This window comes from Diadema antillarum, unplaced genomic scaffold (assembly GCF_040938485.1).
Source record: "Diadema antillarum isolate AM-2024a unplaced genomic scaffold, OU_Dant_1.0 seq00000085_RagTag, whole genome shotgun sequence".
Lineage (NCBI taxonomy): Eukaryota > Metazoa > Echinodermata > Echinoidea > Diadematoida > Diadematidae > Diadema > Diadema antillarum.
The window spans coordinates 1-122,500 of record NW_027271177.1 but is presented as its reverse complement, the minus strand read 5'-3'; the positions used below and the strand labels follow the sequence as shown (position 1 = coordinate 122,500).

The following is a 122,500-nucleotide window of genomic DNA, read 5'->3' as shown; positions in this document are numbered from 1 at the left end:
AACTTGGTGCTGGTGATGTTCGCCAGAATTCCTTGCTTCTTCAGTTTCTTGAGAGCATACGTCAGTTGATCACGGAGTGGTGACCCAGACTGTGTGGCTAGCGGAAACTTAATCTTGGTGACGTAGCCACCGCTGACCCAGAGGTCACATGGCCATCTGTAGGCTTCGTAGTCCAGCATTTTCTTCTCAGACAGGAGAGCATAGCGGCCGTTGTCGCGTCGTACCTTGCGGACACCCTCGATTAAATCCTGGACGATTTTGTTCTCGTCTCCTGTCTGGATGTCGTCCCACGTGATCCTCTGATCGCCCTTTGTGGACTGATGGAAGAGGTCAAAGGTTGGGCTGTTTCGGACGACGCCATATTCAAACTGTTCCTGCTTGTTGAGGTCGTGGAGACTGTAGATTTTCATTCCGATTTTACTGGACTTCAGGAATGGCGACAGGTTGGACACGTACAACCAGACCATGATCAAGGTGTAGACGAACCAGAACGCCGTCATCACCCGTCCTGCCACAGAGTGGGGTGACCTCTTGTATCCCTGGAAAGCCCAAATGGATATCATGTAGTACAGGGTGTTGTAGAGGGTGAAGGTCTCCCCTTCCTCCTCGGTGGCTTCCCCGCGGAGGGCCTTGGCGCGCCACTCGTTCTGGTTGAGGCGGCTCAGGACCCACATCAGAATGGTAGCGACAAAGAAGGCCACGAAGTTTGTCATCCAAGAGTAGACGTTGAAGGGAAAGAGTGGTACAAAGGGGTACTCCCATACGTACGATGGGTGCTTTATCAGCATCTTGACGTCACTGACGAACCAGAATGACGTGAAATCAACAAATTCCTCGCGAATGTCTGTCTTTGTCAGGGCAGCTGCGATGATATCAGCGTCCTGAGGGTGAGAGAGCAAAAATATTTTGACTTGTTTAGGAAAGTCATAATATGTAACACTAAAACCTCTAAAGAAGATATCATACAGGCACCGTTATTGACGAACTCGTACTGCAAAGAAGTCCATGATCCCCCACCTTAAGCACTTAATATCAAGGTTGTTAATCTCCATCAATGCTAGTCGCTTGACGAGGTGATTCAAAACTACGTTAAAAATGCATTTGAATGCTGACTTCAGGCTTCTTTACTGTTATTGCTTTTGTTCTTACTTCTCTTGTTTTTTATTTGTTTTCTTTTTTTGTCAATTTAGTGTACCCTGCTCTGATCACCTTCACGAAGATCATCTTCTTCCTTTTTTTCGCTAAGACTTCATCATTAGTTTCTTGTCACAGTTCCATTTTGGTGGATCCTTTTACTGTGATTATGGAGCCCTTTGAGAGCAGAGGAAGTAGCGGAAGCACTGAGATGGGTGATGGGCGAGGACAAGGGTGTGGCATCTCAACTATATACCATGGGTGTACTTTTGCCCCTCTTGGCTTCTAAAGGTGCATATAAACTATGATGGATGTGCTCCATGGGAGAACAGTTTATACACTGACTGAACAGGCTTTTTTTGGGAAATATGAAGCTACTTTCGCATAAATCATGATTGTGAGTCAACAGTATTACTTACACCATCATAGAGATCCCGCATCATTCCGTCCCACTCCAGTGTCGACTTGTCGTACCTGCCGTAGTTACCCTCACCAAGGAGTTCCAGTCTGTTCAGAGATATATGATAGAATAGGAGAATTAGATTTTGGTTATGGATTAAATCTGGATTAGATGAATCAGATCCGAAAATTGGGAGGGCTTTAATCCGTTGCATTTGGATGAAGATATATTATCATTCATTTATCTTACGGTAAATCAAGACATCACAGAGATGTTTGTTTGTTTGTTTGTTTTTTGTTTGTTTGTTTTTAAGAAGTGGAAGCAATGGTTGTTGTAGCTGGAATAATGTTTAGAACATAAAGGCATTTGATATAAAAGCAGGAGTAGCGCAAGTGGTAGGTGCAGCATCAACAGTGTCAGTGGTAGCACATATTTGTACCTAGGAGTGGTAGTGGTATAGGAGCGATAGCTGAAGAATCATATAAGTAGTAGCGTTGCATCATCATCAAGTGTCGTAGCAAATAATGCCGTCGTTAAAGTAGTACCAGTGCATATTTATCGATAATTTTGTTCACTCTTCTTTGCTTTGAAGTTGTTGAAGTTTTTTGTAGTTTCAAGAAGCAGAAATGGGAGTCACAGAAAGTTGATGCCATAATCATATATTTACTTTTTATGCTTTCACAGGGTATAGTTTTATTCACTTAAAAGAGCATCTTGCCGTCATATTCATTTGATACGCTGTACTTACAAATCAAAAACAATCTCTCTCTTGAAACCATGATGTAAGAGAAAAAAGACAAATTTATGCTGTAAGACAATGATAGAAAACTAACAAATATTCTTAATCCCGAACTACAATTCGCACGTGATATAAGAGGAACAAAAATCCCACCTGTATGTGAAGTCTAGCCCCATGTCCTCCTCGAATACCCGCTTGATGTTCTTGAGTAACTCGGGGATGTAACCGATGTAGAGATCGTATTCAGGATTGACCTCCTGACGACGGTATCGACGTCGAGTTGACTCGTAGTCGCGGTGCATCAGGAAGGGTGGCTCCTGTACATCGAGTTCGGGTTCAAAGGTAACAAAACAGAAACAAACTCAGTAGAGGGTGTAAAACCCAAAGTTGATATGATAAAGGGTCGTTTGGGCAATTAGATACTCAATAATTAGAATGGCTCTGGATTGAAAGAAAAATGTGTATGTATGTGTGTGCGTATTTAGGAGCTTGTCGCATTCAGGTAATAGTTGTGCTATTCTTTACCTCGATACTAAGCACGTGAATATGAGTAGCCTCGGCCATGCGGTAAGGCTTCATGTAGAGGCGACTCCCTTGCTTTGGCCACGTCTGTCGTTCTTTCATCTCCCAGTGACGGATGTTCTGTGTGAACTGCCCAAGCTGTAGTGGAGATTGAAAACGAGGCTTTACTACGCAGTTTGACGGTAATGACCCATACACTCTCAAAAAAATAGGTTCAACTTTACACCTTTACGTTTGTCACATTTATTGTAGAACACTTAAAGGTGCTCACTGGTCAGAAAGGTGCAAAGTTTCACCCATAATGGTGCTACAATTATTGTGTCACACGTAAAGATGCAAAGTTGAACTAAGTTTTCTTAGGGTGTACATACAGCGTTTGGCAGCGACAATGCGAGTACAATGTATACGTTAATTCAATTCAATTCATATCAAATGAAATTTTATTTCCAATAACACATGTTTGTTGTCGATACAGATTCAAAGAAAACAAAACAAAATTGCATATTGTAGCGGGATATCATAACTGATGGATTCAATCTTTTTCAAAGTGATATGTAGTTGGATAAACGAGGTAGTTCTCACCTTACTAGTGGACAGATACTGGTCCTTCCCGACGAAGATGTCAATAGTGTAATTCACACGGTTCCCATGTTCATCGAACGACACTTCTCCACTGCATCCCTCGAAAGACTGGGCCTGGGGTAAGGAATGAGAATGTCGACAGTGAACACAAGTGAGGTAATACTATAAAAGTGTGGATATGATAACTCTACGATACAAGCTCATTGACATGGGACTGAGGTATGGGGCTACTCCAGCTTAGCTTTTAGATAAGGATTATGGACTGCACATATCTGTATTGATTTCATGAGGTAAATGGCCTATAGGATGTTCAGTCACAGTACAGCTGAGAGCACATTGGTAACATTTGACTGGATACAGAATTGGAAGTGAATGAGAGTGAGGTTAGCCCTTACCTTGTTGAAGTAAGAATTCAGCACACCCTTCGGCTGCCCACACCGACCTGAGGGAGGGTAGCCATTGTGCTCGTCATGGTAGGCCCTGAGGGTGTAGGATATGGCCAGGAGGGAATCGTACGTCGTCTGCTGTCTGAAGGGCCACTTGCGGATGGCGTCGGGGCGACGGGTGTAGAAACTCCCCTCCACCGAGCCGGCTACCTTCATCTTGAAGCGTGTCAAGAAGGCAGAGTTGTAGCGTAGCCTGGTCTCCAAAAACGTCTTTCCCAAGTAGGCCACATTCTGTGCAATGGCAAGAATTGAAAATATGGCGGTGCTGACAACGATTTGAGGAGGAAGTTATACGCATGACAAGAGAGAATGAAACACAAATGTAGCCAGAAAAGAAGGTAATGTGTTTGGAACTTTATTATGTGTGAGAGCATGATGGGGGGGGGGGGGTGGTGGACGTGGTATGAATTCAGTGATGCCATGCTCAACCTATCGCGTCAAATGCATACCCTGCAAGTACATCAGGTAAAACCATCAAGCGTACCTTGGGAAACCAGAATGGCGTAATTTACAGAGTTACGACCTTTCTCCTTTTAAATTCAATAAACGTGACAAATCCCTGTCAGTTAGTCCATTGAATTACAAGTATCTTGTAGAATAAATGGAGAATGAATATAAGTTATCATGAAATGCTGGAATGGAATGGAAGAAAAAGAGATGTGACCGACTGAAGGGTAACAAGATGTGGTAGGAAGTGAAATGATGACTTACCGGGTTTCCAAACAGCCAGTGCCATGTGTCGAGAAGAAGTCCTTGTTCGTAAGCCTGGAATAGAAAACACAGAATTCAATCAAGATTAATTTTACTATGCAACTGATCATCATTAAATGCGCATTTATTTCTTGCCATTATTCAAAGATAACCAACTTCATTAGCTCTGTTACAAAGCATGTACAATGCTGCCTTTAAACAACCTATGGAATGTTGCATCAGCCACATTTACCTATCTTACCTTTATCACATTTATCTCGTTTTCTTACTTGTTCGCTTATGTAATCCCTGGTTTCTCTGATGCATTTACTCATTCTAAGAGTCCTCAATCTGTACTCCATATCATATACATCCTACCAGAGACAGTTTGAACGTATAGATCCAGTCAAGATCCCACATTATCAATGTTACTTGCACGCATTTCCCTTGAAATACATTCTTACTCTAAATGTTTAACTCATTCATTCATTCATTCATCCATTCATTCACGCAGTCATACCCTACGAACTGGTCAATGAGCTTACGTTGTCGACAACGACTTTGATGTTCTCCTCGACGTGCATGTAGACGACGATGTTTTTGATAGCACGACCTTTCAGTTCTTTCATCTGTTCCTCTGGGTTCTCAGTATCGAGGACCATGGGATGAACCAACCAGCCGGTCTCGGGGGACATGTTCATTAGCTCTTCAACCATGGTGTATGCTTCGGGTGAAAGGTGAAAGGACGAAGAGCCACGATAAATGTTTGGGCAGTATACTATGGCGTCAATTTGAATATAAATACATGAAAAATTCTGTTGCGTTTGGGTGAATTCATGTAGGAATTTGACGTTTTCTGACTCGTCATTTCAAACACTGTGTGCAATTAGTATATATGTATCCTCTTTGAATCTAAATTGGCAAAGTGATCCTGTTTCAGGTACCTTCCATTTCCTATCGTCACTATCATAATGATCATACCGATCGTACTTGTCACTACTTTGCAGACTGTCTGTGAGTGTGTATGTCTGTTTGCCTGTCTATTTGCTAGCCTGGATTCGTCTCTGTGTATGAATATAATGAACTACATAAACAAGTGAGAAGTTATTTGAAAACCTGTTTTTATGCTGATATTGGTATACTCTAATTAACATTCCTTTAAGTGTATATTGCAATTATTGTGAAAGTGTCCACATGTATTGCGAACATCTCTTGAGCTATTTCACATGTTTTACCTTTGAAATTTGTTTTTTTTTCTCAAAATCAATTATCAATGTGTTAATTCTCACCAGAATCCTGATCGTAGAGGATGATGAATGTCGTCCACCTGTAGTGCTTGATGACACCAGATACCAGCTCCACCATATCTTCAATGATGGGATACATCTTGATGGCATCCGACCCTGAGGCCTGGTCTGTTGCTATGGAAGGGTAGTAGGCGTTGCCCATGATGTAGCCAAGTCCCTGACAGTCCAGACACACGTCATCAGGAACGATGAGGGCGTGGGAGTCCTTGTTGTCAATGAATGAGCAAGCTATTTGTGGAGATAATAAAACGAATTAGCTCCTCAGACCTCCTGACAAAACAAAGAGCGTCAGGAAAGGAACAAGTTCATTCTGATTGGAAAATCTTTCTTGTGGTTACTTGTCATTAACTTGTTGGATCACGGACACTTTTCTGTAAATGATATAAGAATCTTTTCTTATCAGGTCATATACTTCTTCTCCTTCTCTGTTTTATCTTGATTGGTTAGCATTTCCATTTTTATTAATTCATATCATCTCACAAACTATATATCAATTCAATTATTTTTTATTCCACATTCTGAAAAGAATACATCACGTTGAAAAGACAAACGGAAGAAACAAAAATATACATACATAGCACATGAAGGATCAGAAAAGGTCATATGAGGCCTATCAAAGCGGATTCCTTTACAATAAAATTAATACAGGGTGCAATTTGCAATTAAACAGAGAAATTCAATTACAGAGTACAACCACAGGTTCAGAAATATACACTAAGCAACAAATAAGAAAGGAACATCACAACAACCACAAAAAAAAAAAACGGAAAATTGTTACAAGAATTATTCAATTGTACTTTGGATGAATATATTAAAGGGATCGTACAGTTCTGGTTGAGACCTAATTTCAGGTTTCTAACTTTTTTAGGTGAGATAATGAGAAATCTCATATGAAATATGAAAGAGCATGTAATTCTATGAGGAATTCAACGTTTATTTGATGAAAATTGGTTTTGAAATGGCTGAGATATCCAAAAAAGAACGATCGTTACAAAGTGTGGGACCTACACTTTGTAATGATCGCTTTGTTTTACTTTGTTTTTGGATGTTTCAGTTATTCCAAACCCGATTTTCATCAAATAAACTTTGAATTCCTCTTAAAATGGTATGCTCTGTGCTGTATCATAAGTGTTTTCTTGGTATCTTGCAAAAATTCGAAAACCTATTTCTCATCTCAACCAAAACTGTACTATCCCTTTAATATCTAAAAGATGACAGTGTTGTACACTCTTTAAAAAGAGTTTGGAAACTCATTCCATATTGATGCACCTGTTGATTGATTTCCAATAAAGACACGTCTTGATATATAGTGTAGCCTTACAGAGGAGGAATGTGGAATGGTTGAGAGTGCATGATCATGACTTACAGGCTCTGACTCCCATTGAGATGGAGTCTCTAGACCAGGTCCTCCCATCCGGAGCTTGAAAATGGACCACAGAGATTTCATCACCGGAGGGTAGGATGGAGAAGTCCCGGTTGATAAACTGCTGAGCGTCCGTCAAGATGTTCTTATACACGTCGTCTACATACGTGTTCTTGCCATACAGAGCACCTGTACATTGGAGTGGTAATAATGATATTCTACATGATAAACACGATAATTGTGATGATGATGCTGATGATGATGATGGTGGTGGTGGTGGTGATGATGATGAAGATGATATGAATAATGTTAAAGGCATAATTTACCATTTGCAGATGAAACAAAAACCCAGCATTAGTGCTTCAAAATAGTTATAAAATGTGAGTTAGGGATAGAAACAACCAATGTAAAAATTTGAACCAGTATAATCGATGTTAAGTATTGTTAAATGTAAAAAATGTGAACAATATAGTCACAATAAAAATGTTTCTAGAACCGTCTACAGTTACAGTTTAATGAGAAAAATAGTGATTTATGTCCTTATATTCTAGGTTTTACTGCAAAAATCTTATATGGTGGGATGTTCTGTGATACAACTGACCTACAGAAATGCATCAAAAGTAATATCTTGAACATTTTTTTTCAAATCACTGTTCCCAAAGGTAAACAGGACATTTAATCATCACCATTATCGTCGTCACCATCATGATTATAGTACTAATCGCGATCAATCAATAATCACATTGATGATAATCTTTACAGTAAATTAACAGCAATCATATGGCCACGATGGTCGTGACAATGAAGATGCTTTCAGTTTCTGTGACAAATATCATACCGTTGCCAGCCTGGCAGAAGGGCTATAAGGCTTACATGCCGCTAAAAATTGCTGGTCCCTTCTGCCAGGCAGGCGACGATTACTGTCGATAATCAAATACTACAATAACAAAACATTCATTTCAAAGCTGTGCATCAAGAAGATTACTGAGAAAAGTATCACTCTTACATTATGTCTTGTGGGAACACAATAGCACGCCCTTTCATACAACTATCTGATACATACATTGACTTACATATAAACTACTTAATTTGGTTCAAAACATAATATCTGTGCTAGGAGAAATCCAGTTTTGACAGGTACATTTCGTCAAGAGAGATTGAAGTCACTGCTTAGAATACATTTTAGCAGGATTTGAAGACCCCTCCCCCGTAAATCTGATCGATGACGAAATTGTCACTGCATGAACAGACATGAGATGATAACCCTATTTGTATCTACTTGCCTCTCTCTGAATACCTCATTTCTATCTATCTATCTATCAATCTATCTATCTATCTGTCTATCTATCTATCTGTCTATCTATCTATCTATCTATCTCTCTATCTATCTCTCTCTCTATCTTTCTATCTATCTATCTGTCTATCTATCTATCTGTCTATCTATCTATCTATCTGTCTATCTATCTATCTAGCTATCTGTCTATCTTTCTATCTATCTGTCTGTCTATCTATCTATCTATCTTTCTATCTATGTATGTATCTATCTATCTATCTGTCTATCTATCTATCTATCTATCTATCTATCTATGTATGTATCTATCTATCTGTCTATCTATCAATCTATCTATCTATCTGTCTATCTTTCTATCTATCTATGTATGTATCTATCTATCTATCTATCTGTCTATCTATCTGTCTGTCTATCTATCTATCTATCTATCTATGTATCTATCTATCTATCCATCCATCTATCTATCCATCTATCTATCTATCTATCTATCTGTCTATCTTTCTATCAATATATCGACATCTCTCTTTCTCCATCTGTCTCTTTCTAGTTCTCTTTTTTTTATCCCTCTCATAAGTTAACACTGAATTCAAGTTTATCAATAATGTATTTCACGTCAATAGTGTACAAAGTTATTGCATTATTGTTTTGTTGTTTGGGTGATATAAAAAAAAATGTTCATCCAACCCCTATACTCCCCAACAAAAGATACAAGATGAAATATAATCTTTCACTTTTGATATACGCGTATTTATAAGGGACGGTTACAAGAGAATCAAAAGGCATGAGAACGGAGTCCTGAAGTAAGACTTCCGTGACGCCATTTCTTTTCTTCACACATTTCTTCCCAAGTTATTTCCAAGTTACATCAACACCTCTTCGTCCCACCATTCCAAATCAGTCCGATATCCTGCTTTTCTTCTCGGAAGAGGCGAGAAAACCTGAGAAGGGTGTGAATGCCACATTTGATGGATGTCAGGAACTTTTCTCCGGGTAGGGTCATAAGTTGACACCTATGGAATACTTGGGAGGTTTTAGGGGACTTTGGCAACCACCTTGTAAGGTGAGCAGCGATACAGATAGTATACGGTTATGTATCGTTATAAGTGCGTGTGTGTGTGTGTGTGTGTGTGTGTGTGCGCGTGTGTGTGCGGATAAAATATGTGTGTCACGGTAATAGTCAGCAGAGAATACGCTGTGTGTGTCATAATCTCTCCTTTGTGATCCAATTCTAGCAGGTCAGGACCCAGCGGTATTCCCACTCCGTAGACATCTTTATCGTCACAGTTGGGTAGACTGGAGTGCAGAAGATGCGGAAGGAGGGCAACCCAAGGACAACATAATATGGCACCTGACATTTAACATAATATCAGGGAGGTGATACTGTGTATCTCACCTCCTTGATAATATGAATGGATGGGAATATATCCATGTATTTTTCCGCGAATTTAAACAGGAGTATACGAGGCTTTTTGCGATTTTCCTGTGAGAAAAATGTCGCGATAAACAGTCAATGCAGAAATCGGAACTGACATGTATTTCCGGTCGGAATTATTGATGATAATCGTGATAATTCATCAATACTACAGTATAGATCACACTACCAATACCACTTTGTCATTCAGGACTCTCAATTCAAAGTGTATATCTAACATTTTCTCTGTGTATATTTCATGAGATGATGTCTGTGACAGATCACATTGCTCAGATTTGTAATATGTATAATTATGGTTTAATGTGAAGAAAGTGTCTCAAACTAAGAAATTATCGCAACTATCCGAATACTTGCCTTTGTGCAGTGCAATTACGTATGTACTCTAGATTCGATTACTACAACTGTCTCTAGACAGAGATAACAAGAGCATTTGAGAAGATTAATAGGCTTACAAAAATCATGAACTTGGGTAGCTGGTATTATTTATAAGTTAGATCGTCTTCATGATCAAGCACCAGCATCGCTTAAGTTTGGTATCTTAGTAAAAGGAATTAAGATTCAGTCTACGAATTTTTCATCGTGATTAAATAATTTCATGACCAGATAGCAACTCATATTGTCATGAATATTCACACGATCAAGTTTTTATCAAGTGTTGTATCGAGATAGGGTATCCTATAATCTTAGACCTTTTTAATCATTTTACAGTTATTTAAGAGTAACTATTACATGTTCTACTTTTATATGTAGGCTAATCGGATAATCAAGCCCATTACATACTTACCATAGCTACGTAGAAATCAAATCACAATGTTTCTTCATATCTATAGATTTGAAGTAAACTTTATGAGATTCAAGGATGTGAGCTTTCAAAGGTCTTCTTTAAGAAAACCAGAGAACTAGCAGGCAAAGTAAGTCAGTTCATTGACTACTGATACTGGCTGTATAGATCAATATTCACTACGTATATGGTGTTACGCTTTCTACCTGGAGATGGCTCTTTCCACCTCCATGCTTCCTAAATCATCTGTGTTAACAATAGTTCCCCTTCAAGGAAAGGCACAGAGCGGAGAAGGATTTTACGCCTTGCTGCATGTGATCCTTTCTTTAAGTAGGTTAATGACTTGGCCAAGGTGGATAGATGATCATAGATGCCACATACCAACAAACAACAGCGCAACTACTAGGTCATCAGGCGTCAAGAATCGCACGATGTATTCTTGGAATGTGTTTATACCATCATCATCATCATTTCAGTTGCCACAAATATGCGATGCTGTGACATGGATGAGCTCACGCCAACCTTCCTTTATCTGATGCCCGATGGAAAGCAGCCAAGCAACTAATAATCTTGAGTGCTTCTAGCTGTTTCCAGTTCAAGTTGTTGTTACTCTCCCTCGCCCCTTTTACCCTCCACTTTCCCTTTAATAGGAGTCTTTTCCTTCTAATTTCTTCTTAATATGTCCGAAAAGTTGGAGCTATTGGGTGACTTTGATGGCTAGCCCTGGTTCAATCTTTTCCTGTACCCAATCATTTGTCTTGCGTGTTTTCTTTGAGATTCTTATTGGCGACCTGAAGTAACACCACATTTCAACAACAACAGTGTAAACATGAAATTATCTTGCGTCTGCTTAAAGCAGTATATATATTAAAATATTCTTTGTTCGTGGTTCAATCAATGGATACTTTCTTGTCCTATCATAATCCGACATGTTATTGACGTATCTTGGAGGTCTGTAGTCATGATTTTTATCAAAACTTTACGAAGAATTCTTGCATTTTCTATCATTATCAATATTTCTACGAAGAAATAAGTAACTGCTAGTGTAAGATTCATTTTTGTTTTACAATAGTTAAAAACCCCTATTATATATCGTATGTAATATGATTGATAAACACGTGATGATAACTGTGGAATGAAGAGCGCCCTCACAGAATAACCACGTACGCAATACAATAGGATAATCGTTGTGTTGCATTTTTCTCTACACTTCAATTTTTCATCTTTTCAGCACTATCAATGACAGTGTATATATCAAGGGTATTGTTTGAAGAAGTAAGATACTTCTGTGACCATGTTAGTCCTTGATGGATACGACCAGTGTTCTTTTGTCAGTTTACGTGGTCTTTTCTCTGCACTCTTACGAACCTCTTCGGTGGATCGCAGAAATATGACAAGACGAAAGTTTACAATGTGCAAGGAAACTATGACAGGCTCTTTCAGTCAGACAGTGCTGACGCCTCTCAACTCACTCAGTAGTACTCATGCAGATATTTCCATTCTAAATGTCTTAAGGCAACAGGTTAACACATTAGAGGCAGTAACACATACGTGTGCAAAACACTCCTCATATACACAAGCATTCATACAATACACATATCTATTTCGAGAGAAAGCGAGAGAGAGACCTTATCTAGATACTTCTCAATCAAGAATATATACATTCTACTAAAGGAAGTTCCCGACAAGATAAGGAAGTCCCAGTATTTACAAGAAAGTAGCTTAAGACGTCTTCTTTACATTTCATTGATTTGCAAGTATCAACATTTTAGTTAAAACTGACACAGCTCTCCCTCTGTAAGATTGAACAATGATTTTCTTACCAGCATAAATCAACAGTCTTGTGAACAATGATATCAAGATAACTCTTTTATACGCATTTGTCAAGATTCATTTTCCCCGATCTTGTCACTATGATGATGAGGTGTCCTGTTGCAACGCCAACTTTCACTCATAAATGTCATTGAAATCATGCTGTACTGACGATATGGGGCGTGGAACTGTGAATTTTACATGACGGCGATTTATGACTCGTGACTTGCGAGGTGTTGGTACATATAAAGCACGTATAGTGGGTAAATGAATGTCAAGATACTCACCGACTTTGAGGGACTCCGCGGTGCAGGAGGCTGCCAGTGTTACCACCAGGAGAAGCCGCATCCACCCCATCTTCATGGACAGGTTGCTCTATCACCGTGTCCGTCAAAATGACAGGAAGACTTCCCTGTAGGATGAACAAAGACAACACAAGGGTGCTCGGCAATGAAGCTCTTGTTGAGACTGCTTTACAAACGGCCAGGCCTATTCGTTGGTGTTTGGGGTGTGTTTTAACGTAAGAATTGAATACATCTCACCAGATTCCATCAAGTCAATTTTTTGCCTATAGTGGTTTATCTTCAGTGTAGTATCTCACACTCATTAGAAAGAGTACAGACTGGAACTACTTTCAACACTCTCTTAATTATCTGTGACTTGCATATTGGAAAATAGTTTCGGCAGCGATGACGTACACGTGCAATAGAACAGAACATGATTATCGACTTCGTCATCGCCAAAACACAAAACAGCTAGGTGCGAGGCTAACCGCTGCTCGCCGGGACTACTTTATGGTTTGTGCCTTACTAATGCCCAAGAGTATTGTATAACAAAAAATATACGCAATTGTTCTTTTACAGCGATTACGTTTTCGAAGAATATATTGTTGATTGGGGCGAGGTTAGGAGTCTTAGATAGGAAGGTTGGGATTGCTAATTGATATGAAAAATCGGTAGAGTATATTACACCAGTGCACTGATTGTGTCAGACAACAAGTCATTTCATATCACATCCATACCAGTTATTGTGTGGTTAGCATGTGGTAGAATTCCCCTCTGCTTTGGACGATATATGAATGAACAATGATAAGACATGAGTCAGCATTTGAAGTCAAAAAAAAGTTGACAATAAACATATAATCTCGGGCTTACATTGAGTTACAGTGATACAATATCATAATTCCATTCCTTTTTTAACCGAACATGACTTCATCTGAGCCCAAGTAACAATAGATGGTGGCACATGACTTCTCCGTCAACACGGGGCTGTAGGGTCTACAGATTAAGTATCTATGCCATTTCGACTGATATATTGCAGAAGGAAAGGGTTTCGAAGCGTTATTCGCACTGAAACTAATCCTGTAGCTTGGTGAGGGTTGAAGTTACGAGTCACGAAACGTCAGGTTGTTTCATGAAGTTTATTTTGTAAGTTATAGGAATATTACAGAATCAAAGTAAGAATACACAATTATCGGTCTCGATACGTCTGAATTATTTTCAGTCTGTGAAATATATTAACAATCAAGAAAGATTCATGCTGAATTATTCGAATCAGAAAAAAAAAAACTTGTTTGAATGTCTTGACATCACAAACATTATATGACTAACACTTCCTTTCGTATGACTGAGTTTATATGAAAACAGTCACTTTCCATACCATACACACGTTGCTTCAAAGAAGAGCTGCACTGTGATAGCAATATGGCGTGTTAAAACCTCCCTTTTCCCACTCGCAATGAGCTCTCAATGACTCATGATTGCCACAGAGACAATACCCATCCACTCTACTCTTGGTTAATCCGCGAAGACGACCCTTCACATAATAATAGTGAGTTCAAGTCCCTTTCAATGTCAGATCTGTCCGCCGTTACGTCACAAGCGTTCATTAATGCGGTATAGTCCAGTGCCCTTTAAAGGACAAGTTCACCTTCATAGACAAGTGGGTTGAGTGAATGCAGCAATATTAGCAGAACACATCAGTGAGAGTTTGAGCAAAATCGGACAATCCGTTCAAAAGTTATGAATTTTTGACATTTCTGCTCAGTCACGGCTGGATGAAGAGACTACTATAGGTTGTGATGTCACATGAGTACAACGGTATAAAGAAAGAATAAAGAAAATTCAACATATTTCCTTTTTTCTCCCATAAGGAAAAGAATACTTGACTTCTCTCTTTCAGAAGGCAGGGGGAATGATATTACCCTTAACATACGTCAGTAGCAAGTCGAAGAAATGTGCATTTTATTCAAAAAGTAAAGTTTTGTGAAATTCTCTTTTTATTTTCCTTATATAGTTGTACGCATGTGACATCATACACTGTAGTAGTCTTCTCTTCCAGCAGTGACTGCGCAGATACTTAAAATATTCATAACTTTTGAACGGATTGTCCAATTTTCCTCAAACTTTCACTGATGCGTTCTACGAATATCGCTGCAATCTCACAATCCTTATGTATATGAAGGTGGACTTGTCCTTTAAAAACTCACCACAGCAAGGCCACCGCAAAGTTGAATGGCATAAAACCCATTACGGAAACTATAGTATTCAGTTTTCAAAGAACAAGCTGAGAAGACGGACATGTAACATTCAATAGCAGCATAGTTCCTTCCCTTCCAGCCCTAATAACACCTTCAAAGAGTCGTGAGATCATTCTTTACAACCATGATTTTGTGGTCCTTCGAGCTGATGATACCAGTTACCGCCAAGTTTTCAATTATCATTCGAGTTGGCGCCAAACCGATCACAATCTCAAGATAATCCGGTGTCTCCAAAGTTACCTTCCAGTATAGAGCATGTGAATCCAAACTTCAGTTTATAGAAGACAAGGAGTACAATAAAAACAAAAAAACAACGCGTTACCTCGATTAACATGTATAATACACATCACACATGAGAAGTCCTTCGTGCAATAGTACTAACGACTACAACTCCGGTGTATTTTTGGAAACTTTAATCTATATCTTTGAGACTGGAACTTGGGAAGGAAGAAAAAAAAATCACTTTTCCTTTGTAGCGCAGCATTTATATTACCATACGCTGTTTGAAACTAAACACCACTCTCAGCCTTTCACCGCCTTTACTTTCACATTGTCATAGAGTTTACCCAAATCCCCATTTGTTCCGTCTCCATATTGACCCCGCGAGAACTTTCAAGAGTTTTCTACTCTCGTTTTGCAGAGAAAACATGCTCTGCCTTCGTCTTCAGAGCTACACAATATGCGTAGTGCCGTAGAAAACCTGCCCCTGAGCCGGTCTGTGAAAGATTGAAACCATCGTGGTTGCTTTTCCACCCCCTGTTAAAAAAACCGTCTGCGGAAACTATATAACCTAATATATTCAGAATGGGATTTGTGGTAAAGGGCAACATTCATGAAATTAAAGAATTCACTCATTGGCAGGTGATTTATTACTATTTTTTTCAGCATTTGTTCTCCCTGATATTTGACTACTTGGAGAAAGGGGTCTTTGGATTCTGTACGAGTGTCATCGCCTGTGCCGTATACTGAAGAATGTGTTGATAGGCTACAGGGGGAGAGAAATGTTCCAATTCTCTGTATCGTGTTTCGCGACAAGACCTCTTTCTAGTTTTTTTTTTTCTACTGTAAAGCATTGAACGAACATGACATGAGAGAATTCATGAAAGTGGTTCACTCTCATCGATCTGTCTGCTTAAAGAGATTTCAGTATCAATACTTTGCATCTAGGCTCTCTATCCCACAATTTAAAACAACATAGCATCTAACAGACACATATCAAACTCCCAGATAGAAATTTCACATATTTACGTATCTGAGGTAAAAAGGACATCTCTGTCATGCTATGACACCTGATACGCACGTAGAAAGCGTTACGATTATGTCGTGTATCAGGCACTGGCAATACAACAATGTCACCATTCCCCAAACTCCCATCAGGGTGCCCATTCGTCGTTACCCCTTGTTCCTACCGTCATGAGGCCAAGATCTGAATACACAGAAAATACGAGGTGATAGGATATCGTATTTCACCACTTAAATTCGGATCTGAAAACAATCTTTCTTCATCGATTCTACTCTGTTCTCAGAGTGAAAAGACATTTTGTATCTGATGATAGGATATACGACATCGATCCCTGTGACACATCGCTCCTTCTGCAGCAGAAAGAAAACCCGGATATTCTATCCTCCCCCGTTCTGAGTACATCTCAAAAGATTGACATCAGTGACCCAGAGGATAAGATGTGGAAAATGGAGGATTTGGCGAAAGATTTCTTGGTAGTCACGTTGCGGAATGGCTGACGATAAGCAAGACGGAATTCATGCTGTGTTACCTGACAACCTTGTTTAGAGATGCAGTAAATACCACTATAGGTCGTTGTCTGATGTTTAAATATTAGCAAACAGAAACATAGATGTATGTTGTTGTTTTAGATAATTCATAATAATCGTCATTTTTTTCGTGCTTGAAGAGTGTCATGAATATGTATGAATTTATGCAAATTATGATGTATGGACGGGGGGATCCACGTGGTGAGAAGCTTCCAAAGTAATAGATGAGACATAGCGCGCGAGATCGAGAAATAAAGTTAGCTCTTGTTGATTCCTCAAAGTTTGGTGTTGAGCTTTTTTACTGTTTATTGTCACTGAATGACGCGTGTGTTGTTGATTGCTAGCATCTTCTCCTGAATGTCATATCAATAGAAGAAATAAGATCTCAGGTACAGTTTATGTAATACTTCTTACCCATGACCCTGTTTCGTTTGCAAACTACGTCAGCATGTACTAAATTTATGTATCTGAATCAAATTTGTCTTAAGTTTGGATGACAAATCTATGGCAAAGGGAAAGTACAGTAACAGTTGTTCAATTCTTATGCAAGATAGAGTTACTATCATTTTCAGTCAAGTAAACACACGCGAGTTGTGAAGAATTGTATCTACAGCCCTATTAATGATTCACATATTTAAGTTTCGACCAATGTCATCAATTTATGGAAACATTTCATTTCTTATAGTTTCGTCGAATTTGAATGCCCCAGTCACTGTTCTGTGGATTTGTTTTCACTTATTTTTATTCAAGGTCAGTTTGAAAATGGAGTAACATATTTCTGTCATTTTAAATCAGTTCAATAATTTGTCATACTGCCATTCATTTCCACGAATTTTCTGATGTAGGACCTGATGTTCGCTGGACCATTCACGAAATCTTTGCAAACCGAAAATGACAAACATCCAACTTGTTTTCATAAGCATGGCGGACACCCGCTGATCAATGACTATGTAGGACCTATGTGGTTGAGTTCGATAAACTGGTCACGAACTCGCGCTATTGTTTCAATGATGACTGCTTTGGTGGTAAATGCGAAACACATGCTGGGCCTTCACGATATCCCACTCTCAAATACAGTTTATGCATCAGATCAGTACATGCACATATTTTGCCGACGTTGGGAATTCAGAAAATGAAAATCTCATGATATTTGTAATGATCTGAAAAAAAACCCAAACAACAACAACAAACAAACAAACAATACCGCCTTGGCACCTGCCCAACGGTTTAACGCAGAAAAATAGTATACCGTAGAAGAAAAAAAAAAAACAGAATGCCGATTCATGTTTGAAACAGATTTACTTTAAAGGGATGATATGGTATTGGTGACGATGATGATTGGGCTTCTTAATTTTTGCGAGATACCAAGAAACCACTTATGAAATAGAACAGACCATACCATTCTAAGAGGAATTCAAAGTTTAGTAGATGAAAATTGGTTTTGGAATGGCTGAGATATCCAAAAACAGGGTAAAACAAAGCGACCGTCATAAAAGTTGTAACTTGGGTCCCACCTTTTATTAGGATCGCTCTCTTTTTGATATCTCAGTCAGTTTAAAATCAATTCTCATCAAATAAACGCTGAATCTCTCTTGGAATAACATGCTCTTTCACATTTCATAAGAGGTTTCTCATTAGCTAACCAAAAAATAGAAACATGAAGTTAGGTCTCAACCAAAACTATACAATCCCTTTAAGTGCCTCCTTTTAATATTGTAGTGAAGGCGAAAGTGGAATGCAATAGCCAAAATGGATTCCATGTGAACTTTTAGAATGAAGTATTTTTCTGCAAAAACGTAGGTCGGTCTTGGCATGTTTGCACTGTGTCGAGACTGTTTAGACGCTTGATTGTACAAATAAGAGAGGTCACGGCTGCGACCCTCCTTGGGTCCCTCTCATCCACAGTGATGTCGCTTAACTCTCATACCTTAGACCGGAAGTTCCTTCTATGAACGACGAGCTTTAGCAACACACGCGTAATCAACAAATCATACATCATTAAGATTAAGAATTAGCTGGACAACACAGACTTAATGAAACTCTGAAAAGCATTTTCGAGACTAACATCACGAAAGAGTGAGGAAAGTTGAAGAAATGCGAGATTTGCTTTGCAAACGCATGTTAGAGGTATGAATGGAATTCGTGAATGTTGAGGCGTCATCTTGATAGATCTCCGTTACCCAATCAGTTGTAACTTATGAGACATGAAAAATTCTGACATCATAGTAAAAGAAGAGGCAGCATTTTGATTCTCATCAAGGATATCTTTGCATCAAGTATCTGTTTACTTGTTTTGATGAAATGACACACGTGTTTCTTGCCGTGACGAATTCATTGTAAACGCTTTTAAGATTTCATCAAAATTGCTTGAACAACGAAATTGATATGATACTTACTAAAGAATATGTCCTGTTATGTATTTTGATGTAGTTCTAGTACCGGCAGTGTACAAAAAAGAACAAAAATAATATAAACCAAGAGCATTTTTCCTAAGAAACTATTATAATTATGAAAGATACACACTAACCAACGTAGTTGTTTGAGAAAATTCAGGTTTGGAAATTTTGGTAAATTCATTTTTTTTCTTTTTTTTCTTTCAATTCCGAATAGTGATTTAGACTTTAAAGACAAAAAAGAAAATGATAATCCCCATGCAAATATGCCCGGAAGTTTTGGTCAATTTGCAAGCGTTATCAAGTAGAGCTCAAGATGACGAAGCCTTTCATTCTCCAGACTTGGAAGCTCCGAATTCTTATCGCCGAGTTTTATGTCCAAACAATGATAATGAGAGAAGAAGATATGCACGTTTGGTGTCTCCATCATCTAACTGACGTGTCAATGGTGGCAGCGTGTAACCCTCCCAGCTCGGATAACAGGTGTAGTGATTGTCGTAATCAGATAAAATACATTGATGTCTTGACAGGCACATTAGTATCCATGATAACATTCTTGGACTGGGGAGATATCGAGAATAAGACTGGTTTCTCTTTTGTCTCTGGAGCATCAATCTTCTTTTGAGGTCAGTATTTTGGAGACAATGAGCAAATCTAGAATTTAAACTTGCCCAGTCCCGGAAACACTGGTCTGAAAACAACGTCTTTCTTAACCTGTGAAATCATTTTACAGTATACTATTATATACATCATAGTGATCTGTATTGCTCAGTGACGTCAAAGTCATGTCATATGACGAAGGTTGTGATGTTTAGACACATGTCAGGAGCTATATTACGAGGCATTCGAATGATTTAACTCACTTAATTTCATTTACAGTTTGCTTATTTCCTTACATGATATTTCAATGCGACGTAAAACACACAAAAAAGGAAGAAGTCAGAAGTCATACTGTTAGTACGGAGTGGTATAAAACAGCGAAAAACTTAGCAGGATTAACGATATGAAAATGTTAGTTGTCGTTAAATCTTGATGTTTCCAGCAAACAACTTATAAAGAGCAATTCAACATAGCATTCTCTGCCCAATGAGAGCAGCTCTCCAAAATGAAATCTACCATTCCACCTGTTGCATTTTTATATGAAAGAACAACGCATACAATTCAGAACATAAAGATAATCAACAGCAAAGCAATATAATTTCACACGCGAATAATTCGGTTGCAGGTAATACTTCATTCAAGCTAGTTCGTAAAGAAGCTATTCTTTCTTGTCACGTTTTTCAACCCTCCATTCTGCGATATTCCTCAACCCAGAATCTTCGGATCTCTTTCTGGAGCTTGCTATCAGATGTCCTCTAAACTTCAATGAAGCAGTGAATACATGTCAATCTCCAAGTTTTATCGGCCTGTTTATCCACATCATGTGACCTAGATAGCACCAAGGAGGTATAGCACCTCTTTGGCAGCAGTTTGCTCGTCATCCCTCTTGATTGTCGAGTACGGGGGAAATCCCAAAAATTGTCCAAGTATAATACCATTGAACATCGCATTATCTTATCATGTTATTGTCTTTCCATGAGAAGGGGAAAGTGAAGGACTAGACCAGTAGTAAGAAAAGATGCACTCACCAATGATGTTTCGTCGAGGAGAAATACCAGAAATGAGTCCCGATGTGAATGATGTGGTCACCCGTTTCCCAAGGAGTGGCCGAGTGTTGTGGTGCTTGGCTGTAAGGCACGATGTCGTCTTGGCCGTGGCAACCAGTCCTGCACGGCGGTGGATGTTGCTCCTTCGACTTTCTTCAGTGTTCCCTCAAAGACACACACGCGGACGCACACCCGCAGAGACGAGCACACGTTGTTGCACGCCGTATTCACACTTGCACACAAACGAGTACCCCCGAAACGACCTTGCACGCACCCCTTCATCATCACACCAGTTCCATCCCCCTTAAACTTCACTCGAAGAATTCAACCTCTTATTCTTACTCTTTCCCCCACTGTCTTGCTCACAAGATCGATCATTGCTCATGAGTATGTTACCATCCAAGATTTACGAGACTATGCAACATGGTTCCATCGCAAAGAAAACGACCCTATTTCCAAGTGATATCCGAGAACGATAACACAATGACATGCTTGAGTATTAGTTAAAACACGTTTGCGCAGAATATCCAATGGGCCTACATATTAAAATGAGGTCATTTGTTAACAGGTGGGAAGCCTTCAATGCCAAAGGACAAGACTGCACATTAAATTGCATTCATGCAGATGACCACATTCCAAGAATCACTTTCCTCACTAAGATATTGTAGTCTTTGTGGGGTTATCCAAGCCATACCAAGAGATACCAAGAGTGAACTTCCTTTTTACAGAATATACTAAGACGAGCTGTCAAGCGAAAGTTCTCTTTGCCCCCTTTCTGTGTTTACTGTGGAATCATCATTTCATGTAGGCCTAATTATGTCCAAGACGAATACCACACAATTTTAGCTTCGAAATCCTGTCAAGAAGAGCATCCATTTTATCACTCTCTTTAAGTTGTTTCCTGTTTCATGAAACTATCAAGTCGACTTCGAGAAAATGGAGATGAATGTCAGGCGTTTGTTGATGTAGGGGGTTTGGGGAGTAAGAGTCAGGGTAAGATTGCCGTGCTAGTCTTGTCAGTCCAGGCTGTTGAATTGGATCACATTTTTTAAAACTCTTTCATATTTTCACGAGTTCGAGTACTAATACAAGAATTTTGAGGTTTGCCGCCGATTTCATCTGATGCAAGATGATGAATTAGATTGTGCTTGAAAATTTTAGCCACTTGACTGCCATCTTTGATATTTAGTTCATGTTTTTGTTTTGTTTTTTGTTTGTTTTGTTATCTTTGGTAGCTTATCGACATGTTCATATGTTAGCCTTAAAAGATTCCGGGTCAAGAATATAGTGGTTGGAAAGTCATGAAATCACGCATAACCTAACAGGTTATGTGCCTGCACGTTTTTCTAGTCAACGTACTAGCGTCTTTTTGAGCCGAAAATGAGCAAATTTTTGACGTGACCTGATCGGAATGTGTAGGTGTCTGGAGGTCAGGTCATTGTCCCTGATCCCCTATCCGGCGGGTGACCGCAGGTAGCGGGGAGGCTTTACTATTCGAGGGGGCGTTTGTTAGTGATCGGTAAAGATACGATCGCCTACGGTGCATTATGAACAAGGAGATGGAATTAAGATATAAAGTTTGGTTATGAAAGTTGAATTGTTCAATCATATTCTTTGATAACTCCTGATTTATCCTACAATACGATTTTTCCCGCAGGAATTCAAATATTTGCTACTGTTGGCAATTGCTTTGCTCCATGTTTCGCAGTAAAACACACGCGGGCGCGGGCGCACACACACACGCACACACACACACACATACACACACACACACGCACACACACACGCAGGGAGAGAGCATATTTATGTTGTGAAGGAGGTCCGTGTAGTTTTGTCCGGGGTGCTTTTGTTTTGATTGTTTGTCCTAATGTTGAGTGATGTAACACGAATACATTCGCTATGTGGCCAAAATGGCGCTTCAGAGCTTGGAATGATCAACTCTCTCTATACAACTCCTGGGTAACAAACATTTTATCAAACAAAATATAACTAAACGTCGAAATTGCGTAATATGAGATGAAATTTATTTTTGCTCTTAAAAAAACCAGTCAAGATAGAAAAATAGCAACGATTAACATTTTATAGCGGGAAAGACGTCTTTTACTTTGTCTGTAGGTATGGATGTCTGATCCTAAATTACAGGACATGTCTCGATAGCGTAGTAACGTTATTCACTAAAAAATCGTCCAGTTTGTGTTCACAACTACATGTATCTTTGTGATTCGTAATGAGATGCACCTGGTGTAAACTACGTGACGTCATAAATCTGATATTCTTGCCGTATATTGATAATCGAAAAGATGTTTACATGTTTTAATTATCATATAAGCAGGCATGAGCGTGCGATGATAGCATTAAATAAAGCTGCCATCAAACCAAGAAAGGTATTGTTGTTACTCATTCTAATTCAGATTACATGCCGTGTTGGCAACACCAAGGAGGTGGAAATATTTTGTCTGTCCTGAGCTTTTCACAATGTACTGTCCATTCGTGTTGGTTTCAGGTGGATTTGAAAAGCAGTGCGTGTGAAATAGTGCATTTACAGAATTTTAAGAAAAATGAACACACACACCTTATATCTGCTTTCTCTCATTGAATTGTAAGCGAAGTCATAGTACTTTTTTGTGGTAAGTACTGAAAATACTCGGTCTTTAGAAATTTGAATGTTTTCTATTTCTTTGTTTGTTTGTTTTTCCGTTGTCATCGCTTTACTCGTCAACAATATGTAGGGGCTTACTGTCTGCTCATAAAGACAAACGAGGTTCATATTCTTTTTGACATATATTGCTGTACATTAATCTGAATGAACTTATTCCCTGTGGAGATGTTTACTATGATTCACCTACAACGAGTTATAAGGGAAGTTAGAAAACGGTAGCAACACCAACTTACCCAGCACACACGAACTGGACGTAAGAGGAGGATTACATGAGTTTATGCTATCTGAGCAATCTATATAATATGTTTAATTGCGATTGATGATCCGAATTGATAATTCATATAGCCAATTACACGTTTCCAAGCTCCGGGAACAGACTGAACAGACTGCTGAACACATTCAATTGATAACTAATCTTTAAGTGATTTCTTTTCCAAAAGAACAACTCAATAGTGACGTCATATCGAGTGCATTTTGATTAAAAAAAAAAACAGCAAGATTCTTAATCAAGCTTAGACAGACAAGAAGACCCGCTTTTCCCAGAGATTGAGTATAGGTTAGCAAACAAACAATGTCAAACTCCATCACCCATTACATGAAAATGCCTGTAGATTGATGAAGCAGCAAGCAAAACCTTAGCCTTTGACCTAGAGCCAGTCTCGCTGATCACGTGGCGGGGCGACATCAGCACTTCCGATTCCGCGACCCGCGGACATCTCGGTGCCTCTGATCGGATCTCGGTCGGAGCGTCGGAAGGCAGCTCCTGCTCGCTCAAAGGTACGACTCCCGCGCCTCACCATTTCAGGAATCTGCCTAAGTCCACCTCCCTTCAGGTAGAAGTAGACTGTTTCGATGGTAAACATGATGAGTGTAGAGGCAAAGCCAAGGAGCATCAGATAGTAGGCACCCGCCAGATCCCGCCCTGTGATAGACTTTTTCGTCTCTTTGTGCCAAAGCCGCTTGTAAATATTCTTGCAGTAAGGCTTGTGGAATGTCTGTGATGTTATGTTTGCCAGGATACCTTTCTTTTTCAGTTTCTTGATGGCGTACGTGAGCTGATCCCGAAGCGGTGAGCCGGACTGGACAGCCAGGGGGAACTTGATGATAGTGACGTAACCTCCAACGATCAGCATGTCACAGGGCCATCTCAGAGCCTCGTAGTCCAACATCTTCGACTCCGATAGGAGTCCGTAACGCCCATTGTCGCGCCTGACTTTTCGTACGCCGTCAATGAGGTCCTGCACGATCTTGGCCTCGTCTCCGGTCTGGATGTCGGTCCATGTCGTTCGCTTGTCGCCTTTCGTAGCCTGGTTGAGTAAATCGGCCGTAGGACTCCTACGCACCACTCCGAACTCGAACTGCTCCTGTTTGTTGAGATCAAACAGGCTGCGGATCTTGTACGGTGTCTTGTTGGCCTTGACAAGGGGCGAAATTTGCACGACGTAGAGCCAGATCAGCATGAGGGTGTAGGCGAACCAAAACGCAGTCAACACCCTTGCAGAAACTGAATTTGGCGCCTTCGGGTATCCCTGGAAAGCCATGATGGAGAGCATGTAGTAGATGGTGTTGTAGAGGGAGAAGGTGTTGCCAACTTCTTCTGAAACCTCTCCCCTTTCGGACTTGGCTCGCCATTCGCTCCTGCTGAGGCGGCTGATGAGCCACATCAGGATGGTCGCTACTACGAAGGCCACAAAGTTGGTCATCCAGGCATAGATGTTAAAAGGGAAGGTCAAAACGAAGGGGTGCTGGTAGACATAGGTCGGATGCTTGACCAGTAGCTTGACCGTACTCTTGAACCAGACGGACGTATAATCGATAAACTGTTCACGAATGTTGGTCTTTGTCAGGGCTGCCGCAATGATGTCGGCATCCTGTAAGAGTGTGAAAGTGCGATTGTAAGTGTGCAAGTATGGAAGAGAGTGGTAGATATACATCCAAGGGAAGAGTAGCATAATTCAAAACCAAAACTAAATAGTTATAAGCTTCAGTTTGCAATGGTATGGACTGCAAATAACAACCTTGAAAAATTGATATGTTTATCTTGAAGGAGTTGTTTACTATCGACAGTTACTTGTCTTCATCAAGCACTTCACATCATGACTACATTTTAATCAGATCAGTCGTTTCAAGCTGAAGGAAACATTGTGCTGGTTTAAATTTCACTACGTAATTTTCTGTACAATAGGATCAATATTCTATAGATGATCTTATGCATGGAAAAACCATAGGCTACGTTTCTTCTCATATTCTTCATCTAAAGTATGTTGCATTAGCTTCATAAGGAATGAGATGTTTATTCGGCACTTGACAACGTCAAGAAGGGTTTTGTGAGTATTAGATGATTACAAATTATCACTTATTGGCTATCGTTAGTGTCATTTTGCCCGTTTGTTTGAAACGTAAAGAAAAGTTAGAAGGTAAGAGAGAACCGAAAAGACTCACTCCATCGTAGAGATCCCTCATCATGCCATCCCATTCTCTAGTGGACTGATCATACTGCCCGTAGTTTCCTTCACCAAGGAGTTCCAATCTGAAACAATCAAATGGAGCATTCAGGGAAGTCTAGTCACGTGACACACAAATAGATGTAACAGTCGATGAAGTCTTCGAGAAAACACGTCATGTACGCACAAAAAAAAAATGCCCGAATCATGTTCTGTATATGAGTAAAAGTCCCTGATCGAAAACTTGAAGAGATTTGAAGAAAAAATAAAAAAATGGGTAAAGCATATGGGACAAGTACATCGTAATTCTGTTATTATAAATGTTTGTTTGTGTTTTCCTTTTGCTTGTTTTTGTTTTGCTTGTTTGTTTGTTTGTTTGTTTGTTTGTTGTTGTTTTGGGGGTTTATGCGCTTGTTACTCGACGTCACCTCATCATTCAATTTTGTCGCAGTTGTCACACGTACACGGTTTGTGTTTGTGATAACACAGATGCTATCAACCGGGATCAGAGAAAAGATTATTTGGATGTAATAGTCTTTTAGTATTGAAAATGCTGTGGTAGTTTATGTTCTTCATATATTCGAGTCATTTATCCTCTATAGTCATCCTGTGCGAACATGAAAGGCATGGCTTATGTTAACAAAAAAGCCTCGATTCTAACCACCACCCTATCCCTTGTTGGCGCGCAGACAAACTAATTGAATTTACGCCTCAGAGAGCTTTTCTACTTCTAAGCTGTGGTAGGCGATCCGCTGTTCCTAGAATAATCTTCTTTCGCATTTGTACCACCACCACTGACACAATGCCAGCCACAAAACCTTATATGCATTGTTCATCCGTTCTAACATGCATTTTAGTGAGAAAAACAACAGCAACGAATGCACAGGATACATTAGAAACTGTAGCATTGTGATGATTATGTGCGTATGACGATAAAGAAACATTATTTTCAAAACGTGAAGGTCAACAAACTAAGCATTATTGTCTGCCTTGAGTTCGCTGCACTTACTTTTTTTATAATTAGAGTCTGTCTGTTATTAAATAAAAGGCTTAACGGGTTTTTTTTTTGAAGAAGAAGAAGAGTTCGTTGAATCTTGAGTCACAAATAATCCTTTCCTTGTCGTCCAAACATGTAACCTGTGACAGACATCTTCATATTCTTATCTTTTGAGCTGACTGCCAACAACACTTTTCCTTGACCAACCTGTAAGTGAAATCAAGGTCGAGATCCTCCTCGAACACTTTCTTGATTTGCCTCAGGAGCTCGGGGATGTATCCGATGTAGGTTGAGTCGAGATCGACCAGCGTTTCGCGCCGGTATCGTCGTGGATCTCGGATCAGCTCGTAATCATGGCGCATCAAAAATGGCGGTTCCTGAGGATGCAGACGATCAGATTGATTTCAAAACTTTTTATTGGAACATTTTCCGTAGCTACTAACAATCTTTCATATAATCAGGCTGATTAGAAAAGTACCAAAGTCCTGATATCGAGTTGTGTTAAGGTCGTTATACCTTCATGATTCAAGTTCAAATTCCATCTCATTGCGGCTTTAGATGGTATCTTGCGTTGCATACGTATACAGTATTTAATTCATAAGTCAATCCCCTAATAGGAAAGACCATGCAAAAGAGTAATACATGTATTAGATATTCCAAGAAAGAACAATAAACTTGGTAAAGTATTTTAAACTTTCATTTGTAGACGGACAAAAGTCACAGCTCAGCCCTAACAATGCGATTTCTGTTCGTCTATATACACTGCCTGACTTCACCTCAGCTCACCCAGATTTTCCTTTTTATCTTTATCTTTTGGCATCTAGTTGACCGTGATATCGATTTAACAAACCCAATGGGGTGTGACAGCCCCTCTTCAGAAGAGCGTCGTTGTCCAGAAGGGAATAAAAGAGGTACCTAAACCCAATTCATCTGCAGCTTTTAACAGGACGCCAGGGTCAATTGGTATTAGAATAAAGGACAGTATAAGGGGTTAGTGACATCTACGATCTAATTAGGAGAGTATAAGTGTAACAATCTAACAAAAAGAACGCAGTACATTTTCATTGACAGGATTTAACAACAGAACATTCTTAGCAAATATTGTTCACATCGTGATTGTCTGATGACTATCATGTATGGTGTCGCTAGACTTCGTAATGTCTGTAGATGTCCGTTACAAGCATTTTGTTAGCATTTCATTGGAAGTGACTTTCTTGAATAACGCAGTCTCGCAAAGTCGATCTCTATTAGTTTGAATATGATAAGTTATGGTTTTATAAATCATAGTTATGATTATGACGCTGATTCGTTGTCGACACTGCCTAACTTCACCTCAACTCACCTAGATTGTTTTACTTTTGGTTCCTTTTTTTTATTTAGTTGGCAATGGTATCGATTTAACAAAGCCAACTGGGTGTAAAAACGCGACAGCCTCTCGTTAGAAGGACGTTGTTGCTCAAAAGGGAACAAAAGAAATACCTAATTCCAATTCATTGACAGAAATCATCAGCCCATCAGGGCCGATCAGTAAACAATCGGCAGTAAAGGGTTAGTGACATCTACGATCTACTTATGAGAGTATAAGTGTAACAATCTGTCAATAAGAAAGCAAAATATGTGTATTGACAGGATTTACAAAAAAATACAGAAAATTTTATCCAATATTGTCCAAACTATTATTGTATGCAGAACCTCTTGACTTACAGAATTGCTATAGGTGTCCGTTAAATAGCTTGTTGTCTAAATTTCATTGGAGTAACTTCCTTGAACAGGCTAAGTCTCGATCTTGAAACTATAGTTTCAAGTTTGAACAACTGTATTGTGCTGTGATAAACGGTCATGTATTCTAACGTGACTATGACACTGTTTCGGCGGAGAAACGGTGTAGGTATGCTTTAATTAAAATGCTGAAAAGTAAGAAAATGACGTATCTTCATGTGGTGAAAACATACCTCGATACTCAGGATGTGTATGTGGCTCTCTTCCGCCATGCGGTAAGGTTGCATGTAAAGACGTTTTCCAGGTTTTCCGGGCCATCGTGTTCCTTTCTTCTCCTCCCAGTGGTGTATGTTTTGGGTGAAAAGTCCCAGCTTTTTCAAGAAACAAAATAGCAGTAAAGATAAGTCGAGATGGGAAAACTCACGACATTCATGATATATTCCTGCGTTAATGACGCTTTTTAATGCGCTAGCTCCTTCAGGACAGCAACTGATTGTACAGTAGTCAGATCAAGATGAAGTTGCATATAGCTTTGAATATAAGATTATAGACAACTATTGCGTGCTATTGATTTTGTATTTTTATAATCATTATCATCTCTCTAATTATCATTAACATTATTATAGCAGAAGCAGAATGAGCATGGTCATTATCTTTCATCATAATTAAATCAGTATCACTATAATCACTGTCATTTACAAAATAATAATATTGTAATCACACGTTATGCAAAACACCAACTACAAATTACATCATGCTACTCGATCTTGGAATGTGGTCCAAAGAATGATCCCTTATAGTCAGTCCCTAAAGATAACAAAGTGTAGAATATTGATCAGCAAATCCTTCTTTTCGACTGCTTCAGAAGTGTAGCTCTGTTCTATAATGCCCCTTTGATATACTCGGCTGAAGGTTCATCATTGTATAAACGTGGTACTATACTAAGCACTGCAAATATCCCATCACGCACACAGGCGTATGAGTGCACTTTCATTTTCATATCTATTTTAGACACATTCTATTGCATAGTTTGCAAAGTAGCGAAAGCCCTTTACTTATTTTGAGAAAGGAAATGGTTTTACCTTTATGTTCTCTACTTCTCATGCATGATTTGTAACCACTGTTTAGAAATTTATATGTGTTCAGATGCACATTCATATTCAATATACTTATGGTATACTTATATCATGTTTGTATGTGAGATTACACATAATGATTACTGTAAATGTGTGTGAGAATATGTAGACTGGAATCGGATTCGAACTTGAATTGAATGGAATTGATTGTCCAGTCACCTTGCTTATGGACAGGTACTGGTCCTTGCCGACGTAAATGGTGATGGTGTAGTTGACACGGTTGCCATGGGAATCGAACGCCACTTCCCCGCTGCATCCCTCAAACGAAAACTGAGTGGTATGAAAACATATCAAACGATGAGATGAAGCAATTATCAGAAAAAACAGATCTTGGCTAAGACACAGAAGTCACAGAACTTAACGTTAACATTTCCAAATAGCTTCAGGCCGATGTTATCTATATGAATTTTACATATAGAAATATCTCATATATATACAATTGTACATCACACATACACAGCCACAAACACACACACAACTGTTATGTTCATTGTGTTTTTTATTCGTTCATGGGAGTCTAGATCAAAGCGACCTTTGTCAATCATACATTCATCTTCAATCTTGAATTCATCTGCAAGTCTCAGCACTAACCGAGCAGACCTACTCTGTTGATTGATAATATTCTTTTACAGGCTAGGGAATAGTATATCTACACGCATAGAATGTCAGGGATTGAGTCACGTTAGGTGGAAGGAAATGCCATATCAATGAATCTGCATGAAAAGTTGAGTTAATTTGTGATCTTCTCATCGAGATCGAGATCGAACCTTTGAGAAATAAGGGAGCAGCTTGCTCTTCCCACTTCCACAGCGGCCGGAGGGCGGATAATACGTGTGATCCTGTTTGTAGGCGTACAGGGTGTGGCCCATGGCTAGAAGGGAGTCGTAGGTCAGCTGCTCTCTGTACGGCCACTTCCGGATAGCAGTGGGTCGACGGGTAAAGTAGTTCCCACCCACGGAGGAAGCCATCTCCATCTTGAATCGCGTGAGGAAGGCTGAGTTGTAGCGGAGTTTGGTTTCCAAGAAAGTCTTGCCAAGATAGGCCACGTTCTGCCACGGAGCACGTGAAAAGGACATTTATCAACCAAACACAGCTCTCAGAAATAGTGGTACACTATCTGTATTTGTAAATAATGATGCACTTAAATTGGAGGTCAAAGATTTATAGCAAATGTGTACAATATACCGATATTTTGTGATTTCTAAGAATGCCAACTCTCCGGGATGTTACTTTAAATATAAAGATAAGGTGAAAGAGAGGAAACAAATTGAAAATGTTAACTTCTCAGTCCTTTTCAGTCAACAAATATCAAACGTTTGCGATAAATATGTCATTGAACGTCATCATAGATTGAATGGCTATTTGTACGATGGTCGGTGGGGAAAAATAAAGCAATAATTTTTCACCCCAATTTTTATAAACTTACCGGGTTACCGAAAAGCCAGTGCCAGCCATCAAACAGGAGCCCCTCTTCATACGCCTGTATGTTAATAGAAATTGTATGTAAAGAAGAAACAAAACGTCAAAGCAAACATGAAATACCTCAAATTACGACCTTCTTACTGTATACATCAAGATTTATTAGTATTTGATGAGAATTCGACAACACTCCGAAAAAATATGTATGTAACACCGAAAAGCTACTGTCGGAGTATAAAGAAATTGTGTGGTTTAAAGAATTCATACACATGACGACGAAGTAAATTTTCTGACATTTTGTACTCCACTTACGTTGTCGACAATGACCTTGAGATTCTCTTCGACGTGCATGTAGACGACGATGTTCTTGACAGGCATCTCTTTGAGGGCTTTCATCTGAGCCTGGGGATCGTCTAGATCGATGACCATGGGTGTTACGATCCAACCAGTTTCAGGAGACATGTTCATCAGTTCTTCCACCATAGTGTACCCTTCAAAAAGAGAAATGAAAGATGTCAAATTTTGCCCCCAAAACATCCTAGGACGTTGACGTGATTGCGGAGTTCCATTCTACGTAAAACGTGTATCGTTCCCAGAAATACTATTTAGAATCTGGGATATCATTATTACGATGTGACGCTGCAGGGTATCCATGGTAACAGGGTAACGCCCCGCGTAAATGAGGACACCTGTACTGTATTCTGTTCTAATGACAAACCTCGTTTTTAACTATATCTGCATGTTTGTGAGAATCTTAGCGTCTGGAAGATATTCGGCGCACACAAATCACAGTTAAACTAAATTGATACTCAGAAGTCTTGTTTTGCATTCCCTGCCGAGCCGCAATTTCTTGCTTCCCCCGACTCTCGTATGTACTCCTGTACTCAGTATATCTGAACTGAAGTAAGTGATATGGAACTTGATTGTTCACACAACCTGTGGAACTACATACACAAACACAGAAGTCTGTATTTTACTCATAAGCTATAGATAGGTAATTAATCATTAGGATGCTGCCTATGTTCACTAGTTATGATATCAGTCCCTAAGATTATTTGGAACAACATTCAATGAAAACATTACCTGGCGTGTGACATGTAATAAAACGTGTGAGAGAAGGTCGTACAAGGAAATGAAATCACAAGTACATTTTTTTGCTGTCAAAAATCCGAGCAGAACGCGAAACAACGACACAGAAAACACATGGTTCTCACTCGTGCTCATTTCTGTCCAGAAAACAAATTACAAATAAATTCAGGAACATACACTAATCAAAACAAAGAAAATCACTTAATGTTGCTTTCCCATGAAGTATGAATATATAGAAATACCAGTTTAGGTTGTTGTGGCGTTGTGGCGTTTGTTTGTTTGATTGTTTTATCACATTGGAAAATGTTGATCAACGTTGACTATGTATCAAATGTTGGATGTACTGATTTTCACTAACGCTTACCGGTGTCCTGATCGTAGAGAAGGACGAACGTGGTCCAGTGGTAGTTCTTAATGACACCAGAAACCAGCTCGATCATCTCCTCCGTGATGGGGTACATCTTGATGGCGCCTGACCCCTCGGCCTGGTCCGTAGCTATCGTGGGGAAATAGGCGTCACCCATAATGTAGCCAAGTCCCTGGCAGTTCAGACACACATCGTCCGGAAGAATCAGCGCGTGGGCATCCTTGTTGTTAATGAACGAGCATGCTAATGTAGAATGGATAGAGGTGTGTTAATTGGCAACCATTCTCGTGGAACGTTTTCTTTTGACTTACACAGATTACTGGTCAACTGTTTTTATAGTAAAGGGTCAGTCCACATACTGACAATAGAATCCATGTAACACACAAGATTACATAATGTCACAAAGAGGAAAATTTCTTTTTGCAGAAACATTTAGAATGCTTTAGAAAATGTCATTATTGACGCAACAGACGTTATTTTGCTTTGGATAGTCAGATCAGTGTCCATGTGCGAAATGATAACCTAATAAACCAAACCAGAAATTATGTATGTATCAGAATTTGTCTGTCATATGTAACTGATTTACTTTGAAATATGAGAAGAAATAGTTAAATTGGGATGAAATGTATTCAGAATAAGATTGAATTGAAATAAGAATGAAATAAAGGTGATTTAAATAATATCTGGTTATGATTGATTGATGAAACAGGAGTAAATTGATAAAGAATATTGTAACATTTGAGAGTATGAATATCTCACTGGTAGATAAGTTACATCTTATACGTTTCATAGATATTTCAAATTTTGGGATGTAAGAACCTCTCTGGAAAGGAGTAAAAAGTTAACGAAGACTAAACTAAGAGAGATATACAAATGCATGCTTTCAAAACTAAATCAACACGTCTAAATTTCTGATGGTCGATACCTTTGTGTAAGTGCATAAAGTACAGTTGTAAAACAAGATGTTTCCTTTGAATGAAAAAGAATTAAAAAATACTTTCCTGTATATCTTTGTACGTAAAAACTGAATTGCAAATGTATAGAATAATAGTAGTATAATCTTAGAAAAAAATCGCACTCTAAAAGAAGTGACCTCAGAGTCATGTCTTCTAGTAATGTCAATATGACATTGAATTCATTCTATACGGCTATTTTTAAATTACACAGTGTGTTCGTCTGACTGCTAAGGGAAAGACAAGGCTAAACACATAAACACGCGTTCCTATAGAAAATGGAGGAAAAAAAAGAGACAATTGGTTGCTTCATGGTCTCTCATCATGACCTCTTATAATTAGCATCTTTTGTCATGTTTGTCGTGAATTTTGACTGTACGCCAGATCACCACAAACATCGCCCTTGTGTGCAATCATGTGCACCATCTCATCTCTCTCTCCAGCACAGGGCATGCTCGGTCATGATCAAAGAGGGCAGATGTCACGCTTGAGAGACAAACATTGTGATCATCGGACCTTTGCAAATCCCTCATCAAGTAGGCATCACTTAAAGAAGGAACTCTTAGCTCCCTTTTGTGTTACTCATTGCCAAGAAGATCTCATCACGTATAGAAAAAGTCGTTGTGGTTGTTGGGGGTGATAATGCAAACATGAACTGTGAAGATCAAGGGTAATAGTGCAACAATGTAGAGAATAGTTGTACAAGTCCATTGCGATCCTCAGGTTCAGCCCTCAGGCGGAATGTGGAGAAGGTGGATAATGATGTTAAGATGATGTATGATGCAAAGTGTGTGGGGATGCGTGTTGCCAATAGCCGATACATGATGTCAATGGGGGGATAGGGTTTGTGTCAGTCTAAGGCGCCATTTCCACCCATTTTGTCCTCCTTGCCCCATCTTTCGATAACCCTACGCCACTCTTTGAACGCTGTGGTGTGATGGTTAAGACTCTTGGCTCTCAAAGAAGAGACCCGAGGTTCGAATTCTGTTCGGTGCATTATTTACGCACTGTAACACAGTATGACTCAGTATCTAAGGGCACCTGGGACACTGTGGGAAATCTCGGATGATCAGAATACCAGTAGTTTTGGCAGTGGGAGAAAAGAGACTAAAGTTACAATGAAGAGGCTCCACTTTCCGTCCCCAGTTATGATAACAATTTCGATGATCTTGGTCATCAGTATCATCCTCTATATTCTTATTGTTTTGAGTATCAATAGTAGCAGCTTTAGATAGTATTAATGAACACTTCTGTATCAATCATTCCGTAAATTAATCTTTATGTAATGTATTGTTTCCAGAAGGCTACTCACAAGCTCGTACCCCCACAGAGATGGAGTCTCGGTACCAGCCAGTTTCCGTAGCGCTGTGGAAGTGGACCACGGAGATCTGGTCTCCACGCGGGAGAATCGTCCCGTCCCGATTGATGTGCTCGGCCGCGTCGGTCAGGATTTCCTTGAAGATATCATTGATGTGAGTGAACTCACCGTACATGGCACCTGTAAGATCATGAAGAGGTCATTTGATTTGATGGGGCATCCGTTATCTACACTCAAATGCTGTAATACAGATAACTGATAAATGAACAATACAATATTAACAACATACATTGCAAACAGACCAGCTCCACGGAACCGGTGAAGACGTCACAAAGCTTTTAAGAGACCTAAAAGTACGTGATCAGAAAGATTTGATTCCGAAATGAAATGCGTATCGATTAAATCAGGCACAGTAATGCTTAGTTTTCTGCATTAGAACCATCGATCAGCATGCTATCTGGTAATTGATAGTCCTTAATTTGTTTCTTCTCCTCCTCGCCCATCCCCTCCTCCTCCTCCTCCTTCTCCTCCTCCTCCTCCTTCTCCTCCTCCTCTTCTTTCTCCTCCTGCTCTTGTACAAACTCCGTTCCTTCTCTGACCAGAGAGACGACCTCTATCGTCACTGCAGCTTCCCTATTATAGCCTCAGTCGTTCTCATCACTTACTTTTCTACTTCCCCTCCACTTAAAATTCTCCACCGCAATACTTCCCTATAGCGGTCCTTTCCCCAATTTTCCGTATAATTACTTTCTTTACTCTAAACTGGGATTTTGACACCTTACTACAACACATACGGTACGTGAAATCATAGTCAGATAATAAGAGCTACTATTGTTACGGATTAGTTTTAGCGTTTCACAAATATCAATATCCCAAATGAATTGTGACTTACCAACTTTGATATTTTCTCCGGAGGAGAGAGTCAAAAGGGATGCTAAGCACCCGATGAGGCCAACGATTTTCATCTTGAGGCATTAACCTCACCGCCAAAAAAAAAAGGCAATCAACGATTATGTCGATGGAAGCTAACGTAACTCTCTCCAGAATTACGGTAGAGCTCAAGAGCCTGGAAGTAGAGATTATGGCAAACTCCCAATAACCAAATCGGATGTGCGTTGAGTGCGTCCCACACGAGAACCTTGATTTTTCACGGACATGCGCAGTGCTGTTCGTAAAGTTTCGTCCAGTAGGGAGAGGCGGGAGAAGAAGTTCATAAGTTTACAGTATAGAAGACGAGTCTCTGCAGGAATTGATTGTCTGTCTGGGCTGGAAATTGAAAAGAGGGGAACAAAGGACAGCAGGCAGGCGGTCATGTAAGACCGAATGTGGGCGAAAGACACAAAATAGCCCAGCCACCGTGAAAATTCATTGTCATAAATCTGAATCGTCTCGGTTTGAGAGCATCAACAAGAGGCAAGCAGAGAAACAAGATTATCGTGGGTAAATCACCCATTACACGTAATTACCTCAAGGCATACCAAGCATCTGTGCTTTTATATCTTTTAGATCCATGATTGTATGGTTGTCATCAGATAGTTTGGAGGGTCTTCAGTCATCTATTATCATATATACACCTATTTTTCTCTTGCAGTTTTCTTCAAAACGTGTAGCTAGGTCACTCATGAATGAGCCTTAGTTTTTGAAGGTGGCTGCAGCTAGCCAGTATTATTCTATTGTGTGCACATAATCCTTTCCTGTATCAACGGATTTAAGAGCCAGCAGATACGCGAAGAGGCTTTTTGCAAAGATCAAATCTCTTATTTACCCAGCCAAGGGCGACACTGAAGATGAGGGAGTGGTATCTTGATCGATTTTTTTTAAAATTGCCATGGGGATGACTGGTGTTGTTGTTGTAGTTGCTCCGGCTTTTCGGCATTGATTCATTACTTGTTCTTTAACCCCGTACCTCCCTCTCTGATGCAATGTACAAATTACCTCGGTTACTCACGCTGAGACAAATTTGTGCCTCCGTGGTGAGCGGTCACTTTAACTGCCCAAGAAGTGTGAAATGCGTTGTGATTCCAGTAAATCTATGATTTTCCGCCATCTCGAATTACACGATCACATTCCTAACTCCTAACAGATCTTTCTTTATCATTATTTTCATGTCACGAAAACGGTAAATGGACTTCGTATCATATTTCATGCGAATCAGCAGATTCCTTATTCATATTCCCAAGCCGGCTGCAGACCAGAATAATTCTGTTTATGGAAGAGTTTCATCAGAATGCAATGAAATACTACCTCGGATATGTGATATGGGAACTTTTTAAATTAGAGTAATCCTGATGTTCGGGAGAAGGCAAGTAAGAGGCCTAGACCAACTTGTCCTTTAAATCAGGTATGTCAGGTTTTGGCATAGGTAAACACAATGGGGATGAGGGAAACAATTATTTCAAGGACATTTTGATTTTTCAGTGTCGTCGCCATATTTTTTTGAAAATGTCATAGAGTTACCTTTAATTCAGCTAGACTTGTATTGTACAAATTTAATTTCCCTGACCGTGCATATACCTGAACTCTTTTCTCCCTTTAACATGTTTAAGTTGATATTTTCCCATAAATTCGTCGTCATAGCAATTTCATGTTAAGGGGATTTCTTGACCGTGCATGCACCTGAACTTTTTGGCTCTCTTTATGTTGATATTTTCCCATAAATTCGTCGTCATAGCAAGTCCATGTTAAGGGGAGGTGACCTTGGAAACTGAAGTAGCTGGTGAAAATTTTTAAATCGCCTCATCATTTATACGAGTTGGTAGGAGGGCAAGGGAATATCAATGCTTTCGTTCAGAGTTCAATATGGCATCAGTCACCGTCAGGAACAGATGTACAAAGTTGAAGAGGTCAGTATTGTGGAGATGTTGACTCGGGAGGACCGGAGACATTTCAGAGGTTTTGAGATCAAATTCAAAGCGAAATGACAGGAAATAGAGGGGGACCAATGAGGTCGCTTGAAGTACATCACCAAGTCAACGGCTGTCAACGCCGATGGACAAACATGTCCAGAAAGGCAACTTTTGTTTTGCTTCAAAACATCGTCAAATATCCTGGTCACCTCTTCCTCCGCTGTCATATGATAGCATGCAGTACTAAAATAGTATACCATGATATGACATGATACCATGTGATATACATGTGCACAGTTATGCAAACACAAAAGAAAAGTACTTCATTCGATGATTAAAGGAAAAATATAATTTTGGTTGAAACTTGGCTTCAGGTTTCTCACTTTGTAGGTGATATAATAAGTAACCTCATATGAAATATTAAGGAGGATGTTATTCCAAGAGGAATGCAATGTTTGCTTGATGGACAATGGTTTTGATATGGATGAGATATCCAGAGAAAGTGGTACAAATAAAAGGTGGGACCCACCTTTTATTTAGATCGCTTTGTTTTACTTTGTTGTTGGATTCTCAGCCATTTCAAAACCGAAATTTATCAAATAAACTTGAATTCCTCTAACAACGGTATGCCTGTAGCATTTCATAAGTGGTTTCTTAGTATCTCGCAAAAAGAGTCTAAAGCTCAACCTTGATCTCCACCAATATCATATCATCACTTTAACCTGTTTAAGACTAGTCCCGAGTATTCTCGGGCTGGGGTAAATGGAAAGTGCGTGTTAAAGGAAAATCAGTCCGTATTCAGGGGTTAAGCGATCTTAGACATGTTATTGTTAGGAAGCTATAAATACACTGTAGATATGCTAATGAAATTGTAATTCATTATGATTCAAAGGGGTAGAAGGGGTGAGGGAATCACACCTGGCTGGTGGATTTTACATGCCGACTATTTTTGGTCGAGGTACCATGGGTATATTTGTTGCTTTTGGTTCCGGAAATACCACACGAGCAGTGGAAATATCATGCTGTTCTCAAGGGTATAATACATAAAATCCCATAACACGGGAAATGCATCTTGACTGCAATATTTCAACGGGGAAAACCTTGGATTTGACACGAAGATACCACCTGCCACACCTCAACTCCAGTGATGGGGTGTGCTTGTACACTGCAATCTTCTGTTTCTCGTCCCGAGAGTGTAACAAAAAGGATGTCACGTCCGCTCCAAGTACATGACGCAAACTTGTTCGAGTGTACGGAGTCGATGGTAGTAATAGTTCAAGGGTTTGTAAGCCCCAACGGGCGTTAGAATTGTTTTATATCGTTGATCCGGCACGTGCAACAGACAAGCAGATTTATTGCCCATTGTCTCTCCTTGACTTTAGGCTTTCTAGTCACGTAGCTTTCAAGAAGTCAATCGTTCAAGCTCAGAAAAATTGCATGTTTTTAGTGAGGGAGAATATGGAATATCTTTGGTCACGCTGTAATTTGCCTAATTAATCCTTTGTTAAAACTATGCGAGATTGTATAGATCATAGAACTATTACTGCTTTAAATTACAGCGTAAATGAATAAACCTTTTTAATGGATGTGTCAGTATACTCAATATCAACCTGTTACAGTGATAATTTGTTTGCTGTTGTTATTAGTACACCATTGTCAAATAATAAAAACAGCTTGATTGTCTCACGATATCTATTAAAAACTCGCCTTCTAGTCTGGCATATGTTTCAGACCTTGTCTTACTTTCCGATCCAGACAGGTATTCTTTATGTAATGAAAACATGACATCAAAAATATTTGTTTTATACATTTCATTTCGTTTTTTAGTTCTGCAGTATCTTTTACAATCAAATGAAGCATTATCCCAAATGGGAGGTTGTTTGAATGAAAACACGTTATAAAATGCAAAGGTAAGATTCAATTGGGGTAAAAACATTGGCACAAAGTCAAACAAATTATATAATAAGAAACAGACATAATTTTAGTCAAGTGACAAAAAAAAAGTTTTTGAAATCCCTCTCCTATAAAGGGTCATCGATCTGATGGTAGGCCTCACGGGTTGCTAACCAAACAATTATTCATCATGGGTGGGGTGGAGCTTACGGGCAAAATGACCTTTAGGACCAAATAACCAAGGGACATTTCACTGAATTAAAAAGAAAACAACCCAGAGTGTCTCATAAATTTTAAACAAGTCCAATTTCAACTACGATGGAGGTTATAGATCAGGTGTAAGGCCAATTATTTCAGGCATAATTTTCGTTGAATGTCAGCACTTGCTAGCCCTACAGAACGTAGAGGGAAGATTTATCACAAGAGGGGTGATGGTTCAGAAAATTTCTTTCAATCCGTTTCCATTGCATTTTATTTCGAAGCGAATATTTTCGAACGTTTACATTTAAACAACTGATGTAAAGTCACTAACGAAAAAGATCTAGAAAAGCAAAATTATACTTGAAACAGGAGTTGTATGCTTGTATGGTAGGCTCTACAGTTTCTTGTCGAAATTCTGAACACTACTAGGCCTATTTTGCATTCGAGGTTCAGGAGCTGGTGCTGGTAGCTCAGGACACCTTGAAGAGTTGGCTGTATCAAGCATGTCAAGTGGTGTGCTGAAAAGCAAAGATTGGCTGGTCCAGTGGGTAGGCAGGCGAGTAGTAAGAACATCGTTTTTCCTTGAGACTGATGTCTTGACAGATTGTATTAGGTGGGCAGGACGAGAAGACAAAGGAATAAAGAGCTTTTTTAGGGATGGTTGGCGATGCAGGCAGCGAACGTTCTATTGTTCCGTAATGAAATCCATGCCCGAAATTGGTCAGTAGATACATTCCTGTAGAGACTAGACGGAGAAACAGCAGGAGAACGGTGTGTAGTTCTCTTGAACATAGTCATGTAGTCGGCATCAACCCAAAGAAATATATTTTACGAGAGACACATGAAATTCTAATAGAATTATGTCAGCTTCATGCTTTGGCCATATCGAAGAAGTGTCAATGCGTTTATCCACTGTTGGGTGTTATGTACCTGGGTTGACTAATTTTCTATGGGGCATCAATTTCTTAAATATCCCATTCTATATCGAGTACTTTTGACCGTATTGCAAAGCCAGTTTACTCAGCGGTTCACAAATATTATTGTTTGGGCTTTTATAGATAGAGTAATGAAAACCACGATCAATATCATTATTTTGCTTGTGAATCTGAATGAGGTACAACTTGAGGCTCTTGAATGGATAATACTAGTTATTTGCTTTAAAGAAATAATTTGCTTTCTAAGATATACAAAACACACTTTCAAGTTGTAATAATTGTCAGCCACATCATAAAGACTTTCATATATGCAGGGGCAATTCGGGTTAAGACACTTTATCCTGTACAAAACACAAACTTATAAACCCAAGACACCCCTGAAAGCTTCTAGTATACAAATGATGCACAGGATAGAGTGCGTTAGTGGAGATGTAACGCACTCGAGGGTATTTACAATTCGCCTCGTGCATGTTTCACAATTGTAAATACCCTCGAGTGCGTTACATCTCCACTAACGCCACGAAATAATCCTGTGCATCATTTGTTTTATGAAATGGGTGGAAAACTAACAGCATTTTTCACGTACCTTTGTGGGTCAATACCAGTCAGCTACATGTAGCACTCGCTCAAGAGTCAAGATGTCCGAAGATGTTCGTCCCAAACATTTACGCACGTCGCACTCGGAAATCCCGCACATATAAGTACTTAGTACTGTACGTATAAGAGTATACGCCACACATGTTATGCACACAAGAAAGGCCGGCCGGCAGCCCGAACTAGAAGTTGTTTACACGATTGACAGCGCGTATAGTAGCGCGCGACGAACTTGTAGCAACTGATTGAGTGCGCACTGCTAGTGTAAGCATTGTGACGTCAGGCCGTGCATGTTAGTGAGAAATTAATGCACGCACACGTGACTCATTTCAGCGCTTCCAATTGGCTACATTCTTGAACCTATTTTATAATTTCTTATAATGCATTGTGCGATTTCGTGCGATATCCCGAAGTTTAAAGATACAAACCGCCCGATGGTCGATAGTCCGTGTTGCCACAATGAGTGGAAATACATCTCTCTCAGACAAACTAGCGTTGACTGATCAGAAGTAGCCTAGATCTGAACGTTTCGTTCTTTTGAGTATACGTACAGCGAGGTACGTATCAATAAAGATAATTCCAGAAGGAAATCACACTGCTCCTTTTATTTTCATTAAGATATTACATGCAATATAGGCAGTAACAGGGAGCAAATTAAAGAATAATAGATAGATATCATTTTATGTAATCGGAGAATTAGTTATGACATCAAGGTTTCCATTTTAAAAGTGAAGTTACAGTACAAGGTAATCGTCTTCTGCGCAGGTGATTCACGAGTTTAAATGCACCCATGGCTCTTGTTCGAGTCAACTACACAAACATGTTTACTGACAGGCATATAAAATCATCGACATCCATGGGCACGATATCGTGAATCCTGAAACTCTCCTTTTCATCACCTACTTCACGCACTTAAAACATTAAAAAAAATATCTTATCTACTTTCGTCTCTTCTCTCTCTCTCCCTCTCCCTATCTATCTGTGATCTCTTTATCTATCTACATACCTATTTTACCTATCTCTCTATCTATCTATCTCTCTCTAGCTCTATCTATCTATCTATCTATCTATCTATTTATCTATCTACTATTTTCTCATTCATTCTCTCTGTCTAGAAAAGATAAAATCATACGACGTCACAATTCCAGTTCATTGACACAGAATACCTCTTATACGCAAGCTATATACCAACCAATGTTTGCAGTTTACTCTTTGAGTATGATTATTATGGTATGATTCTTGTCATATGATGTCTATAATAGAGGTGATATAAGTTATTCATAAGATTCGTTATTCCGAAAAGAAAAACCACAAATAAACCCATACCTAGATGTTTGTTTATTCGAAAATGAAATAGAGTTAGTAATTGATTCGAATATTTGTGGCGTTACGAAGGTTCGTGAGTCCGATAATCCGGCGTTAATCCGAAAATGAAATCAGGTTCGTTATTCACAGAGTTGGTTAATCCGAAAATGAGACGAGGTTCATTATTCAGAAGGTTTGTTAAATCCGAAAGTGAAAAGAAGGTCGTACTGACAAACCTTCGGAATTACGAACGTTATCTTTTCTTTTCTGGATTAACGAGCCATCGGAATAACACACCTTATTTATAGCAAACCATATTTCATTTTCGAATTAATGCCCCCCCGGAATAACGAACTGGCGAGAGAATTTCAAAACACCTGTTGTCTTTAATACTTAATGTCTTAAGTCTCTCAGCTATACCGTGTTAAAGGTAATACCTGGGTCATCCAATTCCCCAACAGGCATGACAGGGGAAGGATTCTCTTTCAATATTCAGTCTTTTTGTCTCGTTCTTTTTGGTTCTGTTTTTGTGTTCTGTTGGATATACAGGCGTGTTGCACATGTCTATAATGAATGTTATAGATATAGGCCTACGCCTTGGTTGCTGAAATGTCTTCGGATCACAATTTTTCTATAATATTATTTTCAGTATCTTTTTAAATCAATCAAGGATTACACGTAGGCCCTACCAAATCGTCAAATTAACAAGAATGGAATGGTATCATCCAGTCAGAATGTAATTCAGATAGAGTTGTTGGGGTACGAATCCAAAATTACTTTCAATTAAGAAAGTCACTCTTTGTTTGCATATATTTCTCAATACGCAACATGGGACTCGCACTCAACTTTGCACTCAAAGTTGCATCAAAAAGCGCTGAGATACACAAGGTACACTCAGCAAAAGAGAAAATCTTGTAAATGATGACATGTTGCTTCAGAACTAAGCATATTACCTATAACGTTGATTATTTTTTAATGTTTCTTTTGTGTTTGATTGTATAACTGTGAGCAGTCATAAAGAGTTCGCCAGTGAGCCATTGTGAGCCACTTGAGAATCGTATTTGACTTTTGCAGCCAAAGATTAACTTAAGTGGCCTAATCGACTTTTCTTCAATACGAAAATGGTTATACACCATATTGGAGCAAATGAACAGCAGGTGAGACTGTAGATTCTGCTCCATAATGGCTGACGTGAAATGAAAGAGGCAATTTCAAGGGTACATTCCTAATACTGAATAGACATTTACTTGGACTTCCCTTTATATCTTATTATGGATGAGGCCCTGTATTTCATGCCACCTTCAGTTTCCATTAAATAAGTTTGCTGTCAACACCCATATGAACGACACAAGCATAAAAATTCCTCGATTTTTTTCTTCGTGTCATAAAACAAGTGATAACTATTGTCTGCGGTTCCATGTGACTTTTTGACCGACGTTTGATAACTTGAGAAGAATGGTTACCATGCAAATAGAAATTTTCAATTGTTGCATTGTTCAAAATCTTAAACAGTGAGCGTATCCGTGCGTGTCCCCATAGCTTCTGTATCCCAGTGAGTAGGCGAATCAATCTCGAAACAGACGATGAATTCGGATTAGCGTCTTCATAGAATTTTGTGAGTAAGTAAGGGGGTCGCAGGTCGGTCAGAAGGAACATCGTGTAAAGAGAATCGATGCATGAACCATGAAGAGTTCAGTTTGAGGTTGACTTTCATAAACTGTCCACACAAGGATCCTAAAAAACAAGGATACAATATCGATACAATAGTTAACCACATTTCACACTTCGGATCTCAGCATTTGTGTTTGACTTATTGCATATTGAGCACAGATCATAACTATTTCTGTTCTGATAGCTGATTATATATTTGCTGCTATATACGGATGTTACAAACAGAAAGAGGTTACAGCGCGTTCAAGGCGAATTCTTACGTGTGCGCTTTATAAAGAAACAGTTATTAGACAACGTTCTATTTCCTCAAGCTCAACACTCGAGATAATCAATGCTCTGCAGTTTTGTACTGTTATTATTATTCCTGCTATAAACCAGAGCAATGGACTACACAGAGCAAACTAGAACAAAGTTATTGCTTTTTTACTCTTATTTTATGAAAACTTTAGATGGATAGAGATGAAGGTGTTATACCCCCCCCCCCCCCCCAAAAAAAAAAAAGAAGCGATTTTAGTGAACAACAAAAAGACACATCTCTCTACCACAGTAGCGATCCTAATCATGAAAATTGTCTGGCACAAGTAGGTGAAAATTTGGAAGAATGTCGCCGCTTTTTAGACATGTAGAAATATATAGAGAGGCTTGTGTGTGGTCAACTATGTTCAGTTGGAGATTGGAGAGATGGACTCAATCGTGGGTAAAAATTCTATAGTATTGTTCATATCTCGAATTGGCACTGTAGGTATAGGCCTACAGCATTACATCACCGAATCAACGCCACACTTTCACATGATACCCTGTAAGGAAACAAATACCAAATGGTTCTAGTGCAATCATTGCTTGACATTTTGTTTCGTGTCATTTCTCATGGAGGTAGTCTCAGCTATACTGAAATTACGGTCAAACTTTTCTCCCTCAAAAGCCTTTCCACCTGTTCCAAGTATGAATACTTGTACCAGGGCAGGACTGAACACTCTACCCGTCCAGCCAAACGAGGTTTGGTATGCGGTTGACCCAAAGCTCAGTAATTCTTGAACTTGATTGACCCCGCCTACCCCTACCAGTGACCCTCGGGGAATAGGCTTCACCTGGTGCGGCTGTCGACTTGATAACTCCATGTATAGTCCACAACCTCTTGCTTCGTCCTGAAATAAACAAGTACGAAAATGAATGTGAAACGTCATCAAAAGGTAGATTCACTGCTATGCTTCAAATATAGTTCAATATATTTTACGATTTTACTGATATTCTTAATACTGCCAGTAGAGGTGCACTATCGACAGTACATCTTTCCCACTTGAATCTTGAAAACCACCTTTGCACGACTGATATCACATACTCCAGTATCCTGATCAAATCTGTTCCTCTGTCATTTGTTTCGTTTGAAATTCTTCTAAATGAACAATGATGATCAATATCTTATACTTATAGATCTGTTTTGTAATAATATGCAACACATTCAGAACTAGGGAGTATACAGGTGACATGTGACGTCCCCGGAAAATCTGATCTCAACATCTGATCTCAACATCACTTTCCATACACGTTCTATTCTAACGTAAGTATACTGTATTCTGAGCCACACTTCAAAATTCTACAGAGATAGATATGAAGTTGTACTCGTAACCAGGGCGATATCAACGTGTCGCTATGACATCAAGAAACTGTAGGTAATCTCATTTACTGTTCATATTTACCCATTTTCTTTCCCGTGACCTCCAGTGATGGGGGTCAAGCTACTTTTCAGTGTCAGTAAAAGGATGGCTATGTAACAACGTGGATACACACTTTATGCACAGACACCCATGCACCCATGAGCAAATTTTCACATGAAATTCTGTTGCATATTACATTACATATATCTCTTTTGTCCTCATTTGTTTTCTTCTGCAATTGATACTTTTTGTTCTCTGAGGCATTCATGTCAAGCTTAGGTTTTGTTGGTGGTCTCCGTTTCTACACTATATAAGTCGAATTCTATATGATTCTTTTATTGAATGAGAGTACAGGAAAATATAGAAACTATGATATGTTTGGACAAGTCAGAACGTTTATTCTACTCCTCTGTGATACATAGACAGGTATGCTATAAACCATTCCTGTTGATGTCAAAGATAGGCCTAGATAGGATTGTCCCTATCCCGAATTTTGGGGATATCTTGTTTGTGATAATAGATTACTTTACAGCGCTTAATACAAAGTTTATAAGCGCTTTGCAGAGATGCACATTATATACAAACACTTGATTAATCTTGACTCCAAAAGATTTGTTTATACTACACTACAATGCAATAAATGTATTAATAGTAAAAGAGAATGCAGTCATAAAGTGCTATAACAACGTCAACCATCTTGATAAGGAAAAATATGATTATTTACTGCAGTAAAATCAGTCAGAGGAATTAAAACAGGAAATGCTTCAAGGAGAATTTTGAAGGATTCAAATGATGTGGAATTACGGATATTAATTTGCAAACTGTTCCAAAGTTTATTGGGGGATATAAAGACAAAGAAGGCACGGTCGCCACAGCGCGTGTAAGTGCGGGGACACTATACTTTATGTTGATATAGACACATGGTAAGGTACGTTTGCTCTGTGACGAATCATATCCCATTGGTTTTACTTCACCTGAATTCACAGAGAATGGTATGCTCTGAGATGCAGGATTAAGTAATCATGAATAGGTCTTGTCTGTCATGAAGTCAAAAGGGTTGAAAACGGAGTCTGTTTGTTCCATTGTTTGTTTGCTTCATTTCCATGAGAAGATGAAAATAAATACAGATGTAGCTGCACTAGCTGGTCTTCAATGGCAATTCATGGGGTCCATTTGGGTGTGAGGTGGACCACTTCACTGGGTTAAACATCCTGCTCTTTGCGGATGAATGAATGAAGCGGGATCTTAAATTACGTGCATGAGTTGTGACTCTCTTACACACGGGACCCCCATTTTATGTCCTATCGGAGGGAGAGTGTTTGCCTCTTACTAGAGGAGACGTATGATTACACACAACAGTTGATCAGCGGGACCCGGGAATCGAACCGGGGTCCTTTGGATCGTGAAGCAGACGCGCTACCGACTGAGCTAAATCACCGCCCTATGTGTCTGTCTGAGTTCAGAGTGTCTGTATAAAACAGGCCAGACCACAAGATATGGACATTGCTTTTAGTACAAAATTTCAGCTTACACTTGACCTCATAACATTACTGGAATAAATCAACCCAATTTTTATCAACAAATTATATCTTGCTGATCGACGATCTATCATTCTTCCGTCTTGACTTATCACGCCTTTCGTGGATGTTGATGCACATAGTCATGTAATAATGGGAAGGTGAGACAGCATAGTAGACACATAACTATTCTCCTTAATGTAATCATAGAACTGTCTCCTTGGTGTAATACAGGGTCGCCAAATAATTTTCTGCTTCAATTTATCTCTAAGGATTACGATTGCTATGCCTTTCTTTATTACTGTCTGTCCTTGACGAGGTGTAATGCGGTAAGATCCCTTTAGAGCAAAAGGTAGTTAATATACCTGTTGTGGGTCTGGTACTGTCTGGAAAGAGTGAATGCTCCACTCCCTTCACGCTTTTTCCTTAAAGTGATTAGCGGTCTATTTTTCCTAATAGAAAGATTTGCTTCCCCTCCCCCCCCCCCCCCCCCCCCCTTCCCCCACTCTGGAGTCAAACCTCTCCGTTTATTGGAGGATCAGTTGTTGGTGCGGGTTCAAAGGTGAAAGCTTCTTTTCTTGAATCAGCATGTCCAAGATGACTACATAATTTTATGATCTTTAAAAGAGGGTTCCCTCGAAGATCTGCAAATCCGTCTACATGTTCCCTGAATCTTGCCTTACAAAGCAATTACTTTAGCGACTCACAAAGTATGAATTCAACTCATACCAAAATAATGAAATCGACGCAAACGTGCTCATGAGACTAAATCCTGAGAGAAAGACAGGAGCCAACAAGGGAGGTAACAGCGCACTGGGTGCCTCGCATCCTTCAGTAAACTCCAATCATGTTGCATTGTGCTGGAGTAGATAATGACTCCGTAATTCTGTGATATTATCATCTCCTTCCACTTAATGCGTCACAGCAAGACCACATTATTCTCACCTCAGTTATTCCCCCTTTCTGGCTCAGTCACCATTGCAAATCTGTTTCGATGGTTTGATCATTTTAAAAGCCACCAATTTCTTTCAATGTATTCTGTATTTGAGGACGGAGATCTCAATTCACAGCATCGACAGATCAGCTCCCACGACCAACAGGTGATAATGTTTTAAAAAAGTTTCGCCTAGAATCACGTTTCACAGGGTGTCTAAGGGCTTTTTACACTTGTAAATTTTTGCTTAGCCCCGGACCAACGGTGGGGCTAAGGGGGGGCCTTAGCCCCACCGTTGGTACGGGACTATCCTTAGCCCACTTTCTGTTTACACTCGTTTTTGCCAAAGTGGGCTAGCCCCACCGATAGTACCGTACTATCTGGCCCTGCAAAATAGCAGGGGTTAGCACCGCAATTGCGGTGCCAAGCAAGTGAGTGTAAACAGAACGAAAAAATAATCCTGGGCTAAGCGACGGAGACGAAGTCCGACCCTCACTATGGCCAATCAGAAACGAGGTAATCAAGTGCTGCCGGTGCGTGCGTGTACGTGTACAGTACACAGCGTAATTATGAATATTCATGTGGTTTAGAAAGTCCGGGGCTAAGAAATACGAGTGTAAAAAGGTCAGTTTTCTCCTTAGCCCCGGACAAGAGATAGTACGGGACTAATTGGCGAGTGTAAAAAGCTGAAAAAATTGGTACGGGACTAACGATAGTCCCGGGTCAGAGAAAGTCCGGGGTTAAGAAACACAAGTGTAAAAAGCCCTTTAATAGTCCCACAATGAGAATCTGTAGCCATTGTGTCGTCAATGTCAGCGGTTTTATTCACACCTAGCTACATCTTTTCATCATCAAACGGTGTTATTTGTTGTCATCTAGTCGTCTTTGATCTGATATTGGAAGGACATTACTCTCTGGAGCGATAAATCCTCACTGCTTTTGTCGACTCCTAACATGTTTTCCCATTCTACCGTCTCTTTTCAGGAAAGAACGTGAATGATGTTCATGTATCTGTTCTTTATCATGCTTTAATCGGGTAGTCTCTATTACCTTTGGGTTTGGTCCTTCAGAGGTGCCGGGTTGGCGCGTTTATTTCCCGGGTCTGTGATGATAACTTTGAAGAAGAAAAACTATTTTTTCCCTTGGCTTTTAGAATGAAGCTTACAAAGTGTTTGCCGAAGAGTTAAGAACGCTGTTGAGGGGGGGGGGGGGGGGGGGAGGGGGGCATAACTCTAAGAACAGACATTATGATATCGCACAATCAGTATTCCATGTATGATCTCATATTTGCAGCTCTTACAAGCTATCTTAATTACAGCAGTCTACTTTACTGTAAAATTTAGATGCACACATGCATATCTGGCGAGAAGCTTCCAATAATCCATAACCTAAAGCAGATGACATTGGCAGTATGTTTCCTAAATAAACCTACAAGCTTCCGTTTGGTATATAGTCTCTTATTTCCAATGGACGAATCCAAAAATTCAGAAACTGAATCGGGATTTTTGCTTGGGAGTAGGACTTGTGAGGCCAGATTTAGGGGTTTTGAAGTTTAAATTTGAATTGCCTTGGGTTTCGAGCGTATGGTATCTGATGAAATTGCATAGACTAAATTGTGAGTGGGCAGAGATATGGAAAACAATCGTGGTAATACTATCTGCAAGACATTAGAAACATAGCGCTTAATGCAAAGTTCCAAAGTGCATTATCAGGGTATCAAGGGTATCAAAAGCATTAAACCTACAATCAACGTGTCTTGAGTGCAGATTTGAATGTGTTTAAGGACTGAAAATTATGGGATGATAGGGAGTTTCATAATCTACGCGCAACTGATGTAAAGGCGCGGTAATCAAGGCGCGATCAGCACAACGGGTTTTGGTGCGGCCAGGGGAGGCCAGGACGTGTTTGAATATTGGCTTGGGTAGAAGATTCCTTCTTCAGTCTTCAGAGGTTCCTTGACGAGGAGGACTGCGATCGAAAGGAGACGAGGATTGGAGGTAGGACGGTGCAATGTTGTAGTTAATTCTTAAGACCAGCAGAAGTATACTTTGAAGATGATTTGTTGTTGAACAGGTAGGCAGAGAAGATTTTTCCGAATGGGGGTTATGTGTTCCGACTTGGAGAAAGAGTATCAGGTCGGACAAGAGAGTTCTGTACCCGTTGTAGAGGTTCGATATGTGTCTCGGGTATAGGCCGGCCAGTAGTGCAATGCAGCAATCCAGTGCAATATGGTGAAACAAAATGCATGCCCAAGGATTTTCTTTCTGTCAACTGTCACTTCTTGATCTTGCCCATCTTTGATAGGCCAAAAGAGGCAGATCTGCAGGAGTCGCAGTTGTAACGGTCAGATGTCAAAGTCAGATGTCTAGAGTGACACAGAGATCGCGGATGCAGATTGGCACAAAGGATTAGAGTCACGCCCAAGATCCAACGTTAGCGTGGGCCTGTCGGAGAACGGACTGGTGACGTGGTGAGCAGGAATTCAGTTTTAGCATGGACCTGCAATGTCCATGGTTTTATCGTCAAGCCCAAAGCAGGTACTGGCTGACCGGGTCTTGATACCTGAGAGGCAGTCTGCTTTACGTCGCGGGGTGCACGTCACGAGACCGACACTCACGAGTCACACAGCCTACGAGTTATACAGCCCATGAAATCGACACTAAGAAAACAAAACCCACGAGACCGATACATTAAACCCCGTGTTGTAAATGTTGTATCTGTCGAACTCGTGTGCTGTTGCTTTGTTTGCCTAGTGTTGAACTCGTGGGCTGTAGGACTTGTGGGCTGTATGACTCATGGGTGTCGGTCTTGTGGGATGACCCCCATGAAATCAATATGAGTGTCATCAGCATAGTCTGCGTAAAGGGCAAAGAAACCCCAAAATACATGTTGATTGAGAATATGCAGCAATATTAGTAGAAAACATCACTGAAAGTTTTTTAAAAAATCGGACAATCCGGCCAAAAGTTAGGATTTTTTTAAAGTTTTAGAGAGGAGAACGCGCGCTGGATCAGAGGACTAGAGATCATAGTTCAAATGCACCACGATATAAAAAAAAAATATGAGGAAAAGTCAACATGTTTTCACTTTTTAGCATAATATACGAGCACCAGACTTACCTCTTTCAGAAAGCAGGGGGAATAATATTACCCTTGACATACCGTATGTCAGTAACGTGTCCAGGGAATGGGTGCTTTTCTTATGAAATAATATTTTGTGGAATTTTATTTCATATTTTCTTTATTTATTAAGTGCATGCAAAATCTCGCAGTCATTGAGAACATCATTGTCATAATTATCAGTCTTATCAATGAAATCATTATCAATATATCGCTAGGACTGGTATTATATCAATTCATTCACTATGCCTAAACTGTACCAGCTCCATTATTTTGGTTGCTTGATTTGCAAAGAGCACTTTCCTCTAAAAAAAAAAAGATAAAAAAAAGATAGAAAAAATGTTTGAACTACGTATGAAACTTGTAAATTGTGTTCATTTGTCTATGCATTTTTGTATTGATTATGTTTCATGTGCAAAGATTTTGGTATAACATAACTGCAGTTATACACACTCCAGTTAGCAATTTACCTTTCAGTTCTATCGCTCATGGCATATTGATAATTTCCCATACCCTACAGAAGCAAGGTTCTGTAAACAGGTTTTTGTAGAAACCGCTTTGACCTGACCAAACTCGATAGCTAGATCCCATTCATACCATATGTGAATTTCAAAATCTTTGGTTTAACTTCGAGGTCGATACATATTTTTCTTCTCTCTCTCTGTACCTCACCATCATGACGCTCATAAATATGAGAGGAGATCTATTCATCAGATCGCCTTAATCCTTACCCCTCGTCCATCGATGGACTATCCCTGACATCTATCATTTTGTGATAAGTAAGTTACTCTGTTTCAATCCTCTTTCCAGAAAAGAAAAGAAACAACAGTTGGATCCCCTGTTGGCGCCACACAAAATTCCACATCCCTTGGTCCCTTTGATTACTGGCTATCCTATTTGTCCAATAATGTAGATTCTTTCATATCTCTCTTTGTGATCATAACTGTATTTGGGGGTTATATTTCCTCATAAACACCAAATATTCATTGTTCTATCCCCCCCCCCCCCAGACATAACCTCACCAGCTGACTCTTTTGATATGCCACTTTGAAAAAGGGTAGAGGAGAATTGCACTTAGTGTTTACGAGACGCAGGATTTGATTGATAACGATGCATGGAGAGATATGGTCAATACTGTGGTATGCCCCCTGGGTATGCCGGAACTACTTTCAGTAAAATCTAAATACAGATATTGGTTCAGAATTTCAAAACGTTGCATTCATGTACCAATGATCTTCCAAATGAAGTAGGCCAATATGTTGTGAAGACTCTATATACAAACTGTAAAATTTCGTCATTTGAGTCGAGATTTTGCACAAACCTGTTTCTATCAAAGTTACAGTTCTTCGAGGGAACTTTTGGGAGGAGATGATTGTGTTCTGCATGGAACTACAAGATTAGACAGATTAGTTGATCGAAAATCTGCTTCACGTCAGTGGTTATATCCTAAGTAAAACCATTGTTTGAATGTACTATTCCTTCTCAAGCGACACAGTTCCTTGGAGAAAACAGAATTAGGTCTAAGAAGATATTCAAGAGATTAAGCTAAAGACACAAAATCTGATCAATTATCTTGATTCTAAAGGTGCTATTTGACATTTCGGTGTTTCAGTTTGTATCATTATGTTCAAATATAAGAAGAAAATCAAGCACACATAATATGCTTCAAATCATACTTTCACTACCTTTATGTGTGTGGCATAATGTCATATCATAACTTCCATTTATCACCGACAGTTCATATTTCGTCGTTACTTGGTGTTTTTGTTTCTTTTCTTCTTCTTTTTTAATCTTCTCTACGCCACGTCGCTTGCAACGTCACATCCAGGCCCTTGCAGCTCAGGTGTTTTTGGGTTTTTTTCCGAACTCGCGACAGTGATCACCAGTATCTTGGGATATTTTCAGCTCTCAATCAAATCAACCATTCATTTTAGATCTTTCGATTATTCTTCTCACTTTGGGTGGCGAAATCGGTGAACAATCATAAGGTCACGTCTTGTCTCTTTCACACAACAAAACGGGCTGAAAAAAAAAAAAAGTCGTGAAAGAAAGAAACAGGACTCATATAAGTCCACACCGACTGGGAAGGATGAAAAAAAAAGGGGGTGCGCTCGAAAAGAATATCACAGACAGGGGATGAATATAACCTCGCTCAGTAGCCAAGAAATGAATTACCGAGACCGTCGTGTCAATGTATAAGCAGCGCTTGGTTAGCTCTTTTTACAGAGTGCTCGGCAGCAAATTGTGTCCTTTCAACACCTGATTAGACGAAGGTATTCTGTATTATTGCTGTGATATACAGTTGCAAACTTCGTCTTTCCTGTAGGTCAATATATATACATATAGTTCTTTTCGGTTCACTGGTTTATATATATTTGACAACTATGAGCGCACTGGAAGTAGGCAACTATATGATACTCATTCCTAAGTATAACTCGTAATCATCAAGTTGTATCCGTGCTGCTGACATGTTTCAAATGTTGTTTAGTGTAATTTTCTGTTGATAAAGAAATGTTTTTCTCATTTCATTGAATTTATCATAGGGCATGATATAAAGTTCGTCGCAGACAACAAATGCCATTTGAAAATCCGGGGATCAGAAAAACCAACGGCCTGCACACACACACACACACATGCACACACGCACACACAACCAACCGACAAACCAACCAACCAAACAAACAAAACAAGAATACATACTCAAACTAATTTTCGTACCTTGTCTTTTGTCGATGAGCTTAAATGTTTCTTCCGTCATCATATCTATATTCTATTGTAGGCCTACTCTGCGTATCGTTTTTTTTTTTTTGTAATCTGATGAAGATATAAAGTGAAATGAAATGAAATTTCAACATGAATTTGTGCATTCAGAAGTTTGCTTTGAATGAAGGGCAAGACACCTCAGATGACATCAATGCAATTCTGAGCTTCAATTGTCATCAGTTTGCTACTAGGCTAGAAAAATAAGATTTTGATTTATCTAGATTTTGTCCCCATTTTTCACTATAAAATAGAATTGTAAAATCAGATATTGATAACATTGAAAAGATTTATAAAGAAATTGAAGTTTGATGAAATCAATTATAATGAATGCTGAGTGAAGACGAAAGGACAATTTCCACAAGATATGATGTAAGTGATAAAAGATTGAATTTACTGAACTTACACGCTAATGGTAGCAAAGTGGAACATTAAACCATATTCCCAATGACGGGAGTGAAAACAAACAAGTTGTATGACGTTGGAAAATATCGAGCATATTAAATCCCTTGTAACGAAAGTTTATAACACAGTTAAAAAGGGCAGGCATATAGCCCAGATATGAGTCTGACACATAATCAAATTGACATAGAATATGTATGAAATTCCATTTAAATGTAAAGAAATGTAATCGGTTGCCAAAATCGAGGTAAAGTGAAGTCAGACAGGTATTCAATAAATGACAGGCAAGTTTTGGAGAGAAAGGAGGAAAATTGTTCACCCAAATCTTAGAGATGCTAAATTGTTGAAAGAGAATAGAGAGACGAGGGTGGGGAAGTGGCAAATCTGTGTGCGGTTCTCCACGAGCGAGGTCATGCGCGCACGATATACTTTGGGACTTGGGCTGAGTGTGTTTGTTGAAAGCAGACTGGAACTATTGAACCCGTGTTCATTGAGCTGTTTGTCGCCGTGCGAGAGTTATCAAAGTCTGGTTTCAACGATCTTTTAAAAAAGATTTAGGGCCTCTTTGTAGAAACAATTTTGAGCTACTGTATTTCTTTAGAAGCAGTCGTTTTGCCTCTACTGTATCATTCACGGACAGAATGTTTAAAGCGATTTAATTACAATTAGTGTTAGAGAGAACACTAATCTTTACAGATCGCAATTGCTTCTAACAAAACTTCTCTCATAGATCTTAATGACACATTGGCATTCGAGCACACGTCATTAAAAGTCCGCGACCATCTAAATTATTCATTCTGTTATTCTCATCTCAGGATAAGGTGAGAATTCTTATACTCCGTCATCATTTGCTGTTACACCTTGCTTCGACTCCCATTTTGACAGCGATCTTCCGTCTATCTAGATGACTTCTGGTCTCCAGTGGTGGTTCTCCTGGAGGAGTGACCGTAAAGATGAGATGTGAATGACAGATTTGGAGTTGCGTCCACGTTAGGTAAGTTTGAAAAGAATATTTCAATTCGGGATTTTAACATTATCTCAATAGTTCAGTACAGGAAGATCATTGTCCTTGATTTGATTGATGATTGATTGATTGATTGATTGACTGATTGATTAATTGATTAATTGATTGATTGATTGATGATTGATGATTGATTGATTGATTTTATTTCTGCACTTCTTTTTAATGCATAAATGCAACACACAGTCAATTTGAAATCATATCTAAACTGCTGTAGATTATATCACATAATTCAGTAGTCTCAGTTTGCGTGGTTTTTATGGTTTGGTAATCAAGGTTCTCTGTAATGCATGTTTATGCATTTCTCTCTGCATCATTCACATTACTGCTGCTACAGAAAATCCTCATCCATACTTGAAAGCCTGTTATGTGTGTAGAAATGCCGAAGTCGAGTAATCTCAATCACAGTGGCATTGCTTGTTTCTCCCTTGCCACTTCAGTAAAAGTATATTTCTGAATTAAATTCTATTCAAGTCTAAAACGACTTAATAATCCATCTTGTATTTATCTGGTAAGTGATGACGATGTTTTCGAATACTCGCTGAAGTGAATTAGGAATTGATGGTCAGTGGTCGTCATGTTTCGACATAAGTTCAAGAGGGGTTATGAACTTTGTGTTGTGTTAGATATTGCTATTCGTTGTGTTCTGACGTAGACCTAAATGTGCAAGAACAAACCGCGATATAGTAGTGGGGCAGATATGTGAAAAAGATGCTCACATCCGGCGGAAAATATGAAATTTTGCATGTAGGGGTATTTTGGGGCGCTGATTTCAAAAATTGCCGGATCCAAGAGATCTGACCACGGGGTCGGCCGCCATTTTGAATTCCAATATGGCCGCCGTCAAAGATCCCTATCTTCAGTTCTGAATGACATAAGCCATTGAAATTTGATACATAAAAGCGTGGTGATATGATGACTTCAATAACAGACTTATTCGATTCGTCTGACAAGCTGCACGGCAGTCAATTTGAATTTTCCTACGTAGTTTCCATGTTGGAGTGTTGAAAATCTCTTTCTCGGGTTTGTGAATTAGGCTACCCGATTGAGCGCGCTTCTGTAACTGATTGAGTGCGCGCTGCTGTATTTAAATTGTGACGTCAGTGAAAGGTGCGTTATGCTTCATTTTTGCTGCACTTTTTGGCATGCCCGTGAATGTTATGGCCACCGCACACTATACGATCAGACTGGTCTTAAAGTCTTAAGCCAAGCTGGGTCTTAAGACCAGTCGTACGACCGGACACCGCACACTATACGACCCGACTGTAAAGCGCGCGCAGTGCGCACTGCGTGCGCTTGCATTTTACTGCATTGTGAATGGCTGAAAGCCTACGACCAGTCGTAGAAATTCAACATGTCAAATCTCTACGACTGGCGCTAAGACCCAGTCGTACGACTAGAAAAGGGCAAGACTGTGACGTCACACTTCTAGTCTTAAGGTCTTAAGACCGGTGAATCGGGGCAAAATCGTGTAGTGTGCGGCGGGCTTTAGTCGTGATGTTTGTCTTCGCAGCCATATTGGAATTCAAAATAGCGGGCATTACATTTGTCAGACACATCGCATTAGTCCATTTTGTGACTAAGTATGTTAAAATACTTCTTTGCACGTAATTTCAGCGTCACTCACCACTTAGAACTCGAGATAGGGATTTTGAAAATTTCGTCGAGGCGGCCATATTGGAATTCAAAATGGCGGCCATTCGATGCTTGCCAGACACCTCAAATGAATATTTTTTTCACATTCAATATGTCAAAACGCTCTTGTGAGCAAAATTTGGTGCCACAAGTCATTCAAAACTCAAGATAGGGATCTTTATATTTGTTTTGTGATGGCGGCCATATTGGAATACAAAATGGCGGCCGACCCCGTGGTCAGATCTCTTGGATCCGGCAATTTTTGAAATCAGCGCCCCAAAATACCCCTATCTGCAAAATTTCATACTTTCCGCCGGATGTGAGCATTTCGACCAATTTTGCTACATATCTGCCCTATGGGCAGTATACACTGTCCAGTTTTCTCATGTTTCTAGCTTCTATTGTGAATGGTAATATAAGGTAAATGATCTGCTTCGAGAGTATCAAAGAGTGCCGAAAAGACTCCAAACTTCAATTAACACCGAATACTCTTTTAGAAGGCAGCAGAACCATTTGTCTTTGCGTGAAAATCGCTAATGAGTTATTATATACATGCATTCACTTTTGGCACTTATTCATGTCACTATGTAGCATTCGGGTGATATGAAAGGCTTTTTGCACAAAAGCATAGAGAGACGATGTGTGTGTGTGTGTGTGTGTGTGTGTGTGTGTGTGTGTGTGTGTTGTTTGTGTTGTGTTGGCAGATAGCCATCTCCATCACAGTTTGTGCAAGAAATCTCAAAAACGCTTTGAAAAGCTAGAAAAAGTTAGTTGTCACAGGAAAGAAAGAAAATTTTATGCACCATAAAAAACCAAAACAACAAAGAACTGTAAATGCTGGAGTATTAAAGCAAGACATACACTTACACTATTTGGTCCGTGTTCGTATATATCTCTGCTACTGAATGTGTGATGGAATAATTTTATTCGACGCTGTTACATCTGCTGTTACCTCTAAGGATAACAGACTGCACTTGCGGTCATTTTGGGTGACGTTTTTTTTTTTTCATTCGGGCCTCAATATAAGCCTATTTCTTTTTCATCAGCGTGAGAAGGCTAAACAATTTTGGTGGCATTCGGGACTGAAATGCATGTTGTATTGGGTTTAGAAAAAAACAAAAGAGAAAATACCACTTGAGGGATTCACTTTAAGGAGAACGCGGTACAATGTATCATAACCTTTCCTAGAAGAACTGCCTAATACCTGTATAAGAGGAAAGATTAGTACGAGGTGGTGGCTTGTTTCATGGTTTAAGATGTTACCTTCCGAGATGGTTTCTATTCAGGCTAACCTCACTGGGTTATTCACCCTCTCTAATCTGATCAGTTGCTGTAGGACGCTATCAAGCGTGGCAATGACTATGCTTCTTTAATTAACGATCCGTGGTCCGTGGCGGTAAGAGAAACCTGACCGCCAAGTAAACCCAGAAGCCACTCAGTCGATAATTTTTAACCTTGCACATAAAGTGCAGGTTCTCCGGTTGGTTGGAGTCAAAAGAATTACCCCCAAGTGACTCCTCATTGCGTGCTGTGCTCAACCACTCATGTCTTGGAAAAACAAATATGCGTATATATCGATATATATATATATATATATATATACACTTTATTGTTGTTGTTGTTCTATATTCTTATATTTCCATAGATATATATATATTGTTGTTGTTGTTCTATATTCTTATATTTCCATAGATATACAGACCCGAACATTATAAACATCTGTTTTTATCTCACGCTACATATCATGTGAAATTTTAGACATCTTGAAATTTTCCACGAGCTTGTCTTCGGGTCGTTTTATTAGAAGAAGGAGTATCGAGACCACAATACATAACATAGGCCCTTGTGTGTGTGTTTATGAACGTGTATGTATACGTGTTGTATGCACTGACATGATTGAGGTGTAAATTTTCTTCAATTTGTCTCCCTCTAACAAATGGAAATTTGTAAGATCGCATAATATACCAATGTCGGAATTTCAGAGTTTGGATATTGGTTCCAAGTTCTTCATGTCACTGCCGGCAACCAGGGATAGCCTTGTGGTAGTGTCGCTGCCCGGCAAGCAGTACCACAGGTTCGAGTCCCGTGGTTCATTTTCCCCGACATGTTTTTTAAATTACAGATCAGCAGTTGCGATCTTACAAATTTCATTTGTTATAGGGGAGACAAATTGTAAAAAATTCAAACCTCAACCTTCATCCCTCTACTTGATATTCTCTTGCTTTCACAAACATGATTACAGTGAATTTTGGTTCACAAAATCTTTGTTGAAAGTCGCTGAAACTAACACGCAACCATCCTTCTATTCTTCGCTTGCTCTATTTTCTCGCACACAACTTTTTTACATACAGGAGCTCTAATACGTGGGTACTTTCATAGTCACGGTCATTATAACTTCTTTCACAAAGAAAATCTCTGAAAATCTATATTTCTCTCTCTCTCCCTCTCTTCATAGTTTTATGTCTTAAGGTATATCATCCACTCCAAGTTTGCACCCGTCATCAGTATAGTCATAGCTCCTTCATACTTTCTTCTCTTTTCATAGATAAGTATACGTGTCAATAAACACATTAAGAAAACACAGTGCGCTCAAAGTTTACAGATAAAATGACTGACACATTTAATAACTTTTTCACAAAGTAGAAAACAGGAAGGATACACCAATAAGACATTTTTAGAGCAATGATATTATCAGGACAGATAATACATCAGAAATGCAAATAGACAATGCTTCTCACAATGTTCTTTTTCCTTTACACGAAATGCTAGTAAACATTTTAATGAAATATGAATGCAAGAATTCAAAAACTCAACAAGTGACTTTCTTGATTACAAAAATTGTAGAAAGTGGAATCTTCAAGAGAAAGAGCAAACCCATGACATATCATTTGCATTGAATGGAATACCCTGCATCTCATATCATTGACACTGCAATGCAAACTCATATGTTATCGATCAACGAAGTACATGTATGTGTACATATTAACGTGCTAAATTACTCAGTACTGAAAAGATTTCCTTCCATTCACACGTATTCATGGTGAGAATGTGAAAGATGTGCAGCGACAGAACACTTGGTGTCTAGAAGTGGAAAAGAAAAGAGAATGACAGGAAGAGAGAAATAAACTATAGGGAACTTTAAGAGCGGGGGGGGGGCTAGATCCACATTTTCTGGTCGTTACCACCTCCTCCTCCACCACCAGAGGAAACGCCGCCACCACCTGTGCCGGTTAATGGTTGAGCTCGACGCATCTCGTGCTGGTCGTTTCGGTTGACCCTTGGTGCATTGGTGCCGATGCCGAGCTGGAAGGCGAGCACTTCGAGCGCGAAGATGATGACGGCTGACCCCATGCCAATGATCATCAGGTAGTACATACCTTGGAGATCCACAGCCGTCAGTGAGTAAAGTGCTTGTCTCTCCCAGTAACTCATCTTGTGGTTCCTACAAGGCCCTCGTCGCTGCGGGTCAACCCAGGTATCGTTATCCCACATCTCCTCAAGAATGCCGCGCTCTTCCAGACGCTCGATGGCCCAGGAGAGCTGGTCTCGTAGAGGAGAACCTGAAGCCACGCCCAAGCCGTACTCGACCGTGGCAAAGCTACCGCCGGTGATCACCAGGTTGCAAGGCCATTGACGTGAGCCGTGCTCCAGGACACGCCTGTCGTGGATAAAGGCGTATTTCCCGTTAGAGTGCCTTGCTCGCAGAACGCCGTCCTCCACCTCCAGAACGATACCACTGTCATCGCGGTACATGGACACAGCAGACTGTACAGTCTCCCACAGGCGACGGTACTCAGGGATGCGGTTGTCACGGAAAAAGTCGTAGGCAGAGCTATCCTTAACAAACCCGACATCGACGGTGGTCTGGTCGAAGAGATCCCCGACGTCGCGAACCAGAATGATGCCCTTGGACGCTTTGAGGAAGGGTGTGAGGTTAACGAGGTACAGGAACACCATGACCAGCATAAAGAGGTACCAGAAAGCACTGAGGATGCGGCCCGCCACGGAACGGGGCGACACGTCATAACTCTGGAGGTACATAGTGGTGATCATATACCAGGCCGTGTTGGTGAAATTGAAACTCTCCCCTTGCTCAGGAGTCACCTCGCCTCGCTGGGCCTTGGCGCGGTACTCGTAGGGACTGAAGTAGCATACCAAGAAGAGGAAGATGCCGGTGACGAAGAGAGCGGCGAAGTTGCAGATCCAGACATTCCAGTCGTAGGGGAAGACGGGCACGAAGGGATACTCCCACACAAAGCTTGGATGCTCGATGAGGATGCCGAGATCGCTCCTCATGAAGGGAACGGTGTAGTCGATGAACTTGTCGCGCTCGCTGGTGATTGCCATCGGTGCGGCTGCGATATCAGCATACTGCAAGAAAGAGATTAGAAGAGAAGAAGATTGTAAGCTTTTGAAACTTAGCAGATTAATTCCTGTCCACATTGAGCACTAATAACATATTTGCAACTGGAACCCAACTCTCTTTCTTCACCTCCATAATATGTCTACATAGACATTACATCTCCCTGTAAAGATGTTGTTTGTGAATTTTTTTCTCTTGAAAATTACCTTAGAATAACAAATTTGTCGTGGTTATTCACTCTCAGGTGGTTACATCGTGAGTTCGATTTTGAATAAATTTCAATATCAATGAATTTCTTAAAGATATGTATTCATAAGAATACTAGTAATTTTCGGAGTTATATTACAAATTTGATATCAAAATAATATATACTCTGTAGACTTCTAAATATTAACATTTCCGTCATTATTCTCAAGTGGCAAAGTCTTTCAAAAGAGGCATTCAATACCAAAATGTCAGGAAAAAATGAATCGTTGTATGTCACAAACTTTTGGTTTTACGCTATCTTTTGAACATTATCATTCTTATAATTATATCTAAAAACGAAAGGTATTTGAGTGTCCTACCCCTTCAACAAGTTTCTCCATGAGACCGCTCCATCGTCCAGTCGTGTAGTCGAGTCGTCCATACTCGCCCTCTCCAACCAGTTCGATAGTGTACTCAAAGTCGAGTCCAAGTTCGTTCTCCATGACCATCTTGATGTTGCGCAGGAGCTCGGGAATGTAGCCAATGAAACCTTGTCCACTGTCGATCAGATATGGTGCTTCCTGAAATTATGATTTATACAAAAAGTAATAATGTTAGTATTGTCCATTACCATCCATTACTTAATAATCATAGCAGTTAAGGAAAGAACAGAAAAACATGCCCACACAAATGATATTATGACCCTAACTATTCTTGCTTATAAACTCACTGAACAGTTTAGTCACGTATATGTAATGATTTTTCACTCTGTTACAAAGGCAGTCTCCTGTTTTTCAAATTTTGAAAACATCCACAAAATCATACATTTACGGAAACAGAAGATGCCAACATTATGAATAGCATTGCATTATATATATATATATATATATATATATATATATATATATTGGGTGAAAAACATTTTTTTTTGCCAAGAATGTACAGAATAACGCAATAGAGTAACAGTGGACACCTCTATAACAGCGACTTTCACTTCACAGAAAGAAAGCGGAGCTCGTAGTTTTAAATACTATGAAGATGTATCATAAGAGCTTTTAATGCAGTAATAGCATCGCAGAGCTGTTTGACAATAGTTCTCTATTTCTACTGAAAACTTCTCTGGTATAAAATCTTAGTGTGGGATATTTCTTTACAGCTCAATTCTTCGTTCAACTGAGCATAAACTTACAAAGTGTTCTTATTCTGAAACAATGTCCTACATAGGCGTTTGCAACATTTCTTTATGAAATAGGTATATCACTATTTGGTCATTGCCAACATTGGGGTCTTTTTATGAGTAGAGACAACGCAACCTACCGCTGATTATGCATTTTCATGTTATTCTGAATCCTAATGTTGAGCTAGAGGTTTTCGTTTTCCATTTAGGATCATCAGTTTGATTGCACATGTGAATTAAGGTAATATTTACAGTGAAACTTCGATCTGTGTTGACATTTTCAAAGGAAATATGACATTTTCAAAGGACATTTTCAAAGGAAATATTTTAGTTCTGGAATATTACCATTTCAGGGTTTGTAAGGCAGTGACCACATCTCTCCGTACAACTTACGAATGTGGGCGTGAACGCCGTCACTGCCTAGTAAAAATTGAGGAACTTTAGATTCCATGATTTCATTGTTTTCCTACATCCATAATGCAAAGACGCCCTGACAGAATAAAATAGCGAACCCCCGCTTACCTCCAGCGAGGTGACGATAATGCTCTTGAGTTCGGCATTCCTGAAGGGGAACATGTTAAGACGTGAGCCAGGTTTGGGCCAATTCAGGCCCCGGTTGTCTCGCCGCCATTGGTTGACGTTCTGTATCCATTCCCCAGACTCGTACACCTGAGGGATAGACAGATATGTGAATAGACACAGTTACTAATTAAAACCTACAGGTGCTTCTATCACAAGATGATAAAACAGGCATCCTTATTAGCCCTGCCTGGGGTATATGACATACTTTCAACTCATCTTTCCATATTTTCTTTCTTTTAGTTGATTACTCTCTTGCATTGCATACATCACAAAGTCTCATTGAATGACATGTGCTGACATGAAGAATGTGTGTGTATGTGGGTGTGTGTTCAGATTAACCATGATACAAGGCAGAACCACGACTATCACGTGGAACTTGATATAGCAGCAGTCATCATATCCACGACTACAACAATAGTGTCCATATTTGACTTACTCGGTTGCCGTATTATTTGCAATTATTGAACATTTCTGTCATAGCAAGTCTTTCACACAAGCTACACACAAAATGTAAATTTCTTCCGCCTTACGAATTATGATCTGTCTTTCCGTTTGCACAGGTATCAAACCATTTCATGCATTTATTTTGATGCAAGTGTATGCACATCTATAAAAAATATTATATATCTCATATATCAAGTGAAACTCAGGGCGTAATGATATCGAAAGTTGTTTGAATATCACTAAGTTTTTAGTTTTACATCCAATCTAACACGCTTATCAACTTTGGCATCCTTACTACAGACCATAAAGCTTTACGGTGCTAACCAAGGCTCCATCTTCCCACGTACCTGGTTATCAGTGTAGAAGAAGACTGTTTGTCCTTTTCCTTGATGGACGGTGATGGAGTAGTTCGACCTCTGGTAATTATTGTCAAAGGCCACGTGTCCACTCAGTCCTTCAAAACTGACCTTGAATCAAGATAAAGTAAACTCACTCGTTTAATTAATTCTTATTCTCTTGAATCATTCCTATTTGTTTCGTCTCACACAGACTAGAACTGAATAACGTGTACTGGGCTTCACGTAGATGAACCTTACCTTGAATCAAGATAAAAGTAAACTCACTTGTTTAATTAATTTTGATTCTCTTGAATCATTCCTATTTGTTTCGTCTCACACAGACTAGAACTGAATAACGTGAACTGGGCTTCACGTAGAGAAGTCTTCAACAAGATGCAGAGCAGGTTAGGGGTAAAAGGTCTAAATTGTTGTTAAAACTGTTTGAATATTGGACAGTTCGTTTTATTTCGTCTTAGTTCGACCTAACGATGAACCTGACAATCAATGTGCATTAGTAATCATTAAAGACTAGTGGGAATCTGTCATACACTAATCCTGAACGATTGTACAGTCATTGCTAGCATTGTAAATAAATGGTCCATGCCATGACCAAGGTTAAAATTCAAGATGTGTGATGAATCGTCAACAATGTTAAAATAGAATTTATGAACATGAACATTCACCATCAAGACTTTTAATTAAATTTAGTCACCACACAAACCAAAGACCTTGAATCAATATGAACAACTATCGATTCAAATGATGCACAAAAATGGTAAATTAAAACAATGTATGAGTGATACCATGTTTAGATTCAATATCTGGTATTCTCAGTCATTAATAGAAGAATCAGTAGCATGATCTGTGTACTACAAAGCTAGACTTGATTACGCAATATATTAATCTTGAAGTGAGTCAGGTGGTTAATCACGTGACATATCCTCTCACCTCCTTGATATCCTGCATAACGGGGGAGAGCGTGAAGTCTTCAGACGTGGCCTTGCACTGCGCCACGGCTGACGGGAAGGAGCCGGTGCGGCGCAGGTGGTTGTCGAAGGCCTCACCCATCAGCACCACGGCATCGTAGGCCACCTTGAGGCGGTAAGGCCATTCCTCCTGGTTCTCGGCTCTGGTGGTCGTGTATCGCACGTTGACGTTGGCCTGCTTGTTCATTATCAGCCGAGTGATGTAAGCCCCGTCCTGCCGGATCTGCTGGACTTCTTCCCAGGTCAGGGGTAAGTCCTGCAAAAGTACACAAAAGCATCGCAAACTAATCAAGACGACCGTAATGAGAGTTATGATGTTACAAAGTGGTGGCAATAGTGGTGATGTTAATGTGATGGTATTGATGATGGTACTGATGATGGTACTGGTGGTGGTGGTGGTGGTGATGATGATGATGAGAAGATAAAGCTGATGTTGATGATCAGTCCTGACTGAAATAATGACTTTAATGAAAACCTCACATCCATTATTTGGACTATATTGGTTATACAAGTAACATACTAGTATCCTATCTTTGCACTCTTTGTTTTCCAAAAAAGGCCGTCTGATATTGTAGAGCATAAACGACGTCAAAATATTTACATGTCATTGAATGTACTTTATGATTGGCAGCACTGGTGGTGTTTTAAACTAAGAATATGAATCTCTCCTGTATTATTTGATAACCGAGATTTTCATAAAAGTATATAGTCTGAGGATTTTAGACCTAAATATCTAGACATAATGCATCGTTTTCTGAATTGTGCGACACAGATTTGCTACAAAAGAGAAATAAAATGGTAAGAAACACAATACAATCTGAAATTTTGAAACAAAGACTTACAATGTTACCAAGCAACCAATGGTACCCGTCGCTCATGAGGCCTTCTTCGATTCCCTGAGACAGAGAGAAAACAAATTAAAAAAAAATGAATGAAAGATAAGAAAGCTACTTTATTTTGCACATATAGCTGTATACTTAAAAAAAAAAAATCAGTTCAACCATACACGTTATGCATAACGATTTCATATATTGCTGTGTCCGCATAATATAAAAGCATCTGAACATACTTAAGTTGCACCAAAGTGTAACACTGGTTTGGGACAATTACAAAATAAATACACCCATCCTCACTTTAATCAAAAAGTTTGATTGCAAGTGGTGTGGAACGTTTAAGAGCTTAAATAGATGATTTCATTTCTTGCTTTGTTTCAAGATCTAAACTCACAGGTACATTGTGATTAACGGGTCGTAAGAGTCGATATCATGTAGGTAGGTTAGGAGAAGGTAGACGAGCTTAAGCTATGTCACTCACAACAGACTGCTAATCAACGTTTAAGTATGTGTTCGATATTCAGTTTGTGAAGGAGATTTCAATTTCGATGGGTATACGTGCCTACTATATCTCTCTGATTTTATATAAGAACATCAGCATTTAATGCAGTGCGCGCTTTACAAGAACGTTATCACTGTCACCATTTTAACAGCAATTATTTCCACAGAGCTAAAATTGTTCTGCTTGTGCAAATGACTTTACTTTTCATGAGAAATTTGATTGGACTTATTCAGAATATGAGAAGTGATTATAAAGTGCACATAGTTGCACAATTTGGTGCAACAGTATGAACGGCGCGTGATACGTTTTCATGGAAACACTCTACGCTCGTACCATTTTCACTAGTTTGAGGCAGATTTCCTCGTACTGGCAAAAGAGGAGAATATTCTTGACAGTGCTCTCTGCGATGGTGCGCCGTACTTCCGTCATCTCCTCGTCGATGGGTAGAAGCTGGACCGTCTGGTTGTTCTCGATGGCGAGAGAAGACATGGATTCTACGATACTTTGGGCTAAACAAAAAGAAATAGAACATTGTATGACTTCTGGTGTGACTGGTGAAAGTGAAGTCTGTAGTTTTCTTGTTTGTAAGTGTGTGCGGTTATCATAATAGTGTGTGTTGCATATTTTGTATGTCCTCAGTTTTTATGAACTGAAGAGAATACCTTGTAAATAAAACATAACAAAATATCAAATAGATATTATACCTTTTAAATAATTCGCATTCATTATCCTGTGGTGCCGGAGGTTACATAACTGTCTTTCAATCGAATCTACACGCTGAAATAGAATCCCATGCTGCAATGCGCTCAAAGCAATGATAAGAGAGAAACAAGTACGGCCTATCCTTAGTGCATAATATCAGAGAGGTGGAATGAATTTCCACCTCCCTGATCATATCAAGATGTATAACAGAGGTATCAGGACTGTGTGTACAGAACACTTTTCTGATCGACAGTCAGTCCAGTCAGTTGGTTTTGCATTAACAATCTACCTACAATAATGATATTTGCCCTGTAGAGGAAGTGTGTCTCTTTAAATTCTCCTAGCATCATCTCTATTTTGTTTTCAAACAATATCAACTGCATATTGAGCTGGTGCTGAGAGGGTTAATCTTGTAAGCAATATCAAGTCTGCGTGAAAATCAGTCACAAGGGAAAGACTCGTCTTGAGATTTTGAAAAAAAAAATACCGTTGTCGCCGTCGTAGACGAGGAGGTAGTCGCGCCACTTGGTGTAGTTAATGATCTCGGCGTAGAGATCGACAAGGTCATCGACGGCTGGGTACAGCTTGATGGAGTACTGGCCTCCACAGAGGTCGAGCGTTGCCGTCGGGTTGATGGCGTCGCCGATCACGCCGCTGATGTCATTGCAATCCGGACAGATGTCATTGGGCAGGATGATGCCACGGAGACTGCTACTCCTTGCGTGGGCGCACACCTCTGTGAAGATAGAAAACCGATGTTTTGTGATTGTCAGTTCTATCATTATCCCCTTTAATTATATGACAGAGATAATGGAACTAGTACATGTAATGATCATTATTATGTTGATATTGTTATATGTTTTTAATGACAGCGAACACAATTACGATTATTTTTCTCTCTTTCTTTTTTGTTGGCTGGACTATCTATTTTATAATGCAATTATATAGAGTAATACCGCGAAGATGTAGGAAAAACATAGGTTCAAGGTCTAAAGCTATCTAAGAGTACAGGAAGAATGCTGAACACTAAGACTTTGCTTATATCTTAAAAGCATTGCCTTCGATTTGGGAGTTCTGTGCTTATCTTCAAAAGTTGCGAGTTATATCAGCTTATATGTTAACATTTCAAGGCCATGAGATCCCGGATGACATGCCTTGATGACAAGACAATATTTTTAAAGCTAGAATTAGACCTCCACTACTGTTTCTGAAATTTCCGTATTGAGATTTATCTATAGCGATATTGTGAGATCTACTACCATCATGCTCGTTTTGTATAAAAACAGAAATGCAGTTTAGTTGCCAAACGTCATGTTCAATTTTATGAACATTTCGTGACATCCTCGTTTTGTGTTGGCTTTGACTTGGAGGGGGAAGGTTAAAGGTTACAATGTGTTTCACTAAGTCATCTTCGTTTTGACTTGGAAGGGGAACAGTTATAGGTGAAAATATGTCGTATTTAGTCATCTTCGTTTTGACTTGGAGGGGAAAGGTTGAAGGTTACAATGTGTTGTATTTGGTCATCTTCGTTTTGTGTTGGCTTGACTTGGAGGGGAAAGGTTAAAGGTTACAATGTGTTTCACTTAGTCATCTTCGTTTTGACTTGGAAGGGAACAGTTAAAGGTTACAATGTGTTGTATTTGGTCATCTTCGTTTTGTGTTGGCTTGACTTGGAGGGGAAAGGTTGAAGGTTACAATGTATTGTATTTAGTCATTTAGTCGGTTTACCGATTTGGAGGGCCTGAAAGATGTTGCTGCTGATCTGTTGCTGCCCATTGGGCAGGGTGTCAGGCTGGAAGTGGGTCACTCGGAGTGTGTTTCCATTGTTCCATCCGTATGACGTCACCCAGAAGGTAGCGTCGTCGATGATCCGTTTGTAGTCATCATTCTTGTCCGTCTCGGCGCCGTAGAAGGAACCTAGGAAGATTTTCAATATGGCAGATAAGTTTCAGCTGCTTTACAAACTCATCTCCGTGCTACGATGCTCAGCAAAAGACACAGGGAATCCAAAGATGTTGGGCAAATTAAAATATCATAATCGACAGTTTATTATATCTTCCTTGATAATAAGTCAAAAAAGAAATCTTTAAGCACACCACAAAGTGTATTACATAACTAGTCACATTGAATAAGTTTTTGAGCATCATATACGTTTTGATGTTGCAAGTTTTAAATTAGGCAAAACGAGCCTAAATCATTCGTTTCAATCATCAGGTAAACAAAATATCATTTATATACTGTTGCATTTGCTGTAAAGTCGAATATAATTTTCATGTATCACAAAATCAAATCGAGACAGGAAATTGGAGATGGTCTGTTAATTTTCTTAATCAATGTTAAAAAAAAAGAAAAACGATGCTGTACATCTATGTCCAAACATGTCACTTTAAAAGTAGAACATACAGATATACATATTCGATGATATTTCAGTTGGGGGAAAGAGGGCGGGATCAGCTTGGACCCTTCGCAAGCGTATATAGCTAAAGCTTAAGGGAGAATTTGAGGATCGTACTCAAAAACATTACACCATCATTGGCAGAATATTCATGCATCGCGAAGGGGTACACACACTGCATTTTAACGTAGACCGTCCTATACCCCTTAACTGCGTTCTCTGTGTGTTCTGATTAGTGCCACTGACTGAGTGCGTCAGTTGGAAATGGCGGCCATCATGATCAATACAATGGCCGTGTCATTTTAACCACTGTATGGATTCAATAATCTATCTAAATCTATATGTCTAATAAATGCTCTGAACGCTCGAAACAAAAATGAGAATTGGTGATAGACATGCAATACATGCATATTGTAGTATGATTATCATTTTTTTATTTTTTATTTTTTTAATACGGCATCAGCTTATTACTGATGTCTTGTGTGGCAGACGTTGGCAGCAGTAAATTGTGTACAGAACAACTCGGAAAACGTGGATATCATACATCTACTCATGTCAGCCGCTTGTACATGCCTTATGAGTTCTGCATACTGAATTATAGGCCACTGGTAAGCCGATCAATAGATAATTGGGAACCGCAAAAGCGAGAACCTAGCTCTCAGACCATTCAACAAAATTCTTGGTAATAAATCCTCTGGGTGTTATTTTCAAGGCACCGAATGATTGGGACACATTAGTGTATTATATCGCAAAGAGCTGTTAGTTCGTTTGAATATTCGACGGTTGGTATTTTCGTCGAATGGGCCGTTAATGTCTCCAAAACCTACAAAAGTGTTTTCTTTCCCGCCAAACCCAGGGGCGTTGTCTATTTCAAACGTGTTTTTTTTTCCTCGTGATAAAAGTCATAGTCCGCGTCCTCTAGAATCAGCTTTTCCTTCGCGAGCAGCTGATGGTACGATAATCCAAAATGGCGGCTTAGTTTTGTAAGGACATAATGCATTCTTTATGTCGTTTATTGTGTCTCATGGGGGACGAACCGAGTGGCCTGCTTTGAAATAACCTTTGCGATTACCCGCTGTAAATATCTTTCCGCTCCTGGAAGGTCTTTGTCTACTCGACACGAAGGGGAAAAAACCGATTTCAATGGGTCTTTTCATGATTGTTCGTTAGTTTTCAAATTGTCAAAGGACGAACGTTGAAAGCACGTCTTGGTTGGGTGACTGCAGACAACAGCTTGTTTTCGAAATTCCGCGTTCCTGTGCGGGTTAGTCATTTCTATAGAAATCGACATGAATAGAGTCGAGGGCGTGGGCTGACTACGAATGGCTTCCAATGAACGACAGATGGCGTCGTCCGTATTTTCACCATGGCTCTGCTCTCGTCAACGAGCTGATTACGGGTGAGAACCCATGATCTATTCGAATTGCATGATCTCACGCCTTTTATCTTTGCTGAAGTAACATCTCGTGATGTACAATTATATGGAATCTATATACACGTATTGTATTGCTAGACCCAACTGTTGCTGCCGCTACTGATGGATATACAGTAGACCATGGCAATGTCAGATTATCCTCCAGCCCAGGCCTTCCCCTTCGATTTGGTCACAATGTTTCTCGCAGTACATCTAGCGTATTTTGAACGCGAATGATATCTCCCACAGAAAATATTTGTCGTTTTGGGAACTACGTAGTCGGAATAATCATAATCTGGATATCGATTTTTCCTTTTCCGCATTCCTGAGTGTGATTTATGTTGCCTGACGCATCGTTATATGAATCTATGGCCTGTATGAGTCATGTGAGACCCCCAGCGAGAACCGTACCACACAGTACCTGTATGGCATAACGATTAAAATATGTATCATTTTATTTCATCCGGGTAGAACTGTAATGATGCATCGTTTTTCATGATACAAAAATCTTTCCGTTCCACCCTGCGCTGGCGCCTTCTGCTTCATTGTAATACTCCCTTTGTAATTCAAAAACGTGTGGTTTTGCTTCACCGATGTCGTTGGGGACACAGCCAACTGTTAAGAGTTGTCCCAAAGTGGACGTCAGATGGCGGCATTTCTACTTAGTGTGCTGGTCGAGAATTGAAAAGAAACTACGACTCACAGGGGCGCATACATGTCCTGTTATGAACGATGCAATATACTGATAATAATACACTGCATATGTAGAAAAGCGTCAATTGGACTACAACCTTCACTGGAATGACCAGTGACTTGCTTTCTCAATGTCTTTTTGTACGCGATTATGGAACAGATAGGCCTAATGTCTTCATAGAATGTACACACAGCTGACGTAGGGATTAATTTGTGGTCTGATCGAATTTCCAACTCTGGCAATCATGAATTACCAATTTGCATCACATGAGAAATTTCAAGAAAATGCGAAACGCTAAGCAATGGGAATTATTTTCCTGGAGTATAATACGAAATAGAAACACGACCGTTAACTGTGAAGCCCGACACCAGAAATTAGCGCAGCTACGTCGAGAGATGGCGACATTCCGTTTTCTACCTGGTCGCTGATGTTCGCCTGCTGCGCCGTCAATAATTATTCCTAAGGCTGCCCCCTTTCATAATTCCAGTTATGCCGTCATAATTTGTCTACTGTCATTATACATGTTCATTAGCCTGTACATCCTAGTCATGCAATATACGTGTGATTAGATTCTATATCAGTCGAGGCTATTTTCAAAGAATCATTTCCTCCTAGTCACTTGCTCTTTGCTCATTCTAAAAGCCCAGCTTTGAGCATTACTCTGTGTGCGAAATTTCTAGTATGTTCACTGTGTGCGATTACCGTACAGGCAACCATCCCACGGGCCTTTGTTATGCTGAAGGCTGTCCTTGGTTGAATAGCTACCATTGAAGTCAGCATAATACGTAGCTTTATTCTTCACACAACTGTGTTCGGTTTGTGTTGATTTAAAAGACGACGAAATAGTTTACAGGCGGGAAATGCAGCAAAAGGTAGTACATGAAATGAGCAATACCCTAGTGAATGTGAAGGTAGTAGCTACGCTTACAACCGGGATAGAGTGGTTGTTGAATTTTGTGTTATCATTAATGACCTTTTTTTTAACTGACAAAATTTCCCCCTGTTCAATAGAAAACATCTTGAAAATCACTCGCATCTTGTACATCAACTTAAAAATGTAACACTTTGATTAAGTCGTCTCCTACCTACAAGCTTTCTCTGTTTCATGCTCTTATAACTATTTGTTCACAAAGTGTCAATTCATTTATCTGTCCCTCTGTATATTATCACTCACTATTTCTGCTCATCGTCCCTGTATCCTTTTAAGTTACAAATCATGAGTTGAACATTCGGAACGTAGTTTAGTGTTCCACAAAGGGACCCCACCTCCTTCTAAACCAAACAAAATACTGGTAGATTGGGATTTAGCTACCGAAGTATGACCCCACCCCATACAAAGTTTCCCCCAAGATAAGGCACGATCTCTGATTTCGTCAGGCCTTTTAGGAAGAAATAAATTTCCTTCGGGAGTCCGTGAGTAGCGCCCTGCTATGCACTCCTGACAGATTTATTTCTTTCGATATATCAGTCAGCCATTCCTCTCTCTTTTTCTGTTTTCCTCTATTAACAAACCAGAGAAGAGTCCTCTTTTAATCTCAAGGCTATGGAAACAGATTTCATGATGACGTGCTCAGTTTTACGACATGGCGGTCTGTGCCAAAGGTAAATCTTCTTCGATGATATGAGGGAAGCATAACATGCCTTGAGTAAACTCTCTTGTAATGAGGTCAAGTATGCAGAGACCCAGTAACCCCGTCCAACTTCAGTCGCGTAGTTTTTACTATGATGAGTATCTTTGATCCCCCCCCCCCCTCCTTTTTGTCCATTCAGGTTGAATGAATTTGTCAGTATTCATTCAGTCAACCAATCGACCACCACCGAGTATAAACATTATCCATCTCCTTCACACGCATGTGTCGAGTATTACAACTGAAACATCATCAACATGTATCCGTCTGCCATGTGTGAGAATGACTGGCTGCCCCAATGTGCATCTCACAAATGTATAATTATGTGTGATGGCGTGAGATGGCGTGAGATGGCGTGTAGTGAATTGTAAAGGCTAAACTTGTATCACATTAATGTGTAATTTATTCCATTTATACACAATTTCATCATGGCCACCTGGAAATGATTACTGTTGTCTTTTTCATGTTCATGTTATCAGGTAAAATTGTTATTATTCATGATCTTATGATTACTAGATGAAGCTAGAGCTGGTTTAAGGTCATAGAACCAATTCATCAGTGACAAGGCGGTACCATCCGAGGTAAAACTTAGGGTTATTTTCATTTTTCAGATATTTATAGTCAGCGTAAGTTTGAATAAACCCCAGGGCAAGGCGCAAAGGAGTCTCAAGTTCTTGGACAGTTGGATGGTACATGTAGTTTAAATTTCTGCACCCCGAGTCTCTAGCCTGGTGGTGAAGATATGTTCCTAATAAAATCCCCTCCGTTCCTTCTTGATCTGCTTAGTTGATCAAGTGTGAACTTGGCATTTCTAAGAATCAATTCAAAGTCATTGTGGATTATAACAAAAGCACCAGCTCCCCGCTGAAGAGACTAGAGAGCGTGTGGCAAAACGAGGTTTGAGCTGTCTGGGGGTGATTTACGTAGTAATTAGCGCTGTTTAACACGACTCTAGAAGCAAGCAAAGTTGAGGCTGTGATTTACGCTTGACTTGAGTCCAAAGATTCAGTGCAAAGAATATGACATGGGTTCCCAACTGAACAATGAATGCGATTTGTTGTGTTCATGGTAGAGAGGGGATTTTAAATGTGTCTGAACTAGCAATACGGTAATTTTGATTAGAAAATGCTGCGGCGGGTATAGCACTCAGTGTCCATATGGCCACGACCACTTGCTAGAATGAAACATGATCAGATTGAAGTAAATGAATGGACCCAGAAATCAGAGATTTTAGACTTGGTCACATCCCAGATTGCTACCTGGCTGCCATCGTGTCCAAGCTCATGACTGTATCTCAAATCAACTCCTTGCTCAAACTTGGAATGACAACCGAGTGAAACTGATCTATATAGTGATAAGCAGAAGCTCCTGATATCTGAAAATAGGAAAGTACAAAAGCATAATCTGCTTGAGCTCATGCCTACAACTTTCATTTCATTATGATAATAGGTCAGATATTGCCAGTCCGTCTTTCATTCGGTTTTGGATTTCGAGTGACGTGTTGAAATACTTATTTAGATAGTGCTTTGGTTATCGTCTCTCCCTGATTCGGTAAATAACTTTTCAAAAAGCTGTTACATAATGTCATCGAAGGAAAAGCAGGTACCGCAGAGCATCTATGAGCTGTACATTAGCCTTTGCAGGATTTTGCTTCTTTATCCCCGAGTTCCCTTTATTTGTGATGGTGAATATGTTTTCGTACTGGGTGCATGGTGATCCATTCAGAGTTATTTATCCCGTGATTACATAATTTCTGTCACAAAATACAACGTGGGCGCTATGTGCTAAACCATGGCACTACATTGTACATTAATATTCAAGTGGAATTTTGCCAAAAGAACAACTCTCATTGTACTGTATCAACCAGAATACCTTGCTTGTGACAAATAATACACAGCTTGTAAGTGCAATATTTCACTGGCTAGTAAGGGGCTGGATTGTTCTGTAGGGATTTTTTCTTTTCTCGTGTGAGAGCAGCTTGGTGTTTGGTTTCTGGCTTGTTATTTCCACCCATCACCCCTTTTTTCTATTCATTGTAATCGTTGGCTCTGAGTCGTACCGTGAATTTTAAAGCCGAGTTCGTGGTTATACCCAGCGGGTTTCCCGCTGGTTTTCAACGGAGGAGTTCTGGCCACAAATTTAGTCGGTATTTCGCTACAGACTAACGAGGGCATACTGCCTCACTGTTGTGTTTTTACCGTGCTCTCCTATATCCCACACACTCGCTGCAGCATTCAGTATGCAAATAAACAACACCCTAGCACGATATTATCTGCCGACTACTGAATGTAGAGCCTAATGCATTACACGTACACAAGATGCAGATGTAAGGGCCTCAGAATGGCAGTACAAAAAGCCATCGATATATATGGCGGAGTGTTTTCATACCCGCTAGTAAAATCATTGCGGCGTGATAACCACGATATCACTGGCTTTTCTGCTTGTGCAGCTAGGTCACAAATATTTCTTGTAGGCAAATGTTCAATGCTCACAACAAAGCTTTTTGTAAAATTCCAATGATTCAATGATCATTACATTGTAATCTTATTTTTCCTCTTCGAATCAGATTCTGTTTGTTTGTTTTTTTCAAGATCAGACGGCTATATGGATGGAGCCCTAATGACGAAAACAAAAAGAGGTCGTGACTTCCTCCCAGACGACTGTCTCAAGATGAAAGATTTGGCAACCGTCTCCATGGAAATGGAGGATGAGGGATTGATATCAATACCCCATATGATTTTGTTGTTGTGAAATAAGTTGTCTTTTTGACAATGTTTAGATAAATTCGAGATTTCTCTTCAACTTACCGATTGAAATTTCGGCGGCAAATGTCTGCTGCTGTACCATCAGCATGCAGAAGGCTAAAAGCACCGTCCTCGCCATCATGATGTTGAGGTGGCACCCTCGCTTTCACCTCCAATTCTCGATTGTCTTCCTGGAAGAGAAATTCTGCAGGTGATGTTGGGAAATTCGAGATCTAGCATCAGTTCTAAGAGCCACTAACTCCGGCCAGTGGAGGGGTATGTTCGTCGGAAAAGCCTGTAGCTACGCTATACGTTTTTAGCGAAAGCGATTAGATCGCAGCGGAGAACAAAACTACCTCATTACGCATTCATGTCCATGCTAATGAGCAATGATTGACAGAGTGTCAATCAAATTCATCGACCCCGCCCAGGGACTGGTCAGTTCCATTTGCACAGATGGGTGCATATTGCATCAAGTAGTGAGGGACCGGTGAGTGAGGGCGTTCCGCTCAGGTGACCTCATCTCTACAGTACGCCGAATGACTCGTATCCCATATTGAAGTCTTTGTAGTGGGCATGGTAGTGAGTGGGGGTACCGAAAATACAGAATTCGTAGACATAGCCTAACACGGGACTCAGTACGTCCACCCTTGTTACATCACATTACAGTTTTTATTAGACCTACTTGAAGAACAGGCAAGATGCCGACTGTAGTGAATGATGAAAAAGAGTCATCGTTGTATCGTCACCCGTTTTGCTGTGTCTTCTTCTTCTTCTTCTTCTTCTTCTTCTTCTCTTTCTTCTTCCTCCTCCTCTTTTTCTTCCTTTTCCAGCTAGGTTACTTGAGCTCTTTATTTTCTCCCCAAGGCCGATGATTCATTTCGGTTGAACCACAGTTTTGTGAAAATTCTGATTTTGGTATTTTTACCGGTCTAACATCATGGCAAATACATCAAGTGATGACGAAAGAATATTTCTTTTCCAAACACAAGCATGTAATAATATGCAGTTATTATCGTGGAAATCACGCAATTACCCGTGGTGTGCCGGGTGTTGGACTGAGTCGAGAAAGAATACTTAGTACATGAATTCAATGCGCGTATAAGTGCAAATTCATTTGATGTTGCCAGTCAAAACAATGATACACGAGTGAGCTGCTATATGCCATTGACATTCACAGATGGAATGACCATTTTCTGCTTTAAATACTGTCTGAACCCTAAACTGCAGAGGACGCATATTGAATCCGTTCCGCCATGACTGCACCATCTTTAATCAATATTTGAATTTTATCATTGTTTAAACTAACATTACAACTGACAAATCACTGAAAATATGAAACATAGCAATTTTGAATAGGCTCTCAACCCACAGGAGGAAACTGTAAAATCATTTAGTCATTCCATTATTTCCCGTGCAATCCCCTCCAGACAGAATCATACACATCTTGAGGTTGTACGAGATCGATGGAAAGAAGGAAGGTGAAGGTTTAACATTCATTTACAACAACAACAACACCAACAACAACAACAACACCAACAACAACAACAACAACAACAACAACAACAGCAGCAGCAGCAGCAGCAGCAGCAACAACAACAACAACAACAACAATGCTCACAGATGATAAGAGCAGGATTGGGCCTGCTTGAGTTGTCGAGATTAGGTCGTCACCTCCCTGCATGGATTGAATGTAACGTCTTGAGATATCAGCTCAGTGACCCTGCTCTTTCTTTCCTTTCTTTTCTTTTACAACCAAAATCTATTACTTTCAAGAGGTAGCTTGTTGCAAAGCAGTCAGACCATGTCATTCATCGATACCAGTCAGAATGATGGATGGAGGAATGACCAATGACAGATTACCATCAATTCCATGACTATGTTGCTCAGTTACATACTTGAATTATATTGATGAATCATACTGAACTCTGAACACTTGTGTTAGAGAGCTGACGAGGGAATGCTGAATATTGAGACAGCTATGGAGTATTTACTTTCAGTCTTCTTTCTTGGAAATGCCCTTATATTATGTTGTGATTGAGCATTGCATTCGATACAATCAAGTGTTTCATCAAGCAGCTTATTCGCAAATTTGTTTTGATTTTCTTCTTGTTTGAGTTATTTTCAGTCTTGTGCCAATCCCCAAATCCCCAGAGTCTCTGAATGTTATCCAGTATCTCACTGTCTGTCAAACTAAATGCTAGGGGTCAATTTGAATCTCCTTGTTGCCTCGTAACTTAGCCACCTGTAGATCTATTCTGTCAGTCTCTATAAAGATTTGATGTTACCGATCCGACTCCTCTTTCCTGGCTGCTTGTTTCGGATTCCCCTCCAGAGGTTTGCATGAGCTTTGATTCATTTCTAGTTCTCTCAATTATCTGAAAAAGAAATATGAATACAAAAACAATATTACACTATCCTCAGAATTGGGTCAGTTTGACTTAAAGCAGTATTTTTCGTTCAGCAAACAATAGCCATGTGACGAATTGGAAGTTACGTATTTTTAATACAGGTGAACCAACAAGTAAAGGACTTCTATTTGTCTATGTAAGAGGAAAAAAAGTCCGATATTCCGATGATACAAATGACGAGTATACAATGATGGTGGTTATGACAACGACAATGATAACGACTACGACGATGACGACGATGATAGTGATTACTTGGCTATGATACCATTTCTGTATAGTCATCACTACTATCTGGATGTATTGACAGAAAATAATCACGCAGTATTCAGATGATCTTATGATATTTGAGACTGAAGACATTATTATTGTCCGATATCTGAGTTTATCAAACTCCAATACGCTCCGATTTCTTGCTTTTATTTTCATTCATAATTATTATTATAACATCTTTCTTATAATCATACAAGATGATTCGCCATAAAACTTCCCGTCCATCTTTGTGCAGCATGCTTCTTCTTGTTGGCTCATTTCGGGATAAGCCTTTGTTGTCCTACCATTAGATTGACATTGTTTATTGACGTATTGTTTGTTGTTGCTGATAACTCGATTCTCTGACTGTCCAGTTAAAGGATGTGTACAGTTCTGGTTGAGGTGAGGATTTAGCTTTTAACGTTTTGCAAGATATTCTGAGACCACTCTATGAGATGTCAAAGAGCATGCAATCCCATGGGGTATCAAAAGTTTATTTGATGAAAATCGGTTTTGAAATGGCTGAGATATCCAAAAACAAGGTAAAACAAAGAGATCCTAATAAAGTTGTGGCATGTCGCCTTTTATTGTTATCACTTTTTTGGATATCTCAGCCATTTGAAAACCGATTTCCATCAAATTAACGTTAAACCCTTCTCAAATTACATGCTCTTTCATATTTCATAAGAGGTTTCTCACTATCTCACTTAGGAATGTGCAAAACATGAATCCCCACCTCAACCAGTACTGTACAGTCCCTTTAATACAATGATAGGTCGATTTGTGATGACTTCACTGTTATCCCTAATAGCTCGTGTGTAATGAACAAATAGTACTTTAGTTTAAGTCTCAACTTTTTGCCTCCCCCCCCCCTCTCTCTCTCTCTCTCTCTTTGGTTGCATACAGTTTAAGTTTTCATTCATGTTACCTTGTTGGTTTCTCTCTCCCATAGCTAGATTATATTATATCTTTTCGCGTTATCCAATCATCATAGGACTGCCTTGAAATTATTTCGTTGTAAAACTCATGAATGAAACTCCAATCGATGAAATAAGATAATGAACTGTGTAGCGGAGCCGGACATGGATAATCAAAAGGCTAATTTTAAAAGCCCCAGACACATTTACACTCAATAAATTCGACAATATATGAATTGAAAGGACAGAAGACAGTAAAGGAATTCCAATGACAAAAAAAGACAAACAAAATGGAAGAACCTTCTTTAAGAGCAGTGAATTGGTTAGAAAATATTAGATTTATCTCCTAGAGATGCCAGTAGATGCTTTTATATGTGTTCAGATTGATTTAATAATTCATTGATTACACAGAAGTACATCAAAGCAGGGAAACGACTGGCATTTCACAGCAAAGGACCTGACATCTATTCTGTGATAATGATGTACGAAGTACGAGCATGAAAGCCCGTCGTGTGCATACCCCATTGAACGCACTGACTGGGGACAACTAGTATACTAGTATGCGTGTCATCATGATTATGCATTGAAGGGGAACATTTGTATTTAAATTTAGAATATGTAAAAAGAAACAAGGACCCCATTTCATAAAAGGTTGATACGATAGCAACTCTTGCTGGAATGGCAATTGTCATGGTAACAACAAGAATCCAGCTTCCTGATTGGCTAATGCTATGGGAAGTTGCCATTCCAGCAAGAGTTGACATCCTAACATCTTTTATGAAATGGGGCCCAGGTCATAGGAAATGTACTAACCAATAACTGAAAAGAGGTGCCGTTGGAGACGATTTAATTTGATTTGTCATTTCCATTCCACATTCAAATGCTGGTGCAACAACAATGGAAAAACATCAGAACAGGTGACCCACCAAGTCTCATAATATCTCCAGAAGTCGGAGTATCACGTAACATAATTCTTTGGGCTATTTAGCGGAGTCATGTCTTAGGTCCTTGTTTCCCACTATAGCATCAGCAGATCGAGAGCGTGAGATGAAACTCCTCGAATTTCTCCCCCATCCTTCCTTCTCAAGTGTAACGGTGCAAATTAGTGCTACTCGAGATCCCATATGAACATGTTGTTGAATGTTGAGTGTTTCTCGTTTGTTACATTCATGATTGTAAATCGATACGGTACAATGGTATGGTAGCATGACGTATACGTGAAATCAGTGGCGTATCTAGGGGGGGGCAAGGGGGGCACGTGCCCCGGGCGCCACTCCTTGGGGGCGCAAAAAACGAAAAAAAAAGCGAAGAAAAGATGAAAAAAAACGAAAAAAAAAAACGAAGAAGAAGAAGAAGAAGAAAAAAAAAAAAAAACTCGCCCGGAAGGGGGGGGGGGGAGGGAGAATGGTGGGGGAGGGGCAGAAAACCAAATCAAACAAGATAAAAACAAAACATGATGACGCGGACAAAATGACAATGTTTATTGTGTTCACACAAGAATTCCATGCTCCGTAAGCTGAAATACAAAAATTTTCGGCGCGCGCGCTGCGCTCGCTCGCCAAATATATATAAAAAAGAAGGTAAGAACAAAACTTGATGACGATGACGCGGACAAAATGACAATGTCTATTGTGCTCACACATGTCATTTAATATTTAGCAGGCAAAATGTTTCACTGAGCAGCGGCTGCAATTTCTTTCGTTCTGAAGGCGATCGCCGATTGGATCAAAAGAGGACGCCAACGGTTTCGAACATACGGGGGGGGGGGCGCAAAAAAAAACAAATCAAAAAAGATAAGAACAAAACGTAATGATGACGCGGAAATATACAAATTTCGGCTTCAGTTTGTTGGTATAAATCGTTATCTATAAGGTCGTCACTATATCTTGATTAGAATTGATTAATAAGCAAAAAATGACAAGAATTCCATGTTTTGTAAGCTGAAATACAAAAATTTTCGGCTCGCTCGCTGCGCTCGCTCGCCAAAATTTATATATATATATATATATATATATATATATATAAAGAGAGATAAGAACAAAACGTGATGATGACGCAGAAATATACAAATTTCGGCTCACTCGCGCGCACTAATTTAGAGTGTTTTTTTAAAGTCCTCAGTTTGTTGGTATAAATCGTTATCTATAAGGCCGTCACTATATCTTGATTAGAATTGTAAGATTTGATAAGCAAAAAATGGCAAGAATTCCATGTTTTTTAAGCTGAAATACAAAAATTTTCGGCTCGCTCGCCAAAATTTATCAAAATTCGCTACATTTAAATCACCCTCAAAAGACCCCTTTTAAGTGCTTAAAAAAAAGCATATCATGTAGACTTTGTTTAAAGTCCCTACCGGGATGGGGTTGGGGTTGAACACTTTTTCAGAAATTAGGGGCGCAATTTTCGCGCTTGCCCCGGGCGCCGTTTCCCCTAGATACGCCACTGCGTGAAATCCACACTACAGGCTACATTCTCACCTGTCATTTTCAATATTCCATGACATGACTATTGAGACACGTTATCAAAGAACGCTCGATCTTGTTCTTGGTCTTTTCATTAGTTTACTTCTTTGGAAAGGATTTCTGTAGAGAAACTACATGTAACTCCCAAGCTAGTTTCAAGATGACGTTGTTTTATATTGTGACAAAAATAAATCTGTGTTATTTGATACGCTTGATGAAGGTGCTACTTATAATTGATTTATTAGGCTTAAAAACGCACGGGTAATGATAAAATGTATGTTATAACCTCATGAAAACCCCGCTAATGAGGACACTTTATAATATGCAATATATTAATGCAGATTCCTTAGTGTCTCAAAATCACCTCCCCTAACGCATTCTACTGACAGTCGGCTACATGATGTTTAAAGAACGCCTCCTTTCATAGAATATAAACATTATCTAAGCCCTAATCTCTTTATGTCTATGAAAGTCACCCCCAAACAATATTGGTTTTATCGCAATTTATGTTAGATTCCTATGAGGTGTTGTGTAGGCCTATGCTACTTCTGTGCCTGTTCCCCTGTAACCAGTAACTGCGCCTGGTCCCCCTGTATACACAGTGTCATACCATTACTACACAGAATAGATCTCGGTGCGAGAGAACGTAATTAGGCATGTACCTGGTGTAGTATGATTCATGGTAATTGTGATTTAAAGGTCCTTACGATGAAATCATATTGATTGAATCATTTTGATTGTAATTCATCCTGCCACATGCCAACACAGACCATGAAGTCCAAGAAGAGAGAGAAAGAAAAAATCTCACTTTGCTCACTTTGTTGCATTCGAGTGTGTTGAATAGAGCCAGTAGTCGTAAAGGTAGGAACAGGAATGAATACGGACAAAGCTTTTTGAAGGCCCCTGACAAAAATACACTGTATTGTCCTGAAACCGCACCATATACAGCAGCCCAAGGACCTGAGTAATGGTATAATAGGCGTTCAAAATGCTCAAAACGCCACGAGAATCTGCTTTTAGCTTTATGTAAAATTAGATGAATGTGTGACAAATGCTGATTGATGAATAAGGAATGATTGTCGGCTTTCTTCTTTCCATTATTCAATAATCGTGAAGGGAATTGATAACGATTGTCACACAAACTGCCAATTTTGCATGGAGCTATGGCTTTGTTACGTATATAAGCATTGGTGTTTTCACTTCAGTTACTGTAAGGTAGAACGTATGCTTAGTTTAGTAAGTGTTTAATACATACATGACCAGTATGATAAGTAATAATCAATGAAATTAATGTTTGCTGTTCGGCAAGAGTTGAAAGGATAAAAGTGTACATATTATTGCGTGGTACAGACATGTAGGGGGCTACGGTGATGTAGATTGTTTACAGTTGGTTTACTTCTTCCTCTTGATGTAAGGACAAGACTTTCACATTGGAGACGTGAAAAAAAATCTTCATCAAGTATCTTGTGCAATATCGTCTCGTGCGGTACAATGTATTGTAAGGCCCTTATAGTGTATGATAGTTGTACATGTAGTGTGGTAACGGTAGGCCCATAGTTTGGTACATCATTTGCATTGTGTCGTACATGCATGAGACCTTCAGAAGAAAGAACTATATATTTCAGAGGTAAACCGTCAACAAAAAATTATTTTATGTCCTTAAAAGTTACAGCTATACAGTTTAAGTAGGCCCTATATGTAACTTAAAGCGATAAGTATACATGATGTATGTTTTGCCCATTTTCTTTCTTTTTTTCTTCTCTTTCAAGGCTGTCGTATCTTCATATGCTTATTTGACGACACCAGTCTTCTGCATTCATACTCCCAATACATGCGCCACAATCCAGGCAGATCATTTGATTCGCTTTAAACCGAGTGACGTATTCTCCTATTCTTTTTTTTAATCTGTAGGCCTATATGTATATCTCAGTTATGTTCGGATATACAGACTGTATGTTTTATTGTCTTGAAAACAAAAAGAAATGACTGTATTTCATTTGTGATATTATATTCAATGCATAAAATTCCCATTTAATTCAAAAATTCACTGATGATGCCCTATATGCTTTGAACAGCACACTTAGAGAAAGGCAAATGGCGCGAAGGGTTGACTACAGTTAGCAACATTTTCATGATTTTGTACTTCGTAGCCTACAGGACGCTATACTTGTATGGTGCACATTGTGAATTAGTTATTGTCATCAACGATCTGACGATACGACTTACTACGGTTTCAAGTTGCTCCGTCAACTGTAAAAGTAGGTCTGAGACCACAAAAGCGATAACCTCAACACACACGGTATGCGTGTATGTTTGTTTGTTGTGTTTCATTTGTCACTACAAGGCAAAAGGCCTACTATTCACCACTTCCCAAGAATAAAACCAACAAACAGTCAATGCATTTGGATATGCAGAGTATCCGAGTCTGATTTGTATTACAAACAGGCCTACATACAAAATTGCTGTTCAACACACTACGCGAAAATTCGATGGGATTGGTGTCGGGTTGTACAATGATATCGTATGTCTTAATAGGCCCCTACATGGGGTATCAAAATTTGGGTAAAAAAACCTGACTTCGATGCGTGGGAAAGATGTGTATCCTGTGACATTATGATAATAATGTTGAAGGAAGTTTGAGAGGAAGAGCTACAAAATATCTGCGATGTTACAATGTAACCTAGCTATGTCAGCAGTGTTTGTGTATTTAAAACGCGGTGATTAGAAGTCTCTTGGCACTGCAGCCAAGTTCTCAGTTAAATCGTTGAAGAATTTCAGGAAGTTTTCAGGGCATAATCCAAGTAAACTGTATCCCAGGGAAATACAAACTGAGGAAGCTTTTTGAACATCAAGTACAATGTACCACAACTGGAATTGTATGACTCATATCTAGACAAACATTTTAAAGGGATCGAATAGTTTCGGTTTAGACCCAACTTGAAATTTTTAGCATTTTTTGGTGAGATAATGAGAGAACTCTTATGAAATTTAAAAGAACATGCGATTCCGAAAGGGATTCAACGTTTATTTCATGAAAATTGGTTTTGAAATGGCCGAGATAAAAAAAAAGAGTAATCCTAATAAAAGGTGGGACCCACCTCAAATTACGATCGCTTTGTTTTACTTTTTTTTTTGAACGTCTCAGCCATTCCAAAACTGATTTTCATTAAATAAAACGTTACTTTGAATTCCTACTTAGAATGGTATGCTGTGTATTAATCCATCAGTGGTTTCTTGGAATCTCGCACAAAGTTAAAAGCCCAATCCTCATCAGATTCTCCACCAATACTTTATACCACCCCTTTAACGACTCCTTATTTTCTCCTTATTTATAGATTGTAACCGTTTTCAATCAGTTTTCAACTTTTCCACATGAATACATTACGTGACTTCTATGATGCACTTCGACATTTAATTGAAATTAAGTACTATTACATGCGAGGCTTAGAAACTTGTGATTCATCTGTTCTTAAAAGAGACGGTGATGGGTAGGCCTAATCTCGGCTTTTTTTTTTTCATCCACATATTTGTTTATCCTCCAATTATACACTCTTTGTATAATGTATGATGAAAATATGTGACTTAAATATAATTCATATCAAAATTACCATGTTTTCCGTCCAAACGTCTGCCCTATAAACAGCAGAAAGAAAGTTTGTTCTCTGCAAATTGAGAGAACTCGTAATTGGGATCCACCAATTAGACTATACCGGTAGTAATTTGCTATAGTTCCATTAACGTTTCGCACTTGCAACCTATAAAGCAACAGGACCCCTCTCATCTCCTAAAAAGAATAATAAAGCAACAACAACCAACCAATTAAAGAAACAAACAAATCTATGGCAGCATTGTTGACACAGCGTATACTATCATTTTCATGTGAGCAATTGAACTGAGAGTTTGGACACAACATGGTGCACTGCATTATTTCTAAACTCTTGGTCAGGCTTTGATCTATACATGTTGGTGTGCATGCACTATAGAAGTTGGTGTAGGCTATATAGCCCTATACTTTGCAAATAAATGGATCAAGTGTATTTCTTCTGTGGATACAGTTTGTCGGAATCTCTCCCGAGAATTCGCTGACCCATTCACACCAGTCCTATGATAGTCTCACCCTGCTGTCAATTGATCGTGACTAAGAAGCTGGAATGCGTAATGACCCATGTGTATTATGGTCCAATTGCATACAAACTGTAGACCTGTCTGACGTCTCGGCTCATTGATTGTTTTATTCATTCTTTTTAATACATCAAAACCATCGCGACTGAAAATGATTTCATGCCATTATTCTTTGCATGCTTAAAGAGCAATGTGCAGAACCCATGTGCATATTGTTACTGTTCTTTTAATTGTTTCTGAACATTTTCCCTTATTACTTGTGCTGTAGTGAAGTATTTTGTATTTCAATAGCGTCAAGCTGCATTACCAATCGGTTCGTTTCATGCACTTTATATGAAAAATAATGTCTCTCCGAGTTAATCAATGTCGAAGCCAGTCCCTGTGGTCAAATGGTCAAGACGCTTGATTTGCACATCAAGAAATCTGGGTTCGAATCCCAGTGGGGACAGACCATGACAACGACAAGACTCGTTGAAACAATAAGGGCATGAAAATAGCTCCTTGGTATTTTTTATGGTATTTTTTTTTTTATTGCTTCTTAGGTCTAATGATTAAACCACAATAATTGCCTACAGTTTCTTTTCCTGTTGTCACGGCAGAGCAATTCAACGTCGTTTCTACTTCCGTTTTGCATTCTACTGCTCACTGGGACCTAATTTTCTGGTGTGCCCAATACCTTACTCTATTGACTTTGTTACTGGGCCTACTGTCACCTGGTGCTGTACGCGACTCGCAATCATCAAAGTCCGTATGCCCGTTCTGGGCATAGGCCCACTCTTTCAGTGTCACAGTTTGTACTCCTTGAAATGCATGCAATAGGCCTATAAGCCTTACAGTTCATTTTCTTTGGCATTTCAATTGTATTTTAGGTTTTTGTTGTTGTTCGTTAATTGTTCTATCAACGATGAGCATGTTCATGATGGCTTGTTTACGTTTATTTGCTTAAATGTTTGTTTTCATAACGCCTACCAGATTCTTGCTGTCAAATTCTGCAGTACATTTTGTGAAGCTGTTATTCTGCTTCAAAAAAAAAAAAAAAAAGAAATCACCATACTTTGATACGGATATCGTCAACATAACTGGAATTCTTAATACCTTTGTCATCGCACTGATTACAAAGCGCTGCCATGAACACAAATGGTACAAAATCAGGCTGGGGATGATTCTTGCAGAAGTTTATTTACTTTTCATTTCTTCATATGACTGCGCACTGAAGTCAACATATTACTGCAAACAGTATAGAAGCTCGAGGCGGCACGTTTTCACGTTGGCGTGCATGCCTGTGACAGCCTTTTGCTTTAGATCGAATTGTTTGGTTGTGTTAAACAAAGTTTGACACGCCATACGGCATAAGATGTCTCAAATTTGTTCAGTTTTCTATTCTGTTTACGCTTACTAAACACAGCCGTGCTTCTTACTGCACCCATCGATGTATTCATGGACGATGTATCAATTCAATGTATGTAATATCAACATCTGATTAACAAGGCAAATGCATGTCGTCATACGAATATGAAGTTACTGCCCATATCTAGGTCTAAGCCAATAAGTATACATCAGATCGAACTTGGATTGCACTTTTTTTTTCCTGAAGTTTCCCCTACGGTCGCATTGGAGCTATTGGAGACTGAATTAATGACAAAAGCCAATTTTTTAATACTATTCTTTAATCTACCCCCTCCATTCTCGCTCTTCCTCTGTCTGCCTGTGCCTAATTCATACATTGTATTTCCACATTTGTCGTGTGCGTGCATGTGTGTGTGTGTGTTCGTCCGAGATCCAGACTAGGAAGAATTTAAAATTGTGTGAATTTTATGATTAAAGTTCGTAGGAAAAACACATGATGCCATGTAAATAGAAAATCTGATAAAAATTGAATTTTTAAGGTACTGTATGTAATATGACTAGTCACCACTGATCTCTCCAAGACGTCACTCACAAGATTCGTGTGACGAATAAACAGCGCTTGAGGGCGCTATACCATATCCACAGACGGTACAGCCATAAAAATGACTTTACCCCCTTCTCAAGCGCACAAAGGGTTACCAAATTGTACATGTATTATACATGTACTGTACACTCTGGGTCGTGCAAATTCATGACATTCTTTTAATGATACCTCGGGTAACCATTAAAATAAACTTAAAAATGCCACCCTGTCTGCTAAAATCGTGACGGAACAGACCTTTGTGATCACCATCTAGTGGTAATTTTTGGCTTGTTTTCAATTGTTTAGTTTGTAACTTACTATCATATTCAATGCAAGCCCACCGCTTTTTGCAGTCACTGACGATATGACAATAAAAGTGGGCCTGTAGATCACAGTAGGCCCTACACATGACATGTTAGGCTCCATACTCAATGGATAGTTTATCATTGTCATCAGATTTTTGTTGCTCATACAAGGGGTGAGAATCTAAAGAGAGAAGAGATAGACAGATGGATAAATACAGTGCATAAATATTGATGGAAAGATGAGATATATAAATAAAGTAGATAGATAGATAGATAGATAGATAGATAGATAGATAGATAGATAGATATACAGTAGGTAGATAGATAGATGGAATTGACAGATAGATAAATACATTGTACACGTGTAGGTACAGTAGACACACAAATAGGTAGGTAGATAGATAACACACAATGTACCGTGCTTTCCCAATGGACAGACATGGGGGAGGTGTTGATGGATAGCTACCTACTGTGGTACAAGAACCATGATTACAATGTATTTCCAATGTTTTGAACATGTGTGTAGTGACAGGCTGAATTTGCACTGCGTCAGTCATCATAATATGACATAGTAAATGTGCAAGTACGTACATGGTAACTACATGTAGTGCACTACTGCAATGTTAGTATGATATTCTCGCACTGGGGAGATGTTTCACACAAGAACGATGCACTTTCTGTCCTGCATTATGCTACACTACACACACTTCAAATCCGAATTACATGTACTGTGAAAAGTGGAAATTTCCACATGTGCAATTTTTCAAGCTCAGTCGGGTGGGATGACTTTCATGTCTTTAAGTCCATGGAAAGAAATCATAAAATGATGTTTCATATAAAAAGCAATGAATATTGTGTGTTTTCATTTTCATGCTGGTTGATTGTTGTGCAAAATTTCTACACTGCAAAAATCTCCACATTACTTAGTAAGCCCTCAAGCTATTCTACTTTGCCTTAGCCATCTGCCTTAGTGAGACAAACTTCACTTACAAAAACATATGTATTGTTGTGCATAGCTAAAGGGGAAGGCTAGTAACTGATCAGTGGGAATGACTGGAAATGCCGGGAGATGATTGTTCCAACCCTTATGGGATTCATCCAAGAGTACATTATATATCTATTGTTGTGTGAAAATTATTTGCTTCAGAATGGTCTCATATTCAAGTAATTTGCAGTTTAATGTTTCCAGGTTAGCATGCCTGGTCAGTGATGGGGCATTAAGCTGCACATTACATAAATATGAGACCGTTCTGAAGCAAATAATTTTCACACAATAGATATATAATGTACTCTTAAATGAATCCCACAAGAATTGGAACAATCATCCCCCAGCATTCGCACAGATTCCCACTGATCAGTTACTAGCCTTCCCCTTTAAACAGACATTGTACATTATTCATAAAACATGCAGCACACACCAAAGCATTGTCACAACACCCCCTTCCTTACTTTCCAATATCTCATAAACTCATATCAGGGCACATGTTACAAAATGTATTGACAATTGTATTAAGACATTTCTGAAAAATTCTCACAAAATCAAAGAAAATGACACAATACAAACAAAATTAATACAAAATAGATTGTGTTTGTTTTTTTTCAGGGCTTGCTTGGTATCATTCATTTCATTTCTCTTCTTATCACACAGTCAACTTTTACTCACTTTCACTTTACAATTTCTCTGCCACTACATAGCTTTGAAGAATATAATCTGCTTACAGTTATCAGTGAAATTTACATTGGCACGTGGTAAATAGAATGTGAAAAAAAAACACACACACACACAATGTATGCAAATGTTTCAAATATGAAATTTGTAAATCAATGCACCCCCATCCCGCAAAGAAAACCCAACAATACTGTACTTGTACAATACATGTATAACAAATAATCCTCACAACATCATCCAGAGTGGGTACATGTTTGTTATCACTTCTTGGTATTCTGAAGGGAGAGGATTTATTTATAATGAATAGATGAAATGAAATGAAATGATATCATTTTGGCATGGAAGACCAAGAGACCACGGAACTACCACAGAATATAAGCATGCAATAGCGTATTATTGAAATTGTCAGTACATTGTACATTCGCTGCCCGGTGTCAAAAGTAAGAAGTGGTACATGTACAAGTTTGCAGATTGCAGTCATGATTCAAAGTCCTCCCATAGCCTACAGTATGAAAATGGTCAATATAAAATCCTTAGTACTTCCTATTCATAAACCATGACATTCAATACTTTGCCTCACATTACATCAACACAGATTGAGGTGAATATTCTACACAAGCCACTTTTTTTTTTCCTTAGTGAAGAAGACAGCCATACCCCGTACTGCCCCAGCCCTCCCCAAGAAACAAAGAAAAAGAAAGAGAGAGAGAGAGAGAGAGAGAGAGAGAGAGAGAGAGAGAGAGAGAGAAAAGAATCAACATTCCATAAGAAGTATGTCATGTAAGCCAATATCATGTAATCAGCACTAGACTCAAGTACAATATAAGCCCTAAATATAATTTCGGCTAAATCTCTTAGAGTTGAGAAATTACACAAATGTACATGGCTTCATATCACACATCATACATTGTATTCAGTTCACTCGACATGAGCCGAAAATATACATTGAAGGAAAAGAAAGGTTACAAATCATAATCTGCCATGTACAATTTTAAAGCAAATTCATATATATCTCATGGTTACATCTGGAAGAAGTTTCAATCTTCATCAAACTTGATCAAGATTTAATCTCATGCCACCTAAAATATAAGCTGGATTGACAAGATGAGATATACTGTCTATCAGAGGCTGCAAACTTTACGCGGCTGAGCAAGTAGCCAGAGAGTCTGGGTTAGAGGCAACTAGCAACTAGGGCAATCTACTGCAGCGGAAGGTTTCTCCTTGAAGTCCTGCTGCTCCGGCTCGTCTTCAGTGAGCCAGACGTTGATTTGCGCCTGGCAGAGTCCACTATTGGTGAGTTCATGAGGCTGTAGAGCCCTGAGGCAGACAGGGGTGTGGTCACAAAGTTGGGCTTTCCGGACTGTGTGGGTGGGGTCGAGGCCACACCCACAGGGGAGGTGTATGATGATGACCCCTCCTCAAAGACGTCATCATCTGCCGAGGATAGACTGGATTCCTAGTAATAAAGGGATAACACACCACAAATTGTAAGTTTTAATACACATGACTACTACATGTACTTAAACAGCAAATTAACAACATTACATTTATCATTAGGTATATTTATTAGGCTTACAATAACAATAACTTTCGTAAGAATCAGCACACACTAAAATAATATTTCTCTCTTTTTTATTAAGTAAGATTTAATTCACTGTGTATTCTCAGGCTTGAACGACTAGATATTTCATCAATTACATAAAATATAATGCTGACTTCATTTCAAGCAGCATTGATCTAGTGCATCAAATTATGTATGCTCTTGCCCATTCCAAACGTTCAAGGCAAACATGCTCATAACTTACAAATCATCTCAAAATGGGTAAAACAAAATAAGTAATACATGGGGTGCTGATGTATGAAACAAGCTCAACATTTGAACAATGCTAAGCCTCGCATTACCATCTTGGCAGAATGACTGTTTTCGTTGATTCACATCAACCACTGCTGTGTATTTCGAGAGGACATCTTTCCTTTTGAATGAACAAAGTGCTTAATCAGACTCCGCATAAAACTTTGAATTACGGAAGAATAATTGCCACTTGGAAACACCTATTAAATGCATTAATTGATTGATTGCCAATAGCCAATTGACGCCAAATGTACACAAAATGAAAAAGAAAAAGAATTCACTGTATTTCATGAAACTAGGAATGAAAATTACACTTTGAGGCTCCAATTCCATATACTATGCTACCTGCATTTCAATCTAATCAGGGCCTAAACTGATATCTTAAAAGAAAAAATAACAAAATGGCACATTTACCAGTGATGAGAAATCTCTAGAAACAGTGCCATGTAGTGCTGCAGGCTCAGGTGAATCAGTTACTGTCCAGTCCTTGCCAGTGCTGGACCGTTTCAGGCTCATTGAGAGTCTGGAAGGAGTAGACTGCGGCAATCGGCTAGAGATTGTAACCTTCTTCTTCTGCTTGGAGATGTTCTTGGGTCTCTTGTTCTCTTCATCTCCAATGTTATCAGCCTTTGCATCTTTGGCAGATGGCTGAACCACCACAGACATGGATTGTGCCTCAGCAGCTTCTGTATTTTCCTTCACATTGTCTCCACCATCACCTTTCAAATCCTCTTGAAGATATTTCTCTGAAGACCTCTTTTTCCTCAACACCCTTCTTGGACTGACAACATCATCATCTCCCTCGTTTTCCCTCTGGCTCTGTTTCTGTTGCACATCTTTGCTCTCTGTTGACTCCCTGGACATGGTTTGGTTATCATGGTCCTTTGGTTGAATGGATGAACCTTTGACTGAATTAGATCTCTGTAAGCTCCTAGAGCCTGATGAAACATCCTTTGACATGTCCCTGGATCTCTGGGATGGTTTCCTCTCCTCCCTTGTCATGTCAGCAACCATTTGGCCATCACTACTGAACAACATGACAGCATCCGAATCTGAGAGCTGCCCATCAGAACCTGTACTGGAGTGTGACTTCAACTTGGGAAAGTCCACCTCAGGATCTGATTCTGTATCACAGTCCAGTCCCTGGTCAGTTATTGTCATGGCAACCCTCCCGGCAAGTTCTCCAGCAACACTGGATTCACTAGAGTTGCTTTGAGAAGATTCACCCAGGTATGAAATGCTATGTTTGCCAAATACTGGGGAGAAGCTTCTATCCAATTCGTCTAGCGATCCCTCACTGTTCATGCTGCTGCTGTTTTCTTTTGCTTGGGGAGATTTTCCTCTGGCAGTTGGTAACTGCTTCTTCTTAAAATGAGTGAGTTCCATCTTGCTACTTTCTGTTGGGTGCAGTAACTCTGTAGCATTTGATATATTTGATGATGGTTTTCCAAAAATGGGTGATATGCATCTTTCCTCCAGACTGGCTTTGGCGGTCAGCATGCTTAGTAGACTGCCCCTTGCTCTAGGTGATCTCTTAGGGGTTGTGCCCCCTCCACGTCGTTTCTTTTCGCTTGATGTAACCCCTTGGGACTGTCTCTTTCGTTTTCTACCAGACCCTGTTGCTGGACACTTTTTGGTCGAGGTCTGCGGTGTCTGTCGCTTTGTTCTGGGTGATGTCCATCTAGCCATGACCTGGTCAGTCTGTTCTATAGGGGATATGTTTAAAGGATGCTGCATCTTGCTGGTGCATGGAGATGGCGAATTGTATCGAGGCTTTTTCCGGGGCCAGCTGTTAATGGATTCTGGTGTTGTGCACTTTGATGCAGGCACAGAAATGGGAAATGAAGCATCCTTTGTAAAACATGACTTGCTTCTTGGCGTGCTAATGTCTGACTTCTCAGGGGTCACCCTCTTACGCTTTCTTCCAAACACATCTTCTTTGTCATCACTTTGTACATCACCTGGAGTCTCCATGTCAATCTTGTCTATCCATGCCAGGGACTCCTCGGGATACATGGGCTCCCCTGAAGGAATTGATGCATTGGGCCCTTGCAATTGTTGCCCTGTACTGTCATCACATGGTACATCTTCTTGCTTAATTGTGGTTCTTGGTAAGCTCATTGCTACTTCCTCTACTTTGCATAGTGTGCCAGTGTCCTGACCACCAGACTTTCCAATGGATTCATACGCCTCATTTCCTTCTTCAGCAATTGATTTATTGTGGCTGCACTCCTCTGGAAAACGCTCACTGACTACGGTGATATTCACTGCATTTTTCTCTGATTCTATTTCATTTCTCACAACATCCAGGTTGCTTGGCTCTTCTTTTCCACAGCTTTTACTTTGTTCAACAATGACAACACTAGTTCTTCTACACACTTTTCCAGGGCTCTGCCTCTGAGGTGTTTTTACTCCTTGACCGTCTGGATCAGATTCATCCCTATGCTCAGACATTGATGATCCAATAATTCTGTGATTTCCTGTGACTTGTGGGGAGTGTTCACTTCTCTTTTTCAGCCGTGGTGAGTGTCTACAGACAATATTTCTGGACATGCCTGGTGACTTAGCAGGGGATTTGAAAGGGGACTGGCTGGTAGTCATGCCACTGTTCACTGCTGGAGGTTTCAGGGTTGCATCTTCCATCAACACATCAGTTAGGCGTCTCCTAGCCTTGGCACGTGGGGTAGTCTTTGATTCCCTCGCAGGCACTACTGAACTCTCAGCTTTAAGTGCCTCTGGAGTTCTTGTCATCTTTGATCTTGTGTTCCTACTAGGGGAATCTTCTAAAAGGCTACCTTCTTTGACAACTGGACTCATTATCTTGCTGAGGAGGAAAGAGGCAGGCGAGATCTCCTTATTGTTCTCAGAATCTTTGCCTACAGGCAGTCGAGGTTGCTCTTTGGGTTGCGCTACCTGACTATATGTGCCTGCAATTCTTGCTGCCAGCAGTTTGGCATGGTAAATCTCTTGCTTCTTGGAGTAGAAGGATGGCCTACGCTGCAGTGTGCGGATGCGGGGGCTTCTCCTGGGGTCTGGATGAAGAGCTCTGACAGGCTTTTCAGGGGATTCCTCAATAACAAGCAAGTCTCCTCCAGGTGGCACCTTGTCCTTGTTGGTGTGTTTCCTGGAAAGTACAGTCAAGGCAAACACACTGTGGATATATGAATTCTGATGATGGCACATGTGGCAAGTACATTTGTACATTCACACATTCCAAACACTGATACAACTCCCCCCCCCCCCCCCCCAAAAAAAAAAAAAAAAGAAAAGAGAAAAAAAAAAGAAGAAATACATTTGGATTTTGTACAAGTGTCTTGGTCGGAGGGGACCAACAAGTGATATTTGTTGCTCAAAGCTAGCATGTGAACTGGTTTGATGGGATCCACAAAAAGGAGAGCAATGTAAGCACATAATGCAACTTAACATCTCACTGTAGAAACAAGATTTTCACATTAAGAAGTCAATTCTCATAATTTAAGGGGGAGCTTAATTTGTCAAAATTGTTAACATTAATTCTTTCTGGTCCCCATCATAATACACAGTTACATGTAGTCCCATTAGTTCCCATCAGTATAAGCACCCTGATGCATTTGTTAAATTGGAATCTCCATTACAGTCAGAAATACTGCATTGTTTCCACAATACTGCTTGTCATCAACTCAATTTTAAGATCAGAAAATATTTTCTACAGTAGGGCAGTTCCGTAAAGTCGGACGTACATTTCGGACACTTTGAAGGCCTGGATTTTTGTTGTCAATGGGGGCATCTGAGCTTTTAAGTATGCAAGATGTGTAAAGGTGCTAGTACTATAAACCCACTTATTATTATAGTGCCACCTCGTTTCATTATGGAGTAATGTGTTAAAAATACCATGGTGTCGGACGTACGCGCACGAAATGACTTTTTCAACCTTGAAGATTCATGTTCAAAACTCTGTGATGTGTGAGGACTTATAGTAAAACTGATACCAGTTTTGGTTGTATGAAGGATTGAGCTTTATAACACATACCAGCATTATGTGTAAATCTGTTCTGAAAGTTGTGTAAATCATCCAAGTTTGTCGGTGTCGGACGTACATTTTAAGGTGTCGGACGTACCCGTGTGAAATTTTCAGACGGTACGTCCGACACCGATCTGGCACTCTGTTTTTTCTAGAGTACAAAGAATATCTAAGTAATGATTCATATTTCAGACACATGAGATAATATTCTATGCAGACTTATATGTTTAACATTCACAGGAATTTACTTTCTCAATTTCAACCAGTGCACAAAACTGAGAAAATCAGAAGTGTACGTCCAACACCAAAATGTAATTTTTTATTTTGTGGAAAAATTGATCAAATTTTCCTTTTATCCGAAGCATTTGAACACATAACCAGTTGAATACATTCAAAAGCAATGATTAACTCTTCTATTTGTTAATTCTTACTTCTTTTTCCAAATGCACATTGATGTAAATACCCAAAAAAAACTTTTAAAAATCCACAATTTCAAAATTTTACGAACATTATTAACCAGTAACTATGATCAAAATATCATGGAAAAGGAGAATAGTCTAATTTGATATCAAACTAACTTGAAAATCATGCATCTAAAAAAAAAAATCAGAGCTCAGCACTCAAAATAAAGCTTCTGACCTTTTGTGCTTAAAATGCCCAAATACAACAATAGCACTAAAGTTATTTGGGATCAATGTCGCTGAATGTACATCACACAATGTACATTGTCTACTATACATACACTGTACTTTACAGAACATGCAAAGACCTCCTAAGTTGAGCTCCATGTACAGACAAATTCCTAGATCCAGGCCTCAGAAAATGTTTTCAATTCATTCTGAACTCTTAAAAAAAAGAAAATTCCAAGAAGTTAATGGAAAACATAATGTAAGTACATTGTGTACTACATTGTATTCAATGTATTTAAGAGATACTGCATGATCAATGTGATGTTGGCATTTTCTAGAAATAGCTGTTTAGCCTAACTATAGGAGAGATTAACAAACATTTCCTCAATAATCCAATGAACCATAAAACTCCGTTTAGAGCAGTATTTGAATTTGCAACCAGATCACTGAAGTGTGTACACAGATATATTGTACACACATCACCATGTACACGTGAGATTTCAATTGTTACATTTTATAATGAATTACACCTCAATATTTATTCAAAGTTAAGATACTGTAAGTTAGTAAAGGTGAAAGAATTTCCCGATATGCAATTATTACATTATACCTACTTGAAAGGTTACATGTGGCCTAAACAAACCATTATGAAGAATTATATGAACAAGGCTGAGTATTCAACCGTACTAAAAATATATATCTGACACATTTTTTTGTAACATTGCACACATGCTTTTCATTTACACCATGAAGAAGAAGATATTGATATGATAATAAATTAGTGTACCATGTCCTTTTCTTTCCTGACCAATAACATTCATGCATAATGTATATCAATTTATAATCAAAATGCTAAATTTCCATTGCGGATAGTTTAAAAATAGCCGATAGTTACAAAATACAACTTGTGTTAATCTACATGTCAATCTGTGTTTCAAGGGCACCAGTATTGAACAATATCAAAGGACCAGTTTACCTTCATATACAATGTGAATTGAGAGAATGCGGCAATATTGATGCAATACATACATTGTATCAGTGAAAGTTTGATGAAAAACAGAAAATCCAATCAAAAGTTATGAAGGTTTGAAGTGCCAGTACCGCCATCATTGGATGAGAAGTTATTAAAAAGTGAAAATATAAAGGAATTTAATCTATTTTCACTTTTCTAGCATAATGAAAAAGAGCATTAGACTTGTCTTTTTCAAAAGTCAGGGGGATTAATATTACCCTTAAGGGGATGGTATAGTTTTAGTTGAGATGGAGTTTCAGGTTTCCAATTTGTGTGTGTGTGTGTCTGTGTGAGATAAAGAGAAATCTCTTGAATAAAGAGCATACAAGTCAAAGAGGGCAAGTTTAAATTTGATGAAAATTGGTTTCAAAATTTTATAGGACCACTTTGTTTCATTTCATTTTCTATATAAAATCTCAGCCATTTAAAAAATAATTTTTATCAAATAAACTTTACATTTTTCTCAGATTTTTATGCTCTTTAATACTTCATAAGTGGTTTTTAATCACCCATCTCTCAAAAAAGGTAAAATCTGACTCCACTATCTCAACCAAAAGTATCATCCCTTTAACATGTGATCAGTGATAAGTCATGGGCAATTCCATGAGAAATGTTCACTTTGGTGAAAAAATGAAGTTTTGAGTTTCCCTTAAGTTCTTAAATATTCTAAAAAAGTAACATATATATTTTCATTTTTCACTAGTCGCATCTTTGTCACTGCAAAATTTTGTATTTTTCTCAGTCAATGAAAATACTTTATGATGTGTTGCAATGACGCAAAAATTTGGCTATTTTTAATGAGTTTAGTGTTCTTGTCTCTAAAGAAGGCCAGATATGTCCTAGAGGCCTTGCTCAGCTTTTAAATTATAGTCCAGTGTATATATCAACGGAAAATCACAACCAACTTCCTTAGCATTCATCAGTTTTTGACCCATTCATCCTCAAAGTTGTGTGATTTCTATAACATTTGACGCGTCATGTCCGTTACGTTTTTCACTATAAGTTTTCATAGCCAAGAGGAAATTAGTGTAAAGTTGATGTAAATTCATTTTCTATGTTAGGATTGAATCCCTTTGCATGTGTGAAAACCACTTTTCTATACCACTTCTAGTTTTCCTGTAAATGGCGTAACGGACATGACACTCTGCGTAACGGACATGACACCTCATATTAGACAAGTGGCAAAAATAACACTGTGGCCCAGTGAAACAGGGTGGTGATTAGTTTTAATTGCTTGAGGATAGTAGGACATTTCCATACTTCAGTAAATAATTAAGTCCGCACATCACTCAATAAAACAAAAACAAGCAGACTTTGCTTTCTGCCACTGGAAGACTGTTGATTTTAGATGGTCTTCCTACCCTGTTACACCGGTTTGATCCATTCCCACCTCTTGTAATCCTGACTGATAAACAGCAGCTGTCATTCCAAGGAGTATTTAGACAATGGAGTTTTCATTGTTGGCCTTCCCTTCAATACTTAAAATGAGCACTTTCTACATATAAGTACATTGTAGACCACATTTATCACATATCCACCATGGAGTCAACACAACAGCCAGGAACTCCTGCACAAATGGATCCTCGTGCATCCAATGAACATGATCACTGATGATACAACAACAAAGAATCCAAATGTCACCAGCATCAATGTCTTCAATGATGGTGTTGCCTCATAATTTTAAAAAAAAAGAAGTTTGTGCTGCATCCATACATACCTCTCTCATCTCTATGACTATATAAATCCACACCTTCAGTGGCACATTAATGAGATATCACTTGCCAAGAGGGCTGAGAATGGAATTGTTTGCTTTATTAACCGTGTTGACAGTACATGTAGCTCTATCGTCAGAGAAAGTCGGTCTGAATGCTGGCTATCCATTTCATCAATACAACTAAACTAGATGTACCTCTATGCCAAGGGATATACTGGTATATATGACAGCGTACAGCATCATACAAAAAGCACAATTTTGAGATGCTATGAGAAGATGTTTATCCACTGAAAGGTACACTGTATAATCATTTAGTTGGTACGGAAAGCATCCAGTATTTCAAAAAGTCCTAACCTCACAAGCTGGTGAGAATAATGTAACCAGTACACCACTCTGGCAAGCCTTAAGAAGTGCCTAAGCAAGCAATAAGTTGATTATACAATTTGAACGAGTTGAATTTGCCGTGAAGAAAACAAGAAATACTTTGTTGCCCAGGTGACCACTCTACATGGAAATGGATTATATGTTGTGAAAATTCTCAGAAAAAAAAGGGGCTTGATCATTCACTTCTAGCCAAGAAAAGAAAGCATTTGTTGACAATGATAAAGTACTGATACTAGCAGTGGAAGTTTTACAATAGTCTATCCAAGATTGGATAACAGAGGATGATTCTACTCCAAGGATGACATTAATGCCAAATGAAAGAACTTTGCAGAAATGAAATTTTCATACCTTATTTCTTTCAGATGATAACACTAATTTGACAATGGTACCAAACAGTTTTGTGGTCCTGTTTCATTGCATAAAAGTTGATGCAATCCTGAGTGCATTTTAATGATGTTGTATTCAAACTTTTCATTTCATACAGATTTGGTTCGTTCTGTTTTCTTTGCCTATCCGCAGATATGGAGACATGGTCTTCTGCGTTGTACATGTATGCCATTGTGGTACTCTGGGCATTGTACTCCATGTGCTTTAGAGTAGCTGTTAGATCACTGAAACCTGCAATAAAAGGACTTTTTGATGTTTTGTTCAAGAACATAATGTAGTTAGCAGTGTGCAGTTATTTTAATCTTTTTATTTTGAAACAAAGAAGTGAAAATATGGTTCACCTTAAAAGGGTGTCATGTCCGTTACACTAGTGTATAATACTAAGTATCAAATATTAGGCCACTAAAGAGAAAAATAACCATAGTATAAGATAGTAATATGTCCTATTTTGCTATGGTGGGTGGTAGTAACTGGAAATTTGTCACTAATTGTAGCTAGCTGGTGCAGGAGTGAATTTGTTTTATATTTCTTTGTTTTGTAAATATATACAAAGACTAACCCCCCTAAAATAATATAAATATAAGAAATATTACATGATTGCAGTTATGATGCGTGTCCCTATGTTCTAACCTTACTATGCAAACAATTGAATATCTGCTATACCTTGTAATAAAAAAATTCTCTTAGCTTAAGAAAAGTGGACAAAACTGTCATGTCCGTTACACTCGAAGTGTCATGTCCGTTACGCAATATTTTAAACTATTAAAAAAGAACAAACAGTAAAACTACTCCAAATTAGGACTTTATGAGTAAAGCATGACCTACAATGTAAAGGTTTAATCAAGACCAAAACCAGCTGCATCTTATCCAAAAATTCACAGGAATTTTCATAATGGTAAGTAGATCAAACAGCCTTGTCCATTTAGTGTCATGTCCGTTACGCTCGCTAAAAATGCAATTTCTCAGCAACCACTTGATAAATTTCCATGAAATTTTCTGTGTACATTACATACACTTAAATGTGTCTGATAAACTCAATTAGAATCTTTTGGAGACTCCCAATTTCATTGTGTGATGGTTTGAATCACAAAAAAGTGGTCTGAATGTCATGTCCGTTACGCTGGAATTGACCTCATGGGAATGTGTACTACACTGTATTTACAAAAAAAAAAGGGAAAAAAAGAGATTTTGTGACATTTTTTTTGATATTTTCCTTGTTCGAGGCATGTGACATATAACCTGAAGTAGTCTTCTCATCCAGCTGTGACTATGTAGAAACTTCCTAATTTCATAAAGAATTCATAACTTTTGAATGGATTGCCTGATTTCTCTCCAAGTTTTACTGATGTGTTCAACTAATATTGCTGCTTTCACTCAATCTACATGTAAATGAAGGTGAACTTGTCCTCCAAGGAACAGAACACTGCAATCAATAATTTTCAAATCTTCATCAAACTTAGAAGAAATATTAAGCTGGATTTAAGGGGCCAGCTGGTAGTAACAATATTTGTGTATCGTTATCCAAGAAATAATTTTCTTCAGCAATTCAAGCTTCTCTGCAAATAAGGTGCTGTATTCTGCTTCCTGTTGAATACTGGTACCCTTAATTAGGGTACTACACTTTAAAAAATCGAAGTGACCTAGTTCAGCTAGATCTATTTTTAGCAGCACAGACCCTTTTTGCCAGGTATGCGGTAACTGAGTAGAACTACATGATCCAGATCTGATTTCCACTTTGATTTTTCTAAAATTCAATATAAAATTTAAAAAGTGTGATCATATGATTTGATTTCATAATTAATTTATTGGTAGAATACCCCATAATAAAGAAAAGTTAAAACTTAGCTGTGCCACGTCTGATTAACTGAAATTGTTGGAGTTACTGAAGAGACAATATGGTGTCGGACGTACACTGTGTCGGACGTACATTCAAAGTGTACGTCCGACACCGTAATATCTCAGTTTTTACTAACCATACAAGTGACCTTTGATGATGATTACATTGCCTATGACAAATGTACTTTGCATCCTAAGTGGTATGTTTTATCTCGCTTCAGATTAATTTGAATATTAAAAAATGTACGTTTACGGTGTTGGACGTACATCACCAAAGTGGTCGAACCTGGGAAAACTGTCATTAAAAAATAACAAGCCTTGGAGTTTTCTTTGATTAATAACTGAAAAGTGTACCTGTCAACCTTCTTGGCAAGATATAAGAGTTGTGTAGTTTTGCATTCTTAAGGAGATTAATGAAAAGTATATTTTGACAAACTTTTAGCTCAAAATGAGAGGAAAATTAGCCTCGGACTTCAATACCCATAATTTTTCAAATACGCATAACAAATTGAAATCAACACTATTCCATGAAAATCTAATCTTTGACGATTGATATGGTATGTTACTTGCAGTGATTTGACGATTTTGAAATTTTGATGTTGAGGTTTACTATTTTACGGAATTGCCCAGTAGTAAGAATAACCCTTCATCTCACCTTGCTCTCTCTAACTTGTTGAGCATTGCTTTCAGCACCTGTTTCTTGCCAGGAGTCTCCTTGACAACACGAGTCTTCAGAACAGGCTTAGTGGACCGCATGGCCTTCCTTGGGCTCCTTCTGTCATGCAAAGAAACACTGATATCATAAGTGAAACACACACTGTGTACACTGCAGGGCTTGACACTAACTTTCTTCTCCAGTGACCTGTTAAGGCCACTAAAATCTTTGAATTTTGAATTTTGGTGATTTGAAAAAGAGATGCAGTGTCCCCGAAATAAAAGGAAACATGAAAATCAATTTTGAATTTCAGCTGCGCGTTGGAGCCATCAGAAGATAGCCTTTCTGAAAATTTGGTGGCCTGATATAAATTTGTATGGCCCCAGGCCACCACCAAGGTTGAATCCCTGCATCCATGTTATTTCCGTCCTCAAAATAGGGGAGTACATGTAGCTTTATTTCAGTGTTTGCTCAATATGTATGAAATAATCTTTAACTTAAGTCGAACTGATGAGCCCACTTACCGCAGAGCTTGACTTTCCATGACAGCAACAGATTTCCTCCTGCTGAATTTGGTATTTTCTGTACTCTCCTCCGTGAAGAGGTTGCGACGTACCATTTTGGCCTCATTGTCCTGATCCTTCTTTGGCTTCTGCTTCTCCACGACACCCGTCTGCTATATAAATCAAAGGTTATGATGTCTGTGATTCAGAATCAGATATAGACTTCTATCATAGTTAGTACAGTAATTGTAATATTCTGTCACTCTCCCGCCTCCCACTTCTAGGTCACTTTCTCAAAATCACCTGCTCTCCCACTAGAGATTAAATTGGTTCCACTCTAGCTGTGTGCTTTCTCACGTACAATGTACAATGCATTGTCTCTCACTCAAAATTTAGCTTCCTCCCTACCAACTTTACTTTCCTCATGAATGTTCAGGGCCCCATTTTATCGAAAGATAAAATCGATTTTAAATTTCTTTACCACACAGGCTGCTATAGACTTACAGTTGAAATCAACTATATAATCAATTTTAACTCTTAATAAAACAGGGCCCAGAAATAAGTCTTAGATAGCACTATAGAGTGTCTACAACCCTAAAGCTCGCAGGACACTTGGGCGGGCCCTGGACCCTGGCCACAAGGAACATCACGCTTTGCTTTGCACAAAGGATTTATTGTTGGGACTGTGGATGATGTAAAACTGTGTATACAACCTACTCCTTCGTAGTCACTATACACATGTTACATAGTACATGTGTATGGCCTGGTCTTCATATGTGGCAAATACAATAATTGCTGCCTGATGGCACTTCAAGCCAGAAGTTCAAGCAGAGCATATACATTTCATGTAATAAGCAATTGTACCACCATGACATAGAAAGCAGAGGACTTTATGAGTTAGGACGGTTCAATCTCATCAAGAACATGGAGTACTATAAACGTCAATATTTCTGCGCGATTAATTTTTGCACTGAGCAGCCCAAAAACATATTTGTGGGTTGATTTCCTGCTACGCAATTGTCAGCCCTTTCAAGATGTGCACAGAAAACTGTGAAGATATCTTCACGGATTTAAAATTTGCGCTTGCCAGAAAGTAGCGCTAAATATGTGCAAATTAATGTACCATGAAAAATGTTCTGCATTTACAGTATCATGACTTTATGCACTCCACATGAATTACCTGAACTCAATATAAAATCTAGAAGCCCACTGAAGTAAAGCAATGCTGTCTCATAAGGCAAATAGAGAGCAAGTGAGAATATGCTTGTGTTGTTCACGGTTCAGATAACGACCAGTATGAGTGTAAACTGGTGTCAATATAAGCCACAGTATGAATACAAGCCACCATGTCAATACAAGCCATAGTGTGAATGCAAACTGACATCACTATCAGCCATAGTGTGAATGTAAAGTGGTGTTGATACCAGCCAGTGTGAAACTACTGAATGCAAGCCACAAAGTTATTACAAGCTACAGTGTAGATACTAGCCACAGTGTGAATATAAGCCATAGTGCAAATAAAAGCCACAGTGTATATACTAGCCACAGTGTGATTGCAAACCGCTGTGTGCATGCAAGCCACAGTGTGAATACAATCATAAGAGCCACACACAGTCTCATGTCATACCACCCAACACTTGCACCACTTACTTTCTTCTTTTCATTCTGCAGATGCCTGGTAGGAACTCCGATGATTCTCTTGGGCCCTGCATCAGCCAGACTCGGATGACGAACAAGAGCTCTGGATCTACATGAACATATTCAGGCAAAATTAGAATATCAACATCATGACTGTGGATTTATATCACATCTCTACTTGATTTAGTAAAGAAAAGAACAGCTTTACTCATCCTATTTTTCGTACCCATTCAAATTCCATACCTCAAAAAAAAAATAAAAATAAAAAGAGAGAAAAAAAAGGATAAATGACTAGATAAATAAAAATGGAAAAATGTTGTCCTCATTTCCTTTATTTTTTTATTTTTTTTTTTTTTGGGGGGGGGGGAGGGGAAGGGTTTTCAATGTATATCTGCTGGGAACATGTACATACCTTTGATAATCATGACAGGTGTTCTCGTTATTCTTGTCGAAGAAAAAAAGTAAAAATAAAATGGATTACATACTCTACAAGGTACCTCAAGAACCAATCCAAGACGACATTCTGAACTAAACAGAGATAACTCAGCGTCATATCAAGCTCTTTCTCACCTGTTTGAATTGGAGCCCACAGCGTTGAGAGAACCTCCAGAGCTGACAGACCTGTAGGAGAGTGGCTGGAGGATAGACTGAAGGTTGGTGGTATCACTGCCTGGAGACATCAGTAGGGCAGGAATCGGCTTCATCAACCCATCATAGATGGCTCGTAGAACGTGAGGGATTGTTTCCATGTAACTATCACAAAAGAAACAGTCATCATTGAGACTTTAAAGGGGAAGTCGACACAATTTCCTTAATTTCACATCAAGTAGAACATAAATTGACAGCTCAATGTACAGATTTGTGGAATTTATTGTGATCCTTCACCAGAGAAACCTATACTCTGAAGAACCCCAAAACAAATTACATTTAAATAAGATGATGATATAGGAGGCTCACATGCATGTATTACAGAAATGTAGCAATGTAATTCCATTACAATATTGCTGGCTTAACGAGTTCACCTACGTAGAATTTATGCATGCTTTCTTCTTTTGTTCTGCTTCCTTGAGCCCCAATCATGCATTTTTGTGTGAAGCTCCATGTCATAAGCCTTGTTCATTTTGGTTTCTTATAAAGTTTGTAAACACTCTTATCCCTTATTCCAATCACTATAAATTCTGAAACTCTGTACCCAGTATAACCAATTTACAGTTGTTTAAATGTAAAAGTATGAAAATCATCTGGACGTCCCCTTTAAGGTGCATGTAATTCTCATTACTGCATGCAAAGAATAAAACCTTCACCCATTTGGTACAGCCGCCTTCTACAAAAGCCAACCAACTTGTATTTTCAGAGTCAGCGAGCCAGATGCTCTGTCTGCTTTTCTAACTTGCATATCTTTTGAAGAGATCCACAAAATGTTTTAAGTGTAATAATCATTAGTCGAGTACTCAGTTGTGCTTCCCATTAGGCAACTGATGTAACCGACTATCCAATAACAGGGTCAATGAAATAGAAACATTGTTTTATACACTCTTTTACTCACTTTGCTAGTAGAACGTCACTCAGAAAGGTGGATAACTTGTCTCCTGATGCAAGGAGTGGTACTGTGCTCAACATTAAAACAATCTGTACATGGATGATTAAAAAAAGACAAACAGATAGGCATGACTAACTCTCATGAATAAGGCACAATGATACCAAAAACAAATATATTTGTAATATTCATTAAAGGGATGGTATAGTATTGGTGAAGATGATGATTGGGCTTTTATTTTTTTGTGAGATACCAAGGAACAACTTATGAAATGATACAGAGCACACCATTCTAAGAGGAATTCAAAGTCTATTCAATGAAAATCTGTTCTGAAATGGCTGAGACATCCAGAAACAAAGTAAAACAAAGCGATCGTAATAAAAGGTGGGTCCCACCTTTTATTAGGATTGCACTGTTTTGAGTTTCTCAGACCTGATCAAATAAACATTGAATTCCTCTTGGAATTACATGCTCTTTCATATTTTATAAGAGGTTTCTCATTATCTCACCCAAAAATGTTAGAAATCTGAAGATAGGTCTCAACCAAAACTAAACAATCCCTTTAACAATTGTATATTCAGAACATGGATGCTAACATTCTTCTGTGGAGAGCAATGCAAATTAATTGGAGTCAGGAGATGCTTGGACAAGAAACAGGTTGACCCCTTGACATGACAGACTGGTCACTCAGGGAGTAAAAAACTGACCCACCTGATTCACTGTCTCCTTTAGAGGCTCTGGAAGATCACTCTCACTGTCCTCCTCCTCCTCCTCCTCATCTCCTCCACCGGTCTCTTCTCTCCTCCTCCTGGACTCCTCCCTGGCTGCAGCCACATCAACAGGTGACATGGATTCCGCTTCCAATCGGAGCAGTGTCTGCATTTCGACCTCTCGAACTCTGACCTGTCTAACCTCAGGGTCATCACCCTTTTGGACATAGCGCTCACGAAGCTGCTTGTTGCTGATGAGGAGGTTTTCTGAGATGACTTCTTTCATCTTAGCCTGCCAAATTATAACATTGAGCATTAGAAAAGCAGAACACATCTGGCACCTAGGAAGTGGACTGAACTCTTGATTCTGCTGAAAATATTCATCATCACGGTCCAATTTTATACAAGATGTTAGGATAGCAACTCTTGCTAGAATAGCAACTTCTTGTAGCAACAGCCACTTTAATAGGAAGCTGGATTCATGTCACTACCATGACACTTGCCATTCCAGCAAGAGTTGCCATCATAGCGACTTTTTTTATGAAATGGGACCCGTAAGGGAACAAAAGGCTATAACAGAAGTTGAGCAGTTTGGAGTGCAATAGGGTCTAATACTCCACGTTTATCTAAAACTAATTGATCTTTCCAGTACATACAAATCATTACTACACAAGAAGTGTAACTTGTACTACATTTGATTTACTGAGACATGCATTTTTTTAAGTACACACAAACTAACTATAATTTTCAGTCTCATGATATTGAATTGTAAAGAAAATGCAGCTGCTGATTTAACGAAGAATCTTTTTACAAGCCAACCAGTTAAAAAAGAAAATGGATAAGGATAAAGGACATGCATTCTTAGGATTAAGGTGGCGACATGAAATCAACTCACCATACTGTCATCATGACTGCAACCCTCCTTCGACGATTTGAAGAAATGCAAAACTAGTGCCACAGTAGATTGAGTGAAGGCTAGAGAACAGGAGTTCTACGAACATCAAGAAAAAGAAAGCAGAAAGGCTCATTCACAATCAGTTTTTAATCCAAACAACTGAATCTAGATAGGTGTTAAAAATATTAAGCTGGAAAAGTCTACAAAAGCTTGGCCTTATATACATTACCTCACTATAATTCAGCACTGATGCTAAACTGCACTTACAGATAATTCTGCAAAACAAGCTCATAAACTACAAATGAACTGCCTTTGTTATAGCTATCAGCTTTTCGAGAAATTAACTTCAAGTTAGCTCAAAAAGTTATTTTGTTTGTGCGTGTGTGTGTGTGTGTGTGTGTGTGTGTGTGTGATAACCTGAATTAACTTTGATGACACCCAGTAGGTCAAAGACCTGTAGAGGACCATTTGAAAGGCCTAATTCTCAGCCTAGAAAGTTTATATGATGTATCTATAGGGTGGTAAGTTTAGGCTGCCTGGATTAAATTGATTTTTGTTTCCAACGGTCACTGAGCTTAGATTTGAAAGCATCAACTGATGATTCCTCAACAGAAACAGCACAAAGACTGTCCATGACTGGCAACCATATTCTCTCGTACTATGAGTTTGACATAGGATATTGCTGAATAAAACAGAGTTAACCATACCTTGGAGAGAGCGTCCTCATAGCTCTGTCTCAAATGTGAAGTCAGATCCTCCAAGACAGTAAAATCTGTACCAAGATTTAATTTACAACAACTGCTAATTGGACATTTGATACTTACAATAATATGCTTAACATTAGGTGTTAAGAGGATAGGTATTACTATGATCTCTTAGAGTATCTTAGCATATTAGACATGCATATTATATAGCAAGTAAGGCATAGGGCACAAATAGGGACAAGAAACATCACATGTAATTAATCTGACTAAGCAAAGAAAAATAAGTACAAACAATCCAAATATTAATTCTTTTCAATCCACTACAAAGGCTTTAGAGGCTTTATGCACAAATATATGTCAATCATACATAATTTAAAAAAAAATCAATGTAAACAATCTTATCCTTCAATTAATATCTTCATGGGCTTCCATCTGAGATGCAAAAAGTGGTAGACACTATCAGAAATGCATGACTTAGTAACAAATCAAGGTTCTTCTATGAGAACACTATGAGCAGATCAAGGAGTGATGAATATAAAATATTTTTCACATTTTTAAATTTGGAATGCCAAAGCTGTCTGGCAGTTGTCTATATATATACAAATAGATATACAACAATTACATGTCTCCTTCAGATAAAACTTTGTATTAGGACTGATCAATTCACAAGATGAATTGTTGTTTAAAGAAACATTGAGTCTTTCCACATCAGACCTCTCCACAATGCTTTGAAAATGACAGCTACACATTTAAAAACCATGACAATTACCATCAAACCTTAAACAGTGTTTCCGCTAAATGTTTTTAGAAGAATATAAAACAAGACAGCAAATGAGTTTTTCCTCACCTGGAAGATCAACTGTAATGGAATCATTCTTTCTCTTTGTAGCACCGGTCACTTTCTGTTCCTTGACTGGACTCTTTGGCTTGGTTGCCTGCAGAGTACGACTGTTGGCCAAGATACGCGCTGTCCGAGCTCCAACAAAAGAGGGCAGGCTCTTTATCCTTTTCAGTCGACCACTCCGCCTCACTGAACTTGCTTCTGTAACAAGTTTAGCATGAACAGTTACACATAAGCAACTTTTCTAAACCACATTCAGAATAAACATCCAGACAGGAAAATTTTTGCAAAAATTAAACACAACAGTCTGAACAATCCGGTCATGATTCTCAAATATTGCAGGTCACATTGTTGTGCAGTGCTGAATATTTTTAGCACTACAGATCTAAACATGTCGTAATATAGAGCTGGTGGGGTAATGTACAAAATTTCAGTGTCATCATTCACCACATCTGGGGATTGTAACATCCAAGGAAATATGATTGATAAAGGGAGATATATAATGAATGCATACATATTAAATTAAGCATGACATAGTGAGATTAATACATGTACACATGTTGAATTGAGGCACTATGAAAGTTAACTGAAAGAAGAGTCCAAACCAAAATGAATAATGAAATGATAATATGATTGTAATCAATCTGCAAGTTACCAGGATTTTCTGGTAATGATATACTGTAAAACGAGGAATTTTCGCGTGCATTTTAATTTCGCGAATTTCGCGAGTGCCAAGATTCGCGAAATTAAAATGCAAGTTCTTGTCTATACTATATGCACTGAATGACAGTGGCAGTTCGCGAAAATTTCATGCCGCAAAAAAGGCCGTCGGCTCCAATTCGCGAAAAATTAATGCCGCGAATATATCATGTTTTACAGTAATTTGTGCAGTAAACATAAACAATGTGAGAGAGAATTCTCATGATCTACAATTTGTATACTCCCAGTGACAGCATACCTTTGACAGCCATCTCTGCCCCTTGCCCATCAGGCTGGGCCCTAGGAGGGGGATCCTTCCTGACCTCTGCTCCACTCTTGCCTGCTATAAAACCCTTGACACGCTCCATGAACTCCTCGTGATGGGAGGCTTGCAGGCTTGGTGAAGGTCTGTCATCTGGAATACTGGATGACAAGAAGGCATATTAAAGGCATTATTTACTATTTGCAGATGAAACAAAAACCCAGCTTAAGTGCTTCAAAATAGTTCTAAAATGTGTGTTACAGTTAGAAACAACAAGTGTAAAAGTTCATCAGTATAATCAGTGTTGATATTGTTAAATATGCAAAATGTGAACAATAGTTATAATAAAATTGTTTCTAGACTAAACTGTCTACAGTTATGGTTTAATGAGAAACACAGTGATATCTCCCTATATTTCAGGTTTTATTGCAATATTTTTATATGGTAGGATGTTTTGTGATACAACTGACCTACACATATGCATCAAATGTGATAACTCGGAAATTTTCAAAATAACTGAACTCCCAAAGGTGAACTGTACCTGTAATGTTATTCAAGTCATGTAGACAAAATGAGAAGCAAAGTATCACAGACAAAAACGTCATCCTTATGACAGATATAGCTCATCAACTCTAGGAGGTCAGGGTGTATTTTCTTGTGGGTAAAACAAAGTATAAGAGTTTTCTTCCTTTGGGTTACATTTTTTGTGAAAGAAAAGTGTTATCATAACAACTTTCTTACTTATAAAAAAAGCAAAATTCATCCGTTGAGGACACTATGATTTTGCTACAACACGCATTTTCCATAGACACATGCCTGAGTATACTCGGACTCATCCTCAATGGGTTAATATATACACATGCAAATACACCATCCATTTCTAGTAGTACACCAACATTTTTTTTTTTAAAAATCTCATAATCATTCATTTCTCAGAAAGAGACTGGCACTGCAACGTTGACACACTACCTGAGCAGCTGCTCCACAAAGCGATCACAAGAGTTTCTAGATGGAGCTGAGATGTGCCATGGTTCCAGCCAGTCAGGGTGAAATGGGTTAACAGGACCTGCTTTTACCACAGCTAACTCTTCTGTTGCGTCTGGGTCACTTGTTGGAAGCACTGGAGACTCTAGACAATACAGACAGGCAAATTAACAATCAACCAAAAATACTGATGATACTGCAGACAACACAAAAAGTAATAGACACACATTAAAATATGCAAACATGTGATATTGGCAGTGAACATACAAGGTGAATAGATTACAGAATAGTACACCAACATTACCAATACTCAGGAATACTAATAACTATCAGCAAATGAGGAAAATAATTCCAGGTAAAGTTTGGCTTTCCAGACATTCAAAAAAAAAATAATGATAAGAACTTATCAACACACAGCATGTAAAACTTATCAACCTCTGACAAAAACATGAAATTAATATGGTTTGAATGCACAATGTAGCCACAGATTGCAGACATCTGCCTGAAGGCCTAAATACACAGGGCTGATTACGGTATAACAGAGTCTATTTGATATCACTATGTGCTTGACTGATATCATGGACACTGCATGGAACATTACATAGATGATGACAGGCAAGGCAACAACCTGCAGAACAACCGACCCATGAGACTGGTTTGAAATGCTATTAAGGGATGGGGTTTAGAACTCCCAGATGTAACATGCCAAACTCTGAGGGTGGAACAGAGTATCAAAGTGTGATGTCATAGCCATCCATCGCCATGGAAACTGGTTCTATAATGTAAACAACCTCACACAGCCCAAATATCACTGAACACAAAAGTTGGCGATCATGCTCATACCCAATATCAACCCACTACCTGAAGTCATGAGAAAGGGTATCTTCCTTGGGACCAGCACTAAGCTGAAACAAAAGCCTGACATCATCACTTCAGTATTCTATATTCTTAACACTATCAACAACGCAGCTCATCTTTTGTTACATCACATAGGATTGTCAAAGTACTTTGAGAACACATTTACAGCAACTGTTTTCACACACTCAAGAGACTTGCTCTTTTATCAACCTAACTCACATACAACCAACTGTAGCTGTATGCATTCCAAGTTACCAGTCACCCTTGGTATTTCAAAGCTCTGCATGGAATGCAAAAAATACCATTGTTCAATTGTTTTGTATCAAGTGCTATTTGTCTACACAAAAGATTTTCTCCCATGAGTCAGCATGACAAAATGTTTAACTATCACATGATCATGTTTACCCAATCCCTAGCTGGCATATAATAAACCCATGGAATATATCACGTCAGATACCTCCAGTGTCTGTAGTACATCCTTCCTTGTGTCTAGTTCCTCGGCCCTTCAAGATTTTCCGGGCCGAAGATTCTACAAAATGGCGCAGGCAGTCAGTAGATTTCTTCTTCTGTTTTGCATGCTCATTTGCCTGAGTTTCACTGCTGGATGGCGGCTGAAAGGCTAGAACTGTCACCAGAGACAGAACCGACTTGGAGTGAAGGAGACGAATAGAGGCCAGTGAAGGTGTCAATGGCTCCATGATCGCCATGGAAACAAAGCCTGAGATCGGAGATGCTACCTCAACAATCTACGGAAGACAGCATACAGATCAACCCATCAGTCTCTGATCTACTCTCATTCACAATTTCATGTACATAGGTATTCATAAATAATTGCAAAAATATTACAAATATTAAAATAAGCTTGAAACATGTACCTTTCTGGAACTTTCACGGCATGTACAAAAGAGGAAAGGCACAAATGTCAAGGCTACTTGTGATAAGAAGTGATACATCTTTGGGCATGACTAGGGACACTCAAGGGTATGGAAGAAATCAAAGTTATGTTCTCTCAATGTTCCTCAACTTAAAGTATAGCATGTTTTAAACTTTGATGATTCATGCATAGTTCAGTGCCGTATAGACGCATGAAAAAGTTAGCTATCTTAAAAATTACACGATTTGAACCACAAACTTTCTTAGAGTACATGGTTTATCCACAGATCGCAGGGGGTTCCGACTTGTGTGGACATCGTGTGGATACGATAATCAACAAACATTGAAGTTAGCGCAACATCTCTGTCAACTCTATTCCCCCGTCAGCTTTTGGGGTCAATTTCCAGAGTGTGTTGTACGCATCATATCACTGCACCATGATCCAGTTTATCGCTAGTGCTGTGTGTACAGTGTATGTTATTCTGGTTCTGTGGTCCTAATCATCAAGCGGGACTCTTGCTCAAAAGTTCAGCTAAGATTAGGTGTTGTGTGAACGCACGTCACAGTTTCGGGGGGCAAGATCCTATCATTAATGGTTAGCTTCTTGTGTGAATGTAACTACTACATTATCACTACAACCTACCAGTGCTGATTTCTGCTTGCTGAGTATCACCATGGCATCCATAAACCACCTAGACAGCCGGGCATTGCTGCCACACTGACCACTGGCTGCAGCACACTCAAAGCCAATACAGGAGAATGTTCTGGAAGTCTCACAGGCATCCAGGGTCACTTGATCCCTGCCTATCTTAGCTCTGATTGTCACAGTGCTTTCATCCGACGATTGAGTTGATGATGCTGGAGTTGGTTCTAACTGGTTACGCGTCTCCAGTGTAAAGAGTGGTGGTTGGTGTGAGGAGACTTCTGGGTTGGATCGCTGCGAGCGTCTCCTCGGTCCTGTCCAGTGCTCCTCAATGCCATGGATGGCAAACGTCCGGGAAGTCTTAGTTGACTGGTCACTAGGTGTGTCTGATTCTACTGCTGCTTTAACACTGCTGACTGACCTTGGCTGAGCAAGATCCCTGAGTCAAGAAGTAATCAAAACAAATCAATGCAATGAAACTGCACACCAATTCCTATAACAATTTTCGTTTGAAGCTCGCTTTCAGAAATGTAAGCACTGCCTTATGCACATTACACCTATCCCTATAGCTGCTGCTTAGTTTCTTTCATGTCCACATACTAAAATATGCACCATCTTTACTCCCTTTGGAATTTCTTGTCTGAAAAGCTACTCATGTCTGTATACACTGACACCATTAGGAGTCAGTATGCTCTTGGTTACAGTATATATGGCAATGTGGCTTATACCACAAGATAACAGTGATTGCTTGCAGTTGTTTGAAACCACAATCTTATTCTTCCATTCGAGCCACCAGAAGATGTCTTAATGTGTCTAACGTAATCCCTGTAAACAAATCAAAGCTTGTAGATATTATGTGTATTCTTGGACATTAAAATCTTTCACTATTGTATGTACTGGTACCACTATATTACAGATTTCATAAACAAAATAATAGAAAGCTCATTGAAATATATGAGTACATATTCAGTGACCACCTACACTGGCAATGGTGTAGAATAAAAAACAAACAAACAAACATACATACTTACATTTCACCAGAGAACAGTGGCATCACTTTCAGCATGCAGTGAATGGTACACACTGAACCTGCACCCAAGGCAAACAGAGAACAAGTCATTGTAAATTGGTTGATAAACATTTTATGGTCAAGCACTTTTTGTTTGTGTATGTGCTATGATCACAATTTTAATCACTGAGCAATGTAAGCTAATTTGTGTTGTGCAATATGGACCAACATGAACATTGTAGAAATAGCACAATACAAAAGTTGCACCATGTCAGACACATTTTCACAATGAACAGCCTACATAATGAATGGCATTGCTTGTCAGGTTAAGGAGTTGGTGAGTTCTCTTCAAGGAAAAATCACTTCATTAATTCTATTGTAAATAGCATTCTGGAACTTATGACAAGAATGACATTTGCTCAATATCTATTTGAACAAAAAGTCCTTTGGAATCTTGGATGGAACTCACAGCCACAAGTCACATGGACGCTTGCTTACAAGTACCCACTGTACTCAGTGTCTTTTATTTGTTGAAATGTTTGAATATGTATATGCATGTAAATATATGATATCTTTTCATTTTGAAGCGCCATGAGCACTGAAAAGTGGACCTGTGCGCTATACAAGTAGCAAAATTATTACCCACTGATCCCATGGCAGCTACACATAGGCTAAACAAGTCATGATTCCATTCAATATGATTCAATTTGATGTAATTCAGGTAAATAAAAAAGGGTCAAATGTATAAAGGGTATTCCCACTAGAGAACTCTGTACAAAAAAAAAAAATACTGATGATTTATTTGTAACAAAATCCTTTCAAATTTTGAGGACATACGTACTATCAGTGACAAACAAAGATTTTTTTTATTTTTATTTTTTACTAGGGATGACTGGCATTGTCATGCAAGAAAGAGGGATATGTGATCACTAAGAAGAATGAATGACTACCAGAGGAATAGAGAGAGAGATCAACAAACCTCTCCTAGTGCACAATCCTGCTTGAAATGAGGCAAAGGGGAATGAAGATGAGCTGTTCATGTCATCCTGGCAAGCATCAAAGTGGTATTGCATGATAGCTGACAGTGGGAAAAAACTCCTTGGCACTGGAATCTTCTCAGCAGGCAAACCATCTTCTTCATTTTCATCCTCCTCACATTTCCTTTGATTCTGGTCCTTCTTCAGTCTTTCTTTCTCTTGGGCCTGCAGTTTAAAGCATGAATATAGAAACCATTTCCTAGCCATTACTAACTGTCACGTTTGGTTTGATAGAATTCGAACATGATCCAATCAATTTCAACAAGTGATAAAGGCAAAAAATGACTGTATTGTTTACATTGAAAGCAGATATTGGCTGCTACTAGAGGTTTTCTTAAAGGCACATTCAAGATTTAATTTCTTTTTCATTCTAATACAAATTTATGTTGTACAAGAATAGACAACTTCATCAAACAAATAGACCAGTCTAACAAAATGAAAAAAGAAATATGTATGATATATTAGTGTAAATTTGTATAAAAGAAATGCAGTTTTGCAACAACCTAAAAGTTTTTATACCCTGGTGTAAACGAAAATGAGAAAGAAGAAAATCCCTTTCAGTTTCACATTATGAGTAGATCCGAAAGTTGTTTCTTTTAATACCCTGTATTACAGAATAACATACATCATTATGTACAGTACATACTGAGTACCAACTATTTATCTACTCACCTGATGAGTGGCTTCCAGAGAATGTAAGCAAGAAGTCACATGGTAATCACTGCTCAAGAGCCCTCTGACAGAGATCAGGTGACCATTCACCTGACTCAGCACATGGTCCAGAAGCTCCCTATTTGCATTGCCTTGAAAGTCCTGATTAAAAAACAAAAAACAAACAACACACACAGTAGGTCAGATCAAAGTACATTATCATTAGAAAACTTACATCTCTCACCCATTACGTTACATACAACAGTCGTCATAGTGGCACAGACAAAGAGAAAATCCACCCCAAAATAAGATAAACTTCAAAAGAAAGAGAGAATATTTCCCACAGAATGATACAATGGCAAAATCTGACAAGAAATAAGGAAGATATGACATTTTGATATTCTCACATTTTATCAGAAAACATTTCTTGATCAGTCCCTATGAATATTAAAATCAGCAAGTTGACGACGTCATGCTTTACAATGTATTAATTCATTTCATACAGAGAAATGACAAAAATCTCATATTTCAAACATGTAGGCCCTATGAATATAAAACTTGTCTTAAAACCACCAAATATAAAAAAGAAGAAATGTTAACTCTGATATACAGTGTGTCCTGATATGGGAACATGCATTTACTTGTATTAATTAGCTAAAAATAACAATTTTCCTGAATTTCATATATAACATATATAGTAGAATCTAGGGCCTACATGAAAAATGACAAATTGTGAGGGTATTACTTCATTGATTCAACCGGGGGGGGGGGGGGGGGGGGGGGGGGGGGACTGAAGCATTTCACCCTTGGAGAGGGGGTTCTTGACCTTCACATCCCCGTCCCACAGCCCCAACGCTTGCTGAAAAACATTCCACAGCCCCTGCGGCCCTGGAGATCTACATCTAGAACTATGTTGGAGAAACATTGTGTTCTTCAAGTTGATACATCAAGATGGGACCCATCAATCATGGGATCCCATAACATAATTATGATAATGCCAACAGTAGAGCACAGACAATGACATCACAAAGAATCTTCTTCTAAGTTCTAGCTACACAATATCATCTTACCAGACTTGAATCCAGCCAAAAGAGTGAAGTGCTCTTTTGGGCACAAAAGTCCATCAAGAAATCCTTTGCGATCAGAGTATCTCGTAAAACTTGAACTGACTGTAACTTTGTCACATCTCCGACAAAGTCTTCCATCTTGGATACAGTCGCTGGACATTCCATTACGAGAAATATCATCCTCTCTTTCCTCCTCTCCTTCTGCCTTCCATCTGTCACACTAATCTTGGATATTGCACCAGAATTATGGGAGGACTGTTTGTTGGAGTTGGTCAATCTGAAGTTATCTGTTCTTTCCCTTGGTCGTGCAGACTTTAGGGATGATGACTTTTTCGTTGGAGAACACATGTCAGGTTCTTCCCATTGAAAGTCGTTCATAACATCTTGCAACGCATAACGCAGAGCATACGCTGAACTCGAATCATCAGCTTCATCCTCGTTGATCGCTTTGTCCGAGACGCCAATTTGATCATACCCGGAGCTCCGGCGGACGTGTGAACTGCCGCTCGCTTGATTCGCACTTCTCCGAGCAACCGGAAATTTTCGGCGTATTTTCTCACAACGGCAAGATATTTCATCCCGAAGATGGTTCTCAAACTCCACAAAATTCTTGTGAGTGTGCTGGAGCCAACCAGCTCTTTTCCGGTACATTTGGCACTCCTTAGCTGAATCAAATATCTTGAATCCCCATTTTAATTTCTCACGCACAACTGTGTTACCGTAGCCTGACGACAGATGGGTCAACGTTTTCAAAACAGCCAACCTTATCGCGGTCAATGTTTTTTCACAAATTTCTCCGTCCTTGCACGCCGATTTACTATCTATCAGAAACACGAGTTTACCTGTAACTTGATTCATTGTTTGTTAGATGAAGTTTACCAAAAGTACAAGAAAAATAGTCAATCCATTAAAGCGTCACGATCGGTTGCAGTGTTTTCCTCCGTTGGCGGCCATTTTTAAATTTACTCCGGACGTAAACGCAATGGCCTTAATCAAGCAGTAAATATATATTTTACAAATACAATCGATTTATCAATCATCAATCAATCTACTTATAACCACTGAGGTCACTTGAGAGGACATAACGAAGATACCGGAGGTAGTCCTAGAGATAATAGAATTAAAAAAAATATCATTGGAGTATATTTGTAAACCTCCGATAAAGCCTACTGTCCCGATGAATAAATAGGCTTGCGGTACTATTTCCTCGCGATAAGACTAGAAGTTTCCCGCGCTTTGTGAACGTTAGTAACAATAATGAAGTTACTTCCCGGCGTAGGATGCTGTTCACAAGAAGCAATACTTTACTAGCAACTAGTAGTAGGACTTCGTAACTTAATGTAGGCCTATGTTGTGCTCTGTATCTATCAGCCTTAAACTTTATGAATATTCTAGGAAAAGGGATCAGGTAGAACATGTTAGCTACTTTGTTTGGGGCTTCAGCCGCAGGGGCACAAAGCACACGTCATTTTCGAGGGTGTCGGTAAATTGGGTGGGGGCTTCCAAAATAAGAGGAAATTATGAAAACTACACTCTAGTTTTCTCCTTTCACACACAAAGATACAGTGCAGGACCTTCCAAAAAGCGACATTTTAGACAACCCACACACAAGCATACACATAGACTTTATTAATCAGGCCCGTAGCCAGGGGGGGGGGGGGGGGGGGGGGGTGCGTCGGGTGCGTACGCACCCCCCCCCCCCCCCCAAATTCTGAAAGGTCCACTTTTTCATAATAACGGTTTTTAGCAATTCTCAAGATAACAATCCAAATAAATATAAAGACATATTATATGCTACGTAAATGTGGAAGAGTACGTTTAACAATGTTAAAAATAATTGTACGAAACCCTTTTGTTGTATGAACCATCGGATCGTCCCCATGCACACAAACACAAATGTTATGTATCAATTTGTGCGAGCTATCATTATATTGGCACTGCATGCCATGGCCCTTGACGCGGACTGCGTGTGACCGGTGTTTTTTTTTCCACTGGCCGCCCGAGTACGTGCGATTCGTGGATGACATTGAGGTTGACACTTGCATTTTTTCACAGGAACAGAGGTAAGTGGATGAAAATCTAATAGCCTCAAGTTTACATATATGATAAAAATTAAAGAAATTTCCTCGAAATTACTATAATCGAAAACCTGAGACATTTTATATCTACGTCTCACAAAGATATAGTATACATGTATATATAAGTACATGTTGGCATGATAATGCCTGGGGATAGATTATTATGTCAACTATTTTCCATTATGAATGCATGCTCCAATCAAATTGTGAAAAGGTGGTCATGAGTTAGCATTTCTTACGAACGATCAGGAGAGACAAAACAAAATGAAAGGCCTGCCTTACTCCAGTTCTCTTGTAACACTCATTGGGCCATTATGCATGCCTAACGAATTATAATAGCTGCTTTTTCTAGCCCTTTTGCTAGTACCAACATTCGAGAAAAGATCATCTATCAAGTAACTGTACGATCTCCGTGCATAATCTAATGCTTTTTACAGTACAAACGATTTCTTGAGCCTGCACCGTTTCAGGCTCTGTTCTGGATACGGCGGTAGAAACTCATTTTTTTTTTTTTTTAATTTTATCATTATTTACTAATCTCTTTTCTAACTTACAGGTAGCGGATTTTCTTTGCAGGCCAAATTCGGAAATGTAGTGTTGATTATTACTTATACATTTTCTCATGTTGTGACAGTTCTATTGGTTCTCATTTTAAAGTGAGCCAAAACCTAAGAACATTTTCACTTATAATTTCCAAAGAGTGTTATGCAGGCACGCAAACTCATTTTAGTTGTATTTCATTGAAATGTAATGGGTAAAAGGGTATGAGAGGGAATGAAAAGTGCTGAGCTATGAAGTAAAATGGTAAAGTAAAAAGTTTGTCAGATAGTATTGCAAAAGAAATTCTTTCTTTTTTGTTTGTTTATTTTATCATTATTTACTTATCTCTCTTCTAACTTAAAGGTAGTGGATCTCTTTGCAGCCCAAATTCGAAAATGCCTAGAGACAGCTAGTAACCAAATATGCTACTATAATTTAATAGATAAGAAATAACCATTCCAGTATGTATCTTAGTGTGCACAGTAAGACAGATCAAATCAAATAGGAAAAATATCTGAGCACTAAGCCTGAGGTCTGAATTTGCACTCAACTTCTTCCAATGGCTAACGGATGTTTAATTTTTTGAATTTCACTGACCTCCAAATTTCACAAAGAAAACCTTCTTAGCATGATGGTTAATATGACATTTGACTGATATTGGAGATGTTTGCGAATCGGATCTACTACCTTTAATATTATTAAATCTAAAATGATTATTTGAAAGTTCGGAAATGCTGGAAATATCCTACCACAAGGAGGCAAAATATAAATGGTTCACATTTACAATAAATTTTTTTAAAAAGTTTTCTTATTTATTTTCGTTTTTGACAAACTCGCATACCAACGGCTGATATACTGTATAGTAAAGTGAATGTTTCATCTTCCAAACAGCATCCAATGGGATGGAAAACTCCAACTGAAAGGTGGACACCGTGACCATACTCGCTAAAGAAAACGCGCAATAGGGGTCGTTTTTTTCTCACGGATTAGATGGAAAGTGTGATGTACGAGCGTATATGATCAAAGGGTATCAAAAAGGCCGACATTTGGGAAAATGGTATATTGTTCAATCATGATGAAGTACTTCTTTAGGGTGCAGGAAACAGTTAAGGAATACTTGTTTTTAAGCCCGAAAAAATCATATGATCAATACTCGTTTAGGGGGCATTTTGAAAGTCCATGTATGAGCATGGTGTCCACCTTTTAATTGTCGCTACCCCTCCCGGGACAGTATCAAAGGACCGTTTTGTTAATCAACGCAATCCCCCCTTCCTTTAAAAATCCTGGCTTCAGGCCTGCTAACGCGGGTATACAATAGAAAAAATAAAAGTTAAAACAACACCAGGAAAATCACTATTCTCAATTTTGCGGCGCGCTACGCGCGCAGAGTCTCGAACACAATTAAACTTTGCAACTTCCTGGCAAAATGAGTTTTTACTATTTCCTAGATGAAATACCGTAACGCGATTGCATGCAACAGACAAAAATACAAATTTCCTCGAGACTTTAAAACGTCATTAAAACAGTCAACATTCACAATTTGCGGCGCGCTTCGCGCGCAAATTCTTATACAACTTTTGTAGTTCGGTCGTCAAAGAATATATATATATATATATATATATATATATATATATATATATATAATTGTGTGTGTGTGTGTGTGTGTGTGGTGTGTGTGTGTGTGTGTCATCATTGGTATTGGTACCGAAGGTCCGTTTTTTTTAGTGACCGCACCCCCCCTTGAAAAATCCTGGCTACGGGGCCTGTTAATGGAGTTCATGAAAAAGAAGAACCGGAAAGAACACGCATTATTGTAATCCGGAGGCCCTATGTAAATACTCCTAATTCAGCAGATGAATGAATGTGATTGGATTTGAAGGGGTGGGGGGGGGGGGGAATAGAGGCGAGAAGACGAAAAAAATCCAGAGATGATGAACACGATGCGATGATGATCATGATGATGGTGACAATGATGATCGATTGTGCCGTTGTAGGGCGTGAAGATGATAATTG

The 122,500-nt window shown here is 39.0% G+C and overlaps 4 protein-coding genes and 1 non-coding gene across 5 annotated transcripts in view; 1 reads left to right on the top strand and 4 right to left on the bottom strand.

Moving 5' to 3' along the window:
* Nucleotides 1–20,891, bottom strand: part of LOC139726453 (glutamate receptor 2-like) — a 21,234-nt gene extending 343 nt beyond the window's left edge. Inside the window, exons 1-12 of the mRNA XM_071637408.1 lie at nt 20,830–20,891; nt 12,787–12,911; nt 7,187–7,372; nt 5,803–6,048; nt 5,059–5,237; nt 4,535–4,588; nt 3,773–4,054; nt 3,378–3,491; nt 2,799–2,933; nt 2,427–2,590; nt 1,554–1,641; nt 1–881 (exon numbers count right to left, since the gene is read on the bottom strand). The exon at nt 1–881 is cut by the window's left edge and continues 343 nt beyond it. Coding sequence (XP_071493509.1) covers nt 1–881; nt 1,554–1,641; nt 2,427–2,590; nt 2,799–2,933; nt 3,378–3,491; nt 3,773–4,054; nt 4,535–4,588; nt 5,059–5,237; nt 5,803–6,048; nt 7,187–7,372; nt 12,787–12,862 — 2,405 coding nt within the window. The 5' untranslated portion in view covers nt 12,863–12,911; nt 20,830–20,891. The remainder of the gene's footprint in view (nt 882–1,553; nt 1,642–2,426; nt 2,591–2,798; nt 2,934–3,377; nt 3,492–3,772; nt 4,055–4,534; nt 4,589–5,058; nt 5,238–5,802; nt 6,049–7,186; nt 7,373–12,786; nt 12,912–20,829) is intronic.
* Nucleotides 20,892–24,153: 3,262 nt separating this feature from the next.
* On the bottom strand, nt 24,154–35,913 carry LOC139726452 (glutamate receptor 2-like). Its single transcript, XM_071637407.1, has 11 exons — nt 35,841–35,913; nt 34,943–35,128; nt 32,675–32,920; nt 31,534–31,712; nt 31,229–31,282; nt 30,570–30,851; nt 29,962–30,072; nt 28,900–29,037; nt 27,155–27,324; nt 25,949–26,036; nt 24,154–25,377 (listed from the first exon to the last, which is right to left on the bottom strand). The coding sequence occupies exons 1-11, from the start codon at nt 35,911–35,913 to the stop codon at nt 24,154–24,156; spliced, it is 2,751 nt and encodes a 916-aa protein (XP_071493508.1).
* A 24,679-nt stretch (nt 35,914–60,592) lies between these two features.
* On the bottom strand, nt 60,593–76,563 carry LOC139726480 (glutamate receptor 3-like). The gene is made up of 10 exons (XM_071637435.1): nt 76,488–76,563; nt 69,278–69,466; nt 68,037–68,285; nt 67,181–67,356; nt 66,355–66,408; nt 65,475–65,768; nt 64,536–64,655; nt 63,685–63,831; nt 62,366–62,566; nt 60,593–61,807 (listed from the first exon to the last, which is right to left on the bottom strand). Exons 1-10 carry the CDS (start codon nt 76,561–76,563, stop codon nt 60,593–60,595), a joined length of 2,721 nt encoding a protein of 906 aa, XP_071493536.1.
* A 10,397-nt stretch (nt 76,564–86,960) lies between these two features.
* On the top strand, nt 86,961–87,033 carry Trnaa-ugc (transfer RNA alanine (anticodon UGC)). The gene has a single exon. It is a non-coding gene; the product is annotated as a tRNA-Ala (tRNA).
* Nucleotides 87,034–91,687: 4,654 nt separating this feature from the next.
* Nucleotides 91,688–112,875, bottom strand: LOC139726450 (uncharacterized). Its single transcript, XM_071637406.1, has 15 exons — nt 112,845–112,875; nt 111,717–111,876; nt 110,745–110,908; nt 109,793–109,987; nt 108,949–109,013; nt 108,242–108,337; nt 107,348–107,638; nt 106,646–106,728; nt 105,670–105,852; nt 105,097–105,208; nt 103,483–103,610; nt 102,959–103,078; nt 93,736–95,465; nt 92,756–93,666; nt 91,688–91,945 (listed from the first exon to the last, which is right to left on the bottom strand). Exons 1-15 carry the CDS (start codon nt 112,873–112,875, stop codon nt 91,688–91,690), a joined length of 4,527 nt encoding a protein of 1,508 aa, XP_071493507.1.
* Nucleotides 112,876–122,500: the final 9,625 nt, after the last annotated feature.

What these genes read in the sequence shown, in the direction of transcription:
- LOC139726450 (XM_071637406.1), bottom strand. Translation starts at nt 112,875, where the DNA reads ATGCAGAGCTTTGAAATACCAAGGGTGACTG. An exon ending in GGCAGAGATGGCTGTCAAAG is followed by an intron (nt 109,988 to 110,744) that starts GTATGCTGTCAC and finishes AACTTGTTACAG; the next exon opens with AAGCAAGTTCAGTGAGGCGG. An exon ending in TAAAGGAGACAGTGAATCAG is followed by an intron (nt 106,729 to 107,347) that starts GTGGGTCAGTTT and finishes ATCCATGTACAG; the next exon opens with ATTGTTTTAATGTTGAGCAC.
- LOC139726452 (XM_071637407.1), bottom strand. Translation starts at nt 35,913, where the DNA reads ATGAAAATCGTTGGCCTCATCGGGTGCTTAGCATCCCTTTTGACTCTC. An exon ending in CGGAGAAAATATCAAAGTTG is followed by an intron (nt 35,129 to 35,840) that starts GTAAGTCACAAT and finishes ATGATCTTACAG; the next exon opens with GTGCCATGTACGGTGAGTTC. An exon ending in TCAAGGTCATTGTCGACAAC is followed by an intron (nt 31,283 to 31,533) that starts GTAAGTGGAGTA and finishes ATTAACATACAG; the next exon opens with GCGTATGAAGAGGGGCTCCT.
- LOC139726480 (XM_071637435.1), bottom strand. Translation starts at nt 76,563, where the DNA reads ATGGCGAGGACGGTGCTTTTAGCCTTCTGCATGCTGATGGTACAGCAG. An exon ending in CTTTCAGGCCCTCCAAATCG is followed by an intron (nt 68,286 to 69,277) that starts GTAAACCGACTA and finishes CTATCTTCACAG; the next exon opens with AGGTGTGCGCCCACGCAAGG. An exon ending in GCCTCAAACTAGTGAAAATG is followed by an intron (nt 66,409 to 67,180) that starts GTACGAGCGTAG and finishes TCTCTGTCTCAG; the next exon opens with GGAATCGAAGAAGGCCTCAT.